Source organism: Sparus aurata, chromosome 8 (genome assembly GCF_900880675.1).
Source record: "Sparus aurata chromosome 8, fSpaAur1.1, whole genome shotgun sequence".
In the NCBI taxonomy this organism is placed as follows: domain Eukaryota; kingdom Metazoa; phylum Chordata; class Actinopteri; order Spariformes; family Sparidae; genus Sparus; species Sparus aurata.
Genome location: NC_044194.1, coordinates 18723732 through 18867910, shown reverse-complemented (window position 1 = coordinate 18867910; position 144179 = coordinate 18723732). Strand labels below are relative to the sequence as shown.

At 40.1% G+C, this 144179-nt stretch overlaps 7 protein-coding genes across 9 annotated transcripts in view; all 7 read left to right on the top strand.

Moving 5' to 3' along the window:
* The window catches only part of peak1 (pseudopodium-enriched atypical kinase 1), a 61817-nt gene extending 9096 nt beyond the window's left edge, over nt 1–52721 (top strand). Inside the window, 5 exon segments of the mRNA XM_030424990.1 lie at nt 21507–23149; nt 23151–25030; nt 33677–33924; nt 39958–40772; nt 48383–52721. Coding sequence (XP_030280850.1) covers nt 21641–23149; nt 23151–25030; nt 33677–33924; nt 39958–40772; nt 48383–49762 — 5832 coding nt within the window. The 5' untranslated portion in view covers nt 21507–21640 and the 3' untranslated portion in view covers nt 49763–52721.
* A 7151-nt stretch (nt 52722–59872) lies between these two features.
* syt12 (synaptotagmin XII) lies at nt 59873–85052 on the top strand. Its single transcript, XM_030426121.1, has 8 exons — nt 59873–60011; nt 71396–71456; nt 72838–73031; nt 73413–73817; nt 78507–78722; nt 80223–80343; nt 80817–80950; nt 81921–85052. Exons 2-8 carry the CDS (start codon nt 71411–71413, stop codon nt 82092–82094), a joined length of 1290 nt encoding a protein of 429 aa, XP_030281981.1. The 5' UTR covers nt 59873–60011; nt 71396–71410; the 3' UTR covers nt 82095–85052.
* A 753-nt stretch (nt 85053–85805) lies between these two features.
* On the top strand, nt 85806–98742 carry cat (catalase). 2 transcript variants are annotated; one of them, XM_030425175.1, is made up of 13 exons: nt 85806–86003; nt 87334–87505; nt 88104–88214; nt 89260–89390; nt 89687–89791; nt 90003–90128; nt 90215–90406; nt 90748–90900; nt 91239–91377; nt 92524–92654; nt 93976–94083; nt 96660–96743; nt 97271–98742. In XM_030425175.1, the coding sequence occupies exons 1-13, from the start codon at nt 85938–85940 to the stop codon at nt 97334–97336; spliced, it is 1584 nt and encodes a 527-aa protein (XP_030281035.1). In that variant the 5' UTR covers nt 85806–85937; the 3' UTR covers nt 97337–98742. The 2 variants fall into 2 exon arrangements, with proteins under 2 accessions (XP_030281035.1, XP_030281034.1); XM_030425174.1 differs by having other exon boundaries at nt 96660–96749.
* Nucleotides 98743–99608: 866 nt separating this feature from the next.
* Nucleotides 99609–102925, top strand: LOC115586280 (interferon-induced transmembrane protein 3-like). The gene is given in 2 exon segments (XM_030425177.1): nt 99609–100904; nt 102512–102925. Coding segments are annotated over 2 exon segments (330 nt in total). The 5' UTR covers nt 99609–100688; the 3' UTR covers nt 102626–102925.
* Nucleotides 102926–115068: 12143 nt separating this feature from the next.
* LOC115586279 (dispanin subfamily A member 2b-like) lies at nt 115069–117121 on the top strand. The gene is made up of 2 exons (XM_030425176.1): nt 115069–115429; nt 116713–117121. The coding sequence occupies exons 1-2, from the start codon at nt 115214–115216 to the stop codon at nt 116860–116862; spliced, it is 366 nt and encodes a 121-aa protein (XP_030281036.1). The 5' UTR covers nt 115069–115213; the 3' UTR covers nt 116863–117121.
* A 2150-nt stretch (nt 117122–119271) lies between these two features.
* On the top strand, nt 119272–123356 carry LOC115587002 (dispanin subfamily A member 2b-like). The gene is made up of 3 exons (XM_030426538.1): nt 119272–119290; nt 122349–122591; nt 123013–123356. Exons 2-3 carry the CDS (start codon nt 122379–122381, stop codon nt 123175–123177), a joined length of 378 nt encoding a protein of 125 aa, XP_030282398.1. The 5' UTR covers nt 119272–119290; nt 122349–122378; the 3' UTR covers nt 123178–123356.
* Nucleotides 123357–130937: 7581 nt separating this feature from the next.
* Nucleotides 130938–139139, top strand: LOC115586218 (dispanin subfamily A member 2b-like). Of its 2 annotated transcripts, none has more exons than XM_030425054.1 (3): nt 130938–130981; nt 138017–138259; nt 138692–139139. In XM_030425054.1, the coding sequence occupies exons 2-3, from the start codon at nt 138047–138049 to the stop codon at nt 138839–138841; spliced, it is 363 nt and encodes a 120-aa protein (XP_030280914.1). In that variant the 5' UTR covers nt 130938–130981; nt 138017–138046; the 3' UTR covers nt 138842–139139. The 2 variants fall into 2 exon arrangements, with proteins under 2 accessions (XP_030280914.1, XP_030280915.1); XM_030425055.1 differs by lacking the exon at nt 130938–130981 and adding an exon at nt 131564–131584.
* The last annotated feature ends 5040 nt before the right edge of the window (nt 139140–144179 follow it).

Below are 144179 nucleotides of genomic sequence, written 5' to 3'. Positions count from 1 at the left end.
TACTAGGAAGTGTGTGAAATCTTATTTTTGATTTTTTTCGTTCTTAATGAGACCCGTCAGGCTTGATTTCACACACATGCACAGAGTCAAATGGTTCGGGGCTGGTTGGAGGAAGCGAGGAAGATGAAATGCTCGTTCAGGCAAAGGCATAGTTACTGTACCTTGTGTGAGCTGCTGTACAAAGCAAACATCGGGTCTTTCTTTCAAAGCTTTCAAACCCACAGGCAGCTGCTCGCCTTCATCCCTTGTGCATTTCACCTGGAAGTGTCAGTGGCGTAGGATGGCATTAGTGTTCTCCTGCTGCCTATGCCCTCTCCAATATCCTTTAGTTTCTGCTGCCGTTGGTTTGTTTTGCACTTGGCAGTGAGGAGCAGGGAGGTGTTGTGTTCAATGTAATTGGATGATGTGGTATTGCTTTGCAAGCTTTTGAATGCCAGCGGTTGTTTCTTGGCCGACAACTCTCATCACCTTCTTCAAAGCCACACAAAAAATGATTGCTCACATTGCATAAATTAAAGTTAGGTCTTTTTCCAAAAGTAGTTGCTTATAAAATACTGTAAACAACAGTGGACTGGTCAGGGATTTGTTGTTGTTTTTGCTTTGATTACTATCATAACAATTTTTGCCAGCTACCAGCAAACTACCTTAATTAGGGTCACATCTTTTCTAAAAAACTTTATTAAATGTTTTGCAGGAATAAAGAGCCTGCTTCTCATTTGTCATGATGCAGTTCAAGCCCACTCAGTTGTAAGGGTTTATTCCAACACAACTGTTGTATATAATGTCTTGCTGGAGTTGATCATTTCTAAACTTGGACGAAGCCTACTTGGCATCACTTGAATAACTTTACTTGCAAAATACATTTTTGATATCAAGCTGAAACTCATTAATGAGAACAATGATTTTATTATCTCTTTTAGCTCGCCTATTGAGATTTTCTTTTTCATCAAAGTCTGTCACATTTTTGAAAAAACACAAAAAGACAGCTGTGAATGTTTTCCAAACTGGAGCCAGATTTCTGGATTTGCATAGCCATTCCCCAGAGAGCACTGTTAGCGGGCAGAGAAACAGACAAAGCCATGGTTAAATCATTAGTAAAATAAGCCTGTCCCCCATTACCATCAGCCTGACTCAGTCCAACACCACCACAAGAGAAGGGAGAGAATTTCTACACTTACAAAAACACAGTTTTTCTCTATTGGTGGTAATTGGGAACTGTTATCAAATCTGTCCCCCTTCTCATTTCTCCCCGAGTTGAGCACTGCAGCAGAAACGGGCAATTGTTCCACGAAGAAAGTAGGACGGGTTTGTCCAGCAGCTTTGTTTATATCTTGAGGCTGTGTGTAGCTTCTTATTCTGCCTATATATCCAGTTTCCCATGCGAGTCTTGTATTCCAGAAAGTCTAATCAAGGCCTGGGTAGGCAAGTGTTGAATGTAAAAGAATGAAGAGTGTCGAGTGTTGTTGTTTTTTTCTGAGTGCTTTCATCTTCTTTCGATTTGTATCAGTATTGTAAAATACTGTTAATTTTTATGACATGTCTGTGCCATTGTTACAGCAACTGTTATTTGTATTATTGTTGTTGGTTTTTAACAAGGACAGATAGGTAGAAGCAGTGCAAGAAATCAGATAATTAGGATGTCTAGCCAAAGCTAATTTGCTTCCTGTTCCTCATTAAGCTTTAAAAATCAGGATAAACAAGCCAAATAAACAGACAAGACAGAGTCAGAATAAGAAACAACAAACTCAAAAGTAGTTATTGGACTGGTTTTCCAACAAGCGTCTATTTCATAGGGTTTTGGTAATGAAAGCAGGGAGGATGTTGGGAGAAAGCCTTTGTGAGCTCCACAGTCATCACCAACCTGCCCCTGGCTAATCACTGCATCAGTTTTACACCAGAGCGTGGAGAGTGTTTGTGACTGAAACAGAGAGAGTGAGAGTGAATGAGCGTACAGTATGTATCATAGAGGGAGTGTGGCAGTGTGGGTGAGAGACAGAGAAAAGATAAAACTGTAAGCGGGAGAAGAAAATCTCATGATGACATGCTTGTTATTTATAGCCCTACAGCCGGATTGGGCATTAATATAGACCTGCTACAGTGCTGCAGTTGTGCATTAAGCAAGTTCAGTTCAGTTTGTATGCATTTCTTCCAGGTGAAATATGTGCACTTTCCCCATTTCCCATGACCAGCACATTAACAGCGTGACTGAACATGTTTCACATGTCTTTTTAGGGCCTCATGTTCTTTTTCATGCAAGTTATTAAACATGCCCAAGAAAATCGGCTCATGTTGGACCAGGGCAAGCAGAAACGCCTGTGGGTTTCACACTAAGCAGACTCCAGATATGTTTTATCACCCTCCCACTGACTGTTTTCTTTGTGGTTTATGTTAAAAGATTCTTTTTTTGTGCTCTCAATACTTTTGCTACCACTAGGGATTTATAGAGTCGTGTTACTAAGGGAATAAAATCTACCATAACATGGAATTTGCACATGACTTTAAACAGCTGAGATGTTTTGCTCTACAGAAATGGCTTTCCGAAAGCTAAAAAGCACACAGCCAAGTGTCTAATGTGTGATGGTATCATGTTGCACATTTTTTACCTGCTCCTGTGACAAGGACTTTGTGAACGCTGAGGCAGCACACACTGGGATTTTTCCCGGAATACAAGGAACACTTTGTTCCTGTTCTGAATTTATGTGATCAGGTAGAAGCTTTGCACATATAAATTTGTGTGAGCAGTCAAGTAGCTCTACAAAAGCTGCCTTGTAGTTATTTTCAATGGAATGTGTTTAATGATGTCAGGTATTGCTTTAAGTTTATATAGATATCCAAGAATTTTATATTAAATGGAGGATCTTTGGATGTGGTCAATCAGACAGATCGGAATATAGCATAGAAAAAGTAATATTGATTTTTAAGTGATTACTAACACTAGTTCAACAATCAGTTGTGGAATACAGTTACAGTACAGTACATCTTCAGGCTGAGCACTATCTAGTATACATTTGTACATAACCAGTCCCTGCAACTCAAGCTTCCCTCAGACGTCCTATTTCTTCTGTTCACTTTTAAACTTTTATCTAAAAAAGTGCTACATTTAGCACTTTTGAAAAGCTGTTACATGTGATGTGTATTCTTGAGGTGTTATGATGCCAAACAACTTTACTGATAATTACAAAACAAATTTTACTGAATAGTTACTTATAGCTTACTTTTTTTGGAATGAAACTATGTACCTCTCTTCAGTCTTTTGTGTGTGTGTGTGTGTGTGTGTGTGTGTGTGTGTGGGTGTGTGCGCGCACGCGCATAAATCTGTGTGTTATTTTGTGTGTATGATGAACTCCCACACATCTGGCTGTGTCTGCTCTGCCTACTTTGCTGGTGTTTGTCTGGAGGCCAGCGGGTTGGTCTCCCCAGAGACCTGTACTGGCTCTTTCCCAGGCCAGACTGCAACTCTCCCAGAGCTTGCACAATACTAAACACTGCGCTGGAATGTTGTTGCTTTCATTTTTTTCTCTTTCCTTCTTTTTAGTTTTGCTCTCCCTCACTGTCTTTGTCATTGAGTTTTTGCAACTTACACTCCCTTTCTCTCTACCTTTTCTATCAACCTGAATACCTGAATAAGCCCCTTCTCACCCCAATCAACCGAGTTGTTGCTTTGAGCCATACCTCCTTATCGAGAGTATTTGCAAATTGGTCAAATAAGGTTGCAATTATAATGCATTGATTTAATGCAGTTAACAGTTTCACATCTTCTTGGCATGAAATATGTTCTGAAACTGCATATTGAGCCCTCAGGCTGCAATGAGGTAAATAACCTCAAAAGATTTACCACAGTGGGTCTTACTGAAAGCATTCATCCTGTTCAATATTTTTTTTTCTACTCGCATAACTTAAAGGTAAAAGTATATGAGGTGGATGTTACTACTCCTTGAGGCACATTTTGATCACAAATAACTTTTGGGCTCCAAATCAAAACTTGACATTTACAACTAAATCAAAAACAAAATTTGGTCATTTACAGCAGTTTCCATTCAACAGTATCAAGAGCTTGTAGTTGAGGTCCCCTCTGGCTATATTGGAACGACACTGCATCCTACCATCTTATGGTATTGTTGAACCAACAGCTTACTGCTGCAGTCAGGTCATTGTTTTGACATTATCATGTGGTTTTTATTGGCTGTTCATAGTCAGATCTGTCAGTGAATCAGCTTCGTGAGGTGAGCTTATAATGAGGTTGTTTGGTTGTCAATTTACTCATCACTGTCTGTCAACACTACTACTGGAAGGGCTTTTACAGTCCATGTTTTCAGATTGCTTACTCTGGGAAGATTCAATACTTGAAGGAACTAAAAAGGGGGCAGTGAAATGTTTTGGCTAAAATGTGTGCTTAAATTGCAAGTAGCTCAGTTCTCTTGCTCTGCATTCTTGCTTTTCATTTTACAGTGAAAATACTAGTAATGAAACAAATGATTTAGATTTCACTCTGCAAATATTCTTTTTGCAATAAATATGATAGATAGTACAAGGAATATAGCCCCAAAACAGTCTCTACACCCACATCATTTATTTAAAGCTCAAATTTAGCTCTTACAAACTAAAGGTCAGACGAGTGAAAGTTTTTGCTTCAAACATAAAAGAAACAATAGTGTTTCCTTGGCAGGAAAGAAACTAAAACGGAGGTGTTCCCTTTTGATATTTACCTACTGAAGGATTACAAGCATTTATATGAATGTCAATGATCTACAATCTCTCTCTAATCCCAAATACAGGAATGCTTGGAATACATTTTATGACTTCATAGTTCATATTGATCATGTATTCCATGCTTTTCACTGTCTGTGGTTATTTACTTGTTTAAAGGCTTTGTGACTGTCCAAAGAACTAAAATTACTTGCAGCAAAAGTCCCATAAATCTCTGTATGCACACACATAAAACAGCAACACACATAGACAATCATTCATATACACTAACACGCACACGCACACACACACACACACACACACACACACAGACACACGCACACAGAGCCTGCCTTCTAACCACTTAGTACATCACAGTGGATACAGTCCATTACACTCAGTCCATCTTGTGTTTCATAAATATGGATGAGCCCTTAATGCAGTGTGAACACTGTAAAGGCCAATTCACAAAGAAAACCATTCCTTTGGCTTTTTTAAGTCCATCTTTTGTATGATTCTGTTGTGTCATTTTTTTCATATCATCAGTAGTTCCCTAGTATTTTGATGTGCCATGTAATAATGTGAGTTCTGAGGAAACTGTTTCGCTGCACTAAAATCTAATTTTATAAACAAGGCACGACTGTCGCTTGTTGATGGATGTTTTTTCATTCCATGTTAAATTAGTTATTCCATAATGTATGCCAAGGTTAGTTTTTTTTTTTTTTTAGGTAATTACTTTAAAAGTGGGTCCTCCTATATTTGACGACACATAAATGTGATTACACCTGGAACTGTCTATTAGTTTGTCTCTCTTTCGGTCACATTCTTGGTTTGGATGGAAGTCTTATGCACAACATGGATGTGTTGTTTTCAGTGTGGATTTGACGTTGTTGTTTAAGCAAGAATGTGCTCTTGCTTATTGTGGTAAGCAAGAGCCCATTCATACCACTTTTACTCCAAAAAGTAGGCAATTTGCGTATCCCATTGCCAGTTTATGATCTTTTAGTTCAGTCTCTCATTCGAACTGGAGGCTGACTGACAGTTGTTCGAGTGCTGCTTAAAATAACATTATCTACTTTAATGCTCATCATAGCACCGTGCCGGAAGAGGGGCAAAAATTAATGTGAACCCCCGATATGTGGATATGTGGAGTGCTTTGTGGCCTCCTTGGTGGTCCTTGTGTTGTCAGCTCACTTAATTGTTTGGTTTGTGAAAGTAACTCTCAGGGGAAATTCTGTAGATTACATACCATGTCACTCACTAAGACTCATTTGTCTGTACATAACTGTGATGGAGAAGTCTGAGAAGTCTAGCTTTGTTTTACTTGGCTGTTTCTGAGTTTTACATGCTTTCCTACAGACTATTGCATTTTTCCTTTCTGTATCATATTTTGCAGATCACGTAAACTTAAATGATTTGATTTACACGTCCGTATGTATCCAAATTAATGAATTTGGGACACGTGAATCTTCATTGGAAAATGGCTGATAGAAATGGCTGGCCAATTATCTATTCTATGAAACTTCTATCTTATTAATGGGATTCACCTATTACTGTGAGGATCCATCTTTTATTTTACTGGCGTTGGGTCAGTCAATATTTCTGAACAAGTATCTCTGTCATAAAGATCGAGAACGACCCCCAGTGACACCAATTAGAATCCCACCACGGAGCTCCTCCGTTTACTATGAGCAAGAGGCTGATGAGTGAGTGTTTATTTCAGCTATTAAGCTAATAGGCGTTCACCTTATACGGGACTTCATAGCTGACTTTGAGCACTTAGTGAAACAGTAGTTATGTTAGCACAGTTAATTGGTTAGTAAATTTAAAAAAATGTGATTAGTGACTATTATGATAATTTATTAACAATTTTTGAAGCAAAGCATTTTAAATGATAATAATAATGGTTGTAGCATCTTAAAGGTATGCCATTTCTGGTTAATATCGTCATCTATGATATTAAAGGAAGAGTCTTTGGATTTGGGACTGTTAGTTGGACAAAAGGATTTTATCTGGGAAATTGTAATCTGCATTTTTTTTTACATTGTATAGTTAAACAGATTAATCGATTACTTTTTTGGGGGCCTATGTCGATACCAATGTTAGGGAGTAAAATTCTGATTTCAATACAGTTTCAGGGATCACATTCATTTCTATGTCCCTCTCAGGTCCTATTCTGTCTGTCTCAATAAGGAAAGAATGTGACTAAGCAGAGTTGACTTTTCACATTCATTTTAAATAGATTTTTTTTCAGTCCATTGAATCTGCTCTTTACCCCTCAATGGGAGAACAAATTTTTTATGCCAGCTGAATAGTTGACTTTGCTAAAAACAGGAGTTAAATTGTGCATCTAATGATATTCATACATGCGGAAAAGCTCCTTGAAGCTGGAGTGACATACAGTCACATTGGCAGAATCTCTCTGTGGACAGAAGCTGAAATTTGGTAGAAATTGGAAATTATGTGGAACAAGTCAGCTGTGACTCGGCATGGCTTTGCTCCTGAAATTGAAAGCTGGTTGGCATGTGCCAACACTCATGTACATACACAGTTAAACACACGCGGCTCAGGAAGAATGTGCTGAACCATTGTCACATAAGTAATTTTATTTCACATCACTTTTCTGGTGCTGCAGTCTGATTTTTTTTTTTTCCCCCAACCAAAGACCATTTCCTGAAAGAGACCTGTTAAGCACCATCAGCACCCATGACTAAATGAAGAGATTAGTCAGTGGCACCAGTAACAGTACTTTGAGGTGGCATTGCTTGAGTAGCTGGGGGAGATGTTTGAAGGTCATCACTTTAAATCCCTGGATGAGCTGAGGAAATCTTGAGGAAAGGAGGCAATAAGTGCAGCCTGCACTTCATTTTCTGCTGTCAGGGTGTCCTTCACCAAAGTGCTGAACTGCTTCTAAGAGGCTATGGTTGTACTCGATGTTCTTCCAACTGTGGTTGTTTGTGATATTGCCTGCAATGACCAGGTGAAATTAATTATAGATAGAAAGAACAGGTAAATTGATATGTGATTTTGCAGAGATCTTTAAAGAGGCAATACAGATATGGCAGCTGATGTTACTTTATTGCAGAAATATAAATATATTTCAATCAAAAGATTCAAGAGATCCTTATCAAAAATGTTTTTGTTTAACAAAGAAAAAGATCATGAGCTGTGTCCAAAATCACTCACCACCCACTATTTAGTGGACTATATAGCGAGTTTGCCATTTTTTTAGTGCCATCCGAATGTGTAGTGGAAATTATTACACCCCACAGATGACTCAAAGATATCTCAAATTATCCCACATTGCATTGTAAACAGTAGTGGACAACCTGGGCACTAACCAAGCCAATACCATAATGTACCATCATGCATTGAAAAAGGTGTTGTTTTTTCTTTTTTTTATTTACTGATGAGCTCACTATATAGACCTCTATGTAGGACTCCCTAGGCAGTGAGTCAGTGCGTTTACATGCACATCTTAGTCAGATTACAGCCATAGTTTGACTATGCTGCTCAATCGGACAACTGCTGTACTTGCAGCAATTATCCGAGTATACATGCCGGTGAGAAAATCGAATTACTGCCGAAAGCATGTCATACCCCGGTACGCTAGGTGGCGCTGTGCCCATTTCAACTAGTGTTAACGGGGTCACCTCTGGCTGACCTCTTTACGTCACCAGCTGCATTCAAGAAAGATGGCGTACGAAGAGCGAGACGAAGCTACATCTTTGTACACTTCGTATATGGTGTACATGATAATTACACAAACTAGATGCACATCCGATCCGATCCGATCCGATCCGCTGGAAACGTATACATGCAGGAGTTAATGCGACTTTCAATCGAATAATCTACGTGGTGTAATTGAGAAATGAGAAATCCGATCCGGTCCGATTTTAGTCAGACTAAGGTGTATACATGCATCTTAAAAATCCGATCATAGTCAGACTAACGCAGTAATTCGGGTTTTCTTGAGTGTCATGTAAACGCACTGAGTGAGTGGGTGATTTTTGACAGGCCATCAGCAGATGTTTTAAAGATTTCTTAACAGTATCAGCATCAACACTGTGTGTGTGCAACACATACCACAGGCTGAGTTCATAACACATGCAGCCCTTTGCTGCATGTGCCTAAGTAAGACGAAAAAAAGGTGGGAGAGAAAAAAAGAAAAACTCAGGTTTGACCAGACATATACAGATTGAGATTTTTCATTATTGCTGGTGGCACCAGGACCATAAAACCATAGATATCATTCATACAGTATATATGATTAAGCGCAGTATTAGAAATAGAAATAAAAAAGTGATAGCCACATCCCTAACAGCAGTGCAGTTTGCGGTTCTTGGCCCCTTTTTCTTGGATCTCCCCAAAAATGTTGAAATCATTTAATATGACACCATAAGAATAAGTGATGGTTTATTCTTTTTTGAAGAACTTGTGGTGGCACACACAGGCTCACTGTTGCCTTAATAAACAATGCACGGCTTTTGCCCACTGCCCGTCTTCTCTCTTTGCAGTTTCATTCCTATTTTATATCTCCTCAGCTCTTGTCTATCCCACTGCCACGGCTGTCTTATCATTCAAGCCCTCTGCCATAAAGCAGCAGAAAATCCCATATCCCATCTCCTCATGGCTTCAGCTTTCAGCCTCAGTTATTCCCCTATTATGTACCAGGCTCAGTGAGCTCAACTCCCTCTCTGTGAACGTGCTCTGGGTGGGTAATGAGCTCTTGTCCTCAGCATACTGACTTCTCTCAGGGGAAAAACATTGCCTCTCTGTGGAGAAGGTGAGTGTGGTTGAACCTGAGTCAGAAAATCTCAACGTGAGCTTTCTGTCCGGTTTTGATGCTTCACTTCTTTACATTTCAGTTCCTCTGTATCTTATTCTTCACTGGTCACTGTCTTATTTTTTGTTGTCACTCAATGAATAGCTTGCCCTCTGTGAATGTTTTTAATTGTCGACAGACATTTACATGCTTACAGATGACTAGGGGTGTCACGATACCAAAAATTCAGTAGTTGGTGCCAATACCAGTAAAATTACACGATTTCCGATGCCAATTTCGATACCACGGTAAAAAAAAGGATTTTCTAAGATACCATGTACTCGAACTTGGAACATGAATTTTTTTGATTGAAATATTTAAAAAATATCAAAGAAAGAGCACAGGTATAAAGCACAAGCACCTGCATGCCCTGCACATCAGCTCCAGCCCGCACGTGCACACACCTAATAGTAGATGCAGTCATTTGAAGTCACAGACAGGTGGTTGCAGGCAGTTTATTTTAAAACATTAACATAAAAATCAGGTTTGTTTAAGGACTTCAAAAAAAGACAGGAATGGGACAGCAGCGCAGCACCTGTTTTCAATTGCAAATTTAACTCTAAATGTACTATCCAATTATCAGTTAGGAAGCAACGTTCTCTCCTAACTGAGGCTGCATTACTACGAGGTGGCTAGTGCTATAACGTTAGTGCTAGGCTAGGCTAATGTTAAAACTACAGCATAAGCTACGTAAGTAAAATAAGCCACAACAAATGTGCCCACCATCCCAAATATCATGTAACGTGTATTTCAGTATGACAGATTCAAAAAAAAAACAAAACAGAAAACGTTCATTATTTGGATGTTGTTAATATGAATCAGGACTCACCATGAATTCTTTAAACAAAGCCGGATGACGGTCTTTCAGGTGCTTTGCTAAATTGGAAGTATTACTTCCCTTGTTCTGAAGACCACGGTAGCATCGTTTGCAAAATGGCTTCTGCGGCTTAATGCCTCATACGTAAAGTACTTCCATACATGACTCTTTGTGCCTTTTTTATCAACAAGTCAAGGTGGGGCTCTTGCTGCAGCCGCAGTTGCTATCTTCCACAGGTGATTTTTGTTATGCCTGCCATGTGTAGTTCCACTTGTTCGTGACCTACTACTTCTGAATGTAAGTATCGACTGGAACACTCTGAGGCGTATACTGGCCCAATCAGTTCCGGAGGAGGAGCGGCACGATTCTAACACTGGTATCGGTGCTAGCGGTACTTCAAAAATATGGGCATCGTCGGCGTTTTGACATTTTAGAATTGAAAGGTATCGCAAGTATCGGTTCTCGTGACATCCCTACAGATGACACAATAGTGTGCATTTCAATTTGTGAAGGTAACAACCTTTTATCTTTTTTTGTCAGCCAATTTGTGTTTTGCCTTTAAAAAAACAAGCTTCCTGTTACGTTGGCTTTAAAAATAAATCAATGGTTGAAAATCTGATGAGGTTAAAAATGTATTTCTGTGAAACTTTCAGAAAGTTGATAAAAGATGCAGTGTTTGGTTCCTCTGGATTAATGTTTTAATTAATTTGAGAGAACCAACTTTTGAATAATTTATTTTGTTGGTCCTGTAATCACTTTTGAACACTGCTGTTTCATTGATTAGACTTTTTTATGACTCTTCTTTTAGGCATAGTTGCACAGCTATGCAGCAAGGTAGACACACTAGGAATAATGTTTTAAGACAGGAGTTGGCCATGGAAACCAAACTGTAACTTAGTAGTGTTTGATAAAACACAATGCCAAAGTTATTGGAAAAATGACTTCCTTCTACATTGTCCCTCATACAGTTACAGAACAAAACTATTAACAGTGAAAGAACACCATTAAATCCTAACAGGAAGACAACACAGTAATAACCTCATTAATGTAAACACAGGAGCAAGAATAATGGAAAGTAAACTAATTCAACATCAACAATTAGCCTACCAGTGAATTAAAACGTTCTGTTTGTGCCAAATTACCCTCAGAGAGCTTCTGTGAAGGCTAGCTTACTGATCACCACTACAGTGATCACATAAAAACTCTAACTCTAAACTCTAACATTTCAAAATACAAAACGCAGTTACAACTACAAATGTTCAGGTCAAAAAAAAGTAGACAACATATGCCTGTGTCAGTATATGTTGGTTATAGATCTGACAAAACATTGGATGGAACAGTGTTGTGAGTATTTGTTTGGCATATCAGTTCACTGAGCTATAACTGATGGGGGAAGTGATGAGAGAGGCCTCGGTGGATAGGATGAATGAAAAAGATGAAAGGAGGGTTTTGGAGGGAAAAAAAATAGGCATTTGATATTCAAGAAACTTTCCTTGGTGTAACAGTAGTGATGTGTAACACTGGCAATTAAAGTAAATACATGTTGTTATTTCTTTGTTTAAGTGTGCTAACTATTGTGAAAACAGTACCTGAACTCCTACTAAGCACATCTATTTGACTTCAATTAAATTGGGTTGGGATTCATTTCAATTAAATTCAAATTTGAAAATTAAAAAAGAAATCCTGAAAATGTGCCCTCTTATTTATCTTTGCTGTGTGATTGTTTAGGGGGTTGAATGGAGAAGAAGTAGTCACACTGTTCTCCTCTTGCACAGTGATTGCATTCACTTTATTGCAAAGACCAGGCCGGTTCACTGAATACTAAACTGATTTCTTGAATCATTTCTTCATTTTTAAAAAGTCGCACACAGTGGGACATGTTTTATGCATAACTCTCAGTAGGGTAGCTTTTAGTAATACATTTCTACTCTACCACTTGCTCATCAGAAGTTATTCTTATCTCAGCACAAGTCTGGGTCTCACTTGGCAGTCCCTTGGGGCTTGTGTCTTGGTGGTAGTGGCACCAAGCAGCAGGTGTTGTGTGATATCTCGCCTGGCACTAAACCAGACAGTGTTTGCTGCTATCAGATCAGGAGCAGATGGTTGCAGATTGAGGGCTAACGCTGCATCTCATATGAACAGCTAACTCTGCTCCAGCAAGTTCAGTCACAGAAAAACTGAAACCAGCTCTGGAACCTCCCATCATATTTGACTTTGTTTTGAATGAGCAAGAGCTTTGTTGGTTTGTGTGGTGTTTGTCTTCTGTGGGACTTCTTGTTGTTTTCAGATTTCTGGTCTTTAAGAGAGAGCCACCAAATTGGCACCACTGGATTTTTAGCCTTTTATATCAAATACGGGATGTATTCTTGCATCTAAGGGTGAATCCCTGTGTGTGCATGTTTTTTGTGTTGTATGTGCAGCAAGCCAGCAGCCTCTGTTGTCCTCATACAGCTGTGAGATTTCTTTTTTTTTTTTTTACATATTCCCGTGGCTCACCCACAAATCAGAATATCTGACAGCACAGATGGGAATACTCATGACAACTGAATACAACTGAATACACAGATAAACACAGGGTTCGTACGGGTGCTTGAAATCCTTGAAAGTGCTTGAATTTCAATGTTGTGTTTTCAAGGTCTGAAAAGTGCTTGGATTTTTGTTTAAGTGCTTGAAAGTGCTTGACATTATAACTCTGTGTCTTTCACAAAATTGGGATCAAGTTTTTGCTATTATGAAACATAATTTTAGATGTTTAGGGCATAATATAATGTACATGATTGTGATAAAAAGTGAAGAATAAAATCATGAGTATATATATTCCTGTAGTACTTTACCCCAGCAATAAGGTGCTGGAAAATCTTGAAAATTACCCTTAAAAGTGCTTGAAAAGTGCTTGAATTTGACCTTGAAAAATGTGTACGAACCCTGTAAACAAAACCTCCTTAGCTTGGAAAGGATTGGACACATTTTTACATTTTTAAGCAAATTTGCTATAAGGCTTGATACTGGACAGGACGGGTCATACTGAATTTCATCATTAGCTTGTGGACTCAGCTGCTCTCAGGAGGAACATAATGAGCCCATTAATTGCAGCAGCACAACAGTACACCATGTCAACTATGACGCTTTTTGTTTTTATTTTTCACAACAACAATTCAACGTAATTTACTTATTCTTGGGTTGACGTCAAAATGAGATTAGAGAATTAGATAGGACTGAGAGAAACTTGAGAAAAGATCACAGAAGCGAAGGTTCATCTAGCCCACGTATGTGAGTCTTGCTGGTCAATGAGTTTCAACAGCACATTCCTGCAAATATTTTACTATGAAGGCCTTGTTAAGAAATCAAGGGTTTCTGTCCACTGGAATGCTAGAGGGATTTTAATTTGAAAATAATACAGGAAGTGCTGGGTACAGTGTAATGCAGTGACTTTAACTGGGCAAACAGAAGGAGCAGATCAAAATAATGAAATAACCAGGTGAGACGTAATAAATTATGGAGGTTCAAGGATTATTCAATTGATCTAAAATGAATCCACAACTATTATGATAACTGAATGAGACCATTTTCAAGTACACTTTAAACTTTTTTTTTTTTTTTTTTCATCAATGACACGTAAATCCAATGTTTTGTGGTTATAAACATATAGCAATCTGAATATGTCACCTTTGGGTCTATTTATTTAGTTTTAATCTGACCTTTTCTCTAAAAAACAATCAGTTGATTTATTAAGAGAGTAATTGGCAAAGTAATTGATTAAGAAAATAGTCATTAGTTGATGCCCTAATTAAATCACAAGTATAAATTCATAAGTATAGGCCAATCTCAATGGAGAGAAGTTTGCTAATTACCACATTAACATGTGTGTGCATGGAGTACCGGTGCATCACACATACAAGTTAGAGCTGAAGTGGCGGCGGGAATGGCTCCAAAAATCATTACAATTTATGGATGGACTGAACTGCATTCATATTGCGCCTTTAGCCAAAGCACTTAACACTTTGCACACACATACTCACACACCAATGGCAGCAAGCTGTGTAAGGTGAGGACCTAACTATCAGGAGTAATGTAGGGGTTTGTTGGCTTGCTCAAGGGCAATATGATATGTGGACCAGAGAAGCCAAGGATCAAACCATGTTACGTAGCCAAGGGCAAACAACAACACAGCTTATGGAGTGAAAAAAGGACAAAATAAATGATTTACAGTATTCATGTATTTATGTTTTTTTTGTTTTCAGTCAGAAAAGCCAAATGATGCCCTCTGCTCCTCTGTATGTCTCCAATGTCCTATATGGTAAACAGGTGGCTATTCCAAATTCAAGGCTTGATATTGCAGTTATTTACTGTATTAACTTTCTTTTGCAAGTGTCAATACAAGGTGAAATTGCATGCAAATGTTAGACATAAGGAAGTGGATTAGTGTTCCATAGTCAAGGCTTGTTCTTGCCATTAACAATATTTAAGTTTGGTGTTGTATGCTTTTATTATCAGGGCTTGGTAATAGAGATTTATAATTCATTTTTTGTGTGGTCAGCTTCTAGTTTGGATTTTAGTTGGGGTTGTTTGCAAAATATAAGTCTGATAGTCATTTTTCGAAAGCACCGTTTGGAGCATAGATGGGCAGAGGGAAGGCAGATTTACATATCGCAAAGGAGAGCGCAAAAGTGAGAAAAAGCCTGAAGAAAAAACAGCCTGAAAAAAGAAAAACTGAGTGGGAAGGAACAAGGAGATGGAGAGAGAAAAGAGTGGGAAATTTTGAGCCAGAGGGGAAAAGACCAACAACAAAGAACATTTTTGAAAGAGAGAGAGAATAGAGTAGGACAAAACAAAGATGAGAGGGAAGAGTCTTTGTAAACAGAGAGAAATATTTAAGCATTAGAGAAGAGGAGAACAGACTTTTGGGCGGCTGAGGTTAACGACAGGGATATTGCGTGCAGCCTCTTCAGTGAGGCATTTGTGACCTCTCCTTTCACCTCTTACAGCTACTTGTTCCAGAAAGAAGCATTTGTGTGCATGTCAGTGTGTACTTTCTGTCAGCAGTAACATATAAACGGCCTGTCTAAATATTGCTTAATGCTACTTTGATCAAATTCACTCAGGCACATGTTATTTTCTAAATGTATCATAGTTCACTGAAACACTTCTTAAGGGAACAGGCTTTTTCATGCATTTGGAGAGTCCATTCGCATACACACCCAAAAGCACTCAATTCTGTGTGTAGTCCTTGTATTTTGAGCCACACTATGTATGTGTGCTGAATGGTAAAACATAATTATCGTTCCTCTCAGTCATGCTGTAGATGACCTTTTGACCAACTAGAAGGAATGACAATTATCTCAAAGCAAAGACATGGCACATGACTGCAACACAGGCTCACTGCGCACTAAAACTGGCATAAAATAACTGATATCTATTTAATCATTTCAGTGTCTTTTTATTTTCTATTCTCCATTGCCATTACCAGAGCCTGTCTGCATTATACTGCTATGCGAAAGGATTTAGATTTGTAACATATATTGAGTCATTTAGCAGGCCTTTCATGTGTTTTTTTTTTTTTTTTAATCAAATTAAATAACTGGAATAAACCAGTCTTCCAGGTGATCACTTGTATAATTCCTCCACTTTAATTTGAGGGTAGCTTGAAGTAATTGCCGCTCAATTATGTTTTCCTCATCTATTCATTGAAGAAAGATTCTTAAGATTCAGCTTCCATAACATTTTCAATAGGGAGGAAAACACACTTCACTCTCTAACAGTATGCAGCACATACCCACATTGAGTACAGTAGGATGTAAGAGAGAGGCATTTGACATCAATCGTCATTTTAAAGTGATTCAAAAGCTTTTCAGTCACTTTTAGTGTGTTAATCATCCACAAGTTCTGTTTGTTTTGAGACAAATCTGTTGGAAAGTACTACATTTTGGTCATCCAACCTTCATCAGGTAGGTTAATGTTCCAATGTTGGATGACCAAATCATGATTTGCGATTCAGCTGATAAATAGTTCACATGGTAAAGCATGTGCCTAATGCAGCCTACTGACTTTTTTTTCCTTTTTTTATGACTTACTTATACTTAGGCAACAGAACTGCCTGTCCTTTTCTTCCGGTACATTCAGGACAAATATTGGTAGATATGAGCTCAGTCTTTGCACATGAAGGAACCATTTAGATTATCGACACTAATGCAGTGGCCTTATTAAATATGCATAACAAGCAAGTCAGTGGTAAACAAAAACAAGTCTGAGGAGAATATCTAAGCAGACAGCGATGAGAATGTTTCATCAATGTAGACAAATTACAGCCTGCATGTTTTTTATGCATTTCACATTCTGGAGAAATTAAATGGAATGTAAAATCTGGTTTGTGTCCAGCTATTACTATTCATTTAATGCTGTACGTTTCAATTAATATTTGACAGTCAAGTCAGAGAAAGCTGGTGGCAAAGGATTAAGCAGAAATCTAAAGGTAGAGAAAAAATATGTATGACTGCACCTTGTTTTCCAGTAAGCCCCTGTGGCTTGCATCTTAGTGCTGCTTCATATCTCTGTAATCAAAGATGCTGTAGAGTTGCACTGTGGACAATCGCACTGGATCCATAAGATACTGGCAGTATCATGGGAAAAAACCCAAACAAAAAAATTCATCCATATTGTGTTTTCTGACTGTGCTTTTTGTGGCACATGTTTTATGTTTATCCACCACATCCCTCTTCTAGTGGTGAAAATATTTTGTGTTTTATTGAGTGATTTGCTGTGTTGTAATTCATCATATTTCAGTTGTGTAATATTTGTTACATAATGAAAGCAACACAAAAATAGCAGTCCATTATTTGGCTGATGGCCATGAGTAGGAACACTTATATTGGAGTGAGTATAACCATAGATAGAATCATTTTCATGTTCAAACTAAAATGACAAAGGCGATTACATAAGAGGGAGGGATTGCTTTTTTCAGAGAACCCCCCACCCGTGGTGTCTGGAGCTATCATATTTTAATGATGTGCCTCGTACAGTGAGCTGTGTGAATAAAAAAGCATCGGACTCCATGGTATGGGAGGATTTGTTTGGCAGATTCGATTGCTGGTGTCCTTTAGGCATAACTGTCATCCTAGATTAAATGTTGTGGGGTCTTGTCAATAACAGCATGCTGCTTCTTTTGCCCTTGGCTTAATGAGAAACTAAAATATAAATAAATATTGCTGACTAGCGTAGGCAGTGTCATTTCAGCGACCACTTTGGAGGGAAGGAGAAATTGAATCAAAACAACAATGGAATTGTAATAGTGGCTGAGAAAAAGTCAACTATGCTGTCACATCTACCACTGGGGGCTTCTGCTGGTGGAAGAGTGTATGTGAAATATATATATATATATATATATATATATCTATATATATATATAATATAGATATTATATATAATATAATATATATATCGATATATCTAATATATTATATAATATATATATATATAATATATTATATATATATATATATATATTATATATATATATATCATATATAAGATATATATATATATTAAATTCATAATATCTATATAAATATAATATATATATATATATCATCTATCTATCTATATCTATATATATATCTATCGATAGATCGATATATTATCTATCTATCTATCTATCTATCTATATCTATATATATATAGATATATATATAATATATATATATATATATATATATATATATATATATATATATATATATATTATATATTATATATATATATAGATGATAGATAGATAGATAGATAGATAGATAGATAGATAGATAGATAGATAGATAGAATATATATATATATAATAATATATATAATATAAATATATAAATATATATAATATAAATATATATATATATATATATATATATATATATATATATATATATATATATATATATATCAGATTTCTTGACTCTCAGACGCGTGATCAGAAACACAAAAGAATGAAAAACGGAATTATCTTATTACAATTCAGCCTGGAAGCTGCTTTTCATAATTCCATCTATCTGCTTTGAAGAAAGTAAACACAAAGGGAGGCTTTATCTTGATTTCAAAGGAAATGCCATCCTTTCCTCTGTCTGTCAGGAAAGAAATAATGAAAATACAATGGAAGTCTGTCTGCAGTAGATCTCAATGTGCAAAAAATTATTAAAATATCATTTTTTAAACCACTTCTTTATGCCTTTCTTTGCTGTCCTATTTTTCCACGTATGAAACCTCCTTTTGTGAACAGCTGCATTACAGCTTTCCAAAACAAAGTCTTAAATCGTGCTCTTGTGTTTTGAGGAGGACGGGGCCTGGAGTTGAGAAAGTGATTCTGAGTGCTGTTGTTGTAAATAAGCAAAATACTGCTTTGCTACCATCTAGGGCGACAGGCATGTTGGACTCTGTAATAAATTTTTTCTTGGTCTGTTCTATTGGTTTTCCATTATGTTTGGAAAGTCTGCCACAGAAATGTACAGTGCTTCTTAGGTGCGTCACATTACTGACAATAATGATAATATTGTATGAATTACAGCCTTTGTTTCCTGTGAGGATGCAGCCTGTGCAGCGTGACAGGATAAATCTTCCCCCGCCAAACACGGCTAGATCAGCAAAGTTTGATTCAAGAGTTCCTGCTTCATTGTGTCTGGCCCTGGGCAGGTACTGGGCGTTGTCATGGTAACATCCTTCCCTACAGGATCTGACACCCATGACCTTGTTAGATGGATGAAAAGACAGATTCACCCGTCCCTGTCGATATCAGCCCGGTAATGAGTCATAGCTCTAGATTTATTTGATGAAATGTGTGGGCCACCCATAAAAGGACAGAATGATCACACATACTGTTGAAGTAATATTCATTTTGTTAATAAATTATAACTGAGGTGAAGGGATGGAGAGCTAGTGTCTATAATAGTGTTCAATTAAGCTCCATACTTTGCTGTGGCCTCATTACTGGACACTGGACAGTCAACACTACTCTGGATTTTCGTGTTTTCCAGACACTGAATAATAATATCAATGTCACATCCTGTGATTAGCATCAAGATCTTAAGATTTCTCTGGATTGATGAACCACTTAATAAATATGGGCATGCAGATGCCTTTAGGCAGTCTTCACAATAAAGCATCATTGAGGTCCAGTCTGTGCTCTAATTATTGTGTGTTGATGTCTTCGGGAAGTCATTGTGCGATGATTTTGTGGCTATTATTTGTTTTGACTTATCATCTGATGTCAAAAAATATATAAGAACTAACTTCCTCACTCCGAGATATATCAGACATGTGTATAGGTTATCTCCTCAGATAACACTGGAGGTTCTCAATGTTGTATGTTTACCCCTATAATTGTGTCTTTTGTCTAATCATAATACTGTTCTTAAAGGATTTGCCTGGAGCAGGCTTCAGCTGTAGATAATAATTGAAAACTATATCAGGTTATGTAACACACTGATTGCTGTGTGATATTAAACAGGTGTTCGTGTAACGCTTGATTTTAATTGGTTTTTTGAGCACACACCACTTATTGTCCATGGATTTGATGTTAATGTGGTATTCAAGAGTTTGTTGTAATTGGTTGAGAGACAGTGGAGTGGTCAATCGGGATAAAGCAAATGGTTTTTCCTTTGTCTGCCCGCTCCATTAGATTCATGATTTGCATTGGAGTGGGGCTTAAACACAAACAAGTGTGCTAACAAGTGCTCTACAAAAAGTCTTAATCCCATCTCTCCCTTTGAATATCTTCATATTAGAGAGCTACTACTGTATTTGCACATATATAAAAGAACAGATCAAACTGTTGCACACCACTCATTTTTTCCAACGGCTTCGGGTATGTTTTAAAATAGGGTACTTTCACACTGCATGATTTTGAAAATGTAAAAGGATGTGGTTTCCTACCTAATGCCACAAAGTGTGACCTGGCAGTCCCAGAAAACAGGATGTGTCTGATATGTATGTGGTGGTGATAACCTGAGGAAGGGCTTATGCCTGAGTTTTAAAATGTCAGCCTTTGTTTTCTTACAAAGACTGAATAGCGGTCATTTTTAAACCTATTGCTTTTGTAACTTACTCAAAACATAAATTATTTAGTTGCCATCTGAAACAATTTATAATGATTGCTGACAGCTTATTGCCTATATGTAGTGCAGAAGAAGGACTTGTTTGTTGTTTGGCAATGTACTCATACAATTTTGATTTGTTAAAGAGGGACTTTGTGCCACCTTCCAGATTCAAGGATGTGTACATTCATATCCAATATGTAGAATATAGTTCCGTATGTAAAACTACAAATTTTGCCTGTATGGTTATGGTCATTGCTGAGTTGTCCTGAAGTTGCATATAGGAACAGTAATTTGTTCTGGACTGTTCTGTATTGATGCAGGCAGGCACCCACAAACAACCAGTTTTTAAATTTCAAGTCTACTTTGCTGGAATATAAAGCCAAAGCTACAAAAAAAAAAAAATGTTTTACTGTAGCCCTTCTTTCAAACTTGCTATTTGTTCATTTGGACGTAAGTTCATGTGAACTCAGCTGAAGCACTTTGGATTTCTATTTCCCATGTAAGTGATCCAGTTCATAGGATTTAGGACATTGAGGTTTTGATTCAATGTCAATATCAGTTTATTTATCTCACCTAAGCCTGGCTGAAATGGCCAACAACAACACAGAACAGCAATTCAGAAATAAGCTCTATTAATCCTCTTCACTTCTGCCCCTCTGCTTTTCCAGTCTTACATGACCAGTTGAGGTTAAGGGGGAGACCCAAGACTGTCCTATAGGATAGATGGCTGCTTGGTAGAGAAAGTTTGCCACCTAATGGAGACAGTGTAGCACTGCCTTCCTAATTTATACTGTCTCACACAATTTATACTGTCTCGCACATCTTATTTTTCAGTTTCACTTTTTTTGCCACACTAAATCCTCTTTACTTCTGTGCAGCTCTGTGTCTGATAAAATGCGTAATTGGAACTTTTTTCTCTTGCTTGATTCAGTATGTTTTCCTCCATGGACATGAACTTTGCAATATGCTTAGTTTCTAACCACTCCCTGCATTTTGTTTGGGTGAGGTATTTATCACAATTACATTAATTGAATGTTTAAAATTAAATTCACAAATTAAAAAGAAGACTTTAATTTATGCCTTTCTCTCCTGTTCTCTTTCTTAGGTCCAGTAAACCCCAGATCTGAGGCTTGAACAGTGCTCATCATTTTGTACTACTCTTAGCACCTGTGACCTGTAGCTTCATGGAGAGGTTTCCTGTCCACTGACCCAGCAGGCTGCCTTACTGGACCAGCAGCCATGTCCGCCTGCAGCACCTTCACAGAGCACGTGTGGAAACCAGGCGAGTGCAAGAACTGCTTCAAACCTAAGAGTCTGCACTGTCTGGCACAAAGCAGTGTAAAGAAGCCTCCTGAGCAGAGGCCTCCGACCACTCAGCAACTGAATCCACCCCCTGCTGGGGCCAGAGCCAACCCTGACCTTACCAACTCCCAGAGGGCTGGCAGTGTGTCTGCCCGTTCAGGACACTTCCGTCCACCGGTGGCTAAAAAGCCAACCATTGCTGTTAAGCCGACTATGATGCTGCCCTGCTCCTCTGCAGCTCTAGATTTAGACGGCAACCTTCAGCGACCACCAAATGTGATAGAGCAGGGCAAAACATCAGCCTTCACAGTCTGGAATCGCAATGGACTGAACCGTAAGAGGCCCGGTGGGCCCAGCAACAACAACAACGAGGGAGAGGATGGTAGTGAGGAAATTGAGGGCTATGGGCAACTAAGCCCAAGAACCCCAAGTGGAAATAACAACAATAGTGGACTGACAGACGTCCTAAAGGAGATTGCTGGGTTGGGCCCTGGTCTTAACCCTTTGCCCCTCTCTGGTTCCAAAGACTTGTTTTGGGGACGAATCAGTAGTTCATATAGACGGTCTTTGGAGAGAGGCCTTCCGGCCTCAAGTTGTCTAGCCATGGGAAGCAGCAGTAGTGGTGGTGGTTGCAGCACCGCTCAAAAACGGGTATCCCTTAGCAATAGCAATGAAATCATCAGCACAGAGGGTGGTCGCTTTTGCTACCCAGAGTTTTCCAGTGAAGGAGAAGATGATGATGAGGATGAAGATGAGGAGGAAGAGACTGAAAGGGATGAGGATGATGAACATGAAAGCTGGGATGAAAGTGATGAAGAGTTATTAGCCATGGAGATACGTATGCGAGGCCAACCAAGATTTGCAAATTTCCGCGCTGCTACATTGTCTCCGGTACCCTTTGCTGCTGGGAAAAAGTGGAATACTGTACCACTTCGTAACCGCTCACTACAGCGGATCTGTGCAGTGGATTATGATGATAGCTATGATGAGATCTTAAATGGATACCCCTCCATGGACTCCAATGGGGCTCTGCTTCCCTATGGGTCCCATGACATGCAAGGCAGCGGTTTCCTATCAAATACAGAGTCTACCACTTCTCCAGAATCATCGTCTTCTTTGCCAGAGGATTCTCGAACAACTTCCAGCAGTGGGAGCAGTGCTCCCTGTGCTCTGCGAAATGGCTTGCAGTCTCCCACATCTTCTAAGGCACCTGTTTCCTGCACATCTCCTGAAAAGGAGCCTGTTCACAGAGCACTGAGTCCTCTCAAGATGACTGAAACACACAAGGCTGTCCTTGCCATTAGATTAGAAGATCAGGATGGCAGAGAAGGCATGCCAATGCCCCAGGCCCTTCCAGGTCAACCAGTCACTATCAGTTTTAGTCCCACAGAAGAGCAAGCAAAACCATACCGTGTAGTGAATTTGGAGAAATCCCTGATCTGTAAGGCCTTATACTGTAGTGGATGTGTCAGCATCCATGGCCAACAAAGAGGAACAGATTCCAGACCCTACTCCAAAACCCAAAAACCTGTCAATGCCTTCCAGCCCTACATCGTTTTGTAGCACTCCTTTAGGTCAGCCCCTCTCTCCAGCCTCCCCTGTTTCTCCAATGTCTCCTGTAATGCCAATATCACCAACATCTGTAGCGCAGCCAGGTACATCCCGAAAGAAATCAGGAAACATACGCTATCAGGAAGTATGGACATCTAGCACAAGTCCTCGCCAAAAGATACCTAAAGTGGATCTAGGGGTTGGGACTAATCATGGCCCCTCCATCCCTACTCCGCACTGCAGTCACAAGTCAGCTCCCACTTCTCCCATTGCTGGGCTGTCTTCATCCCGAACTGTACCTGTGAAGTCTCCCAATTTATCAGAGATCAAATTTAATAGTTTCAATAATGCAGGCATGCCTCCTTTTCCTATTATTATTCGAGATGAGCCAGCTTATGCCCGCAGCTCTAAGAATGCTGTTAAGGTACCTATTGTTATCAATCCAAGTGCATATGACAACCTAGCTGTGTACAAAAGCTTCTTGGGACTTAGTGGGGAACTGCAGCAGCCAAAAGGAGTAAGTAGTAGGGTAACCAGCCATACTTATGAAGAGATTGGTTCCTCTGAGAGTGTCCAATCTTCCTCAACAGAGAAAACTATATCTGGTAGAGGCACATCAGAGAGAACCTCCTTTGAAGAGACTAAAGCTCCACATGAAGCAGCGTCAAAATCACCAAATTTACAACCTAAAACCACTACAGACTCAAGCACTGTGACAAGCACTGTGATGAGCCCGACAGTTGGGGCCCTCTCTCCCAGTACATCATCAATTTCCCCTGCCATTCTTGCCATTACTGCAAACCTACCTAAAACCAGCCCCTCTGTCAGCACTGTTACACGCACTTGCAAGACAAGTGGAGATGCTTCTTGCAGTAAAGTTGATAATACAGACTTAGCTTTAGCTTCTGGGGCAGCATTAAGCCATAAGGAGGAGGCCAGTGCTGTGCTTTTACAAATTGTGGCCTCCATCCACCCTCCCCAGTCTCCTCCAGAGTCCCCTTCAGCACAAGCCAAAACCCCCAATTCTGAGGAGCTTTATGCCCTCCCCCCTGACGCCATGAAAGAGACTCTCACCAGACCCAAGTCTCTCTTCTCCACGACTGATGGCTGTCTTTCCAAGCCCAAGAAGGACACACCGTCAAAAGTTTTGTCTAAATCTCAGAGTGCCTCTGCTGCTGTCCCACTCTCCAGCCCCCGTTCAGAGCCCAATGCTCCCTTCCCCCCTCCAAGATCTACATCTTCCCCTTATCACGCTTCCAACATCCTGCAGAGACATTTTGGCAACTGGACAAAGAGTTCAGCCTCCAGTTCCCCTGTACGACCCAGTGAAGGTGAATCAAGTCCAGGTGGAGAGGGGAGACGCATTTCAACAGATAGCGCCAAACCCAAACGCTGGATCTCCTTTAAGAGCTTCTTTCGTCGGCGGAAAGATGAGGATGAGCAGAGAGAGAAAGTGGAGAGAGAGAAGGAAAAAGGCAAGTTGGTTGGGCTTGATGGAACAGTCATTCACATGCTTCCACCGCCACCAATCCAACAGCATCACTGGTTCACCGAGGCAAAACCAGAGGATCCAACCCAGAAGCCAACAATCATCTTCACCTACAAACCAGAAAGTGGCAGCACTCCTGGTGATGGAGAAGGAGAACTACAAGTAGAGGAGTGCAAAGAAAATGCGTTACTGACACCGGATGAGAGTAAGGAACCCAGACCTTTGAGTCCAGGACAAACACCACCCCTACACACCACTGGATGTGATCTCATCAGCAAGGACTTCAGGTATTTGTCCAAGATTCTGACGCCATTACATAATCAGAGTAACCAGAGTAAAGCCTGTAACAGTCGCACATAGTAGTAAAGGTTCTGTTTAAAACTAAAAACATGAATGTGGTTTCAGATGAGTACAGAGATTACAAAATCAAACAAAAATAAACATGAGATGCTAAGGTAAACCCTTTTCTCAGATAATCTCAAAGCAGGAATTGACATTGTTATAGTCAATGTGTCTCTGGGGATTTGGTAGGGATCACAAATGTCATCTAATCATTATGTATGTATGCACATGTTGAGTAGGATTTTGGCCCAGCTTTGCTGTTTTTAATTTCCTATAGAAAGATTAACCTAAAATGAGAGGTTGTTCCCCCAAAACAATTTTACATGGATTTTAATGAGGTGAATGATACATTTAGCTGCTGTAAAAATGCTTTGTAAAAATGGTTTCTCATATGCCTTTGTCTTTAAGACCCATAGTGAAATTCTTAGGACTCTCTTAAAGGTCCTACATGTTCCTTGTATGTCACCCTTCACTAGTCTAATGAATGATTTTGCACGCAATGCCAGTATTACCCTTACCCACATGCATTCCCTTCAGAGCATTCATTGACCAAACTCAAAATAAAGGTCCTCAACCTTTGCCAGCTGCTCCTCCAGAGTGGCAGGGGTGCTTCTCTAACAGATCTCTCATCACAGTTTCTAGTGGTGTTTGATCCTAATTTGGCATCTCTGGTCATCCCACTCATCCAGCCGACTTCATGGACTGTACAGACCTATGTGGTCTTTTCCTTAATGTCATCCATTACTTGAACAGCAGGCTCCGTGTTCAGCAGTTCTCTCTTCAGGACGAGAAGTCAGGAGTAACTGGTCATTGAACAGCTGTCAATTCAACATTTACTCTATAAATCAACGCTTTAGTTGGCATATTCCCTTTAGCATCTCAAATTGTATTAAATGCTCATTTTCAAACACATACACACACACTCACAGTAATCAGTCTTATTGACAGTGTAGTCCCTGTATTCTTGCATTATAAGTTCATTATTTGTCTTTGCCTTTCTGTTTCATTTCTTGGGGTAAGTTTCCAACAGTGTTAGTAATGGTGCCAGATAAAAATAACCCAGATGTGTCAGATACACTGTATTTTATGCTCTAAATTATAAACTTGTTTGTGCGCCCTGAGATGCTGTAAGATGGTAATCAGGCAAGTGGATGCTGCAGTGGCCAAACAAAGACTCATTCATCAGGGGAGCTGTATACGCAAAGCATTGCTAATAATGTGAAGTACTAATCACTAACCATTTTCATGATGGATAATACACTCTGAGAACATTCCCAATCCATTTGTGTTAATGACTGTTCTAGCCCAATATTTAAAAGTGTGTTCAAAACAGGAAATTACATTTGACAGGGTTTCCGCGGGGTCTTAAAAAGTCTAAGATTTGACAATCTCAATTTTAGGCCTTAAAAAGTCTTAAGGCTAGGTCAGCGCCACTATACTCAACAATGTTAGCTGCTTTATAGCGGGTGTTTGTGGGCTGCCGCGGTTGACGGTGACGAGCGTCCGTCCGTCCGTCCCCCGGTTGACGGCGACGAGCCCCCGGCTGACGGCGATGATCGATCGAGCATTTCTTCCCCCCCCCCGGACTGACAGTGACGAGTGTCCGTGCATCTTTTCTTTTTTTGCTTTGGGGAAATGTGTTGGTGAGATTCACAGTTAGCTCTGTGTGTTGTACTTCTTTCTGACGCATCCAGGAACGTAAGTGGCATTTTGCCAACAGCCCAGTAGGAATATATCGTCATACACTTTGCCAGTTCCAGAAAGAAAGAAAGAACAACTATGGGAAAGTGTAACTTTAACAAGCGTTGGCTTGAACAACCAGAATTTAGTTGATTAAAAGCTGCATCTGTTATTATTTGAAGCGCAGTGTATGCTTTTGCAAGAGGACCCTCAAATTTGGCACACTTGGTATGAAAATGCTGGTGTCACACACAAAATTAGAAAAATACCAGTTAGCTTCTAAAACTCTCCAGTGAAGACATGCTATCACACACTTTTGTACGCCTTTGTCACCATTTCCATCCAGTTCTGCTTGACCCAAACTCTACGCTGTCTCGCAGTCAAGCAACATTCAAACCTTCGACGTTGAAAGCGGAAGTGCATTGGATTTTGAACACCTTTGCTAAACATCAGTCGCACACACAGGAACACACACAAACACACCACACACTATTATAGTTAACTAAATTAAATTAAATTCCTAGATAAAAACTAAACTAAAACTACTTAATCGTTTGTTAGATTAATTAAAACTAAACTGAAATAAAAACAAACAAACTGAAAAAGTTACTTAAAATGATAACTAATGAAAATGTAAAAACGAGAATAACCCTGACACACACTCACTCACTCCATTCTTCATTGTTTGAGTTGGTCTGTGAATGGCAATATATTTTGTTACTTGTTAAATAATTTTTGGACTGCATTTTTCCTTCCTTTTTAGTACTTAGTGGAGGTCTTACATTGAGTACAAAATGGTCTTAAAAAGTCTTACGTTTGACTGCGGAAACCCTGATTTGAACTGCAGATCCATCAAGTACATAATTTGACCTAGAAAAAAACATCTCTCCCCCCCCCAAAAAAAAAAATAAAAAATCTACAGTAAATGATTAAATAATGAATCATGATTCATGACTCATCCTGATGCACCTGGCACAATCACTTGGTTAGAAATAGTAATTTCCTAATATCCTAAGCTGCGTCAAGATGTGGTATATTTTCAGTCTGTGTGAAATGACTAATTGGTCATGTTACGTAAAAGTCGTGACTTGGCAGCAAGCATAAGAAAAAGTTTCCAGAGTTAGAAGGTACTGCTTTAGCGAAGTACTCCCTACAGTATATCATTACTACCTCTTCCTGGGGTTTCATGTCATTTTCTGAGCAAATTCCAATTTATTTTGTGTAGGTGTATGCATAATTAAGCACAGAAAACTAAATGAAACCAGAGACTGTGCAGCATCTGGACTTTGATGTATATTCAGTAGGGAATTTGTTGTTGAGCATCCTAATCTGTTTTACAAAATCATCCCAGAGAACCCACTTGATTAGTAGGAGAATCACTATGAAACTGTTACCTTGCGGATGCCACACCCATATACATTTTGGCACGGGAGCAACTTTTTTAGATGTTCTTGTTGGTCCTCTTACTTGATCTGTTACACTTTGACCTACATTGATCATATCCATTTCTTCGTATCCCAACGTCCCCCATATTATCCATTTATTCTGGGTTGTTTCTAGGTACTTGGCTTTCCACTTTCATTTTCTCTGTTCGATGCAGTTTTTTGCTCCTCTTCCATGCCTTTCTTCCACATTTTTCCCTTTGAGCCTGAAGCACTGCAGATTCTTGAATATATCTCTCCTCCATCCTGTCATTAGCTTGGCCCCATTCTGTCTCTTTTCTAGCTTCCCTGCTTTTTCTTTCCTCCTCAAGCTTCAGCTCTCGCCATCTCTTCTTTCTACCAGAAGTTCCTATCTCTTCTCACACTTTATAACAAGGGGTACAAGAGTTAAGTATGTGCAAGGCTTGCTATTAATATGGGTTATTTCGGTGACGCTGTACTGAAATTGGACATGTGAAGGTGTACCGAATGTATTGGAAAGTACCCAGTACGTTTCCCAAAAGTTTGATGCCAAAATCTTGAAGTCATTAGTCAGGACAAATGTTGGATGTTTTCACTCACTTCATACAGAGGATGATGGATTACTCAAATGAAGATAAATTAAGTTTGTTCTTTCTAAATGTCAATGTTGAGTACAATATCTTACTCGGTAATATAAAGTTTAGTCTCTGGAACAGATATCAGCATGAAGATGAATTGTTGCAGCATTCCTCTGCTAAATGTTTCCCATTCATATTGACCAACAACATCATAGAACAGCTTTCTCAACATTAAAATGCGGAACAGCATTCATTTACTTACATTTAGCACCAGAAATGGTTTATTCTATTCATTTATGCTGTCACACTTAAATGCTTTCACGCACCTCACCTTTGGTACGGTTTTCTTTGCACCTGTCTTTAGAAACCACTTACGTGACCCAGCCATTTACAGCTTTCACTGTGAACTTGTCAATTAGTAACCATTTTTATTCACTTTGTGTGTTGCTCAATAAGTTACTATGTCACTACCCTGTCTGTTTTGTCTATGTTTATCTCAGGCATTGGCACATGGTTTTACTTGACCCAAAAACAGAGAAATAGCTTAAACTCTTACTTGGTGCCTTATCTTCCTGTGGTGATGTGAAAAAGATGTGACAAAGATTAGAGAAACAATTTGTGGAATGTAAACGAATTCCTCACATTGCTTCTGAAACTCATGTTGAGGGGAAAGGAAGTGTTAAATAACTAGTCTGTTATTAATTGAAAGGTACTTCAAGTTTTGTAGTTGTTTTGTTATCTTTTTTTGTCCAAGTCTGTACTTCTGCAAAATACTAGCCCTTAAAAAGTATTTCTGAAAAAATAGGATTTGTTGCAACATAAGCTGTTTCTCAAATGTGTTATTTATTATTCAACAAAGCCTTGTTGTTTAAGTCATGATCCCATAAATCATTGTTATTCCACCTTTCTTGCACGATTATTGCTGGCAAATGGTAATATTGTCTGTCTCTATGTGAAATGACATACCTTTGATGCAAATGTATTTTGCTATAAGTAAAAAGACTTTCATGTTTAAAACGTCAACTTTCCCTGGACTTTCCAAGACAAATAGACATGTTATGAAGTGGTCATACAGGTCATTTTTAAGACCTGTTATTTGATTGGCAGATAAGGGGTTAACTCTGCAGGTTCTTTTGACTGTAAGCAGTTTTATTGGCTAACGTGGGCGTGCTCTTCAGCTCTGGTGAACACACATTACCTGAGACAGGTAGGAACATTCAAAGAGAGAGAAAGAGAAGAAGAAGAGGAAATAACATAAGCAGGAAAAGACTTTGATCCCTCAGGACTGGCCAGTCTGCATTTACTGCTCTACCTAAAATGTGAATTCAGCTTTGCTTTATATTCAAGGTTTCCAGATGGGAAACTGTGTAAGCCAGTACAGTGGGTAAGAACTGAAACCCTTTTCTTTCCTTCACTTCTGTAAATATCTGTGACCATCCAGCCGTGTAAGTCATATTGACTTAATAGGGAGGAGAGGTTCTTAAGATAATATGATTTGTGTTGTGGACCAGAGATTGTTAATTTCTTGCGACAAATATCCAAGAAACTGTGAAATGCACTGAGGCAGCTTTGTCCTGTCTGAACAAGTCAGGTCCTGACATTGAATTGTGTAGCAGCCTTAAAGGTATTTATTGTGTTATGGGCCGCTCAAAGTGTATATCCATTTTGGATGTTTTGTTTTCAGGATTACAGTGTGTGCTAGAGATCGTCTTCTTTTTGATTCAGTGCCACTTTGTGATAGTTTTGCAGCTGACTGTAATCCATTATTACTTTAAGGTTGAGTAGGATTAATGTATAAGATACAGTACATAATCCATGTTTAGTCAAAACCAGAACTATGTAATGACATCTCTTCATGTAGACAGAATAAGGAAGAAAAAAGAGGAAACTGAGATAACATGAACAAGTCAGGCCAACAGACTGTTCATTTTTATGCCTTCGATTGTAACACATTGTTCTTTATGCTGTTTAGTTTGTAATTATACTCTATGTTTATGCCTCCATCCACTCACTGTTTACTTCCTCTTTATTTTCTAGTAGTCTCACAGCACTGGGCCTTTTATATCAACTGTCTACTGCTGGCAAGCCGGCAAGTGCTAAAGTAATGCACTGTGCGACTCAGAGGCTATTGATCAACTCTCTTTATAAGAGACACAGAGGGCTTATGCTCTACAAAGACCGATCATAAACATGTCAGATCGGATGCTCTCTTCAGACACAGAGCCCCAGGGTGGAGAGAGACACTTGAGCAGCTGGGTGTTTTCTTCAAGTGCTAATTTTTCTATCTCTGTAAAATGATGGCAAAAATACTTGTGTTCCTTATAAAAAATTAAAAAAAAACACTCAATGCTTTCATATGAGAACTTTCCCTAAAATGTGACTTTGATAGAGACCGTGCTCAATGACTACAGGTAAGCATTTGTTGTATTTGGATCCATATTCCAAGACTGTCCGCACCAGTTTCTTTTTGCGTTTCTGGAATGTTTTTTGAGAAAATTATAGTCACCCTTCAATTGAAACTTTACCGAGCCAAAACATGTCTTTGTCGTGATTTAATTATTTTGTTCTGATGATTCATACATGTTCTCATAACAAAGGATAGGATTTAAAAACATTTTTCTGTTCTAGCATTTTTTCAGATACAAATCTGTACACTTTTAAACTTGATTCGATGTTTCTTCTTCCCGATGTCCCAAACATTCAATTGTTCAAAACCCTCTTTGAGTTTTGTTGTCTGCCTAGATCTTACTTTTTCTTGACAGGGACTTTTCCAAGGATCACCTAAATCATTAATCATTTTGACAACATGTGTAATCACAGGAAATGACCCCTGATTCAGCATAATACAAACATTACTGCCAAGCTGCCCCTCCTATGACAATGAAACCAGCTCTGTGAACTCTTTGTGACTATTTTTTGTTTCACTTTGACCTCATTTTAAATTTCATTATTCAGCAGAAGGACAGGACAGGTAAATGATAAGGGGATTCAACCCAAAATAGGCAGTGCTAGAATGGTAAAACAAAACGCCACCACAACATCTAAAATTGGCAGGGCCAGCCTCATGCGTAAGAGCTATGCAGCTAAATATTTTCTGTAGTACAATAGGGGCTAAATCCACAGTAGTTTAGAATGGGTGGCCCAAGGCTGTAATGTCTCACACAGGTCACATTGAAAGATCACAGCTAACCTGTTATCAGATCAGAGAGCAGCAGCCAGTATTGCATTGAGTATATTATTTACCATGATCAGAGGGGCAGACTGATCCCAGATGGCTGTCGATGAAATCCCATCTGTTTAATGTCTTTTCAGTGGAGCTGGAAGACACAGTTACCCAGGTGACTGTGGAAAAACATTAGGTTGTGACTTGTAGTCAACTTAAATTAAAAGGAAAGGCTCCTTGTCAGCTATTTGTTTTTGTACAGTTTCTCTTTAGTGTGTTTGTGTTTTTACAGTCATATTAGGAAACTTTCTTGTACCCCAGTAGGGTAGAAAACCAAACCCACTTGCACATAGCGCTATTCGTGGTCAAAAACTTTAAATGATAACTTTCTGACCATGTCAGCCATGTCAGAAAATACCTTTTTAAAGTACAATAATAAGGCAATGCTCTCAGGCCCCATGGGTAATTGTGAACTTGTCACTTCCTTCAGAAGCTCCACATGTGGCAGATTGCCTGTACACCTCGCATCTCTGGCAGCAAGAGCTACAGTATATGACAGGTCTCTTCATAACAACCCCAGGGCTTTCACACTGTGATTGGAGTCACTGTGCAATCTCCAGTCTTAAGTAGTAACACACCCTGAGTAACTGTAAGATGTGACCCAGATTTCTTCTGTCAGTACATTATGAAGTATAAGGCATGCTGTTGCAGTAGGGAACATTATGCATTCATCTGCTATAAGTCATTCTGAACAGCCACATTACAACAGACACATAAAACGCAACAAATCATAAAGGTGAGAGGCATCGTGGTTTATTATGCCACGCTCTATAATGCTCACATACATTTCTTCGTGACAGTTTGCATCAGTGTCGCCACACCTTAAACATATCTGTCAGGAGGCGAGATTATAATTCTGTTTTGTTTTTGTTTTTTTCCATTCTTGTTAAGATTCATTGTTCATTATTTTTCACTATGACCAGAATGCCTAAGTACATCCCTACAGCTTTGTTAAGTATCTGATGAAAAATTAATTTGGAAAAACTGGCAGCTAATAATCACATTAAAGTCTCTCATGTTATCATCACACCTTTTGATCAAGCGGCTGTAGCAGATTTAGATGAAATTCATCTCACCTCCCATCACACCTCACATTAAAGCAACTTACTATCACGGAAGGATCTTCAGAGCAAATTATCACACACTGTTTGGACCTGGTCTGCCTTTTTCTTCTACCTTCCTTCTGGCGTAATTTTAGTTGCATGAAACAAATCAGCCTTCAAAAGCCCTACTCTTAAAGCTGTGCTGCGTCTAATTCCTCACTTGCTAAGGAGAAAGAGGGAAGCTGATGGGGCGGCGCAGACAGTGATTCGAGAGACTGAAAAAACTGACCAAATCAAAACATTGTTGTGTGTGTTTCGTTCATATCCTGTGATGTTAGATGCAGTTATCCGTCATAGACAAAATGAACCATGACAGATTGAAGTCTAATCAGTAGGAGCTCGTTTATCATCTACCGACACTGCTCCCTTCCACAATAGAGCCCATTATTATCATCCTTTTCAGTTCTGACTTGTTTTGAAGATTTCTTCACACAGAAGTACACCTTATCATTGACAGAATACAGAACAATCTCAAAGCAGTGGGGAAAATATTATGATAGATTACAAACAAAGGAAAGAAAACTAATTTAATTAGATGGTTAATGAAGCAAGTTTTCCACATTTTCATAAGTAAACAAGGCATGTCTCTCTCTGTGATCTGCAGCCAGGTACCAGTCAGAGCCAGTGGTACTAGGGATCGGGAGCTGCCCGGTGCCACCTCCCTGCCTGCCAAAGTGAATCTGGGGCTTTTGCTTGGGGAGGGCGAAGATGGCCATGCCAAACAGGTTACCACACCAGCCTCGGCCAGCGAGGGCAACACCAGCCTTGGAGAGCCAGACGAGGACGGGAATCACTCCCATCACTCCCACTCTACCGCCTCCAGCCAATGCAGTGCCACTTACAGCAACTTGGGTAAGCTGGGTACCACACGTGTTGGTGTCTTGTGTATTTGTGCTGTAAATATCTTGCATAAAGCTCTAAACATTTACTTAAAAACAGTAATTTACTGTGCTGTACAGGTAAGTGGGTGCACCACAAAGTCTGTGAGCTTATATTGTCCAAATCGGTATGATCCTTCTGCATAGGACTGATTTCTTGCTAATCTCTAACCACTCGCTCCACAAATGCCAAACCTTTGGGCATTAATTGATTTTATGTCGTAAAGACTCTGCATTACTTTCCTCCACCAAAAAGATGCTGTTTGCTGTAATTTACCTTGTGCAGCTCAGAATATGCCTTTCATAGAAGATAAGTAGTAAGACACATGGGGAGAGCTGCTGATAAGCTGCTGACTGTGCACCACAATCCCTAAGAGCAATTTTAAGAAAGCTAAACATGGTTAAACTGTTATTCTTTATTGTTTTTTATTAAACAGAACATAGATGTTTTTGTAAGAGAACAAAAAAGGAAGAATCATACTATCTCTCTGTATGAAGGTTATGTTCATTGTAACTGGAATCAGTGGATGAATGTTGCTGTAATCTGTCAGTCAGTCCTCAGTGTCTGCACTTGACTCCTAAATAGCTGATTTCACTTTTCTTCAGCATCAGCACAGCTTCACACGTGACACATCATAATTTATTCCGTGCTGCAACAGCTTGAGCTCAAAATCTCAACACATCTTGTCACCCACGGGCTGCATCTTGGAACTATTTTGAAATATGTTATTTCAGCTTGAGGTGGAAATCTTTGCCCTGACATTACTTGTTCTATTCAGTTCTCATCAGGCCCACTTACTTTAGCACATTTGTTGGACATGCAGAAATGTACACAGAGGGGACCACTCACTCAGATTGATCAACATATTACTTCTCTGTTTTCATCTGAATCACAATCTTTATATTCCTCTCTATCTCACTACCTTCATTGCCTGCTCTTGTGGTATTTCTGAAAATCATACTTGGTATGATTGATGAGTTTGGAGCAGGGTTACCTAAATAACTACATTCACAGATGCCAGCACTGCTATTAATTTCATAACTGCTTTTATCCTCATATCTGGCACTAATTGTTATGCTGTCTTAAATCTCAAAACTCATAATTGTCTAATCTGGCTATGCTAAACTGAATTACGGCCTAGCTTGAATGAGTTGATTCCTTCGCTTGTCCTTTTCACACAATAAAAGACATTTTCAGGAGGCATATAAAGACAAGTTGTGTAACCTGAGATCAACAGTTTAAATGGAAATATTGAGTATATTCAGAATAGCAGACACAAACACACATAAATCTATGTTGTATGGTAATTGTGCAATTCTGTATTTGTTATCTTGTGTTTTGATATCCTATTATACTTCAGTATAATCAGTGAAAATGTGTAAACAAAACTAGGAAAAATAATCTTATCTTTAAGTTTGCTAGCTCACTGCTGTTTTTTAAAATCAATATGGCAATAGAGACCAGTTGAAGGAATTAACTCCTGAAGATCTTTGTCTCAGCAGAGAAAACAAAAAGTCCCAATTACTTCCTGTCTGGTTTATAACACTGCTGCAGACTGCATCATTACTTTCCTCAAACATGACAATTATGAAGCTCCTCTATCACAGTCCCCACTTTGACACTAGTTGACACGAGACATTTCATCTTTAGACAGTAGTCAGTCTGGTGGTCGAATGACAAGCAAGTCAAGGGCAGACTTTTGCAGCAATGAGATGAGGAAGAGAGAGGGAAGCACTCTTTTAAAACATAGCTGGACACTTAAAACACAAAGCTCTCTGTGGGTGGGAAAGGATCTCGCCGTGATCAAGTGGTGTGTGTGTGTGTGTGTGTGTGTGAGTGTGAGTGTGTGAAACAAAAAGAAATTGAAACACAAAGTGGTAGGCTGGAGAGTGTGGGTTTGTGGAGCAGATGCACTGCTGAGATTTCTTACTGTGTCTTTACACATTTGCTTGAACAGTTATTTAAGTATCATCAATTATAATATTTTATCAACCAGTGGCGTGCAGACTTTTTGAAGGGCAGGGGCGAAAAGAAGGGCACTTTAGCGTGCGTTTTGGCTCCCAAGAGGGCACTGTAGCGCGTGTTTTGGCCCCCAAGAGGGCAGTTTATCATGTTTTAACCAGCCAAGGGGGCAGTTTAGTGTGTTTTGCCAACCAAGAGGGCACTTTGGCACGCTTTTTTGGCTCCCAAGAGGGCACTTTAGCGCGCGTTTTGGCTCCCAGGAGGGCACTTTAGCGCACGTTTGTCAACAATTGGGCCACGAGGAGAGGCGGCCCTGCGCCCTGGTTTGCGATCCACCAATAAACAAAGAGAGAAGTAAGCCCTAACCCTGAAAGGTTAAGAGCTAATTTTAGCAAATCAAAAATGTAAAGTCATCCATTATCGGTATTGAACAGGAGAAGCAGATAATTATTGGTTGTTGGTATTGGATTGAAAAACTTCATACCATGCACTCTTTAAGGATCTTAAAGGAAGTGTTTGTGTGTTTTTGCTTTCATTGTTGCACTAATTAGATTTCTTTTTTGCAAAGTTATGTAAGGGTATGTAAAGTGTGTGTGTGTGTGTGTGTGCGTGTGCGTGCGTGCGTGTGTGTGTATGTGTGCACACTCTGGATTGATATATTGTAAGCATGTTACTGTAAAAGCTCTCTGGATAACACATGAAGAGCTCCCTGCTGCCTAATTTTACTCTCCTGCCTGCTGCTAATGAGGAACAAGGCAGGAGTGTGTTTTTGTTTGTGTTCATCTGCCTTCAAACATTGTGCAGTACAACACTTAATTTTAGTTTGGGAGGGCGTGTGTGTGTGGCCTTCAAGATCAATACCATGGCTGCTGAATGTGACATTTCTATTTTACTTGTCAGAGTGACAGAAATAGAACTGGTTTGCCCCCGCTCCCTCTGCTGTCCACTTTCGGCTTCTGTAATGCTCTCCGTTCACACATTTTAGTGGAGATTCACATTCACTTTGAGGAGCATAAGTGTCTCTCTCTCTCACTGGTGCTACAGTATACACACACTTGTGTTTTAATCAGAGCATCAGGCAGTAGGAGGCAGAGTGCTCGCAGCCTCTCTCAGTGAGAAAGCTCTAGTAGTGGTGGGAGCATTGAGCTTGCCTGTTGGCACAGCGGCTCCGCAAAGACTCTCAGGGATGGAAACAGAGAAAAGCGTTTCACCGCTGCTGCACCACGTTTACCTAAATACTTTGAGATATTAGTGGAATTGAGGTAGGCTTGTTTTTCTTGTTATTTCTCTTCATCTCTCTGTTTGTTTTCATCATTTCTTTGTCTCTCTGTTATCAGGTGTCCCCCATTCACTTCTTCACCTCTCGGTCGTTTCCCCTCATTTTAACCACCTCTGTAGCCACCCACTCCAGTGCTTTTACTTCCTTCCCCCTCTCTGTTCCTCTTTAATCTACCCCACCTCCTCCATCGCCTGCTGTTGTTACAGTGTTGGATTTAGTTTTATTTTAGCACAATGGCTGAACAGTTATCGCTCTGCTATGGCAACAAGTTCCTTCATATCCTTACAAACAAATATTGGAGGATACTGGTCTTTAAACTGTAAGTGGAATACCTTTTTATATGGTATTTTAGAAAATGATTTCCTTTTTTTTCAAGGTATACTTGAAGAGAAAGGAATACATTAATCCAACCCTGCTAGAGGATGTTTATTACAAGCTATTTTTACTGCAACTGCCTATGTGAGAGGTCACAGATGTGCATGTGTGTTTGATTGTGATGATGATATGACAGATTGCATGTAATGCTACCTAGAGTTGGATTAAGGAAATCGAAAGCATTAGCAAAATAGCTCTTTCAGACACATTAGGTTCTGTGTTCGAGACGGGAAGAACAAGCGGTCAGGTTTTTTGATCCTGAACAGATTTTGCTGGGATTGGGATTCTCAACTGTTTTCTTTTCTGAGCACACAGGTCAAAAGACATTTACTTTAACAGCAGTTTATTTTGAATTAAAAGAAAATAACTATATATTTATTGTTATCACTATTCTGAAACACTTTTTGGTGACTTAAATAGGAATATTGTCACAATGTGAACTTGTTCTGTTTAGGTTTGCAGACCTTATTTGAAACAGTTTGGAGGAATTGGACAAAAGAAAAATTTATTTGAAAGCCATTAGTTGGCTCCGAGCTGGAACCAAAAATACAGTACCAGGTTTTCCAAAACCAGAAGTGAGAACTGAAGGGGGCTTGTCATAGTCTATAGGTTATTGTGCAGTTTGCAGTGCCTTCTGCTGACAATGCATCCTTGATTGCATTGGTTCTACTTAAAGCTGGTGGAAACACAGGTCGGTGTGCTAGATAGGATCAGGTTCCAATAATTTTGAATGAAAACAGTCAAGAACCAGAGCTAATTTGGTAGAAAGGGGTTAGGGTGTTATATTGTAAAGTAATCTTCAACTATTTTTATCAAACAAAAAAAAACATTTGAAGGAATCATCTAAGCTGTCATGTCACAGACTAATAGATTAATAGATCAATCATATAAATTTTTGGCACATTTAAAAGTAGAGTAAATTCTAATTCGCTGCAACCCTGATTTCATGTTGTTTGAGTTGTAAGGCCATATGTTCATATAAGATATACAAGGTTTAATAAATCCTTCCATGCAGGGTTGTTTTATCGAGTCAGTTTTATGTAATTTAGTTACGTCTCGGCCACATTGCTGAAATAGAAGATGAGGGAGACGGTTGTTTTCTTTGGTTGGATTACTGCAGATTGGTGGAGGAACACATTAAATACACCCGTTCCAGAGAGGATTACCAAGACTCATTTACTTTGTCCCGACTGCTCTTTCTTAAGGCTTCTGCTTTCCTCAGCTGATGGCAGAGTGACACACACGTGACGAGTTACTCATACCGTCTAACACAAATCAGCTAGCAGTAGTAACATTTGTACTGTGCAAAGAGAAATGGTTTGTTCAAGTAGATTACTGCGTGGACATTCATAAGTCATTTGGCAAAGATGTGACTTTGAAAGAGATCATCTTAACACTCGGCCTCTCAGCCTTTCATCTTGATCATCTAAGAAATTGGGGTATTCCCTGATGAGTCGTCTGTGACCTTGCACATCCACTCATTTAAAACTACGAGGTTCTTTTATTCCCATCATGCAAGCGGCACGACTCCTTTGTCCCTTTCATCTTACCAGACACGTGTCTGACCCGTCTGCCTCCGTGGTCCTCAACTCCAGAGAACATCGAGGGAGTCCAATCAACCCCTCAACCCTCCAATTCCCTCCCACCACCATCCCAGAAAATAAGGTCACATTGTGCCGCTGATGACTCCATGCTGCCTCTTTAAGCCTCACTGCAGCACAGAACTGCAGATTGAGCCGGGCAGCTGGATAGTTGGAGGGACGACTTGTGCCCAGCTGTCCTGCTCTCTGGCTTGAATTTACCTCAGGGGCACCAGTTTCCTCACGTGCTGCAGCACACAACCTCGTGTCAGCCTCTGATCTTAATGAGAGGCAGCATGCCAGTGGGCAACTGGAAACGCCATGTTGATGATACAAGGAGCTCTGGGGATGATGGTGATGAAAGAGGAAGAATAATAATATTGAGAAAAGTCAAATCTGAATTCCAAACAGCTGATAAACTAATATCTGCTCTTTTATGTCGTTTTACAGGTCTCTTTTATCAGTCCATTTGAATCAGGCTGGGCAGCTATAACCACAACAAGGACCTTTCAAGTCCTGAATCGTAGCAGAAGCCCAGAGGAAAATTGATAAAATAATATAGGAACCTGAATTGTCTTGCAAATAGAAAGCAATAATCCTTAGAGAGATTCATGTTTTGCAATTTTCATTTTTCTTGGTATATACTGAGGTGTGAGACATAATTATATGCTCTGTTTAAGTATAACCTGCAATAAAACAAGCTTGTTGTTTGAAACTCTATCACTTACACTCTCCACCCAGTTGGATATTGTTCAGTGGTGTTAACACGTTTATTGATTCATGCAATATGTTATCTTTCATTTCCTCAAGGTCAATCCAGAGCCAACATGATCCCACTGAAACAGCCTAGGAACATCAAAGCATCTAACGATACCTTGGCCTCCATCGACCTGGACAGCCTTGCTGACCGGCCAGCTTCTAAAGCCACACCACCACCACTACCAAAGAAGTCCGTGCCTCGCTCCAGCACTGAACCCAGCCTTGTAGGCAAGGAGTTAGCCCAGGGAGCCATGAGACCTCGAGCTGAGGCTAAACCAGGGGGGACCAACCTGAGTGTGGCCAACCCTCTCTACGACTTGGATTCCACCTGGGAGACAGCTAGTCAGAGCTCCTCTCTCAGTTCAGAGCCTCATCGAGCCCACGACCATGAGAGCGGTGACTCCCTGGAGAGGCCATCAGCTGCCACAGCCACCAACAAGGGCCGACCAACAAACAGCATGTCCTCCCTCATTGCTTCACCTGCTGCAGCCGGTGCCACCACAGGCAGAGAGAGGAGGGTCTACCCGAGTACAGAGTCTTTGGCTGGAAGGGGTCGTGCAACAGGTAGAGGTGCTGCTGGTGGAGGAGGAGCCTCCAAATCCCACAGACCTGCTCTGTACAGAGGCTTGGACAGCTGGGATGAGGTGGTGGGAAGGATCCGGGGGCTCCACACGGACACACTGCGAAAGTTGGCAACAAAGTGCGAGGACCGTTTCATGGCTGGTCAAAAGGATCACTTAAGATTTGGCACAGACAGCTGGTCCCACTTCAGACTGACCACTGGGAAGCCCTGCTGTGAGGCTGGGGATGCTGTATATTACACTGCCTCCTACGCAAAGGACCCACTGGTTAACTATGCCATCAAGGTGAGATATCTGGCTCAGCTTCCTTTAAAGTTTACTGAAAAATGTACCACTCTGTTTACTTCACCTACCAAGTTTAATTTATTTAACAAAACATGATGTGAAATGGTAGTACAAACATTTTAACACCTAAATTTGCCAGTTTTAATGTGGCTGTCTGATTAATGTTAATGGTAAGTGTAGTTAATTGAAGCAATAAAATCCTCACTGTGTGCTAAATGGACCTAGAAAGCAGCATTCTCCTGCTGAAAAATCTGATGTGGTGTTAAGGAAGAACTACAAGCTATTTCAGCTTGGATCTAGCCTCTGGATAGCTAGGGGGCATGCTGCTGCTCATAAAGATAAACTTGTTTTCTTGCTTGTAAACTAGCTAAATTTCTCAAAGTGACATTGGTATTCCAACATATAAGTGCAGAGGATGTCTTGAAGGAGGATACATTCTATGATAAATACATCCCTGTACATGTAGGTAGCGTTGCTGGCGTTTCTCGTTCTATGTCAAAGTTAGCTAGCACTGAGGAATTTATTGCTTCAATTGACTATTGACTTAACTTGACAAAGCGCTTGAGAGCCAGCATTCAGCCATACACTGAAGGCAGAGGCCTTCATGCAAGGCACCACCTGATCTTAAGGAGCAATAACCACTCATATGAACTCACACACCGGTTGAAGGGCCACTGGCAGCAAATTTGGGTTCAGTATCGAAGGACAATTGGACATGTAGAGTGCAGGGACTGGGTATCAAGCATAGGCCCTTCAACTGATGGATGACCGATCTACCAGTTGAGCCAGAGCCACTCCAATCAATAATCAAAATAGTTTCATCTGTTTATGACATCTGTCTATTGTATGGTTACATTCCTTGAATTGGTTGAATCTAAAAATCTAGAATGTAATTTGTCTCTGAATATGTTTAGTAATACATTGCATTGAATTGCAAGTATTTTTTAAAATACTCATATTGTGTTTGGTCCCGAAATACTAACTGGGCTAGTTTGTCCCTCTTTCCAAACAAGCTATTGAAAGTTTTCAGTTCATACTGAGGATTCATACAGTCCCCTTTTCGCAACTCATTTTCAGCATCTTGTTAGTTTGAGTTCATTAGTGTGAGTATGTTTTTTTCATGATTTGCATTACCCCTGCATCGTGATGTGTTTTTAGACTAATCTGGTGGGGTGATTTCTGTCCTTGCTGTAGATTTATGAAACCTTATACTTTGTTTTTATGTTGAGGAATCTCCTCCCACCCCTTCAGCCATGGCGGAGGACAGTGTTTGTGCTGAAATTTTGGCACTTAAACTTTGAGCCTTCAGGGCACGACCTTGTGCAAAGAAACCTGTGTGTGCATGCATTAGGTTTTGTTATTTATATATATATATATATATATATATATATATATATATATATATATATATATATATATATATATATATATATATATATATATATTATATAAAATTTCTGTATATATATATATATATATATATATATATGTAAAATTTCTGTATATATATATATATATATATATATATATATATATATATATATATATATATATATAAAATTTCTGTATATATAGAAACATTGGTATAAGTTGGTAGGGGTTGCAGTCCTGCGTTCAGAGCTTTCCGGAAGACTTCTGGATCTTAAACACAAAGCAGATATGGATGAAGGTCGCATTATTCACAGAATATGAAACTCTCTGCTCTCCACGGCACTTCAAAGCTTTGCCTTCATATGAGCAGCAGGCTCATGATAAAGTCTCGTGTTTTTTAAGATGCTCGTCCATAAATAAGGCAACCGGGAGCAGAAGAAGAGAACAGGCCCAATTAAACTTCCCCCAACTCTGTATTTTAATGTGGCCCAGTTGAGCTCCTGCCTTCCTTAACCCCCATAAGTGTAGTTGGTCCTCCTGCAAATTAGATTTTACATGCTGTGATATTTTTAATGCAGTAATAATTACTCATACTCCACCTTGAGCATGTCTGTGTGGATTCTTGACTGTCAGAGGAATTCACGGAGCGAGTCTGTGTGTTTTTAAAGCCTTAAAGTATCTCTGAAATGTGAGCTTTTACGAAAGAAGAGGGAACAATAAAGAAAATTAACTTCCTGTATTTGCGTTGCAACCAGCAAGTATGTCAAGTACAAGTATGTCCTTTAAGAACGATCAGTAGGCAGTTGTAGTGTCAGAGCACACATGTCTAAACCAGTGAACATGCACATTCCTAAAGAGTTACACAGTGGGTCTGGAATGGAATACACTGCTGCAGTGCTTCATCACAACCCAATAAATGGTGCATAAATTATGCTAAGCACCACCAAGGATAAAGTCTGCCTTAATAGAAGTAATAAAGTGAATTGATGGAGGTAGTAGTAGTAATAAACATGTGCGCGCGTACACACACACACACACACACACACACACACACACACACACACACACACACACACAGTCTTAATGAAGACATGTTCATGCTGCTCAAACAATGAGTTCAAAAAGAGCAGGGCGATAAATCAGTGTTGTTATTGTCTTTTACTTGACTGTTATTGGGATGATATCATGACGATAGTATTCGTATTCATTATTTTAACATTAGCCTTTCTGAGTTGCTACAGTAGCTCAGCTACAATACAGTAGTTTCTTCTTTCCCCCAGCATCACATTGGGATGAGGGAGCTAGCAGAATCTGGGTGTGTAGTTACTCTGTAAAAATTAACAAAACATCTTTTGTTTTACACATACTAATAGTTTTTTTTCTGAAATAATACAGTGGAATGCAGTTCATCACATTTACTTATTTAATACATTTCAGTTTTATATAATCTTTCATACGTATGCCATGGCAGGATTTATATCAAGAGTTGCTCACTTGAAAGAGCAGTGTTTCCCCTATATGCACCTAGCAGCAGCAGACCGCCACTGCTGAAATATGACCACCGCTGCTGAATTATTTCATTTATTAATTTTTTTAACGAGGAGAGAGGAGAGGTGGAGAGTGGGCTCAGTCTTGCCTCTTTAGAAACTAACCTTATGTCATCTTGCGCTATGGACGCTTCATATCCAGGTCAATCACACACCTGTTTGAAACAACGCTAAACTCTGCTATTCCGTGCCGTGCCGTGCCGTGCCGTCTCTCAGCATACACCACAATGAAGGTAACGTTAGTGCCAGGTTTGGAGAAGTTGCAACAAGTAATCATTATCAAGTTTACTTGATAATGTCAGCACAACGATTTTAACAAGCACCGAGTAGATGTCAACCATGAAGCCAGCAACACTGATCACGGATTCAGGATTATCATTCGGGGTAGATGGTTTTGTGCCAAGTTCACAAGTAAGGACTCCGACTTTGAGAGGCGTTCCAGTGTACTTTTTCTAATAGGGGGTCGGAAAATTCCTACAGTCTCGAACGCAGCATTACTATGCGCGAGGGCCACTGTAACATGAGAAAGCTGTCATTCTCAAGTTACTGACAGATTACTTCACAGAGGCACAGACATTTTGGATTGTTCTAGTATTTGTGTTATGTGATTTTACTGTATATGGTTGGTTGTTCATATATTTTTTGTTAAATTATTGTCAATAATTGTTCTAAAGATTCTACTTTTATTGTGTTCAATAAAAGTGTATTTTCCTAAAGCTTGAGACACCTTATATGTAAGCTAGATAGACATTTCCCCTGCTCATTACTGTGCACAAATGTACTGTTATGTACTTAAGCCGAAAGAGCCCCTCTGGTGCCGGCAGACACATAGAAACGTCCCGGCAGGGTGCGCTTTGCTTTTGCACGCGGGCGAACAGTCACCTCCACTGCTACAACCCCATCCTAGGGGAAACACTGAAGAGACAGTCAGCCAGTAATCATTTGTAGATGATGATGATTTTATGCTGTTCAGAGTGGGTTTATGTAGTGGAGCTGTACAGCCCAACTCTAGACGTATAGAATAAAAACTTTAATCCAAGATTTTTAAGAAATAAGAAATTGCATTTACGTGCAACACGTAAGAGTCAGCATGTCCACATTTGTTTTAACAAATTGTATTTTTTTTTATAAATAGCTGCCACCGTGTGCATTAATTCATCACCTTCTTTTGCACAATAACATTTTTATATAGAAGCAAAAAAAAATGCAGTGCACCTCAAAAGAATACTGATGAAATCACAGACAAGTGATGCCAGCATTTTATATAATACATACTGTGACAAGAATGTATTTTTGTTTTTATTTATTGTATTTTATTTGTTATGCCTCGACTTCTCTCCCGTTGTTGGTACTTTACTGAATGTTGTGACGTGTGCAGAGACCAATCATATCCTTGATTCTACTTCTCTTGTCTGTGCGATGATCAAAGTGTGGAAAGACAGAGCTACAGAGGCTGCTACTGTGGTTTAACAGTCAGGGAAGCGCTATCACTGCTATCTGTGACAGCCTGCAGTCTTTCTCTCTTCTTCTCACTGCTCGCTATATCATTTACACCTTGAGCTGCAATGTTTGAGAGAGGACAGGGAGTTTTGACACAGAAAACACATTTGATGTTTGAGTCCTCCTGCGCATACTCTGCTAAAATGGTTTAGTTTGTGCCAATGTTACTGAAGGTTGTTGTTTGACTAAAATATGTGAGCAACTTAGTCTTACACTTTGAGGCTCTCCGCCTAGCCTTCATATGTGACTGTTCAGAGCAAAACATAAACTTTTGATTAAAAAAGTGGCGAGAGACAACACACTGAACGACCTAGTATCTAAAAAGCAAACTGCCCCTCAGTGCTCTGAGACTTCCCTCCCATGTCAGTGGCTCATCCCCAATGCCATTTATCTTCACTGGAAAGTAAATATTTAACACAAAACTCAAATACACTACTCACAATAAGTTAGGGATATTGTGAGAGACTCAGTGGATTTCATACATACAGTGTTTGTTTCACTTCAGAGAGTTTTGGGATAGGGAGGAAATTGTATTGGGGTGATAGACACACCTCATTTTGTGCTTTCCACGTAATGGTCTCACTGTGTACAGTGTGCCTTACATATTGGGGCCAATACCAAAAAACTAAAAGACAACCCTTTTCAATGTGGTACCTAAGGACCTATGCACTCAGACATCGTTATGCAACTGCCACACAGCTGCAGGCCCAGTTACGAGATGTGAGGGGTACTAGGGTTTCCAGACAAACCATTCAAAACTGACTCCACCGCTTTGGCTTGAATGCCAGACGACCGTTGCAGGTGACTCCACTGACACCAAGACACCGCCGTGAACGTTTGCAGTGGGCACAAGACCATATGACCTGGACAATGCAGCAGTGGTCTACCGTCCTGTTCACTGATGAGTGTCGGGTCACCTTGCACAGAAATGATGGTCATCAGCGTTGCTGGAGAAGCGAGGTGAGCGATACGCTGAGGTCAACATGGTCCCCAGGGTTCCCTTTGGTGGAGGAGGTGCAACAGTCTGGGCAGGCATCACCAGTCAGCGCAAAACAGATTTGGTTATTGTAGATGGCTCAGTCACTGCACATTCTTACCTCAGAGACATCATAGAACCCATCATCATCCCCCAATTCCACCAGCACACCCACAACTTTCTGTTCATGGATGATAATGCTCCACCACATCGTGCCAGAATTGTCACAGCTCGACTTCAGGAAGTCGGAGTGCCTCATATGGTATGGCCAGCAATGTCCCCTAACCTGAACCCCATAGAGCACATCTGGGACCAGCTGAAGCAGAGACTGGATGATCGTACCCCACCCCCACGTGACCTGGCAGAACTGCGTGTAGCACTTGTGGAGGAGTGGAACGCATTGCCTCAGAACAACATCATGAGGCTAGTGAGGAGCATGAGACGTCGCTGTCAAGCTGTCATTGTGGCAAATGGTGGAAACACCCGCTACTGACATTGTCAATTTTTGTTATTTGGGGCTATCCTTGTTATTGTCAAAATTTTGGAGGTAATATTAAACTAATGAAAATGGTGTGTCTTCTCATTCATTATTAGTAATATCAAAGGGAACTTTTACTTATTTCATTAAAATTCAGACCAAATAGGAAAAGCACTCATGTAAATAACAATATCCCTAACTTATTGGGAGTAGTGTATATGGCTTGTTTTTAAAAAGGATGAATATTTCCTAATGCATATGGGCACTTTGATCTTTAGCAAACGCTATTCGGACAGGACTTGATGGGGAAAATGTGGTAGTAACAAAAACATTAACAAACATTTGTTTGGTAAAAGTGTACACTGGACTGAATCAAAATAAAATATGGTTTCTGTCTTGAAAGTAATGGGAATAGTAAAAATGTACACAGAACAACAATGAGCACTATGGCACATAGTAATAAAACACGTCAGTCTTTAAATATACAGCCATTACTTATCAGCAGTGTTGGGCACGTTACTTTTAAAAAGTAATTAGTTACAGTTACTAGTTCTTCTCCCAAAAAGTAACTGAGTTAGTAATGGAATTACTCCACTATAAAAGTTATTAGTTACCAGGAAAAGTAACTATTGCGTTACTTTTATTTCTTCCCCCTTTTGAGCTTGGCAGTCATTTTAGCGTACTCAGCATCTACATATTTAGAAAATGTATTCCTGCATGGCGGACCGGCTCCTGCTCTCCCCGATATTTTGCCAGTGAGTGCTCTGAAGGAGTCTGAGTAACTGTTGATGACGGGAGCAAGTTCTCAACAACATACCTGTCTATCACTGCATTTAGTTCAGTCTGTGTCACAAGTTTTTGTGAAGCTGTTCGCGGAGCTCACGTTAGCCACACCTGGCCTGCTGTCAAATCAAATCAAATCAAATCAGTTTTATTTATATAGCCCAAAATCACAATCACATTGCCTCGATGGGCTTTACAATCTGTACAGTGAACAACATCCTCTGTCCTTAGACCTTTGTTTCGAGTGAGGAAAAACTTCACATGTTGATGGAAAAAAAAATAGCGTCAGCAACGGAGTTTTTTGCCAATGTTAGTTTTGTAGAAGCGTGTGCCACTGAGAGATGCTTCATTAGATTAGAGTTGCTTACAATGGACGTGGACAAAGGAGATTAAAGTAGTGTCTGTACTTCCACTTTGAAAACGTTAACTTTCCCTCCGGACTCGCCATTGCTGTAGTTCACCTCTGCTAGTTTGTGTGTGAGGCTGCTGTGTGTGTGTGTGGCGAACATTGCCTCTGATTGGCTTAAGAACTCTCACTCAATGTTAGAGAGCCAATGATCATCACTTATGCGGCTGTCTCGCCCCTCCCTCCTCCCTCGCTGGAGGAAAAAAAAACAGCTCTGCAGCTCCGGTGGCTGAGAGCCGAGTCGAATGACAACAGCTTCAATGAGCAGGTTTGGTTTGTAACCCGCCACATTTAATAGTCGGTAACGGTAATGGCGTTGTAACGATGGAAATAGTAATTATATAGATTACCCGTTACTGAAAAAAAGTAACGCTGTTTATTCTAACGCCATTATTCCCAACACTGCTTATCAGTAGGATCTTTTGAAAATAAAAACGTACCCTTTGTAGCAATAAAGGTAACATGGCATACAAATAAAAGTTGCACATTACTTCATAGTATGAGGTTTCTTATATGGATGTTAACATTGTCTTTCTCATCTTTCTCCAGATCTGTCGGAGCAAAGTGAAGGAGACCCAGCAGCAGTTTTTCCACAGCCTTGCAGTGAGACAGAGCCTGGCTGTCAACTTCAACATCCAGCAAGACTGTGGACACTTCCTGGCCGATGTCCCTACTCGCCTGCTGCCCTGGGAAGAGGAAGAAGATGAGGAGGAGGAAGAAGAGGATGAGGAGGAAGATGTAAATGGGCTAAAGGAGAAAGAGAAAGAGATTAAGGCTGACACCAAGACAACAGACTCCAAAGCTTCAAATGGTAAATTAGATGAAACCCCAACAGCAGGTCACATGAACACTGCAGGCCACTTGAAGAGCCGAGTGGTGGTCATCACACGTGAGGTGCCCTTCCAGACGGTAGCGGACTTTGTCCGAGAGGGCGTGGCACGACACACTCATAACCCGGAGCTGTACGAGCGTCAGGTGTGTCTCCTGCTGCTGCAGCTGTGCTCCGGCCTGGAACACATGAAACCTTACCATGTGACCCACTGTGACCTGCGGCTGGAAAACCTGCTGCTTGTCCACTGCCATCCTGGCAACCCCTGGAATCTGGACATTCTTGAGCCCAACAACAACAGCAATAGCAGCAGTTCTGGTGCAACCTCCGCCAGTGCTGCTGCTGCTGCCGCCAACGCCACCTGCCCCGCCCGCCTCATCATCAGTAACTTCTCTCAAGCCAAACAGAAGAGCACTCTCATGGCCGCTGACCCTGGTACGCTCCGCGACCAGTCACGCCTGGCACCCGAAATTGTTACAGCGACTCAGTACCGCAAGTGTGATGAGTTCCAGACTGGGATTCTCATCTATGAGATGCTTCACCGACCAAACCCATTCGAGGAGACACCGGAGCTGAAGGAGCGGGAGTACACCTGGGCAGACCTGCCGCCGCTGCCTGTCAGATCGCTCTATTCACAGGGTCTGCAGCAGCTGGCCAGGTTACTGCTCACAGTCAACCCCTCTGAAAGGATCCGCATGTCTGAGGCCCGGGCCTGCCTGCAGTGTCTGCTCTGGGGCCCTCGTGAGGACTTGTTCCAGGCGCTGGGCTGCAGCAGCACAGGCCCCATGTCCGGGGCCACAGTCAGCCAGCGCGAGGCCACCCTCCAGAACTGGCTGGACCTGAAGCGGACTCTGATGATGATCAAGTTTGCCGAGCGTTCGCTGGACACGGCTTGTGGCGTGAGCCTAGAGGACTGGCTGTGCTGCCAATACCTGGCGTTTGCCACCACGGACACCCTGAGCCGGGTGGTGCACATCCTGCAACAGCCGCAGCCACAGCCACATCCACATCCTCAGAACCAGAGTCAGCCAGCGCACACAGCACAGAACCAAACTCATCAAGCACACACTCTCCACCTGACTCAGTCACAACCGCTTTGAGTTCCTCTGCCCAGCTGTTACTATAGCAACAGATCCAACGTCCCTGGTGTGGTCCGTCTGCCGACACTAATGTGTGATGTGAGCTAATAGTCAGCTTTGTTGTTACAGCAGCCACAGTGCTCACCTAAAACTAAACAGCTGGTTGTGCAATGTCTGTGTTTCGTTCATGGGCAAATCAATCCACAGAGCGAGAGGCTGTGTTCCCATCTAACAGGCCAGGCTTCATGATCAGGGTTATTCTTAGCACTCATTAACAACAGCGGGATGGTTAAGAGTCCGGCTGATGAAGCGACTGTCAAATCCAGTCCAAGACAAACTGAAACATTGGAAGTTGGCAGTGACTTTTCAGACTTCTCTTTTCGGTCCAGTTCATCTTCAGTTTCTTTAGTTGCTCACATCTCATGTGTGTTATGACATGTGTGAGGAAATTTCATATTTTTATGGGTTTCAGCCAGTTTCTGTAAGACTACAGAATTATGATAGCTTTGTATCCAATGTGATTTGCGAGACGGATGTCTGAGGGATTCATTTGAGGCGTTGTCAAATGGAATGCATTTGAGAAAGTGTTGCGCATTAATATTCTATAAAAACATTTTCATCTAAAGACTCCCCTTAATGTCCTTACTTTCTGGGGAGAGAACTTCAGAAAGTATCAGATATGTGGATCCAACTCACACTACAGCATAGTGTTGTATTTTAAGCAACAGTTCATTCTTCAGAAGACTAAAAGGAGAAATTTAGGGAATGAAGAAAGAAGGAACAGTCAGAACAGACTTTCTAGCCGCTGATGGATTTGTCTTTCAAAATCAAATCTAATCACGGTGAAATGTTTTTTTTTTAAAACTAGACTGATGCAAAAGTGAAGTATGTTTTACCACTGAAGCCAAAGATCTGCCACAAGGAGTCAGTTTAGAGAGTTCAGATATCTTTACAAGTTTACTACAAACTGCAGTCAGACATGATTACAGTAACTAGATTTATTTTTGTTTTTTACAGCTGAGACTTGGTTTAAATCACTAAAATGTCAAAGCCAGTCTGGAGTTCAGTTTAACAAAAGTTACACCGTTATATTTTGTTGTATTATTTAAGACTAGACTTTTGCACAGGGCTTTGAGCACAGTTACAATAACAGGTTAGAACCGTTAAAATGGGACACAACTGCCCTGGCTGTCTGTTGGGCTTCCTGTCGGAGTATGTGCAATTAGTATCTTTGTTGTTTCCTTTGGAGGTAATGGCTTATGAACATTTTTATGACATTATGCAGTCTTTTACTAATCCTCTTTTCCATTAGTTTTGTGGCACATAAACTGATTCGTTTCAGTTAAATCCTACAATTTTAGAAACAAAGTCACGTTTGATGTAAAGAACTGGGAGACGGGGATGTTTCAGGGACTGCAAAAAAGTTCTTCTTTGTCTATTGTGTTGTTTTTGTCAAGTTGTTTTCAAGCGGTTCTGCGTTACGGATGACATTTGCACATTCAGTCTGAACATCGGCGCTCCTCGATGGAGGCCAAGGACGCGATGATGCAAAGTTCCTTTGACTTTAAGGAACTGGATTTGAATAGTTTTGCAGCGTGTGGAATGTAAAGGGTTTGCCTGGACTGAAACGGACATTTGGACCTGGTCTCTGATCTGACGGCTTCAGAAACACACTCATCTTCCAACTGAAACACTTTGTTTCACTCTTTTGTATAATAATCAACCACAGCCTTGAGGACAAACTCAACCACTGAGACTTGCTTTCATTCATCTGCCTTGTTTCCCCGTCCTCTTTATTGTTATCCTGCCAATAGGATGACAGACCCTGCATTGATGCTCTGCTTGACACTCTATGGGTTTATTCTGCTTTATTGATCAGTATCAACCAGCTAGTGTACGTAATATATGAACACAAGCCTCAACTTCCTATAAAAACAATAAGAAACTGTAAACATTTAGATGTGGGCTTATTTGTGTCTATGATGTTCCAACACATCTTTTAACTCAGAACCAAACACGACTCTGTGTACTTCTGTCTTCTGCAGTTTGTTACCTTGATACAGAATCCGGGCAGATGATGTTTCCAAACTGACACTGCAAGAAGGCTTTCAAAAGTTTACTCTGATTTGCTCTGGTTCAGTTTGTCTTTTCATATCTGTAAACTACAGCAGTTCAGCTTGTCACTGGGGTATAAATGTACTTTTGTGATCAGGATCCTGTGATCATTTTGCTACAGATGTACAATATAAGATTTAATGGTCCACAGAGTGAAAATGAGACAAAGCAGGTGTGAGTTTGTTGCTGCGTTTTAAAGGGTTTGTGTACTAAAGGAATGTGTGTGGACAGCACTGGTGGCTGTCCTTGTGTCTAGAGATTTAAGCCTTTATATAGTATATATAGTATAAATATATATAACCTTTATCTATTTTAATCCACACACTATTTTGTCGAGTATGGAGCACCTCTATTTCTGTCTTTAAAGAGTCTAAATATCATTTATTCATGTTTTAAAGCTTTACTTGACTTTCTTCAACCTCGCTTGTTTTGGGGGAAGAAAACGGTGAGTAGTTATCACTGTCCTAAAAGAAAAAAAAAAGGATAAATGTAAAAAGATCTTTTAATCTTCAAGCCACATGATAAGGAGCGTTAATATACAGAACAATGTACAGTATTTTTACCCCTCTCGTAAAGTTATCTGCTTAGGAGATGAACCACTTTGAACAGAGGCTGAAGGATGACCTTTGAACACAGCATTAATACATCCATCAACTGTGCGGCCTGCAGCAAATATTGTTTATTTTTCTTCTCTTTGCTCTGTTCTTTTTCTTTGCATTGTTCTTTGCCACTGAACTGAAAAACAGAAGCTCTTTTAGGCTTTCTAGTAATTTGTGTACAGTATGTCTCCTGGCCTGCCGCCATTTATTGTTGATCAAGTTAACCAACAGTAACAGAACAATAAATATATGTTTTTATATATACACACTCTGTGCCATTGTGTTATTGATGCTGTGGAGTTATTGATTTTACCCTCCAAGGGAGAAAAACTACAAATTACTGTGACTGGACAGTAGCGCTTTAACCAACAAATTGTATTATTGATTAATCTGCCAAATATTATCAGGAGTAGCCTAATCGTTAAGTTTATAACGTGTCCAAAAAAAGTGGGAAAAAATGTCCAACTATCCAAAAGCCAAAGAATCTTAAATTTGCTGTCATAAATGACAAAGAAAAACAGCAAATCCTGAAGTTCATTTCAATCAGCTAATTGATTAAGGCCTGCTTACAACATCCATGCACACAAATTCATGATACAGGCTTGGTTGTGAAGATAAGTGTATTGCTAACTGTGTAAAGCAACGGTACATGTAATGAGCCTGAGCACTGAACACTGTAACAGTGATTACTTTTGGAATATAGCATGAATGTTTAATTACGGATATCTACAGATATTAAAACAACAAAATTACCTTAAACTGTTATCATACTGATGTCATACAATTTTGTGCTTCTGCTTAGTCAAGTTATATTACGTCAGTTGCTAGAGAACACTCAATACTTGCAATACCCACTTCATTAATGGTAACAACTACAAGCCAGCATAAAAAAATAATGCAAATATTTTCAGTACGAACTTGAGTTGGATTGTAGGATTAAGAGTTGCTTGTGCTGTGAAACTTTTTTTCCCCAACAAAATAAGAACTGTCCACAGACTTTAGGCTGCTAATGAGCCATTCAATTATTTAAAGTGACCAAACTGGGAACATATTAATCTTCTCCGGGGTTTGGAACATGAACCAAATCTTGTAAACTCAAGAGAAACCTGCGATCTGAGTGTTTGAATTAGTTTTTTTTTTGACTTGATCTCAGAGGAGCTCATGTTTCTTAAAGATAGAGACAGGGCGTTCTGAAGTGCATAATTAAATCCCTCATGATAAAGTCTGATGTTTCTGTCGGCATGGATCGATGTTTCTCACAATATTAGATTTAAAGATATAAGATTTAAAGACACACTCTGATTTAGTCATAGAGCCAAACAGAAGCCCCAAAACACATTTCCTCACAGTTAGTTAATCATACTTTAATTGATAGTTATCTAACAGTTTGTTAAGCAATTGTAAATGATTATTAACTTTGTAAAGGCCATCCAAATAATGTTTACAGATGAACCTCACAGTATTTATTAACATTTACAAAGTATCAAAAACACCAGATGCCCATCAGAATAAATAACTGCGAAATAAATGTTTTATAAAGCCTTTCATTGTTGCTGACAGTGAATTTACCTTCAACTGAAGTTGAATTTACAATATATTTTCCTTTAATTATATGTTGTTTCAATATGTTACCTACATTATAATGCCATCAGACCTAGTTACTTATACTTGGAACAGCTGGGCACATTTGAACAAAATATTTCAACCGTTCCCTTTATTATAAATTCAAATAGACTTTGTTGCAGAGATACACTAATTAATTATCGAACTGAGACACAAAATAGCGACTGGCTCTTAACAGGTAAATAAAATAATGGGTAGTCATCACCATTCTTTAGAGCCTCAGGTGACTTTCTTAATGTCTTGCTTTGAAACTCGAAGATATTCAGTTTACAATACTGTAAAACAGTGAAAAGCATTAAATCCTTACACTGAAGAAGCCGGAATGTGGTCAATTAAGTAAGGTGACAGGACTGTATGAGGTTACTAGCAACTGTATTATACTATAACACAATAATGGGGACTTGCGAGCAGTATTTACTGGGTGCGAGTAAAGTGTAGGATCAAAAATAGCCACAATAATAATCTTATCCAACTTCTAACTAATGCACACTGGCATTTGTTTTGTCTTGTTCGTCCTTAATAATAGATTGTCAAGTGGCTAAAAATGAGTGTTTGGGCCCACTGAAACACTGTGAGCTTGGAAAACATAGTTCTGAGTCATGCACAGACTCGGTAAAGTAGGCGTCATGTACTTCTTTTATTGGAACATGAAGTACCTCTGTGTCGTTGCAGCAACTCCACCACCAGATGGAGACATTCAAAAGGCAAAGACACGCAGGAGTTCAGCCGTGTCCTGCTGTGAAACCTCCAATAATCCGACTATCATGATGTTTGTATGACTTTTATGCATGCCGTGCTCAGTCTGGTGTGTCTGTGAAGACATGCTGTATGAACAGGAACAAGAAAAAGCCTCAGAAGGATTTTTTTGCTGATGAAACAGCGATTTCAGATGGGATGATCCCGTCCACACTGAGATTATACTCTTATCTCATGATGTGTCTTGCTCAGCTCTCACATCGTCTTGTCTCTTATCTTTGTGACTGAAAACGAGGAAAGGAAATCCTTTCATCCATCCATTCACTCTCCTCCGTTATTCTGCTAACTGCATTTGGTGTATTAGGATGCTCTATTACTTTACTCTGTACAGATTTAGTGTCATTCATGTGCTGCAGTTTGTAAACAAAATTGACTCTTGATCTTTTTATGTTCTGATTGTTTTTTCTTCCTCATCCACCGTTCAACATCACGACCGAGAACAGAAATCAGGATCCTCCACGGGCACCGTTTAAGAAGGAAAAAAGTCAAGAATACATTTTTCCAGAGTGCATTACGTGCTGTAACTGCATTTGCACTGCTTAGAGACCACGTACTCATCAGTGTTTAGTACGTCTACCTGACCCTCTTTTAGATGAGTTGGGGGAAAAAAACATAGATTTACTTTATTAAAGTGCATTGACGGTATCCGTGTTGTCGTCTCTTCTGGGAGGAGTATTTCCTGTTGGCAGTAATCCTCATGTCCATCAGTATGGATCCAGAGTGACGCTCCAGTAGGTTTATTACCTGTATCATGATTCATTGCTTGACCGATAATCAAGTTGAAAGAGTTCGAGGCAGGTCAAACCAGGGGTCAGGGGGCACATCCAGGGGTCCCTGCAGGGGCCAGCAGGGGACCATGACGCATGTTGGAGAAGAGTCTCAATCATTTAGGTCACGCTACATCTAAGCAAAGATTAAAGAAGCTGTTTCTGTCAACATGATGGCGAAGATGCATTAAGAAGGACATGCTCCTCGTTGTGTCGGAGACAAAAGTTTAATATCAAAGTGGCTCCGTGACTGTGAGGTTGTCGAGGTCGGCAAAAAAAAAGATTGGGAATTATGAACTATGATGAACTGCTGGCTAGATTTAATTTACATTTCTGTCCGCAGCGTGTCCCACAGCTGATCGATGACTGCAGAAAGGTGTGTTGAAGATGCAGGCAGAGATAGAGTTGGTGTCATAGAAGACTGACACAATGAAAACAGCAGTACACTCACTTATTCAGCCGGGTGCTTCATCATCATCATCAGCCGACCAGACGCTTAACATGGAAAACTGTATTCAGCCAAGCAGTGTCATGGTTCAGTTTGTGTTTCTGTGATTTCCTGTTTTATTTTGAAGTTTTCCCCCATGTGTTGTGTTTTGCTTTTCATTTCCTCCCTTTGTGTGATTTCTGTGTTCACCTGTGTCTTAATATGGGTTGCTTTTGTATTTTTGGTGTTCTGCACGCCTTTGTATTATATGATTTTGGGATTTTTAGCTTGTTATTAAAAGCTTGTTCCTTCTGTGCGTTTCTGCATTCGGGCCCTCACAATGTTTGCATTAACGTGACGAGAAAAAACAAAACACTTGGTTGGGGTTTACTGCAGTCACAGGTCACATCAATATATTACAACTGAACCTGATGCCTCTAATGTATAAATAAAAATAATCTCCCACAATAATATGTGGTCTAAGCAATAATGATGAACTTACTGTTTCGTAAAAGACTGTTATACTGTAGATCCTTATGTGGAGGATTTAAACAAAAGTCATCTTTATGTGCACAGTTACGTTCGGGAACATTACCATCACCCTCGGAGACCGGCAGGTTTAGTGCCACTACAGAGGACAGACTTTGTTTGTTGTGTGAGCTGAGACTGTCACCGTCTGTGACAATGTAAGACACTTACTTTTTACTCAAATGTCCTCCATTTCTGACGATTTCTTCGGTTGGTTTTCTTTGTCAAGCTCAGGGGAGAAGGCCGAGCCCACAGAATGATTTGTGATTCTGGAATCAAATAAAATGTAATGAACTGTTTGACTACTGCATCTGTATTTTCTGGGTCTTGTAAGCCCATGAGGGTTGGGCACACTACCCTGTGTGCATGACACGATGTGCATCATATGACACGTACAGATGTAGACGGATCAGTGGTTGGCAGGAATGTTAACTGCCAACATTTTATCCTGGAATTTGAACCATCGGCTTTATTGATAGCTAATAAATAATTAATCAGCGCTTCAAACAGCAGGAGTAATTAAAGGGGAACTACGTAGTTTTGGAGAAGAAATTCACACTCATCCATCCATCCAGTCACCAGTTCAACATTCACTCTCAAACTTTTAATATTCCCAATATCACTGAGTCAACAATACAAACTGGGAGATTTCCATTACTGAATAAACAAGCTGTTCATCAGAGGAAACTGTTTGAAGCTAGAAAGGTGGCAGGGTCCGCCACATATAAACCTGTAAGTCCTTTGGAGAGAAGACAGTTTGTTCATTTTGTTTGTTTAGACATACAAAAAAAATTGCACTTTTAATAGCTTTGGGGTTGCCAACAAAAGAAACACAATCTGGCAACCCAAAGTGACTTATTAACATGAGGTGTGTTTTATTAGAAATGGCAGCTTCAGTTCTTATTTACAATTTGTGTCTGGCAGGTTGATGAGATGTTCCGTGCCTCTTTGATTTGATTAGAATTTATATATATATATATATACTACTACTCACTACTCACAATAACTTAGGGATATTGTGAGAGACTCAGTGGATTTCATACATACAGTGTTTGTTTCACTTCAGAGAGTTTTGGGATAGGGAGGCAGTTGTATTGGGGTGATAGACTCACCTCATTTTGTGTTTTCCACGTAATGGTCTCACTGTGTACAATGTGCCTTACATATTGGGGCCAATACCAAAAAACTAAAAGACAACCCTTTTCAATGTGGCATCAATTTCAACAATCTGTGGGTATAAAAAGCTGGTATTGTCAGTAAGTCATTCCAAGTTCATCATTCAAACAGCCATGAACACACAACGTCACTTAACAGACGAGCAGCGCCACCTGGCCATAGCGCGCCTTCGGGTCGGTGGCAGGTAGTCAGATGTTGCTCGTGAACTTGGTGTGTCTCAAAGTGTCATCAGCAGACTTGCATCAAGACACAGAACTACTGGCAAAGTTTGTGACAGACCCAGGAGTGGAGCCCCACGAGTGACAGACCGCAACGATGACCAGTACCTAAGGACCTATGCACTCAGACATCGTTATGCAACTGCCACACAGCTGCAGGCCCAGTTACGAGATGTGAGGGGTACTAGGGTTTCCAGACAAACCATTTGAAACCGACTCCACTGCTTTGACTTGAATGCCAGACGACCGTTGCAGGTGACTCCACTGACACCAAGACACCGCCGTGAACGTTTGCAGTGGGCACAAGACCATGTGACCTGGACAATGCAGCAGTGGTCTACCGTCCTGTTCAATGATGAGTGTCGGGTCACCTTGCACAGAAATGATGGTCGTCAGCGTTGCTGGAGAAGGCGAGGTGAGCGATACGCCAAGGTCAACATGGTCCCCAGGGTTCCCTTTGGTGGAGGAGGTGCAACAGTCTGGGCAGGCATCACCAGTCAGCGCAAAACAGATTTGGTTATTGTAGATGGCTCAGTCACTGCACGTTCTTACCTCAGAGACATCATAGAACCCATCACCATCCCCCAATTCCACCAGCACACCCCAAACTTTCTGTTCATGGATGATAATGCTCCACCACATCGTGCCAGAATTGTCACAGCTCGACTTCAGGAAGTCGGAGTGCCTCATATGGTATGGCCAGCAATGTCCCCTGACCTGAACAACATAGAGCACGTCTGGGACCAGCTGAAGCAGAGACTGGATGATCGTACCCCACCCCCACGTGACCTGGCAGAACTGTGTGTAGCACTTGTGGAGGAGTGGAACGCATTGCCTCAGAACAACATCATGAGGCTAGTGAGGAGCATGAGACGTCGCTGTCAAGCTGTCATTGCGGCAAATGGTGGAAACACCCGCTACTGACATTGTCAATTTTTGTTATTTGGGGCTATCCTTGTTATTGTCAAAATTTTTGGGGTAATAAATATTAAACTAATGAAAATGGTGTTTCTTCTCATTCATTATTAGTAATATCAAAGGGAACTTTTACTTATTTCATTAAAATTCAGACCAAATAGGAAAAGCACTCATGTAAATAACAATATCCCTAACTTCTTGTGAGTAGTGTATATATATAAATATGAAAAGCGAGAGTTTGGCCATCAGAGGTGTCATCGCTGCACTCTGCCCACCGCCTGTAAACACAGTTATGTAATTTCACACTGAATCATCCCTAACAGATAAAATGATGATGAAGAGGGAGGGAGGGGGGACAGGAGGAGGAGGAGGTTTTGCTCTTGGGACAGAAAGAATTGGGGGGTTCAGGAGAGTTGTTTTTTTTTTTTTTTTTCTGTGGGTGTCAGTTTCCCTTGAAAAGTTTGGGTGTCCCTGAGGTGTGCTCGCTCGGTTGCATAACACCAAGATGTGTGTGTGTGTGTGTGTGTGTGTGTGTGGCTGCAGGTCCTCCTTAGTGCTGCTGTTGTTGCTGCCTCTGCTGCTGCTGTGGAGCCCTGGAGGAGGAGGCGGTGGTCGTGTTATCGAGCGGCCCGGCGGTGGAAGTTTCGCTGCAGGGGTGGGACTCTCTGTCTGCAGTCGGTCAGTCGGAGCTGAGCTGAGCTGAGCTGTGCTGCGGCGCACACCAGAATGCCTCTGACAGCAGCTTTCAAGACTCCAACGAGCAGCAGCAGCACCAACAACAAACGGACACCTCCGAGTGGAAGATAAACCCTCCTCCTCCTCCTCTTCCTCCTCCTCCTCCTCTTCCTCGTCCCTCTGCTCCTCTCCCCTCCATCCAGCTGGGCTGAAAGCGTTCAGATGCGCTGAGAGAGACGGGAGGAGTGTGAACGCCGTTTCCCTCCCCTCCTCCTCCTCCTCCTCCTGCTCCTCCAGCACCAGCACCACCCCGGGATACACAGACCGGACCGGCACCGGTGTCATTGGATGGAGAGAGGCGCCTGAAGAAGGGAGAGCGGTGGAGTTGGTGTGCCATCCTCCTCCTCCTCCTTCTCCTCCTCTTCCTCCTCCTCCTTCTTCCCTACTGCACCAAAAAGAAAACTCCGGGTAAGAAATGCGTGCTCACTCAGGCCGTTTGGCCACAAGGCGCTGCGCTCCCGTGCACAGAACGCAACATGCATCATGGCGAGACTTGGGACTTGCATGCGTCTTTTCTCCTCCTCCTCCTCCTCCTCCTCTCTGCTTCTTTGTTGACAGTAAGGGGATTAATATAAAGCGTGTGAGGCTTTTGGCTGCGCTTGTGAACGCACCATCATCATCCCCATCATCATCCTCATCATCCTCAGCAGCAGCAGACGGGATGGCTCCTCTGGCGCGGCATCCTCTCAGTCGACCCAGATATTGATGTGAATTGATGCTCGGCGGCTCCGGGGGGTTACAGGAGGGGGAGAAAAAAAAAACAAAAAAAACACAAAACAAATGGCAGCCCCGAGCAGCTGGAGCTGTCCGCTCAGCACCACTCTGCTCAACTCCAGCTGCAAACTGTGGCCTTGAAAAAAAACTTAGTGCGGGGTTTTGACGAGCAGCTGAGGGGATGTGGTGCAAAGTGAGGCCAGGTAAAAGTCAGGAGAAGGGAGTCAACGCTGCCTCTTTACAGCCGATCTTGAGCTTTGTGCCTTGGATACTGAGGAGAACCATGTCAGACTGGGTTCCCTTTGCTTTGAGAGTTAATGTTCTGCAAAGTGTGAACGGGTCGAATTTGTGATCTGTGGGGGCTAAACAGAGCAAATTGGCTTCACTGTGTACTTCAGTTTCAACTCCTCAGTTCAGGAGTACAAATAACAAAATAACAGTTTTTTCCCCCTCAGATATCTAATTGTGTTGAACATCATTGAGCATGTGGTCAGAGATCAATGCAAATCCAACAGTCCAAGGATTCAGCAGCGCGCTTGGTTACTTTCGACAAAGTTTGATCAGTGGTGGTCCTGATTGCGTGTGCTGTCGAATCAAACACTCTGCACAGGGCGATGCAGGAGAGGCGATGATGAATGACACGACACTCAGATCCCCGCCCTCATCCAACTGGTGGTGGTTGCAGCTCACTGAGGGTGCTTTAACCCTCCGGCCCACCGGGGTGCCCCTCATTAATTTTGCTGTAAATTATGAAATATTGCATAGTGTGACCACTTCAGGCCTTTAAAACGCTGTTACTAATAAGGGGTGTCACGATATCACGATATTCATGATAACCGTGAAATTAAAAAACTGTGTTAATAACACACACGATAATATCGTCTGAGGCATCCAGCGAAGGTGTTCAGCCCCGAACATCAGATCTTAAGAGTTCATCTGGTTGCCTTTTTGTTAGTAATCGAGTATTTGATAGTAATTGTCCTTTTAGTGCACTTTTTTTTCCTTTTTATCTACAGTTATAAACTCTGAAGACTATTATTTTGAGGGTAATTTCTTAAAGATTGATTTGAGTGCTTGCATTTTGTTTCGGTTAAAGTATCGTTATCGTGAACTTGCTAGGCTGCGATAACCGTGGCGTAAAAATCTGGTAACGCGACCGCCCTGATTCAAACGGAACGATCTGAAAAGGGTGGCACACCTGTAAAGATGCAGCATGTTGCTTTACACTCATGTTCGTACGAGGAAGTGTTGCAGAGAATGTTCAGCGGTCAGTGTGTTTGGTTGGCGAAATGCTCCTTCCACTTTCATTAGAGTTAGCTGTTTCCCTGTTGTGCTGTCACTAAAGTTGGCCGACTGTCCTTCGATCTTCTTTACTGTTTCGCCCTGAAGGCTCTCATCCCATTCTGATTAATTATCTCCCTCTTGGCTTCCTCTCTCTGTTCCATCTTAAGAATAAAAAAAAAAAGCTGTGATTAGCCGGAAAGCTTTCGGCATCAATTAACAGTTAAGAGACGTGTGGGAGGAGATTTTTAAAACGATGAAACACACTCAGGATCCAAAAGATGAACGTTCACTCCAAAAATGAAAATAAAAATACACCCAGCTTTGCTTTAAATATTTCAAACTTGTTCATATTCAGTCTTGTTAACAAGATCTCACACTCAAAGTATTTGAGTTGGTTGCCCGAGGCTTTCTAATGATGCTGGAGGTCTGTGTGAAGTTGCTTGTGTGTGTGTGTGTGTGTGTGTGTGTGTGTGTGTGTGTGTGTGTCACTGGGACACCTCCTCCTCGCCGGGCTGAAATACGACCTGCTCAGAATTCAATTCCTCCACCAGCACTCGCAATCATCTCAGCCATTCGTTTAACAGCAGCTCTCTCTCTCGCTTTCTGTCATGGGCTTCCCCCAGCCTCCACACACACACACACACACACACACACACACACACACACACACACACACACACACACACACACACACACTCCTTGTGTCCCTGTTGAACTCCTGGGAGGAAAAGTGTTATTACATTAAGAAAACTGAGAGCACTTAACACTGAAGACATGTGTGAGTCTACTGTAACGCCTGCAGGCCCTCTCCCATAATCAGAATGGTCTTTCCTAAGCCTAGAATGCCGGCTTGCACCTTAATGTATCACAGCGTATATCTCCAGAACAGATCACGTAATGGATTGCCTCAGTTTTTACTGAGAAAACGCCTGTGGTCAGAGCGGTTTGCTGCCAAATACAGCTCACTTCTCCCGGAGATGCCGCGAAACGCAGCTTGAGGCTGGAGAGAGAATCTTAAAATGGAGCGTTGCAAAATGAATCATATTTATGAGATTGAGACTCCCAGAAGTTGAACAGTGTCTGCAACATATAAAACCGTCTGCTTTATCGAGCGTTCCATTAAAGCAACAGTTCCACATTGTGTGAAACGCTTTGTTGATGAGATGATTGACGCTGCTGTCGCACCTGAAGTGTTTAAAAACTTTCGAGCTGGTTAGGTTAGCTTAGCATGAAGACTGGAAACTAGCGGAAAATAGTTCGCCCGGCACCAAATGCAAAGAAGAATCTCTCTGATTTCAACACAGCAAGACTTCATTTCATTCTCACTAAATGAAAATGACAGCACTCCCTCTAAGGTAGCTGGCTGCCGGGCCCACCTACGTATTTACCATGCAGACATGAGATCGTTATCAATCTCCTCATCTAACTCTTGGCAAGAAAGCATATAAGCATATTTCTCCACATGTTTTTTCCAAAACACGTTGCAGGATTGTAGCTGATGGAATGCTACATGCACTGTAAGAACAACATGTCAAACAGAAATGTAAATATATATATAGTAGTTTCTATAAAAAATTCTGAATTTAAATGTCTAAAAACAACTAGACCTTTGTTGATATTTTGTTGAGTTGTGCACGTACATTATCCCAAATGTTTCCATCCATGTTCAAACCAGAGAAATCCACGCGTTTGCTCAAGGGAACAGCTCGTTCCATTTCGTCTAATGAATCGTCTGGACTGAGGAACTTAATGAAGAAGACAAAACTTAATGTGAATAAAACTTTCTTATCATGAACTCCACTTCACTGAACAATGGTACACAAAGGTGCCCTTATTAAGTATCGAGTTTTGTACATACGTTCAAGTTTTTGGCAACTCGTAATGACTATAAATCAGATAAGACACGGTCGGGCAGCTGGCACTGCGGTTAGCAAGCTAGAATAACTAGCGTCCACTTTGAGAAGAATGCAAACTCAGCAGCACGAAGGGGCCTCACACAAAATGTGAAGGGAATTCACCTCTAAATTTGACTTAATAGTCTGCTTTGACTGTTTGATGGAAGAGCCCTGTAGAAAAAAATGTGTAACTGTCCAAACACCTTTGGACGTGACTGCAGTTACTCAATCGTAAATCAATAACGCAGTACCTTGGCTTCAAATCACCGCTCTTCCCCCCCCCCCCCACATTACTGAAAGCGAATGAACCTCTTTCCAAAACATTAAGTCGGGCCTGACAGACGTTTTCTGCGATGCTAAGTGCTTTCCTTGTCCTGTATCAGCCTAATTGTGAGGCTGTTAATCTGATAAGTAGTAGATATAAAGAGTTAGCTTGGTGGCGGTGCGGGTCAACGATCACACATGATTTAGCTTTTCAGCTTCAATATCAGGGCAGGAGGCTGAGACTCCGAGATTAGGAAAAGTGATGAAAAATCGCCGGCATGAAAAAGGTCCATCCAGGTGTGGAAATGAATGGGACCACACTCAGCAACTTCTTTAATTACCCTGCAGACTGTGGCTGTAATGTGACGCATCCACGTGCGTGAAACCTTGATCGGGCTGATTCTGGAAAATAACACCGGCTCCGTCATCATTTATCAGGATAAAAGAAGGCAAAAGAACTTTATTCTGTGTTATTATTCTGTCGTTAATTCAACCAAAGACACCTCCGGTCTCTATTTGTCTGGTTGTTTTTGTGCAGTTTTATCCTCTCTGTGGATTATCGGCAGACTTTTCCTTGTAAGCTCTACACAAACTGCACAGAGAGCTTTTCTCTCGCTGGCAAAGACGGAGAGAAAATATTTAACCGCCACATATTCTGAGGCAAATCAAACTGGTTCTGAGCGTTGTGTGAGTAGCACTGGACTGGATAATCACATCAGACGGAGCACAAGCAATCCGAGACACCTTTTCCATTAAGTCCATTTTGGGTTGTATTGACTTGCAAGCGCTATAATTTACAAAGTAGAATCAAATCCTTATAACTGTTGGTTTGATAGGTACGACGAAAAAATATGTATCGAAACTGATCTGAAAGCAGCAAATTGAAGTCAAGTCATTGACGGAGTCTGAAGAAACAGGGTTGAAGGGAGCATGCTAACCAGCTAGCCACGGCTTGTCCTGTCTCGTAATACAGCTTTGTCCTGCAAGAGGTGAAAGTCCGATTACTCCGTAGTTTCAGCTGGGAGATGTGTGCAAGTGGCAAGTTTGCTTATCTTGTAATCTAATAAGTAAACAAAACGGAAAAAGAAAGGAAAATTATGTATTTATTGCGGTGCAAGCTCTTCATCAGACTCGCTTGGTTCAAACTCATCATAAAAGTATGTACGGACTATGACTAGTCTTGCAATGCAATAAACCATCTTTGAAGAGACTTCAGAGTACATTTCTGTTGTTTCCCTACATTAACTACACTTACGGCAGGTTTTAAAAGTGAAGTAGCCGTGCCAAAGAAAATCTGAGTTCAAGGTTTGTTGTTCTAACCCTGAGTGATTGAGCTGATTGGCTGCAGCGTGCAGGTCCTTCCCGTCTCAGCTGGCGCCGCCGCTGACATTTCAAAGCCGGCGCCAGCCTGTGTGATGCTACTTTTCCTGAGCCATACACCAAAATGAGCCGTCTGAACCGGAGAGTCGAAGTGTAGCTGGCGTGGAAAAGCCAGATATCTGAGGAGGTAAGACAGACAGAGAGGGAGGGGTAGAGAGACAAATTGCCTTGCTGCCCAGCCTCTACAGACTGCTGTGCAGTGTTATATCTGCCCGTTTCACTCAGCGCAGCAGCGAGGCAGTTAATTTGATTATGAGTCATTGGGCGAGATTAAAAGCAAAGTTGATTGATCAGTTGTTGGGAGAGCGAGCGAGCAAGAGTCAGAGAAAGAGAGCAGCTGACAGGCCTGTGATCCCCTCAGCCATCTTCTTTTTTTTCTTTTTCTTCTTTTTTTCTCTTTTCCTTTTTCTTCTTCTTCCCAGCGGCTGCTTCTTATTTTCAACACAGGGACTCATATCTTTGTTTTCCTTCTTTCTATTATCTCATCTATGTCTCACTTCTATCTTTATCTAACCTCTCCTCTCTTATTTCTGTTTCTCTCTCTCTCTCTCTCTCTCTCTCTCTCTCTCTCTGTGTGTGTGTGTGTGTGTGTGTGTGTGTGTGTGTGTGTGTGTGGACATAAATCAGTGTGTCTGTTCTTATTGATCAGACCTGTTTTAACATGCAGCTCCAATAGAGTGTATTTCTTGTTGTCTTTCTTCCAGACTGTTCACTGCAAACAGCAGCAGCAGCTGTGGTATATTTACTGTACGTCCAGTGTGCAGATCCTGCTGCTCCCTGAACGGGTTCTGTTGGGTTTGTCGTTGCGTCTCAGCTGCTCCAGCGGGAGGCAGACACGAGGCTGCCTCCTAGTGTTTGTTCCCTCCCTCGTCACGTCGGCTTTTATCGGCGACCCTGCAGCAGAAATCAAAGAAGCAAAGAAGCTTGAAAGGCAACATAGAGCATCAAAACCTTAATCTTAGATAGAGGGAAAATGACCGTATAGTACCAATGTTTCTTTCCATTTGTGCTTCTGGAGGTAAAAGAACCACTAGAAAATCACTTGATCCAATACTCCAGCACTGGTAGGGCTTTAAAAGAGATGGACCTCATAGAGTTATACCAGTTGAAAGAGATTGGGTGGTGTTTCTCGTCTGTAAGGAGGGGATCTCTCGCTGAGCTGTGGAGCTCATGAGGTATAGCCAAAAATAGAAAGTGAGTATGAGAAGGGATTTATATCTGTGTGTCTAAGAACATAATGAAACTTCTGATAAATTATCAAAACTGCAAAAACCGAGCATTACCCTTTTAATGAATCTCAGCTATCAGCAAGGTCTTTGCGCAAGCAGATTTTTTTGATGAAGCAAAATGTGCAGCTGGGGCCACCCGGTAACGATTTTACCTGGTTCAGTAAAACTGCTCCTTCAAATGAAAACGTAGCCTGTTTCTGAATGAAAACCCCATCGCCTGAAACTGGTAGAGGCCATTTTATGACCTGAGAGATGTAGCGGTCTAAACTAACTCCCAGCTAATGTTGCAGTGAATTTCCTTACTATGCCAGCGCGCACACACCTCAAATCATGATGCCATTAAAGAAAGGATAAAGAAAAAGCAGAGATCTGGCAAAGGGCTTGAGACCCAAATAATAATGTAATGACTATCCCCTCCATCTCCTGATGGCTAAAAAATCTTATAACGTGAACGTGATGCCGCGTTTGGTACGGATGCTCGCTATGTCTGCATGTCTCTCACTTGCAATAAACTCCCACGTGTACAAGAACCCTCACTATACATACCAGACAGATTTGTCTTTTAGATCGATCATGGAAAATGAGAACCTTGTGAGTTTTCCTTTTATATCTGCGTGTGTAAATGTAGGAGAGAGAGACGTGTCGGTATGAATGAAGCAGATTCGGGAAGAGCCCACTGGGGCGCAGACGTTGCTGTGGGTGGGCACGAGTACAGAACGGTGGGAATATTTCAACATCCTGTAAGCTTATAGGATTATTGGCTAACAAGGTTGAAAGCACACGGTAAAGAAAACTGTTCCAAAGAAAAGCCCCCATCTGCCAACTCAATGCATGAGTTGTTTTATCTGATTTCTCCGCCGCCTGAACCAATTATACAGCCTCCCCCTACAGAGATCAGTGAGACAACACTGTATTCTGCTCTGTTTAAATGGATGTGATGCTGTAGCCTTGAAAGGCCAATATTGATGGACTAGATTTGATATATCCAGATGGATTTCATCACGGCCGAGCTGGAGGTATCCAGTGCACTACCTCACACAGTCACAACTGAATCCTGAGGAAAGTTTTCAAAGTCTTCCCGGAAACTTTAGTCTGCTTGTCTGAGATATTCACCTGACTTTGCAGCCCATAATGCAGAAGAAAGAAAAAAAATGCTTTAGTTTTGGCATTGTTTGTCAACTCTTACTTTCCCCTTTGTGTTGATTTCTCCATTGGCAGCCTCATTACTGCTCCGGAAAATTGTATTTCACCAATTTCACAAGCTGTTCTCTGTCGCATTATTCATATGCCACTTAACGCTCATCACATCCTGTTCCGCAAGCACACATTGTGACAAGATATTCATTTCATGCATATCTCGGTAATTAAAAACGTCCCTCCACGCAACTGCTCTCAGTGTGCACTGGAGGAAGACCGTCTTTTTTAGGCGCCGTGAGGAATGTTATCAGACAAAATCCCTGCAGCACCGGCGAGATAAATCTAGAGAAGTTCAGCTTGTGTGGGCATGAAGATGACACATCGGTGGAAAAGCTTTTATGTAAATGTTCACCTTTTGTTTCCCAGCCATGTGTTAATGAACTGTCAGCAGCAGGAATGCCTCCAATCTGAGGGAGAAAATAGAAGTGATAGTCAGTGTATCACTGACACGTGATGACTGTCGATATCATGAAACGGAGACATCGTGGTCTAAATGTGACTCACACGTATTGATCTCCTCCCCGTCATGTTGGAATCCAATTTCTTGTTTCACTTTTTCCTCCTGCCTCAGTTAAAAAAAAAAAAAAAAAACTGTTTGTACTGTCTTTCTTTTCACAGGAGTCTGAGAGACTTCTGCTTAGATTTTATGTGGCAGCCGGTGACGGGGGAAATGGGAATGAGATGGGATAACAAGCAGCAAAGGTCACAGGCTTTATTATATTCCTCTCCGTGGAAGGCGGGCTGGGGAATGCTCCTCTGGTCTGACCAGGTGTCATTTGCACAGATGTTTACTTTCATACCAGTCTGATCGTGAACATATTTTTTATTTTTCCATTTCAAGCCCATCTCCTGACAGTAAGTTTGGTCATATTTAGGATTTGTTCAAATTCGGGCGTTGCTTTCTCTCCAATTTAAGGTTTACCTTAACTCTCTTACCTTCTCTGCTGGCAGTCAGCAGCCGTGGTCCTTCGGTGATCATGTGCGGCCCTGGTGGTTGGGCTGTATCCAACACTGTTGGTGCTAGCAGTCGTCCCCAGTAGTCAATTTTTCGCCTCAGAGAGTGTCATCAAAAAATGCTGATTTAGCATGATGGTTTCAAAATCCACTGGGACGATTCGTCCGGTCTCCCTTTTTGAATGACAAACATAGACTATCACTACCTCGTGGTTTGGAGACCTTTTTCCTCTCACAGAGATGGCCGTCGGCTCTGGTGCTTGCGGTGTGTGCAAGTGCAGCTTTTTGGCCGAGACACAGGTGATGCAAGGTGACTGATGTGATCTGGGTCATGACTCGCAGTAGAAACACTTTTTTGTACACAGAAAAAGGCTTTGTGGAGTTTTTGACCAAGACTTGTTCAACTCATTTATAAAAACACTTGAAATTGTGGGTCAGTTTTGCAGAAAGCGCCTCCATTTCATTTTCAAATTCTTTCCTTCAGATTCTGCCTTGACTCGTGTTCGTGTTTGACCTTGTGGTCGAAATTTGAAGCCTATTAAGATTTGCTTTGCTCAGTTTGTTGGAGCTGCGATCCCCTTGTTTGCCAGAGGATATTTCTGTAGTTGCCAGGGGCACAAGGAAAGATTGTTGAGGTTTTGAATAACTAGAAATTGTGATTCACTAAAACAATTGGTCTCCACAGACACTTTAGATAAATGTTGGCAATGTGCGTTTTAAATAATGTTTATGCTATGCTAAACACTTGGTTAGGGTCAGGAAAAGTCATCTTTTGAGTGACCGGCTTCTGTCAGTGCAAACGCCGCTAAGAGCTAATTCTCCCGTCTGTTCCTAGAAATCCTTATTTTGATGCCGCAAACACAGTTGGAAAGTGTCCCAATGTCTAATTAAAAGCATAAAGTGGTTTCACGCTTACAAATGTTGAACCGTGCACTGAACACTGGTCTCTCGCCTGGCAGCCATCTTGCCCAGCTAAACAGCCCATGCTTTGGCTGGGAGTGCATCGAGGTTGGATCAAAAGTGAGCAGATAAAGAAAAATTAGTGACCATACCCCAAAATACATTTGTATAATCGATCATATTAAATAACCTGTTTCAATGAATATATTTGATTTGAAGATATTGGCTCGTGTCAAAGATGATGAAGTGGGAAAAAGAAGATTTTTGCCTTTTTAAATCATCAAATGACGTCATTTCCTCAAATGCACTGGCCCTGAACTCAGATTAACAGTCTTTAGAAAGCTGCAGTCAATGTGTTTCTCTTTGTTTTCACATATTTTTCTATTTCAGGCGATACGGACCTCATTGTTAGTATCCTGCCTCCTTAAGCCCACTGAGGCACCAGAGCGCCCACGCTGCCTCATTATTATTTACTAAATCTGTCTGAAGCATTGTCTCTCTCTCCCCCCCCGCTATTGCTCTCTCCCTTCCCATCCTTGATCACCCTTCCTCTTCCTCCTCTTCGTCTTCTGTGAGGCTTCCTCCAGACCTCCTCTACACTCATGGGTTAGGATAAGCCAAGCCTGAGCGACAGTGGGCCAAGCTTGGGGGGGGGGCAGTGCTTCCCTCCCTGCCAGAGATTCCCCATGATTTGCTAATGGCATATCAGCAGCTGTCAGTGGGCCCTGCACTGCGTCAGCCACTTTAATTGGCCTGCATGGCTGTGGTCTGCAAAGCGCTCAGCAGAATTGAGTCAACGCACACCCCCAGCCCTCCTCCAGCCCTTTTTCTATATCATTAGTGTAATGCTCCCGTTTCCCCCGAGCCACTGAGATATGGGGAGATTCCAACATGAGGGGGAGGAGGGAGGGGGGGAGGAGGGGAGGTCTGGGGCGGTGGGGGGGATGAGTCACACACCAGCGCCCACCTTTTTTTTTTTTTTCACTTTGCAGCGGAAGAGAGGTTCACAGGAAAATATTGTTTTCTTTTGTCTCTTAAAAAAAGGATCTGTGATTTGTGGTGTGACTTTACACAGACGTCTAATGCTTAAACTGGTTCGGGGAATGATGATATGTCGTTCACATGTACAATACATTTAATCTGTGCTCTGTTACTATAAACAGGACAGGGACCCAATATCTACTGTTTCATCTCTTAAAAATGACAGCAGTGCTCATTTGTTCAAACACTTAAAGGTGCAATGTGTAAAATAGTTGATTGTTCACATTCCCAGGTCATCAATACCGACCCATGCACCCAAAGCATTCCAAGGTTGTCGAAGTGCATTTGACAGTCTAGGAATGAGACTCAACTATCAGCTGTCTTTCTCCGGAATTACCTTAATTGCATCTCTAAAACAGCCTTTTTACGTTTTCCTGACGAGCAGCCTCTTCTTGTCTTACGAATAGTGATTGTTATCTCTAAAGAAAGAAGTAGCGTAGTGTTGGGAGTAGTGTGATGTCAACATGCAACCACAAAAACTGTGAGGCTATATTCTCAGTTTTTTTATCAGACCGAAAAGACGGACTGTACGTGCTAATATTTACAAGTGATCAGATCAGAGTCCAGACATCACTAACATATCTGCATGGGCTGCTGGACAGTTTATTTCAGCGTGACTGTCTGCTGATTGTGTTCTCTGTGTTGTCTTCCACAAGGCTCTGCTAGATAACGGCCTGGCTAATGCCAGCTAAAGTTTTTATAGAGTACTTCCACTGTTTTTAGTCTGAAAGTACTACTGCATATGTGTACTGTATATATTTTTTTTTTAATCTCGCTACTGGAACTAAGCTTAAAAAGGTTATTTAAGCTGAATATTTGATATTATTTTGATGAATAATAACTGCGGTGTGTCTGACTTTATTCTGTTTGGACTCCGACATAAAAAGCCACTTGAACAGATTGTTATTTTAATGTTTGGTTGTTTTTTTTCCAGGCTGGCTGCAGCACCATGTCCTCGCCTCAAAGTGGGGATATATCAGGCTACCATCTGAGTGGTGAGTCGACAACACTGGTCACAAACTGTCCTCGCATTTCCCTTGACAAATCCCCTCTGCATGGGTAACCTTGTGTGGCAATTGAGCTGTGATTTTATCCACCATTGTGAATATATAAGCATCAGTCTATGAGGTGCTTTGTAGAGTTTTACTCAGGGTTGTGCCTCGTCACCTCTCAGGTCTATCTGACAGCTTTTGACACCTTTATTCACAAGCTTAACATCACCTCCGGCCTCGTCTCCTGCTGAAGGCAGTCAATGTTACAAAACTTTTTTACTTACCCTATAATTGGCTTATCTCTTGTGTTAAAAAGTGGAGATAAAGCTGTCAAAGTCCTCCCACGGAAGCAATTCATCTTGAGAAAGCCAGCTCGGCACAGGCTCATAATCCCTTTCTCAGATGAAACATGAGACGCTCTGACGTTTAATTCAGAGTGACATTTCAATTTGTTTGTCACTTTTTGCCACATTCTGTCTCTAAAGTGTTATCTGATTTACATAAAACGTTATGCGTCCCGAAAGTCCAACAAAGCCATGTCAGCGCTCAGTGCTGAATGACAAGGCCTGAAACAGTGGCTGACTGAGCTCAGTGATTGTGAGCTTGTTAAGACTCTTGCTGGTCTTGAAATAAAAAATATTCTCTAAACTTTCTGTCCTGGGTTTATCCCAAACTCTGCACTCAAACTTCATCAAATATAAAATACAGTTATGAGTGCAAACCTTAGGCAAATCCATATATTTTCCCTATTACCTGTAGTGCTGTTCACCCATCTCTGCTTTGGTGAGAGTTGACAAGTTTTTGAGATATCAGCCTTCATCTGGGTTTTAAAAACTCAACAGTAACGTGTGCATCTACTCCAGTTAACTGATGTTACAGCTCAGCCAAGGAGGACAACATTAATGTCCCAGGCCTATACTACACGGTGTCATGACCACAAGTCTCCTGTCTGTGATTTCTGGACAGAGGCATTGCTGTTCATTTTTCAAACGCTTTGTTTTTCTTCGGTAGCACACATACCATATGTTTCACAGACATGCATGAGTTACGTTAGAAAGACGTAGCATGGGGGGCGTTGGCCAATCTGGAAGACGTCAGCATTTCAACCTCTTGCCAACATCTTCCCAATTAGAGAACGCTAATACTATGGTTTCCCAATTATCTTATAACTTCTATCTGGGTTGAGCGCCACAAGCAGAGTGCCATCTAGTGCGATTACATTCAAGAGAAGGCAGACATCTCTATGGACAATATTTCCAAAAACTTAGCAACTCACATGAAAGCAATCTAGATGTTTAGATAGCACAACAGGTATAAGGAAAAATAAGTCTGATATGGGGGTAAATTGTCCCTTTTAAGCACTTGTCTTGTGTGTCTGTTTCAGTGGTGCGTAACCCACCCGGGTGGGAGGTGGGGATCTACCTTGTGGGCTTCTTCGTGCTGCTGGGAGTGGCAGGGCTCAACATCTGGAAGTTGTGGAAATCTGGAACCTTTCCTGCGCCATCGCCGTTCCCCAACTTTGACTATCGATACCTACAAGAAAAATATGGAACTTCCTTCTCAGAAGTCAGACAGAAGGTGCATCTACATTCATGCTTCTCGGAAAAAGAACAATGTCAGTGTAAAATGTCTGTAAAACTTTCCCATCAGCGAGGGAGGTGAGAGGTATTTTTCAAGTTCATGATCCACAATCAAGCTTCAGTTGGAGTAAGTGATGAGCAATCATGTGGCTGAGGGTGGAGGGGTTTTCATTCATCCTGATGGCTGCAGATTTCAAAGAAAAGTTTCCTGTGGCTGAAGGTTTTTGGTGAATTTTTTTTGTATGCTTTCAGTTCGTTCTTGGGTCTTGGTCCTCAATGGCAAATTATAATATGTCAACCGAGTTCTTCTCATGTTTGAAAACAGTTCACTTTGAATCAAATTTCTAAAATGTTCTTGATCCTTTGCTCCTCTCTGAAGCGCGTGGCTGCCAACAACCACCGACGGACTTCCACCGCCTCCAGCCGCAAACCCAGCCTGGCCCTGGGCGACACCCCGGAAGGTTTCAGGGAGCTGGGCCACCTGGAGCTGATGAGCAGGGAGCTGGACCCGACTGGCATGGCCCAGCTTAACCGATCAATCTCCACTGACTCGCTCAGCTCCATCTCTTCCATCGCAAACAACTTCGGCCACGACTTCACGGTCGGCCAGCTGGAGGTGACGCTCGACTTTGAGCCGTCCAGGCACTTAGGCCAGGGGACGGGAATGCTCCACATCACTCTGCACCAGGGCAAAGATCTGCTGGAGAGGGAGGAGGGAGACTTCCCCGGCTGTTTCATCAGAGTCTCACTGGGGCCAGAGGAGCTCAATGTGGGAATCACAAGGGTAAGGAAGCTAGAGTTTTCTTGTCTTTTTGGGGTTATTTGAGCACGTTTAGCTTTCAGAATGATCGAAAGAAAAAAACACTGAAGTGATAAGATGTGGGTGAGCTACTTGGACTTGAGCTCGGAAATACTAAAATTGTAACTTGATAGCTTTTTCTGGACCTCAGTAATAAGTTTACTATTGAGTGTATGGCTCATTTCCTAGTTTTAAGTCCTCTTCAAAACAGCACGATGTTCATTTTAGCAGTCAAATATAAAAGATACGCTTTAGGACATGGCTACATTGTGATTGACAAGGCACTTCCACAATGTGTCCTCCAGTTCTCAGTCAGATCCAGTCATGATCGAGGCGTAACATATGCGTATCATGCAGCTCCACCCTTTCGTCCAAATAGGTCATTTCTGGCTCCATAACACAAAGAGACGACAGCCAAAATGCCAAACTTGAGGCTTCAAAACAATAGTCCACAACTGAATAAGTTACATCATAGCGGGTTAATACTTGGCTGCACTGGTTGGACAGAGATGTGCCCGTCTGAGTTAAAGGTTAGTTATGTAGTGTTTAGGGCACTGATTCCCAAACTGTGGGCCGTGGCACCCTGGAGGGTTGTGAAGGTGCCACAGGTGGGTGAGAGTTTGTTCACAAAAAAAGGGAGTTAAATGACCTGTTATTCTTTATTTATCTAACTTATTTTTGTCCTGTGCTGTGTTGAAGTCAGTTTCCCATTGATATGTGCGCCATACCAACCACTACCAACCAAGCACCGATGGGTGGCAGACCAGGAATCATAATTCTTAGGGGGGCAACATTAATTGACTGTGGAACAGACTTCAACACACCATCAGAATGTATCTTAGATCTTGTCAGTGACAAGGAATTGTAACTGCATGTGTAGCACTTTTGAACTGGTTCCCAATTGTCTTCTCTCAAGCATGCGCACAAGTCTACAGGTGGTGGTGACAGAATGTGCCAGGCAAACAACAGTGGGGAAGAAAGTTGTTCAAATCATCAGCTTTGCAAATGTTTTATAAGGACTTCTGTTATACCTCAAGGATACAAACATTGTATTCTGACAGACTGACACTGCTGTCTACAACAGCCGTTTCAAGGCCAAATGTTACGCCAACAGTCCAAAAGGTTTGTGATGGATCATCAGCAGATCCTCACCTCAGCACTATAGTGTGTAGATACATGGCTATTCTTATGTAAAGTTAATGCAAACTTTTCACTGTTTCAAACATGATCATTAAAGATGAACCAGTTCCTCGTTAGCTTCCATTATTGTACAAAAAGCAGACAGCAGACGTTCAGCATAATTGCCACTAGGCTGCTAATAGAGCAGAGAATCTGGACTGAGGGAAAATAAATGAAAGGAGGTTTCTCAGATGGTTAATTAGCAGTTAAGACGTGACGACTGAACCCGGGCAGAGGATTGAAGATAAAAGTCGCTCCTGACGGAGCGGGAGAGCAGCAAGGCTGTAGCGTGTGAAGCCTTTTCGCTCTGGGGTGGCTTTGGCTCACTTGAACTGTGAAGATTTCAGCCCTGGCTGAATTTTAGACAGACAGTGATTCGTCCCACGGGATGAGAGGCTTGATCCTGGAGCCCGACAAGCCAATCCTTTCCTGTCTGTCGGAAGAGCCCATTTCATTTGCTTGAGTGGCGATCCCCCTGGGAGCTGGATGTAGTCTGGAGGGGTGATTTCACATCCTTACGCTTCATCAGGAGTAGATGTGACTGACTTTTACATCACTCAGGTTGAAATATAGCCTGTTTTCTGCAATATAGGTTATAATGATGATGACATGTGCCATCAGGTTTTTTTTTTATCATATACTGTGAGGTGTGCACACTTTTAGCTTAACAGCTCCAGTGAAGAAAAGGGGGTGTAATTAACATCTCTACAAATCAATGTGGGATCTCTGGGCCTTCCAGGGACTTGGATTATTGTTTTCACTTGTTTTCCCTTGAGTGCCCATCTACTTCAGGTGTTTAGGACGATGCTGCAACACTGTTACTGTGAGGCACCAGAAATGTTTTTTGGACTACGAAACTTCTCTTGACTTTACGTCAGCAGTGGGTTGAATTTTCATTATTGGGTGAATTTTCCTTTAAATTGGTCTCTTTGAAAATCTTGATTATTTCATTCTCACTATAAATATGTCTCTTCTGAAGCATAATGCATTTTATTATGAATTGAAAAACTGAGATAGTAAGTCTAAATGTTCTCTTATTGTCTCATGGGTATTTTATTTTCATTATTAATGTCTTTATTTTCCTGGCAGACACATGTCTTGATTGTTACCTTCTCCCAGCATTCTCCCCTTAAACAATTTCATAAAAGCTTAAATCTAATGTGGACTGACCGCTTTGTCAGGAAAGGAACAGGACTCACATTCCTCCATCTGCTCCACCTGCCACTCGCCTTCTGCTCTTAGCGAGACGTTGCCAGAAAAAAAAATTGACTAATCCCTGCCTGGCCGTGAGTCACCAGCATTGCGCCTCATGTGACCGTGGTTCTGTACAGTTTGTGCTGGCTGACGGGCAACGGCGAGCGGAACCACAGGGACTCCCCTCACTTGAGCACGTTGTCATTCAGTGTATTAATGTGCTCAGGCTGGGTGCGATAATAATGTGAGCAGCCACTGATGCGGCGGCTTTATTGGCTCCCTCTCTTTAATGTCGAGGAGCAGTGAGGAGTAAAGGAAATGCTGACATCAGCTCCACTCGCTCTCATGTTCAAGACAGCCTCTCTCTCCCTCTCTCTTTTTCTTCTGTTGGTTTCCCTCGCTCAGTTTCATCTCCTGCACTTCTGTTGTTGTTTCACCTGTCCATCACTCCCTGTGTGATCTATTTTCCCCCTCATCTTCCCATTTTTTGTTGTCACTGGTTATTGCTCCTGTTTGGACCGTAATAATGCTTGTGCCTCTCTCTTTCTGTAGCTCTCGAACACACACACACACACTCACACACACAGACACACACACACGCCACCCTCTGAGCTTTTATTGCCTCATTTCAACCACACACAAGTCTACTGTTGCCCCTGAAGCGATAAGCTGAACAGTGCAGACAGGCGGCCTCATGTTGTGGATGGAGTGCAGGCCTGTGTTGGGGTGGCAGAGAGATACTGTCTGCTTTGGAGGCTTTATGTCTGTACGTAGATGTTTACATGGCAGCAGCAGCTGGGCCTTTTCCAGATTCTGTAGGTGTTGGATGTATGGCCGTGATGCTATTCACCTGCTTGACATAACACACAATCCAAGGTCGGGCTCGCAAGCTGATTTGCAGACCCCGTGCTCCGAATTCACAATTTTTTTTATTGTGAATTCAACGTACGGTGAGTTATTGATTCATCAAAAAAAAACCTCCTCGCACAACAGACGCTTTTGTTTTATTCAGCTTGACTGTGCACGTATGAAAGCCATGCTGTAATTCCAGAGATATTGAGCAGGAATCCTCCTCATTGCATTTCACACCTCAAGATCAAACAGTGGTGTGAAGACCAGGGCTATTATTAAATCTACTCTCCCCTCCACGTTTAGTAGTTGCCTGGTAACTTCTGCCCGCCTTGCACTACGTCATTTCAGCACATGCTTTAGCATCGGATCTCCTGAAATCAGCTCTAGCTGCACAAGAAATGCTGGGAACTCTGGTTGTGGCAGCTGAGTATCTCACTAGGATCAGGAGTAGACGTGGTGTGCTCTGGTAGCCAGGCCATAAATGTTGGAATTGTACCTTTCTGCAAACCTAACATTTCTTTATGTTTCCACTTGACATGTCTTCGCATTTTAATTTTACGTTGTTATGGTCTTGTTAGCTTTAAGCACATAAATCAGTTGTTGAGGGTTAGAAAAAGATCTTTAGAATTATAGCAGCTCTTCTGCATTTTAAAACGTTTTTTACTGTAAACACTTCTTCAACATATTTCTGAAATTGCATCACCATAATTAGATTTCACTTTTTTCCTGCCAATACATTTTCAAGTAGATAGTAAATTGTTTATTGTTTTTTTTAAACCTGCGTTGCTGCTTTGTCTGAGGTCTTTATGTGACATTTTGGGCTTCTGGAAAAATAAGACAGACAGAGAAAAAACTGTGATCCATTAAGTCTGTGGAACTTTCAGTTCAGTTAGTAATCATCTAATGTAAAGAAAGCGTTAAGTCATTTTGTACGTGACAGCCTGAGTCCTAAAGTCGAGTGAGTCAGGACAAACAGATGTTACATTCCACACTTCAACTTTCCTTGTACGGTCAGATTCTTGTCTTTGATTATCGCAAGAACAATGTTTTTATTGTCAATATCTTTGTACACATCAAAAGCAATCGACATACTTAAAGGCATAATCTGTAACATTTCCGCATTAGATTGTCTAAAAGCAACTAGACCTAGTTGACGAACAAAACTAAAAGTTACATGGATAAAACTCGAATATGTGACCTCGTCCGTCAACATTTCTGAGTTGTGTCGGATGGTGGTTGTTTAAGAATGAAGACAACAACTCCCACGATCCCACACTACTTCATGGTTTCAACTCTGTCTCTTGTTATAGCTTTGACTAAGAGACAAAGGCCAAAATGACATACTGTGCATTCAAACTGAAGTGATCATCCTGTGTGTTGAATTTCCATTCCTTTCCTTTCCTGTCCTTTCATTTCCTTTCCTTTTCAACTACTTCCTACCCCTCACAGGTCCAGACAAATGCATTCACCGTGATTTTTGATGAACGCTACTCCATCCCTGCGGACTTGTCCACGCTGGAGGAGTACAGCCTGCGTTTCGCTGCTTTTGGTATCGATGCTGATGAGAGAAACATCAGCGCCGGGGTAGCAGACCTCAAGCTGTCAGATCTGGACCTGACCATCAGGCCATTCAATGCCTGGCTCTACCTACAAGATGTTAATAAGGTGGGTTACAATACATGTGATGTGTCATAGGCTGTTGTTTAATATGATAGGATGAAATACAGGATTTTAGGCACATTTCCAGTGTGACATGCACAACCTCCCACAGTGAACTAAAGTATCTTAATACTGTATAACATGTAAGAAAGCATTGTGGTGTTTGAGAACCTCTGCTGGACATTCAGCAGAACTACATGTCATGTTCTATCATTATGAATCAAAGTGGATTACTTATAGATTTACAGATTATCTGATGTGATATATCATTACTAATGCAATCAGATGAAAAATTACTTAATGACATGCTTTTATGCTTCATTAAATCTCCAGAAAATATGTTTATGACTCACTGAATCAGTCACTGCACGTACATGTGTGGTATTTCAGGAGTCTAAGGTTGGTGGATTCTGAAAGGCCTTCAAAAATCATTAGCAAAATATACTGCGAGTTGCAAAAGTGCCACTACTGGATACCAGCCACCTAAATATGCCTATTTTTTTCATCAAGATCCATGCATTATTCCCTGACAAATTGACAAAAACTGAAAAAATAAATGTCTCACAATGTTTATTAAAGTGAGCAAAATCCAGACCTCCCTTAATCCAGATCGGGACCAAAGATTAACGAGATCTATTCCTGGCTGTGACCCATCCTATATCAAAGTTTTGTTGAAATCTGTTTAGTAGTTTTTGTGTAATCCTGTTGACAAACCGACCAACTACCAAACTACAACACCGATTACTAAAACAGGACAACAAAAAGACTCTTGTAGTCTGTTTCACATCATCTGTGTCAGGAACAGCATGCGTGGGTGTGGAGCCGGGACTGTGCCTCTGGAATAATTACAGGCTGGTGCGATGCTTGATCATGATCAATTGATACATTTAGCAATTTTGAAAAGCCATTATATGTAACTAATTACATTTGCATTTAAATGATGCACAATAAAACTCAAAAGTAATGAAAAGATGATTTGATTAGTCTAATCCTTTTTTCCTTATTCGGTCTTTGAATGATGAACTAACAATTTATTCTTAGATTTAAATTAAATTTACAAATAGGCCTGCCTAATATCTTCTGTCTCACAATCCATCTGTTTCCTGCTTTTAAGGTGAATTTTTGCTTTAAAACTTTAACAAATTTACTTAAATTATCAACATAATGTGAGGAAATAAGGGGGGATAGTCTGATTTAAAACAACATCAACACTCTTCGAGTGCTCTGAGTCAGTTAATATGAATGCTAGCTGCATGGCTAAGTAAGCTTATTAGCTAATGGCTGCTACAGTTGGCAGCATTTAGCAGTTATTCTGGTGATACGGTATGTTACCCCAATTTTGTTTGGCAATTCTTAAATTTCGCACCTTTAACATTCTGTGATTGCTTTATACAGCTCAATTTGGACAGTTGCTTTAATATATATTAAATATCTTGATAGTGCTTCCTTTCAAAGCATCGCCCTGTAACATATTTACGCCTGTCCTGCTCTGGTGTGACTCTGCAGGCTGTGGATGCCGTTGGGGAGATTCTGTTGTCTCTCAGCTATTTGCCGACAGCAGAGCGCCTCACAGTGGTCGTGGCCAAGTGCAAGAACCTGGTGTGGACCAACAGCAAGACCACTGCGGGTCAGAGATGTTTTTGTTGCTTTGCTGTTTATATTTTATTCCTGTGTGTGAGCGGGTGCTGCATGAGTGTGTCTGTTTTTCTAATGGCCATTATGTGCACAAATTTTAATATTGATCATATCCCATGATAGTACACGATACCAACTGACTCAGTAATAACAGACTCTTAATGTAAACTCCCAGCAGACACATTTACTGTCATCCAGAGAGGCAGATGGAGCTTAAATGTCTTGTTCATCGCAGATATGTAACATTGGAGTAATTAAGGTCCCCTGCTGAAACATCATCATTTTCATCCACAGAGCTAATTGTGTGTACAGGACTGAGCTTCTAAGTAATTGTTCTTTAATGACGTAATTAGTGTATGCCCCTTCTAATGTGTGTTGGGGTGTCTGTGTTTTTCTACATGTGTGGTTTGGCTTTTAGAAGCCCAAAACGCGGTCATAGTCATATCAATTCCTTATCGTTATCAGATCCGTTTGTCAAAGTCTATCTCCTGCAAGACGGCAGGAAGATCAGCAAGAAGAAGACTTCCACCAAAAGGGACGACACGAACCCCATCTTCAATGAAGCCATGATCTTCTCTGTGCCGTCCCTCGTCCTGCAGGTGAGACGGCGTGTTTGGGGACTGGGACCCAAACACGCCTCGAATGAGGAATCGGAATTTAGGTCAAGGGAAAAGATAAGAAAGATAAAATTAGATAACTAATAAAGAATAATAAACCAGCATTACGTGTGGTAACAACAGTACACATATTATTAAAAGCAACAAACAGAACATGAGTTGTGTTCATGCAGCTGATGATTATAACATTTTAAAAAGACTTTATGGAATTAACAGCAAGTTTTATGATAATTAGGATACTTCCAACGTGTTTACCACGAATGCAGGTTAGAATACAATAAAGCGCAAGATTTGCATGGACACAGAAAAGTCTACATCCACATCAGTGGCCCTCTAAGGCTGTTGCTACATCATGCAGGGATTTGAGCTAAATGTTAATGTCAGCATGCAAACATACTCGCAATGATGATGCTGATGATGTACTGATTTGTGAACCGAAGTCCTGGAAAAGGTCACATTTTGACCTGATGATGGTGCTTGAGAAAAAGTCACATGGGATATAAATGTCTGTATCAAATGTCACAGCAATCAATCTTAAATTTGCCAAGACATTTCCCTGAAAAACCACAAATGTAGACCCCATAGTGACTCCACAAAGTCAGCTTACCAGCCGACACTTTTATCCCTAGAGTCACATACAGTACAAACATAACTATGACAACATCATTAAAATCTGCCTGTGGTATCAACTGGACCTTTTAAATTCATGGATCAGTCCAAAAAATGTTTTAAAACCACAAACAAATTATTTCTCTACACCATTTACAAAATGAGCCAAACAGTGATAAAATGAAATGTAAGTGACGAGGTTCAAATGCCAAAAACAATAAAACATAGAACATGCTGTTGTAACAAATATTGATTGAACTGATTTGGAGGACCCGTGCTGTAAAAGAAGATGCTGAGTCATGCTCACACAGCAGCTTATGTAACCACATTACGCTGTTTGCAGGAACTGTCCCTGAGGGTGACGGTGGCAGAGACCACGGACGACGGCAGGGGGGAGAACCTGGGTCATGTGATCATCGGCCCAGAAGCCAGCGGGATGGGGATCACCCACTGGAACCAGATGTTGGCCACTCTGAGGAAGCCTGTGTCCATGTGGCACCCACTGCGCAGGATCTAGCCCTCTTTGCTCTCGTACATACCCGACCTGTTTTAAGTAAAACACTTGCTTCTTCACGTTCCTTTCACCTCTCCCCTTATTTGGTGCCAATATGTTACGCTGTTTCAGCAAGATAAGAGTTTTTAACCCACAGGAGGATACTCTGTGTGTGTGTGTGTGTGTGTGTGTGTGTGTGTGTGTGTGTGTCGCTCTGCTGGCGAGTAACAAATTGGAGTAAACACCTTATCTTCATGTAAGGGGGATTGAACCTGAAAGCCAGTGTTTGACCATGAACAGGGTGTATCATTGATCCATGGATCAGTTATGTCTTTAGTGTTCAGCTTCATTCTGGCTCGGTTGCATTATGGAGGAGGGTGGCATTTAGGAGGAAGCAATGCATATTATGGTGGCCCTGGGAGCTCAGCGGTGTAAATTAACCTGGAAACAGACAACCCATAACATTTGAAGGCACAGCTGTTGCAAACACAACTGGAATGTCCTTTTTTGTAAGAGTAGCTACTTGAACAACTACCATCAACAGAGAGGAGAACATGAGTTTAATTATTCATTTAGTCTGTAATGAAGCCATGAAAGACTGCCAGCCTGAACCAGTCTTAACACCAATGGTGTCATTATTCTATAGCCATCACATTGTGCAGTTAACATTTACTTCAGAATGAGGAGTTTAAGTAAAAAAACTTGTCTTTTGTCACTTCAGGAAAAGGCCTGCAAATAGACAAAATACAAGCAAGTTAACACTTTAAGACCTAGACAGCCGATGGAGGCCAAAATATTTATTGTTCTAAATTGTTTAATAACTTTAATAACAGCTAATCCTATCCATATGCTTTAACAACACAGTAAAGCCGTCAGTTCAGTGGTATCACATACGTCCAAGGGGGTTACAGCTAAGCCAGTTTTGTTGATAATGTATTTCTCTGAAAAAAAGCAACCTTTGCTTCAATGTCCTCTGTTATGATTTCACAACCCTTTTGTCTACCCTCTGAACTCCTTTGAACACACCTACATCACATTAAATTGAATAGATTCATCCATTCTCAGTTTAATTGTAAAATTAAGACTTTTAATGAAAAAAATAATGTATGGCACTTGATGCTGAATGCTAGAATAGAGTAGGAGAAACAAACTAAATTCAGGAGAGCCAGGTGACCCGAAAATAGCTCTCCCTCACTTTAAAGGTTAAGAAATCGGATTAATTTAACTACACAAAGTGATAATGAAAACACGACAAATGCTTAAATGTGCAGGAAATACACAAAACTATCCAAATGTGTTAACAAGCTAAGTTGAATCTTTTCCTTTATGTAGGACCTTTTAATTGTTAGATCTATGTGCAGGACAAAAGTGTGTCTCAGCCGTGTGCATTACTTTTTACCTTCCCCCAGAAACTGATTCTTGTTGTTGTCTTTGTATTTGGTTGCGTTTTCCTCACTTTGCAGCTTTTTGTCTGAATGCTGCGCATGTTTTTTCGTAGCATATCTCATATTACCCAAGTTAATATTAGTATTAGTATCTGATGAGCTTTTTTGAAAAGGTGTGCGTCCCCACCATGTCCCCTTGACTAGAGATTCAGGCTAAGGCTATGAATATGTAGACACCTTTTCCCTCCTTGGAAAGTCTTGATCAGAAATGTATGTTTTGGACTTTGAAGTGAGTTTTGATTAACAAAACGAACCCGGCCTTGTCAGGCGTGGCTCTCTCTCTGCATGGTGCCTACTCTGGTTGTAGCCCGTTCTAGCTGTCTAGAGAATAACTGACTGGATGGAGGGGTGAAATCACTTCTCTTTCAGGAAAACGATCATTCGTCCTTTCAAACCAGTCATCTATTCCACCTACTTGATTGATTTCGTAATGGTTTTAGAGCCGAGTTGAGCTAACTCTATTGGATTTGCTTGTGTAATCTGTTAACATTAAGGTTGATGAATAATAGAGGTTTTGGTATGTTCTGTATTTATTGTGCTTTTGAAAAAAAATCCAGGTACTCTTATCCAGGTGAAATAATTGTAATTTGTAGCAGTTGTTACAGGGTGGCCAAATCAGATGTAATTAGCATATAAATGTCATATTACATTGTTCTATTTTTACCATAATTGATGCAATACAAGTTGCAAACACATATTTAACAGTGTAAATAGTGTACTTCAACATTCATTACCACTCCCCCCCCCCCTGATTTCTGGGTACAAATCATGTTTTTCATGGTATCACACTTCAGTAAACATCAAACTTCATTTATAGAACACTATATTCAATACCAATATCATTGCTTATCAAAGAATTATTATCAAAATACCTCTGGGAATTTAACTTGTGATGTGATGTATACTAACCCCTTTAAATGGGTTTACATTTCCTTTCATGTAAACATGGGATACCTGCAAACGATCTCATTAGCGCTGGAGATGTTCCTGGTTTAAACAAGAGCAGCCACATCGCAGTTTGAAGACTGAATGGTGTTGCTGCAGAAAAGATTTTTGAATAAAAGATAGATAATGTGACAAGGGTCTTGTAAAAAGCCCAAATGTCAAAGTGGCTTTTTATCTGCCTGAGATATTCTCTACAACATTGTGCAAATGTGCTGTTTTGTTGTAACTTTTGAATGTGAATTATCATGTGAAATACCTGCTAAAAGCATCTTCAGCCTTATGCATTGTGATTTTTGTTTCTTTTTCAAGCAGAACAAACTCATTGTTTCCTCAAGGTCTACCCGCATTCCTCACCTCACTCAGAAAATCAATCCAAAAATAACACACCTGTGGTCATGTAACACACAATATTTCCTACTGTGCCAAATAACAAAGCAATAGTTTCATTTACAATCAACATTTGCATTTGATTCAACAAAGGTGTAGCCTACATTGACCATGCATGAAGTTATTTAGCACTTGATGTGGATGTGCCTCAAGAATACAGTGTATTGTGTGAATGCTGTTTGAAATAAAAGCAATTCAACAGTAACTGTCCGACCACCTGTTTGTCTTGTTGGAGAGACATGGACTTGCTGAAATCTGAGAGGGGGGGAGAAAGATGTCTCACATGGCTCTGTTTTTGGATAATCAAAAGTCATCTTGGAGAACTGCAGGTGGAAAGTGTAGGTCACGATCATGTGCAAAGGGGATCCATGACACTGAGATATGGTTCTTCTGTGAAAACACTGTGAGAATTTAGCATGTCAGACTTTTTCAAATTGAAACTGTGCTGTGAAAATTATCAAAAGTGCTTTTCGGGATATAAATTAGTAGAGTAGAGGTAAAAGTAGATTATGTAATGTATTTATATAATGTATACTAATTATATCCAGTTTTTTGCAGATTATTGCAGTGTTTTCTGCCAAATTAAATACATTTAAAACAATGCACTACTCTGGCACTGATGCAGCATGTATTCTGCAAAGTCACTAGACACAAAGGTTATCAAATTAGTGGTGTGAAAGTACAATATTTGCATCTAAAATGTGGTGGAGTGGAAATACCCAAGTACAATACAAATACCTCAAAATTGTACTAAAGTACAGCACTTGAGTAGATGTACTTAGTTGTATTCCATCACTATGAACATACACAAATTGTTATAAAAATGGCATAAGATAAAGTAGAAAAATGTAGGGACTATATTATTAAAGTACAATAGAGGATCTGGTCTAGTGCTTCCTCCTCTTCTATCAAAAGTAGGTCAGTTTCGCCTCTCAGCCAATCAGAAGAGAGGGGCGCCGGAGGGGGCGGAGTCACATTGAGCAAAGTCCAGGAAGAATTTCAGGCATTGGAATCAGAAGATAACGCTTTTGTCCGTAGCATCTACTGAGCTGTGTGCGGTCTGAACGTCCAGCAGCGCTGACCTGTCGAGATGGCTGACAACAGAGATAAAACCACCGATCAAATGAAGATATGGAAGGAGAGCAGAGGCGTGCAGGTCTGTAGATGCTCGGAATCTGAAGCAGTGTTTTTGGTGCGCAACACAGCCTGAGACTTGGGGGTGGGGGGAAATGGGTGAGAGGTCGATTAAGGTAACGAGACAACGTCAACGGCAAAACATTAAAAGCTAAAGGCTAGCTTGTCGGACGAGCTAGTTAGCGTTCAACATTTAAACCAGACTTTGAAGACGTGCTGATAAAACATTTCAAATTCGTGAAGTACTGTTAAATGCGTGTTATTAGACCGTATGTAGTTGTTATTATAGCAAAGGGCTCACTAGCAAACATGCAAACAGTTGATAACTAGCTAGCGTTACATGCTAAAGACATAAGATATAGCTAGCAACGACCATGTCCAGACATTTTTAGTCACAGAATAAACACGCAAGCAGCGTTAATGGGAGAGTAGAACTAATGTAATATGAGGATATGGAGTAGGTCATTGACCAGAGGCTGGTTTGTAGCTGAACTTCACCCTTGTGGGTTATATAACCACGGCATATCAGAGAAAATAGCTGCCATGACATAAAGTAACCCTTATTGAAGTCTAAGTCTCTCCAACTCCAACCACATCATGGTTATTACGATTTTGTAACATTACTTGTCTCATTCTGTTTTATTTATGCTGTCTGAACACCAGTTCAGGTTTCCAGGGTGATTTCTGTGATAATACAGTAGAGCTCGATGATGATATTGACCTCTAACAGCTATATCAGTATCGGTGGATCCGATATGCACAAATATGACATTTTCTTTCAGAAATAATAAGGCAGAAACAGATTCCTGCTTTGTTTACTGTTTCAGAGCAGTGCAGTCATTTTAGACCACATAGTTTATTGCTGATCTGTAAATATCCTGCCTCCCAGTACATATCTCTGTCACATTGTCCGATAACCTTATTGGAGGGAATCACTGCAAAAAATTGTGCATATTGGCTAATATACCTGTATCAGATTTTTTTACTTCCTGATATTGATATCTGCATCAGCTGATATCGGTTGGGCCCCGTTAAGAAAATATTTTACAGCTGTGAAAACGATGAAGGGGGGACAGTTTAATTTTGATAGCTTGTGTCATCTTGTCCAGTTTTATAGACTTTACCTTCTAACAGCCATTTATCCATAAATTATTCATCAATCATTTGAGAAAAATCAACAAATGTATCAAAAATAAAATCATTATAAGTAGTCATTATAGTAAACCTTTAATATGCTCTGTTTGCAACATCATTTGAAATTTAGATTGTGTTACATAAGATTAGATTAGCACTTGGCTTAACATGGAGATCTTGTGTAACTGAACGTGGTTTCATGGATTCTGTCTACACAGAGGCCAGACACACTGACCACAGGGGCTGGCCATCCCGTTGGGGACAAGCTAAACCTGCAGACTGCAGGGCCGAGAGGTCCTCTGCTGGTTCAGGATGTGGTCTTCACAGATGAGATGGCCCATTTTGACCGTGAACGAATCCCAGAGAGAGTGGTGCATGCCAAAGGGGGAGGTGAGGGTTGCGGAGGAATCTGTCTCTTCTTTGTAGCTGATTCTGTGTCACCTCTGTGCTGTCTGTATCATGTTGACATTACGCATTGAAGGGTTTAACTGTTTCATTTATATTGATCAAACAAAAAATATGTCAATTAAAAAAACCCTAAATTAAGATAAAATGACTCTCAGGCAAGGTCAAGGTCAAGTTTGCAGGCAACACTCCCCAAACTTTTTATAAAGTTTGGGGAGTGTTGGGGTTGGGGTTTTTTATGACCAATAAATCAATATCAATGATTTTCTTTTGTTTTTTGATTATTTGCCTACCAGTTGCCTACGATACAGCACCTAGATTTAACATGACCTGGATGACTGAGAACCTTAATCAACATAATCTTTGCAAGCTACTGGGATCAGGGTCAGAGACTTGTTGCCTGATATTGAGCAAACTATGTTTGTTGGCCTTCTCCGGGGGGAGCCGCATTCTTTCCAGTGCATGGTGAAATAACACTAGTCTGAGCAGGCAACTACAAATGTTTTAACCAGACATGACTAAGCAGATATAAATATGTGAACAAAACAAAGACCCATTTTAACACCGTTCCTTCATGATGCAGGGGCGTTTGGTTACTTTGAGGTGACTCATGACATCACTCGCTACTGCAAGGCCAAGTTGTTTGAGCATGTCGGCAAGACAACACCTATCGCTGTCCGCTTCTCCACTGTGGGTAAGAAAAACCTTGTCATGTGTTAAGTTTTGTTTCTAACCTTTTTGTTTCAGAATATCCTTTTAATATACCAAAAATGTATAGGATTGTTTTGAGCAGAGGATCAATTTAAAATATTTTTTCCTCCCCTGGATTTGTGTCCTCACACATTGTTGAATCATGCATTACACAGGAAATTGTGTGGTGTGACAGAAGTTTCAGAGCCTTTCACAAAATAATCTAGAAATATTATATTTAGATAAAAGTTTATTTTTTAGGAGTACTTCCCAAAGATCTTAAAATAATGACTTCTAGCATTTTGATTAATATTTTGGGCAGAAATATATTTTTTTTTTGAAAGAAAGCAGGAAACTTGCAGTTTCAGTATACGCTGCCTTTATGATTGTTTGTAGTTGGTATGAGGCTGGATATCTCTCTTCAGCAGATGGGTTGTGACTCCAGAATTTTAGTTTGACACAGTCATTGGCTTGAATGTTTCATAAGATTAACTTTAGTGGCACTAGAAGTTGCACGGTCCCATTCACACTTACAGCACACTCACAAGTGTGTTTTAGAATTGCACTTATTTTCTCAACTGAGATTGCTAATACAAAGACAGATCCACTCTCCTCAAACTCAGTTGGAGCTCTGATGTTGAATTTTAAGCCTTATTGATCAGAATAGCTTGAACAATACTCTAACAATTATTTTCAGCATCTATTTATCTACTGATTACTGATACTCTTAATGTATTATCTGATCTTTAAAAGATGTCTAGCTTTATCTGAACAGTAATCTTCAACTGAAAGATATTCAAATTATTTCAGTGTAGGACAAACAAAAGCATCAGTCTCATATTTAAGCAGCTGGTTATCAAATTTAAAATGTTGGCTTAAATAATTAAGTGGCTTAAATAATGATCAAAATAGTCAGCAGTTATTTTCCTGTGGATCGGCGTATGGATTAATCGACTAATCAATGAAGCCTTAATTTAATTTAAATTATGCATTCTGACCTGTTACCTTACTAATTTACGAGTGAAATGTTATCTCCTGTTGTAATTCAGCTGGGGAATCAGGCTCAGCAGACACTGTGCGAGACCCGAGAGGCTTTGCAGTCAAGTTTTACACTGAGGAGGGCAACTGGGACCTGACGGGCAACAACACCCCCATTTTCTTCATCAGGGATGCCCTGCTGGTGAGTGGGTGTACTGCAGGTGATGTATGAGCACAAAGTGCCGTTGCAATAATTAATTCATGAAGGGCCACAAATTGAGCAACAGTCTGATATTTTATTTTCTCAAACATGTAAATAAATATAGAAACACATTGTAGTTCCATCATTAATAAGCCATTAATTAGTTCACTACATTATCGAACATGGAAACTTGGAAACATGGAAACCAAACCTTAACACATTTGATAACCACCTATTTGATTAACACAAATCAAATGCAAAACATCACACTGACCTCCCTCCTTTGCACTGTGCAGTTCCCGTCCTTCATTCACTCCCAGAAGCGCAATCCCCAAACCCACATGAAAGACCCCGACATGGTGTGGGACTTCTGGAGCCTGAGGCCTGAGAGTCTGCATCAGGTAGCTGATGGCATTTAACGTGACACTTTCTGATTACAATTGTCAAAATATTCTCAATTAGTGTTGCATTGTACTGTTGCTCTTGCAATGATTTACCTCGTTGTGTTTATACTTGCTGTTTACGTTTGGTGGTTTACATGAATACTAGTTGGTACAGAAAAATTTGCAGGACTATTAATCTTGTGTATTTTGTCCTTTATCCTCTGTGCAGGTGTCTTTCTTGTTCAGTGATCGAGGTTTGCCTGATGGCTTTCGTCACATGAATGGCTACGGCTCCCACACCTTCAAACTGGTCAATGCCAATGGTGAGCGTTTCTACTGCAAGTTCCACTACAAGGTCTGTTTGAACCCTTAATCCACTTATAGATCCACCTTCTGGGTTTTTGCCATTGCTTGATTATGTCTTTTTTACATGTCTTTTAGACTGATCAAGGAATAAAGAATCTGACAGTGGAGGAAGCAGACCGGCTGGCCTCCACCAACCCAGATTATGCCATCGGAGACTTGTTCAACGCCATTGCCAATGGCAACTTCCCATCCTGGACCTTCTACATCCAGGTCATGACCTTTGAGCAGGCTGAGAAATTCCAGTTCAACCCCTTTGATCTTACCAAGGTACCACATCCCTACACTGTTTTATTATCCATCACTGAATAGGAAAATAACTAATCTAAAAGTTTATTTTTTCTTTTAACAAACCTTGGCGACTAATAAGTGGATTTAGTCGAAGGAGCTGTACATTTATCCAACCTGGAAAAAATATTGTTAGAACTCAATTGCAGTGGCCTGGTGACGATAAGAATAACAATGTTCAAGCCATTATAACAAAATGGCATTTATCTTAGCATAGTTTATAGAGTGTTTAGCTTTACATAGATGACAAATGTTGGTGTGTTGTTGGATCTGCCTCGCAGTTGAGTGAATTATTTTTCAGCTAAAGGTGTTTTCCGATTTAGGTTTGGTCACATAAAGAATACCCACTGATCCCTGTGGGCAAAATGGTGCTGAACAGGAACCCAGTCAACTACTTTGCAGAGGTGGAGCAGCTGGCCTTTGACCCTAGCAACATGCCACCGGGCGTTGAGCCAAGCCCCGACAAGATGCTGCAGGTAACACCACAACTGACTTTCTCTCAGGTTTTTTTTCCAGTCAGATTAAATTGGAAAAGGTTAATAGCTTGAAAATATGCATGCATACTATAAATTACAAAAAAAAAAACTTTGTTTCATATATTCAGTCGGTATCTGGGACCCTGTCCTGTTAAAGCATGTTTAGGCATCTCGGTTTGGTTATATGGTGAGGTTTAAATGTTTTAATTCTGTTCCAGCACAGCATTAGATGGACTAAATGCTTGGAATAAGTGGCTGAAAACATGCGTTGTGTGTTTTATCTCTCTGACTGTACAGAGACCTACTTTGTAACAATGCTCTGTCTTGTTTTTTTCTAGGGTCGTCTATTCTCCTACCCAGACACACATCGTCACCGTCTGGGAGCCAACTACCTGCAGCTCCCTGTCAACTGCCCCTTCAGGGCCCGTGTGAGCAACTACCAGCGTGATGGTCCAATGTGCATGTTTGACAACCAAGGTAGGTCACAGTACAGCCTGTGTTTCTTTGTGCTTATGATAACAAGAATGGACCCAAATGCTTAACTGTTAAAGCAGGACACATGGCTCAGCAATTTATTTTGTATAATCTGTAGAATAACATGCAGGGTTCTCCCCAGAAATTTTTAGTGTTGTGGCGCGAACGCTCGTCAACGTCAGTCCGGGGGGGGGGAGAGACACGGACGGACGGAGAGACGCGCATCTCCGTCAGCCGGGAGCTCCTAGCTGTCAACCGGGGGACGGACGCTCGTCACCGTCACGCGCGGAGTATAGCGCCGCTGACCTAGCGGTATAGCCGCTGTTCCATCGTCTGGGGAGAACCCTGCTTAGGCGGGAGGCAAAAACGCTTGGGCGCCGCGCCTAAGCCGTATAATGGCTGGGAAAAACATGACATGATTTTAGTTCAAATAAATCTATATCCACAGCTTTGTCGTTTTGGCAGTACTGGTATTTCCCACAATGTTCTTCAGTAGGGCAAGGGCAAACCTGTCTAAAGTTTAAATTGTTGAGGTGATGATGGAACATGCATGATTACATGAAAGTCATTTTATCAGAGAAAATCAAGACTAGTCATTATAATCATGAAATACTCCACACAGTATCGACCTGTTCAAGTAAGTATCATCTCAATAAGAAAGGCAGAATGGTTGTTTTTTTTAAAAAAAACAAGCTTTACTGAACAAAAAATGTAAATGACTGCAGCAGTACCAATCATATTCTACTAACTATCATGGTCTTGGATTTTTTGGAACTATCCTTCTTTCTCCATAAGTGCAATAGCAAGGGTTGGCCAAGAGATGTCACCATTTGGACTGTATCAAATGCTTGGACAAAATGAGCCATTTTCAGCATATTTGTTTATAGTGGTTCGGTGCTTCAGAAATGTTATATTATTACAAAAAAGTAAAAAGAACAGGTATATGAGAATGTTTTTAAATGTTTCAAGTTCATCCAAAATGTAATAAATTCAACTAACAAAAGCAGACTATACAGCATTTACAGCATGCTGTATTTAAAACCGTAGTGATCAGTTTGACCGGCATCATGTTTTCATTGTATTTACAGATCAGATTTACTCACTGTAAGTAAAGCCAACTCACCAGGGTTTGGTTTGTCCGACCTCTAGGTGGAGCTCCAAACTACTATCCCAACAGCTTCAGTGCTCCAGAGACCCAGCCTCAGTTTGTCGAGTCCAAGTTCAAGGTGTCTGCAGATGTGGCACGTTACAACAGCGAAGATGAAGATAATGTCACACAGGTAAAGATAACAGCCAAGCCTTTTGTGCCCACAAGAGCTAAATAGGTGTGTTTTTGATTTGAGTATTCACATACAGTAGTGTGGACAGAATATTAAATTAACCAGGACAGAACAACACTGTTGAGCATACAACATTATTTTCAAATCATATACAGTGATAAGCTAATTACTTTATTAAGGACACAGAGAAAGATCCATAGCACAACCTCTGAATGAGTTTAAATGTGGGGACAGTTCTCCTTACTTAAGATATTATGTCATCAAAACTTTTAATTCTTCTTTAGCGAAGAGTTAATGGGGAGATTATAATAAAGTAATTAGTTAGCAAAATATATTTTTAACTGAACAGATTTTTTTAAAAGATTTGTTTCCTTGATCCTGTAATGGTCATAATAATTTGGTTCCTTTTTAAATGTGATTACAAGTTCTTCAAAGCCAGCATTATGATCCAGTCTAATCTCAAAATGATGATGTAATCTTATTATTTGTATCATGGATTCATTTTTCTGAAAGCATTTATGTACCATTCTATTTTCAATTTAAAGGTGCACTATGCACGTTTTTTCAGGCCTATTCACAGAGACAGAGGTCTTGATACAAGGAATATCAGACCTAACATGACTTTTAAATAATTTTAAATTTGAGTTTGTCAACAATCGAGCAAAACAGACTTGTATTTTCATTTAGGGTGAGAACAAAAAGACAATATCGTCTATCAGGAAGTTACATGAACTGTTACTAAAAAAGCTACATAGTGCACCTTTAATATTATTCTAAAGCTGCACTAATTAATATGTTTATGTCTATACTGGATCAAATGTTTACTGGTATGTGAAATGTGTTGTTCGTAGTCCCAAACTGACAGAATTGTTGTTTGGCTCTCCAGCTCCCTACAGCAGAGTCTCAGCCTCTTTGATTTGGTTTTCTGGCCCTGTACTGTTGGTTCTCATACCGCTCTTCAACTTGCTGTTTTCACTGTACATTTCCTGCCCAGCACCAGACAGATAAAGCAAAGTCAGTTACTTCAAGTTGAGTCAGTCAACATTGCTTTAGCATACAGACTGACCTGATAATCAGTAGTCAATTACCTTATTGAATTTAGAAATTCAGTAATGCAAAGAGGAATTTATCGTTCACATGTCTGGGAAAATAGGGGTAGTAGGTCATATTTTTACTGCCATTACAGAATGCCAGCAGGGCACTGATTGGTCTGTCGATATAGGATAACCGATTGCATAATGTTCTTTTTTTAAACTCCAGTTTCTGTATAAAATGGAGTTAAACATGTAATTTTGATTATTTGTTTGTTGATTTCTTGCAGGTCCGTGCCTTCTACACCCAGGTGCTGAACGAACAGGAGCGCCAGAGACTTTGCCAGAACATGGCAGGTGCCCTGAAGGGAGCCCAGCTCTTCATCCAAAAACGCATGGTCAGTCCACATCACCTTATACACTGTGTGCACAATTATTAGGCAAGTCTTATTTTTAAAGGATTGTTTTTATTAATGAACAACTACAGTGCTCTCTGTTAATCCAAAATGTTAATAAACCTCAAACATGAATATTTAAGAAAGTAAAAGTGAGGTTTTGGTTTTCTTAGCTGAAAATCTATATTAATGGCTATACTATTAGTGTGCAGAATTATTACGCCACTAAATAAAAAAAAACACATTTTCCCATCTCACTTCTTTATTTTCATCTGTTTAAGTTAGAGTTATAAACAAACAACTCAAAACTTTCAAATAAACATTTCTGACTTTTAAAAAATCAGTGACCAATATAGCCACCCTTCTTTTCAATAACAGTGATAAGCCTTCCATTCATTGAGTTTGTCAGTTTCTTGATCTGTCGATGATCAACTTTTGGGGGAGCAGCAACCACAGCCTCCCAGACATGTTCAGAGAGGTGAACTGTTTTCCTTTACTGTAAAAAAAATTTCCCGTTTAAGAAGGGTCCACAAATTGTCAATTGGGTTCAGGTCAGGTGAGGAAGGGACCATGTCATAATTTTTTCATCTTTAAGGCCTTTCCTGGCTAGCCACGCAGAGGAGTACTTGGATGCATGTGGTGGAGCATTGTCCTGCATAAAAATCATTGTCTTTTTGAAAGATGCTGACTTCTTCCTGTACCACTGCTTGAAGAAATTGTCTTCTAAAAACTAGCAGTAGGATTGGGAGTTGATTTTGAGTCCATCTTCAACCTGAAAAAGGTCCTACCAGCTCATCTTTAAAAACACCAGCCCTTACCAGTACCCCACCTCCACCTTGTTGGCGTCTGACTCGAAGTGGAGCTCTGTGCCCGTTACTGATCTAGCCACGGGCCCATCCATCTGGTCCATCAAGAGTCACTCTCATTTCATCAGTTCATAAAACCTTTGAAAAATCTGTCTTCAGATATTTCTTGGCCCAGTCTAGACGCTTCAGCTTATGTGTCTTGTTCAGTGGTGGTCGGGTTTCAGCCTTCCTTACCAGGGCCATGTCTCTGAGCACTGAACATCTTGTACTTCTGGGTACTCCAGATAGGTTGCAGTTATGGAATATGACAGAACTGGAAGATGATGGGTTCCTAGTTTGCAACAAAACGTTTTGATGGTTCTGTAATCACACCCCAATATCTTAGCAATTTCAAGAGTGCTGCATCCCTCTGAGAGACTTTTTGGAATTTTTGACTATTGAGAGTCAGTTAAATCTCTTTTTTAGCCCATTTTGCCCAAGGAAAAGAAGCTCCCTAATAATTATGCACACTTTGCTTATAGGGTGATGACATCTTTAGGCCACACTCTCCCTCATTACACAGATACACATCACCTGCTATGCTTAAATCCAGTAAAGTGAAACTCTAATGGATTTGAGCATAGAAAAGCATAGGCTTTATTTGCGATTGAATATGAGTCAAACCTTTGTGTAAAAGCATTATTACGACCAAAGAGGCACTTTTAAGATTTACTGTAGTTTCGTTTTTGGGCAAGCTAATTTTCAATGGGGTGCAGGGGCACTTTTATGCTAGCATCAAAATTGCTATTTTTAAAACACTAAAAAAAGTGGAATTTTTAAGTGAAATAAGCAGTGTCAAGAGTTATCTTAAATTGGGATCTACTTTAGTAATACCAAATGTGCCAATGGGCCAGTAATCAGGAAACATGGTTATGTGGGTGTACAGCAAGGCAAGTCTTTTTATATTCAAAGGCATGATCAGAGTGCACTACAGACAATGAAACTTTTAAAGGGATTTAAAAATGATTTTTAGAGGTGGAATATGCTAAAAGTTTTAAACATTTAAAAATCAACTAAGCTTTAGTAGGATGTTAAAAAATGACAGTTTTGACATCTTGTCAAAGACGTCTATGTATCCTGTTACAGACATATCGATGGGGGTTAATATGCTAACTAGCTAGCCCCAGGATGTCTTTACCTTAACGCCTCTCTTTCCCCCGCCTGAGCCCCTCTTTCAGCCATAAATGTTTTTATTGGTTTCATGTTTTTCACAGCCCCAAAAACTGTCCAAAACCGACCATAACACAAACCCCTGTGCCTTTTTGTTAGAAGGGAAAGTTTCACTGCACACTGTTTGCACATCACTTTGGAAAAGAGTGATGTGCAACCTGACCACACTTTGCACTGTGGTCAGGTAGGGGTTTCACTTTCCACAGAACTATCGAGCTAATGTTAGCAACTAGGTCAACCTGAGGAAACTCTGAAATTCGATGGTGAGAAACATTTAAAGCCCGTGAAAACTGGCTTCAATTCTAAACTGTTTTCCTTTAACAACACATAACTAAAACAGACATTAGTTGATAAATAATGCAAACGATATGGATCTTTTAACAGTTTAACACTGAAAGTCAGCTAATGCGTTTTTTACTGGACTTGTTGTTTGATCAGATTTTATGGACAGGGCCAAAACAATCCACCAACTGTCATTAGATTCTAATTGAAAATTTGCATAAAAAAACAAAACAATTTCTACATAATGTTGCTTTTGTTTGATTGTCTGGCTTCTTCATGCAGGTCGAGAACTTGAAGGCTGTCCATCCCGATTATGGAAACAGGGTCCAGGCCCTTCTCAACAAGTACAATGCAGAGGCCAAAAAGGTGAAGGTAAGATTGCCATTGTGGTCAGTCCATCCATCCATTCATCCATCCATCCATCCATTTGTTCACAGAAAACAAATATTAATTGCTCTTGTGATTCTGTGATAATTTTTCCCCCACACCATTATGACTTTGACATTTCTCAATTTTGATTGATTATTAAATATCCAACTATTGGATGGATTGCCACAAAATTTGCCACAGACAGACATGTTTCCCAGAGGAATGTTTGAGTTAGTAAACATGTTTTCCCGACTTTTCATCATCATCAGTTACTTTAAATGTCTTTAAATTTCCAAATATTTGGACAGTGTTCAGTTGCTTCATTTGAAAATTCAACATTTTCTCAAATAATACCAGTGCCGAACATGTGGGATGAAATTCTGAAATGTTAGAAATTGCTCATAGGACCAGTGTTGAAATCGGGGTGTCTTCTTTTTCACCATGATGGGCATATACTGTACATTATGAAAACTAATACAATCTCTCTCGCTCTCTCTGTGTCCCTTCCACTTTGTTATTTTCAGAGCACAAATGTCCACGTTTACAGCCGTCCAGGAGCCTCTGCCATTTCTGCGTCCTCCAAGATGTGATGCCTTTAATGTCCACTGGGGGCAGCCCCCTGATTTGTGTAAGAGCAAACGCACTAATTGATTATCAACGTCTACTATAAGTAACAAGAATGGACTTATATTGCCAATTACAGACCGTGATGAGACTGAAATACTAACCATGTAGTGTTTGGGTTGGGTTAGGTCATTTTTAATTAGGGCAAACCAGTAAACAAACAGACAGTTTATTTTCTTTAGTATCCTCAAAGCTAGCAATGTTCAGCAGGCTACTAATGTCTGATGAAACTCAACAATGCAATTTTTTCTTGACTGAACAGCCATTTTGAAAAAATCTGAATGCATAGACCTCTGTGGCATGTAAGGACGATCGATGACTGATTGGTTACAACAGAATCATGCCAAATTTGAGTGCTTCACCACTTAAAGCCTTCGAAGTTATTTAAAAGTATTTTGTCCTATTTTCATGTGATTGCAATCAATCAGTTATCCCGAACTGTTGTTAAGTGCTGTGATGGGTGATGGTTGTGTCCAATAATTCCTCAGGTTGTGTGTGTGCACTACTGTGTTGTGATGATCCAACAATTCTCTTGAGCTTAAGTTTTAAGAAAACAAATCCAGCTGTTTAAAAAAGTCCTATGTCAGCATTCAAATAACATACGGCATGAGTCTTAAATTTGGGTTCAAGCTGGTAAAATACTTTGATTTCTTTTGAAGAATTGGCTTGTCACTATGCCAATACCCGTGTTTTTGTTTTCACTTTGGGAAATGATCAGCTTTGGCTAGTGCTCCTCATGTTTGACTGAACCGTCGAAAAATTTAAATGAACATGAGAAACACTTTGTTAGACTCACTATTGCTTGTTTCCCTGTGGGGGTCAAGTTTCAAGTTTTTTTGCTTTTTTTCACCACAATTAAAACTCCATAGTGCCTTTTCACATCCTCAAACTTCCAAATACACATTACTTAAACTGAAAGACTCTCTTATGAATTGCTCCATTTGGTATTTGAGGTAATTTCTATTATTTATTTATCTGTAGAGGATTATTTCACGGTCATAATTAACTAACTAGCTGATGATGTTAACTGGCATTAAATCTATATTGACTAATAAGTTCTGGCTTGGCGTTGTGGTGAGAAGTAAGATTCAAGTCAATGTTGAAATATATCACGTTGGTCACTTTAAGTCTGGAAGAAATCCCAAAGATCCTCAACAGGATGCACCAATCACATTTATCACTATCCACCATGAACTGTCCATGTAACCTGCTTTGTTACTTTGTAACTTCTTAAAAAAGTTCTTGATCTGAATGTAACTGATTTTTTTTTATTTTTTATTAATGTTCCAGTTGTAAACATCTTATACATGAGTTGTGTATTTAGTGCCTTTATTAATTAAAATGTAATCACCGCTTAAGAGCAGCAGCTTTAGTTTGTCTCCATTTCTTTTTTTCTTTTCTAGCGTGTTTCCATCTTCATGGATCTTTTAACAGTTTGTGAAGTGAAATCAAAATGTGACTGAGCTGACTGCACACTCCATTAAAATGTCTCATCTTGAGGAAATGGCAGTAAAACAGATGTAATTTGACATTAGGGGGTTTCCTGCGAAGATATGGAGCTTTATCTGTCCCCCCCAGCAATTACTTGACAGAAAAACAAGACTATGATGTGTCTCACATCCATACTACATACTATAGTGTGTGCTATATTCTATACTTAAGCTGCAAAATGAAAGTGTGCTGGTTTAAACAGTTAAAACACAAAAATAAGAATCTTTACCATTTACAGGAAGTGGTAGAATGTGTGTGAGGAGAGGTGTCAATCAAACATGCAGCTACAGCCAGTTAAACTTTAGAGACATCAAAACAGTTTTCCTGAGATTTAATACTTTTTAGTTTTGCACCATGCAAGAAAAGTGTGGATGAAAAGTACACTCAAAAATTTGCAGAATTTAGTTGCAGTTGCTGTCTGTTATTGTTCCACTGTGAAGACACCAGATAAACAAAACCTGCCTGAGTCAAAGGGTAGTATGGAATAGGGACACAACACAGCAGTATACAGTCATGTGAACAAGCCCTTATTGACAGTGTTACATTCTAAATACACAGTATACAGCTGAGGCCAATAGGAATGTTGTCATTTTTGCACATATTTGGTCATAAATATTAAATTACTCAAGTACTGGACTAATTAAACTGACATTAGATGAAACATCTTAAAAATAATTTGATTAATTTATATTACGAAAGATGCCAAATCCTTTGCCAAACCATCTAGTAGATGTTGAGATATTTTACAGGTTTAGTGAAAACTATGACCAGCTAGTGGTTCAACAGGAAGAGTCAGAGTGTCATGTTTTTGGGCTACATAAGAAGAATTGATTTTATGTCAACAAAGACATTTGGCTTCATCTTCTGGGGACCATGAATGTCTGAACTAAAAAATAGGTCAGAAGTGGCTTCCTAGCTGCAATTTATTGTTGTTACTTACAGAAATTTGGCAAAAAAAATAAATGTAAAGGCTGTTTTCATGCGAGTCAAGCAGCGTTCTAATTTCAAAGTATTGCTGCAAACTATTTATGATAAGTTTTCCAAATAGACAAGAACTCATGCACTATTCATGTTTGTGTTGTAAGCTTGGTTATGCTGCACTGGCTTTCAGTAGAATAATCAGGTCTGTGCCAACCCCCAGAAACTTCAAATGTGGTTCGACGGTTAAAGTGACATTTACCGGAAATTCTTGCACACCAGCCTGCTCTCCAAACAACAGTTGAGCTGACATAGATGAATACTTGAGGTCACCGTACTGAGCCTGTTCCATTGCAGTGTGATCTGCTTCCTGCTTCCTGCTTTTTTGTTTCTTTTTCTACAAATGTGTCAATTTCCCTAAGTTTCATTTCACTTGCAACTTAGAAAACAGCAGCATAACAATCCCTGCATTCAATGCATCCCTTAGCGTGATGTCAAGGGAAAATGGCCACAGTGTGAATAATTATGCCATGTTGAGTTCTTGAAACGAGGAGAATTGGGCTTAGAAAGTCCTTGAAAAGTCCTCATTGATCAAGATGCATCTCACTCTATACCATCACCCATAAAAAACAAGTAAACCTGAATTCTAGAAGGCCGTTTAAAAATCATCTGAAGTGACTCCCAATATTTTCGGTTGACTTGAAATATGTCAGATGAGGAAAATTTTAAATACAGATTGTACAAACTTTTCAGGACATTTTCTTAAGAAAGCAGAAGTCACGTACCCCTCCACCCCTCAAAAAAACCAAGAAACCTCAAAAGGGAAATCAACACACACCACTCGCAGAGACATTTGAGTTCTTGAACGCCTTCCTGCAGCATGCACTCCAAATTACAGTTAAGATAACAATGATGAATTCTGCAGGTTACCCGCGTGAGGCTGTTCCCTTGCAGGGGAGGTATGATGGGTTCCCTGGACAGCCTGGAGGACCCGCAGTGGTTTAGTACACCACTGTGAACATCAGCTCTGAGCCCCCCAAGGACCACATCATCTGGTCCCTCTGCTGCTTTGTCTACTCAAACCCCCTCTGCCTCGGACTGGCGGCTCTCATCTTCTCAATCAAGGTGAGTTTGTGGGCTAATCTGTCACATCAAGAAAAGCAATAAAACAGTTTTTGAAAAGTCCAAATGGTTTGTGGAAATGTAATTGAATTCATCTTTAATTGTAGAGGGCCCACGTACATTATTAAACATAAATGTTGCCATTGGATGCATTGTACCAGAGTTAGCTCAGAGCCTATTTATCTGCAGTCCCATGGCAGGTTATAATGAAAACTTAGTTATAGAAAATCACTAGAAAAAATTTACTATAACAAACACAGCACAAAATACAAAATACACACACAAACAAAATATGTTATTCAATTTAAATGCAGTGATATAAGAATGTTTCAGTTTGTTTTTGAAGCTGCTGACAGAATTGCACGTCTTCATGTCATCTGGCAGAGTGTGACACCGAGTCGTGGCTTTCACAGAGAAAGCGGACTGCCCAGAGGCAAAGTTCCATATGGGTACAGAACAATCTGTGGAAGATGTTCTTGTGGATTTTGTGGAGCAAAGGCTAAGAAATAACGTCATGGAGGTGGTGCCGAACCATTTACGATTCTATGCAGAAGACACGCATTTGAAAATAGTTTTAAGTTCTCAAAGCTCAGAAGATGATGCTTCTCTAAAATCCTACAGTGGCGATAATTCATTTTTCTTTGGTCCAAAACCTTCAAGGTTTGTTTATACAGAGATTCCAGTGGTTAAAGCGAAACTCTCGCCAAAAAGCAACCGAGGCTTTATTTGGGATTGAATATGAGTCAAACAGGCACGCTTGAGGAGCGGTTCACCATTATTCTCCTGCCTGTCAGGTCGCACTCGGGGATCAACACTTTTTGTCTGGCATGAAGGCGACGCGCAGGAGCGCAGCAGCAAACGTGTAGTTCAACAACCTTCTTTTTCATAAACTCTGCGGACACGAACAATGTTCTCAATGCTCTTGTTCATGAGTAGAGACCCTAGTGATGCTACGAGCAAAGTTTCATGTTGTGTCGAGCCTTCTTAGTGTTCTAAAAATAGCGATTTTGATGCTAGCATGTCTTGCCCCGTGCACTCCCGTTCAAAATTAACGTGCCCAAAACCGAAACTACGGTAAATCTTAAAAGTGCCTCTTTCGTCGTAATGCTTTCACACGAAGGTTTGACTCATATTCAATCCCAAATAAAGCCTTGGTTGCTTTTTGGCGAGAGTTTCGCTTTAAGTACATTTTCCCAGCTTGTACCCAACCTGTCATGCAATAGGACATATGGGAGAGAATCATAGTGTGTATAAATGTCTTGGCAGCATCCTTCGAAAAGACAGTCTCTGAAAATTTGTTTTGGGTATGTTAAGGCTAAGACTTGACTAAAACGTGAATAATGATGAAGGCACAGCCCTCAACAAGACCATGATAGGAGTTTTGAGAGGACAGTGAGAGGGATTATGAATATTGTTATCTATGATTTTAGATGTTTTCAATGCTTAAAAAAATACAAAAGATGTGAAAAAGGACAAGCACATTTTTGAAGATGAAGAATTAGGTAGAACATTCAAAAACTATATCTGTGGAAAGAGAGAATGGATGGAAATTATTCCCCTGATGTTGTGCATTAATCTCTTTTAAAATTGTTGTGATTTGGTCCTCCCAGGCTAGAGACCGGAAGGTGGCTGGAGATCTGGAGGGTGCCAGACTCTATGCCTCCACTGCCCACTGCCTCAACATCTGGGCAACTGTCCTGGTTTCCATCGGAGTCCTCATGTAATCATTGTTGTAGTCGTAGGGATTCAGCTTATGAACGGATACAGATACAACTCCTACAACCCCTATTATAGGGGGTGACTGGAAGTTGTCTCCTGGCTTGTTTCTCTGCTTTATGCTCATGGCGGAATTCATAACTTTGTATACATTCTTACTTAAATCCTTGAGCAGACAATAATTTGATTTCCATTTGTGCTACAAAAGTCTGAAATGGAAATAATGGAGTCATTAATGTTTCCTCAAATTCTCTCTGCAGTAACGCTTGAATGTCAGACGTTCTTATTAAATTGAAATATACTATCTACAAAGCCTGTGTCTCAATTATTTTAGAACAGTTTCATACTTCAACACATAAAATAAATACATAAATAATTTGTCTATTCAATAACTCTTTGAGATGTACATTGTAGTATCATTGTCCACAGCTACCTTTTCACAGTGTTACCACGTAAGGGCGGATATTTAATTTCACTGGGGCTTAATAAACCTAGAATATTAATCAAGATCAATTTCTAAAGGTTACACCGAAGGTAGGCTGATTAATAAGTGCGAGCATATTTCATTGGCTTGAATTTAATCAACTACACGATAATATTACGGTTGACACAGCTTGTTTTACAACAGTAAAGCTGTGTGGAGCCAGTTTATGTTTTATTTCAGCTCTTTTGATTTCTAAAACAAGCGTATGTGCCCCAGTAATGTTTTGTTACAAAATGACAATCTTTACCATTTACAGGAAGTGGTAGAATGTGTGTGGGGAGAGGTGTCAAACATGCAGCTACAGCCAGTTAAACTTAAGAGCCATCGAAACAGTTTTCCTGAGATTAAATACCTTTTATTTTTGCGCCATGCAAGAAAAGTGTGGATGAACAGTACACTCAAAAATTTGCAGAATTTAGTTGCTGTTCACTTGCTGTTTGTTTAATTTTTGTTATCGTTCCACTGAAACTAGATTAAAAAAACTTGCTTAGTGTCAAAACAGCAGTATACAGTCATGTGAACAAGCCCTTATTGACAGTGTCAAATTTTGGGCTACATAAGAAGAATTGATATTATGTCAACAAAGACATTTAGCTTCATCTTCTGGGGACCATGAATGTCTGAACTAAAAAATAGGCCAGAAGTGGCTCTCTATCTGCAATTTGTTTTTTTCTTTTAATTAATTTGTGTTACTTTCGGAGCCCTGGAAGTGACATGGATGTTTTTTTTAATTAATTTTTTTTTTTTTATCTCGCACTCGTAATTCATGCGCCTTTTGATGCAATTAAACAGTGCAGTCGGTTAAATGCAGGCTTATCATCGTGTATCGGGACCATCTCATAATTTGAATTGATTAATTAATTAATAATAATAATGTCTTATTGTTGTTATTGTGTAACAGGTATTTTGATGATCCACGATGAGTGTCCAGGTGTAGGTTTTATCATCTATTATGCTAGCCATGATGATGGAGGAGTTGTGGTGTTCTAATATTCGAGATCGGTCTTTTTGAGGTTTTTGGTCTTGTCTCGTCGGTGTCGTTGTTAGAGTGACACGCCATCCTGCACACAGTATGGAGACGACATACTCTGTGCAGGGTGGCGTGGCGTCACGACAGGAGGAAAGCGGCTATGCCAACTCGTAGTAGACGATTTGAGGGGGGATGCGACACCGTCCCCTTAGATAGCAAAATGACCAAAATGCACCCCCCCCCCCTTGTTATCCTGACATCAGTCTCCATCCGCTAGCAGAAGATAGTGTGTTACACATTACAAGTGGCCGCGATCAGCTCCGGAGCACAGTGGAGTCAAGCCGGGCACGGCTGCTTTGCGATTCGGCTGCCTGGTTTATTTTTCACGAAAGCCGCAGCAAGCTGCACAGAGCAGATCGCGCCAACAGGAAGTCAGAGACACAGGAACGGATTAGAGCATCCGGTCAATTTTTACAATAAAACACCCTGTGCAGAAGCGAAGAATTACCAGATCAACAAAGTCTGGCAGGCGATAGGCTCCGCTTCTGAAACGTGCCCGCTATGAATCTTGTTCTCTTCATACATTCATGGTATGATGCCGTGCGGAGGGCGGAATAAAACAGCAGACGCACATGTTTTTTTTCAGTAATTTTCAAGTTTTTTCAGAGATTAGTTTTTTCTGAAAGTTAAGATTAGTAAATTTGCTATTTATGTTCTAAAACTAAATGTTACCAAGTATTTTTAGTGTGTCTGTTCAGAACATGGTGGCTTATTTTTTTATGCTGGTTTATGGTTTAACCATTAGTGAGGTAGCTGTTACAAGTCCTGACACCAGCTGTTTTATCCCCCATTGAAACGCACTCTGCTGGGGTGACTTTCTCCATTCTGTATTTGTAGTTTTTGAATATGAGGTATTCAGACAATATATACGCTGATATTGATCTGTGATAGGTTAATATTGGCTGATAAAATAATGTATGGGTAAAATATAAAACACAATATTTCAAAAGAAAGCTCTTGGTCTTGTCTCGGTCTTGACCTGCAAATGTCTTGGCCTAGTCTCGGTCTCCTATTCTCTGGTCTCAGTAATGTCTTGGTCTGGGGGGCGCTGTGGAGCAATGAGGAGACAGGACGCGTCTCGCTGTAGCTCCTACAGATTTCACGTTAAAATTACATTTAAAACAAAACCTGTGTGACATCCGACCTACCGGTTACCGAATTTTTCATCATAAACTCTCCAAGTGCCCATTGCACAGCGGAAAATGCCGACGCGAGCGGGGAAGTCCTGGGATACGCCGAACGAAGATGAAGGCCCGACTGAAGCACCGGTCCAGAGTGAGGGAGAGGACGCGGCTCTGAGTACGCCGAGCTCGGACATTCAAGCTGTGTTGGCCGCCATAGCATCACTGCAAGCGGAGCTGTCCCAAGCTAAGTCTGACATTTGCGACAAAATTGACGAGAAGATTGCTGTTGTGAGTACGGCTTTGAGATCTGAAATTGCCGCTCTGAAAGCAGAAAGTGACGCCGCATTTGTTGTGGTAAATAGCCGACTAGACTCCCAAAGTGATGCACTGGGAAGTTTAGAAGCTCATGCTAATGCTACTTCTGATACTGTTATGGACCTCGAAGCTACGGTAAAACAGCTACACGGCCAAGTTGAACAGTTGTCAGAGAAATGTTTGGACCTGGAGGGACGATCCAAGCGTCAGAATTTGAGAATCGCAGGAGTCAAGGAAGGGGAAGAAAATGGCCAGAAAGTCAGGGATTTCGTGGCCCAGTTGCTTATGGAGGTTTTACAGTTGGATGAAAAACCAGTGATCGACCGAGCCCACAGAGCCCTGAGGCAGCGTCCCGGAGACAACGAGCCACCTCGGCACCTGATTCTCAGGGTGCACTACTGTCACGCGCTGGAGAGCATCCTGCAAAAGGTCATGGAATCCAAAAGTCTAACATATCGAGGGCAGCGAATCCAAGTCTTCAGAGACTTTCCACCAACTGTAGTTAAACGCAGAGCCGCCTTCACTCCGGCCAGGAAGTTGCTGCGCGACCAGCCTGGAGTCAAATTTGGTCTCCTATACCCAGCCAAACTGAGAGTGACACATAATGGTAAAGAGACCACATTTACAGACCCTGAGGAGGCCCGTCTGTATGCTGAGCGCCACTTCGGTCAGGGTGATACCTGAGGTGCACATCTAAGGGCATGGCCCATTCACTTCTGATAAAGACTGGAGGTAAATGACAACTAGACCAGAAGTATTGTTAAAAACCACCTATGGACAATTACATAATAACAACATAGCCACAACCATGGTAACAATATTACTTTGACAGAATGGTCACTGAATTTAGGAACTCAATGAGGCCTTGATATTATAATCAGTATTATTATTTCTGACTGCTATAGGCCTGGATTTCAGTCCCCCCCCCTTCCTATTACAATGTGAAATATTTTTATTTATAAAAAAATTTATTTAGTCTACTTATGTATTTATTTGTTTTCTGCCTGCATATCTGCTATTTCATTTGGTAGTTTGAACAATTTAAATGACGAACAATTACATTATTTCTTTGGATGTTATTGCGCAGCAGGGACAGCATGGCTTTAAGTCACTCAGAGGAGGGGACACCTTGTTAATCCTAGGGGTTTATGAATGAGTGTAAGCCCCGGAGTTTTGTGTTTATTTCAATAAGGTCTGCTATGACATGGAAGTTTACATATCTTTTCAATGCTGTTAATGGGGGATATTTAATCCCTTTTGTAACTGAATAGGTTTTGTTGGAATTTCAACGACTGTAGGGCTACTAGCCAGTGTAAGATTAAGAGTTCAACCACAGTTGGTTGTTAGAGTTTCTTCTCTGTTAGAGAGGTTAAACCACGCTTTTCTGATGTTTTTGTTTTTCTGTTTATCTGTGTCTTGGGTGGGAGGGGGAAGGGAATGGGTGGGAGGGCCGATGGAGTGTCATTTAACTCATAGCTATACATATCCAGCAGAGAGGGGAGAGAGTCTAGGGATGGATGCCTGCAACCACCCTACGTAATGCATAATAATAACAACAGGAGGGATGATATAACATTCTGCTCATGGAATGTTAATGGCGTTAACGAGTCAGTTAAAAGAGGCAAAGTGCTCGCCCACCTAAAATCCTTGCAGGCTGATGTCATTTTTTTGCAAGAAACCCACCTGAAGAACGACTTGCATGCTAGGCTCAGGTGTAGGTGGATACAACATATCTATCACTCCAACTTTTCATTTAAAACTCGTGGCACAGCCATCTTAATCCGTAGGGGGGTCCCCTTTAAACATCTGTCTACAATAGCAGATAAAGATGGGAGATATGTCATGGTTGTGGGGGAATTTCACTCTACACCTGTAACATTACTGAATATATACGGACCAAATAATGACGATCCAGAATTTTTCAAAAAGGTTTTAAATCTGATTCCAGATGTTTCCAGCACTAATCTAATAATTGGTGGGGATTTTAATCTAGTTTTGGACACTTATTTGGATAGGTCTTCTTCACAGAGGGTGGAATTTACCAAGGCCTCTAATCTTCTGAGATCTTATATTGAAAATATGAATGTCTTTGATGTGTGGCGGATTTCTAATGCTACTGGAAAAGAATATTCCTTTCACTCTAAAGTACATAATAGTTATACCAGGATAGACTTTTTCTTGGTGGATGGTAAACTAATGCCATTTTCCTACAATGCAAAATACCACAATATTATTATTTCCGATCACAGCCCGACATCGTTTTCATTACAGCTTGGCGAGAATGCACCTGCCCAGAGGAATTGGAGATTCAACCCTCAACTCATCACAGATAAAAAGTTCTGTGAATATCTGGATTCAAACATTAAGTTATTTTTTTAAACTAACGACAATGAAAACACATCCCCTACACTGTTATGGGAAGCCTTCAAGGCTTACTTGAGAGGGCACATTATTTCTTTTCAATCCTCTCTCAAGAAGCGTAACAAGGCAAAACAACTAGAAGAAATCCGCCAACTCGATATAGAGAACGCCCTGCGCCCCTCACTAGAAAAACATACAAAAATATCGACTCTTAAATTTAAACTTAACAAGATATTATCGGATAGGATTTGTAGAGCCTTTATTTTTACAAAACAGCGATATTTTGAATTCGGTGATAAACCACACAAATTACTGGCGAGACAATTACGAAAATTTGAGAATGACAGGACTATCCACAAAATTAAGTCTGGTTCAAGTGTCCTTACATCTCCCAAGGATATTAATGATAGATTTAGACAGTTTTATGAAACACTATACGCGTCTGAGGTTAACTCTGTAGGAGAAACAATGCAGACATTTTTAGATAAATGTGATCTCCCGTCACTGAGTCAAGCAGACCGCGATACCTTAGGAGCAGACATCACATGTAAAGAGCTGTTGGCAACCATTGGTTCAATGAAAAACGGTAAAAGCCCCGGCCCTGATGGACTCAGCAATGAGATTTATAAGAGGTTTGGGGGATTGCTGGTTCCTTACTTGCGTAAAATGTACATCCAGTCATATGAGGATGGAATACTGCCCCAGACGCTGACCGAAGCCACTATCACCCTCCTTCCCAAAAAAGGGAAAGATTTGGAAGAAGTGGGTTCTTACAGGCCAATTTCGTTATTAAATTCGGATCAAAAAATTCTAGCCAAGACATTGGCCAGAAGACTTAATGCATTTATGTGCAAGATGATTCACCCGGACCAAACTGGGTTTATCCCACAAAGAAATTCCTTCCACAACTTTAGACGTCTTTTAAATATCATGCACTCTCCCAGACTTCCCCAAAAGGACCTTATTATCCTCAGTTTGGATGCTGAAAAAGCTTTCGACCGGGTCGAATGGGCATACTTATTTTCGGTCTTGCAGAAATTCGACTGTGGTGATAAATTTGTGTCCTGGACTAAGCTCTTATACAACAGCCCCCGGGCCAGAATACTTACTAATAAAACTCTTTCTGATCCTTTCCGGCTGGGTAGGGGCACGAGGCAGGGCTGCCCACTTAGCCCTCTACTGTTCGCGTTAGCCATAGAGCCGCTGGCCGAGACTATTCGTTTGCATTCAGATATACATGGTTACAATACAGAATACACCAAGAATAAAATCTCATTGTACGCGGACGACATTTTGTTGTTTGTCATGCAGCCCAGGATAACAATTCCTTCAATTTTGGAAACATTTCAACTGTTTGGTAGTTTTTCCGGGTACAAGATTAACTGGGGCAAAAGCGAACTACTACCAGTACAAGTTGCAGATCAAGATTGGCTCAAACAGTTTCCTCTCAGAATAGCATCAGACAGTTTAACTTATTTGGGAATAGTAATTACCAAGAAGTTTAATGATCTCTACAAGGCCAATTTCCCCGTCCTGTTAAATAAGTTAGCAAATAATATACAATTTTGGAAAACACTCCCCATTTCTTTGCTGGGCAGAGTGAATGCTATTAAGATGATTTTTCTCCCTCAGCTACTTTATCTTTTTCAGAACCTACCTATTTACCTCGCCAAATCTTTTTTCATTAAATTGGACTCAATCATTCTCCCCTTTGTATGGAATTACAAGTCTCATAGAATAAAGAAGGACCATCTTTGTAAACACAAAACTAATGGGGGGCTGGCGCTGCCTAATTTTATTTTATATTACTGGGCCACTGGGATACGCTCTATGGCACATTGGTTAGATGACAACCCAATACCCTATGATGGGCTAGAGATGGAACGGGAAGACTGTCTACCCTATTCTATTAGAGCTGTTGTACTATCTCCCGTCCCAGTTAATAGATCTTGTTTTAAACATAACCCTGTAATTTATGCTTTAATTAGGATTTGGAGACAACTAAGGAATCATTTCAAACTTAAGGCAGTTTCATTTCTGCTACCTATAACTGCAAATCCCTCTTTCACTCCCTCAGTTCTGGATGAGGCCTTTTCCACTTGGAAACGATTGGGGATTTGTGTTGTTGGTAACCTATACATAGAGGGGACTTTTGCCTCTTTCCAGCAACTCCAAGAAAGGTTTAATTTACCGAGGAATCAGTTTTTCAGATATCTTCAGATTAGGAATTATGTCAGAACACACCTCCCTAATTTCGAGAAGGCAAGCCCAGACAAGATAGAGAGTTTATTTAATCTGTTCCCTAATCCACGCTACATAATCTCGCAACTATATGAGATACTACAAAACATGTGCCCTCCCAAGATGGACAGGATAAAAGAGGAGTGGGAAAGAGAGTTCGGAGCCCTGATACCTCCTAGTGTGTGGGAGGAGAGTCTGGAGCACATTCATGAATGTTCCATAAACGCCCGACACTGTTTGATTCAATTTAAAATATTGCACAGACTACATTACTCCAAAGCGAAGCTTCATAAAATATTTCCTGAAGTCTCTCCTTTGTGTGAGAAATGTGAGTCCATGGAGGCTACCCTATCTCATAGTTTCGCGCTCTGCCCCAAACTTCAAATCTACTGGCATGAAATATTTGATTTCTTTTCGTTGATTTTGGGGATTCGACTGGACCCAGATCTTAGTTTAATAATTCTGGGAACATCTGTGGGGCTAAGGAAGCTAAACAATGCACAACAACACCTTTTGGCGTATGGTCTTATAACAGCAAAAAAACTGATCCTACTTAACTGGAGGAAGAAAGAAGTCCCCTCATTTAAGCACTGGCTGACTGATTTGATAGAAACTTTACATTTGGAGAGAATCCGATTTATTCTGAAGGACAAGTTGAGGGATTTTGATAAAATCTGGCAACCTTTGATCTCTCATCTCGAAAGAGAATCCGATTGAGTCCCTAGTTGGATGCACTCCTAAGGGGGGTTGGGGGATGGGGAGGTTGTGGGGAGGGTATGCACTGTCGTTTTTTTTTTTTTTTTTTTTTGTGTGTCCTGTCCTTTTTGTTTTACCTGCTTTGTCGATGCAGGTCTCTGCTTGTTTACTTGTTATTCACTTTTGTCATTAGTCGTTTCTTTTTGTCAGGGATTACTTTTTCTTGCCTTTGGTAAAAAACAAGGAAACATAATTGTCAACTGTCAATTTCTCTATTAAGTGACTGGTTTCCAAATAAACATATTTGAAAGAGTAATGTCTTGGTCTTGTTTGGTGTGGTCTTGACTACAACACTAAGGAGTTGTCAAGGTAATAGTAGTTTGGTTATAATTGATTTATGAAATAACGTTGCAGCAGTGACTACTGGCAATCAGGACAAACGATTAACGATGAATGCAGGTGCATAGTATCATATTCATGTGAAAGTTATGACAGAAAACCTGAATTTACTAAAATACCTTCAGTTTTCCACGACATTCTCACACAGACCACATTCTCTCAGCTTTCACAGTAACACTTCACACGTTTGTTATACAACAGATATACTACTGCTCTTTATGCCACAAGGGGGCGCTGTTGTATAAGGCAGGTCATAGTCAACACGCGGCACGACAGAGGTCAGAGTCAGAGGTGGATTTCATCGTTTGATGTTGAGATTCAGTTCCCATCGGTCAGTTCGGCGGGAAGAATCGTTCATATGGTTCGTCCCCTCGTTCGTTCGGTTCATTTCCGGTACAACGCCGTTTAGCGGTGAAACATGTAATGCACAGTTACGAACGAAATCCTGTGTGCAACTGACGTCAGCAGAACCTCAGCATGGCCTCAGGCCTTACAACTTCCTTTCTGCTGATGAGCGCCTGATGTTCGGATGTTGCCCGCTCGTCAGCTGACTTTATCCTGAAAGGTGAGTCAATATCTGTAAGTTTGTAAGTTAAAAATACCTGAGATAAAGGAACAATGTGTCAAGTAATAGTATTAAAAACCAGGCTACTCAACAAGAAAAAGCCCAGCTGTGCCTATTGCAAAAATTCAGCTATTGGTCGAAACGATGTCACAAACAACCTGAGGCTTTTCTTTAGCTCAGAGATTAGATAGCCTACCATATGTGCAGTTAACCTCTTTCTGAAGGCACACGTTGGCTAGGATGGACTAGCTGCCACATTGGACTGTTAGCTACTTTAAGTAATAAGATTAAAGAAATAAACTGGCGTAACGCTTGTGTTCTGAGTGACAGCGAGATCGAAAAGTGGCTAAAGGTATGTCGATTGCTGCTAAACGGCATATACCGATCCCTAGAATGGCATACCGATCCCCAGACTGACATACAGATTCTCTGAGTGGTATATACCGATCCCCAGACTGACATACAGATTCTCGGAGTGGTATGCTGCTATTATGCCGCTGTTATTCCACCGATACATGACGGTATGTGCCGCTTGAGATTGTTACGGCACAGAGACTGTTGGAGGGGTACCGCTCCCTGATGAATATGCAAATGTAATGCCACTGGGCTGGTTTGACGACAAGTACAGCCGTAAACGTATACTTTTTTTTTGTCTTTATTGACAATGCTTACTTAACACTTTACCGCAAGTAATGTTATGTTGTTGGGATTGTACGCATATAGATAGTAATTATAGACAGTAATGGCTAATATTAGCCCAGCCACCGTAATAATGAAAACCCGTCACTAAGTATTGTTTTGTTGGCAGGCTCAAAAGTTCTGCTATCGATTAGTCAGACTGGCTAAGGTGGCTGGGCTAATATTAGCCATGTTAGCGAAGGTTAGCGCTTTCATTAGCTTTAAGTAGTTTATAGGCGGACATTTAGACATATTACTTTACTATCATATCGTAAGAGTCCCACGTGTAATTACTGTCTATACGCGTAAAATCCCAACAACATAACATTACTTGCAGTAAAATGTTAAGTTAGCATTGTCAATAAAGACAAAAAAAAGTATACGTTTACGGCTGTACTTGTCGTCAAACCAGCCCAGTGGCATTACATTTGCATATTCATCAGGGAGCGGTACCCATCCAACAGTCTCTCAGTGCCGTAACAATCTCAAGCGGCACATACCGTCATGTGTCGGTGGAATAACAGCGGCATAATAGCAGCATACCACTCCGAGAATCTGTATGTCAGTCTGGGGATCGGTATGCCGTTGAGCAGCAATCAACATACCTTTAGCCACTTTTCGATCTCGGCGCTACTGGGTGTTCTGCCTCACGCTTAGCGTGGCAGTGGCATATGCTTCGGCAGTCGTAGGCAATACATGGGCTACGTCCAGCCTATTATTTCCAACATGCCTGTAATGATTGGCTGGGTGGGATCATGACAACCAATTTATTTAATGTATTGTGGAAAATGTGTTAAGAGGAGCAAAAGACACTTTCTCTAGTTGACCACGCAACAGTGTGTGCCATTTATTCAGCACTCAGCTCCAGTATGGAAAGATTACTTTGGAAATGTAATTCGATACTGTTACAAGTTACCCTATTAAGAACGCAAGAGTAGCATAACCTTTGATTACTTAATCAAAGCCAATATAACAAATTTGAGTTTTCCTTTAACTTTAGGCTAGAATAGGCCATCCCTGGCCAATCCCTCAACACTGAATGAGCTACTGTCAACTATGGAACACACAGACTTCAACATCTCTTTTTTGACTATGATATAATTCTGAGATCAAATAGATTTAAATTGAAAAAAGTTTTAATGATCATTAAAACAAAAAAAAAAAACATTAGCACTTAAAATTTGCGTTCTTTGACCCCAACAGTGATGGTTAAGGTGAAGAAAACCCAGGAACCTCTGGAAAACTGGAGAAGCCTGACTGCTCACTCAAGGTTTGCATTCAGGAACATCAGATTTTGCACCTTGGAGGCAGACAGACGGCTTCGCTTCGCAGAGATGAGCTGCCCCATTTTACTGAAAACGTGTTCAGATGGTACAGATGTTGCGACAACACAGAATCCGTCCATCATCAGACGAGTCAGCCTTGCATAGATGTTGTACTTTTCCACCAGGTCAGCCGATTGTAGTATCACCAGGGTCTCTACACATGAACACGAGCATTGAGAACATTGTTTGTACACAAAGAGTTTACTAAAAAGAAAGTTTTTGAACAACTCACGTTAGCAGTAGCTTCTTCCTCTAGCCGTCGTCATGGCAGCCCAGACGTACTCGGGGATCGACACGTCTGGGTAGAGTGTATGTGGTTCAGTTGAGCTATGCGAAGAGACCCTGGTGATACTACGAGCAGTTTCATGCAGTGTCGAGCCTTCTCAGTGTTTTAAGAATAGCGATTTTGATGCTAGCGTAAAAGTGCCACATGCACTCCCACTGAAAATGAGTTTGAGCCGAAAACGGAACGGTCAATCTTAAAAGTGCCTCTTTTATCGTAATTATGCTTTTACACAAAGGTTTGACTCATATACATTAACATAATAAGCCCAGGTTGCATTTTGGAGAGAGTTTCACTTTAACACTCTCATGGCATCTTTAATATAATTGAGGATTGACATTGGAGAGGGTCTTCCTTCCTGGTAGGGTGTAGGAAGGATTCAGGGTCTTTGTAAAAAAATTTGAACTCAATGTGTTGAATGAATAAAAATTTGAGTTTTAAAATTCAACACAGCTGAAATGGCATGAACATAAAAAACTGAGTGGACAAAATGTCCCTAGGAACTCTTAAGGGTTAAGAAGGTGTAGGAACTAAAGGAAAATGTTTTCCACTAGTATGGTGTTACTATTTACTTAATATAAACGTAGCTTAATGTTAAGTCTGATCAATACAACAGTGTGACAAAGATTATTATAGAGTCTTGCAGTCTTGTACCCAACCTGTCAAAAAGTGATGTAATAACGTATGCAACTGTCTGTTAGATTTTCTTCACTCACCAGCCCCCAAAAACAATCATCTAATGAGTGGCTAGTAAAATTTAAAGATTCACTGACCATTAGGCTGGTGGACAGTTTTGCACCCTGCATACAGGCATCAGTTTCTTGTCTAGTTTCCACACTGATTTTAATGTGGACTCTTATCTATATTTCAAGCTTATTGATCAAGATGCATCTCACTCTATACCATAGAGGAATATTTTAAATACAGATCGTACAAACTTTTCAGGACATTTTCTTAAGGATGTAGACGTCACTTACCCCTCCACCACCCAAAAATAACAAACAAACCTCAAAAGGAAATCAGCACACACCATTCCACACACACCACTGAACGCCTTCCTGTAGGTGCACACTCTAGACTACAATTAAGATAACAATGATGAATTCTGCAGGTTACCCGCGTGAGGCTGTTCCCTTGCAGGGGAGGTATGATGGGTTCCCTGGACAGCCTGGAGGACCCGCAGTGGTTCAGTGCACCACTGTGAACATCAGCTCTGAACCCCCCAAGGACCACATCATCTGGTCCCTCTGCTGCTTTGTCTACTCAAACCCCCTCTGCCTCGGACTGGCGGCTCTCATCTTCTCGATCAAGGTGAGTTTGTGGGCTAATCTCTCACATCAAGAAAATTAAAAAAAAAACAACAGTTATTGAAAAGGCCAAATGGTTTGTGGAAATGTAATTGAATTCATCTTTAATTGTAGAGGGCCCACGTACATTATTAAACATAAATGTTGCCATTGGATGCATTGTACCAGAGTTAGCTCAGAGCCTATTTATCTGCAGTCCCATGGCAGGTTATAATGAAAACTTCACGTATGTTATTCAATTTAAATGCAGTGATATAAGAATGTTTTAGTTTGTTTTTGAAGCTGTGGACAGAATTACACATCTTCATGTGTAATTCTGAGTGGTGGCTTTCACAGAGAAAGCTGACTGCCCAGAGGCAAAGTGACAGATGGGTACAGAACAATCTGTGGAAGATGTTCTTGTGGATTTTGTGGAGCAAAGGCTAAGAAATAACGTAATGGAGGTGGTGCCGAACCATTTACAATTCTATGCAGAAGACACGCATTTGAAAATAGTTTAAAGTTCTCAAAGCTCAGAAGATGATGTTTCTCTAAAATCCTACAGTGGCGATATTGCATTTGTTTTTGGTCCAAAAATGTTTATACAGAGATTCCAGTGGTTAAATACAGTTTCCCAGCCTATCATGTCATGCAATAGGACATATGGGAGAGAATCATGGTGTGTATAAATGTCTTGGCAGCATCCTTTGAAAAGACAGTCTCTGAAAATTTGCCAAGTTCTACTCCCTTTTGACATGTGACTGAAACTTGAGATTTGAGTCGAGCATTACGCCAGCATTACTTAGACCTACTGACTATTTCAACCTTCTCAGTCTTAATGAAAACGTCAGCGTTGATGTGCTGTTTGGTTTTGGAGAAGAACATCCTCTTTGTTTTGGGTACGTTTAGGCGTAAACTTGACTAAAACGTGAATAATGACGAAAGCACAGCCCTCAACAAGACCATGATAGGAATTTTCAGAGGACAGTTAGAGGCATGATGAATATTGTTATATCTATGATTTTAGATGTTTTTAATGCTTAAAAAAATATTCCAAAACTCCAAAAGATAAGAAAAAATACATTAATAGATGAGAATAAGAACATTCTTGAAGGGGAAGATAGAACATACAAAAACTTGGAAAAAAGAGAGAATGGATGGAAAAAGGAGACAAGCTATGACATTTGAGAATCTGAAGGATTAGCAGAAAATTATGAGATTGGGCCTATGATCAGTGATCAATTCATAATTCCCCTGATGTTGTGCATTAATTTCTTTTAAAAAATTGTTGTGATTTGGTCCTCCCAGGCTAGAGACCGGAAGGTGGCTGGAGATCTGGAGGGTGCCAGACACTACGCCTCCACTGCCCGCTGCCTCAACATCGTGGCCACTGTCCTGGCTTCCATTGGAGTCCTCGGTGGAATCATTGTTGTAGCCGTACAGGTGGGGGGCGAGTGACAGATACAGCTCCTACAACTCCTATCACAGGGGGTGACTGGAAGTTGTCTCCTGGCTTGTTTCTCTGCTTTATGCTCATGGCAGAACTCATAACTTTGTATACCTTCTTACTTAAATCCTTGAGCAGAAAATAAATAAATTTTCATTTATGCTACAAAAGTCTGAAATGGAAATAATGGAGTCATTAATGTTTCCTTAACTTTTCTCTGCAGTAACGCTTGAATGTCAGAACGTTCTTATTAAATTGAAATATACTTTCTACAAAGCCTGTGTCTCAATTATTGTCGAACAGTTTCATACTTCGACAAATAAAATAAATACATGGATAATTTGTCTATTCAATAACTCTTTGATGTGTACATTGTAGTATGATTGTCCACAGCTACCTTTTCACAGTGTTACCATGTAAGGGCGGATATTTAATTTCACTGGGGCTTAATAAACTTAGAAAATTAATCAAGATCAATGCCTAAAGGTTACACCGAAGGTAGGCTGATTAATAAGTGCGAGCATATTTCATTGGCATGAATTTAATCAACTGCACGATAATATTACAATTGACACGACTTGGTTTACACTAGAGAAGTTGTGTGGAGCCAGTTTATGTTTTATTTCAGCTCTTTTGAGTTCTAAAACAAGCGTATGAATCCCAGTAATGTGACTCAATGACTCAATTCTTTCTGAACTTTAAGTCAACGTTTCCAAAGTAGTTTCTTACTCGGGAGCGGCCACCCCCGGGCACACTTTCGGAGCTGCTTCTCTCTGACACGTTAGTACCGAGGGGCTTATGTGAGTTGGGTGTGCACAGACATTTGAATCATTTTATGTGATCAAATTAATTGATTAGCCAATGCTATCATGAAGTCTTTCACCCAAAAATAAAACCAAGAGGATAAGGCTAAAATAATAATATGAAAGTGACAGATGCATAACATATATTTAATGTTGGATACAGTACTACATATTGATATTGCTTAATTAACCTGGGTATGAAAACACAGTAATAATAATAGTTAAGTGCTTTTTTGAAGTATTTATAGTTTTCTTTCCAAAGACATGGGGTTTGCATTGGGGCTTGCGAGATGAATCTTTGCCACAGCTGGGTTCTGACCTATTTACATATTAGATGAATGCCAGACTCTTGTGCTGTTTCTGTACGTTCTGAAATAAGGTGAGAAGTTGTTTTAAAATACTTTGCTGTTACGAATGTGCTAAATGTGATTAACAGGATAAGTTATCCTTATCTTAAACATAAAGTTAAGTGACTGTCGTGATACTAAGTTAAGCTAGCTAATGAGGGATACAGAACACGACTCTTGATGAAAGAAAAGTGGCTGTAGTCAAAGAGCCAGACCTGCCAACCTTGAGACCTTAAGAATAGGGAGGATTTCAAAACCAAAGCGAGGTTCCAGGTATCCTGTCCTTGAAAAAATTGAGATTCAAGGACTGCAGTCCCTGCATTCTGGTGACATCTACATTGTCACATTTATGATTTATGATGATACATTTATTCTACCTTGAATTCTTCAAACAGCGCAAAACATTTTATCCTTTGGCATAAACTTGTGTTAATCTGTGGCATAAAGTCATACCTATCACTTTCATAAATTTATATGTATATAAGCCTTCTGTTAATTTGATTTTTAAGTCTAATTGCTAGATTTCGTGTACTTCACTTTCACTTCACTAGCACCTTCACTTCAAGTTTGGATCCAATACAATATGGAGATAACGCAAGTTTCAATATCACATTTTCTTAATAATATTCCATCAACCATAACCATTGAAACATTATTATAACCCAATATCAAACTTCAACCAACAAAACACGAGTGTAAAGGACCCATTTAACACCTGACACAGTGTGACAAAGTTCTTCCATTAGTTCACCAGCAGGAGGAATCATTTCATTTAAATGTCCATGTTGTCTCAGTGCTCAGTGACAAATGTTTTTTGTTTTTTTTTTTTCATTTTTTTGCTCGTGAAACATTTTCTGAGTCTGACATAGTGTTGTAGTTGACCATTTTTGGCTTACTCGATCTCGTCTCGGTCTCGAAAGCAAAAATACTCGGTCTCGACTCAGTCTCGTCCTTCATTGGAAGGAGGGGGACTCGTAATTTTAGACCGAGACCAAAATCTGAAGGACACACTAAACTCACTATCCATGCGTCCCAGGGACGCACCTCATTTTTCCCATGAAAAACGATACGTTGTGAACATTAAACAACTCGTGTTCAATCACAGTAACTGGCAAAAAAAAAAACCTTGTTGTTAGCAGACCGGACAAGCGCTGTTGCAGCCCTCTGCGCATCTACTCGGCGCAAACGTGATCCCCTGTACAAAGTATCGCGTCACCGCTGATTTCATTTCAACCAGGGACGTCGCACCCGTGGAGGATGTGTGTGTTTTAACACCAACACTTTTCCCGGTGAGAGATTTCAACATCCACACTTTTTCCTGCAGTTTTGCACAAACGCCTCACTGCGGCCGGAGTCACTTTCTCCGGTCGCTCTGTGTCTGCTCTCACTGCAGCTGCCTCCTCTCCTCTCCCTCTCCTGTTGCTGCTTCAAACATGACACCGGCTTTGGGACTGACCGGCTGATGATTGGCTGTTCTGCCTTAAGTCCCGCCTCTCTTGTTGTGTTAGATTTATTGTTCAGCTCGTGCTGATGAGGCGGGATCTACCGTAAAATACCAAATAATATCCGGGCGTGAATTTGTCTCAACCACTTAACAGACCAGGCGTTTATTTTGGACAGGCGTTTAATTCCCTCCTCACAAAAATCCGGGATGAAAATGTCACAGACTTCTCGAGCTTCTCTGTGAATTCTCTGGAAACGGAGAGCAACCAAAAACAATGCCTGTAACGTTCTCTGATGATTATAAACGTTGATTACGTTCAGTAAACAGGTCGACACCAAACCACATGATGTGTTTTATAATGTTTTTATGTGTTTACAGCTGCTAATGTATGTAACGCTGTTACTGTGATGACACATGACAATTAAATATTTAATCTGTCTATAATAATCACATCCTGACATGTAACTGAGATTTTTGATAATCTAAGTACTAATAATAACAATCATGACAAAAAATTAACAAAGACTGCAGATCAAGATAAGAAGCTGCAACTGGCAGTGAGCAGCTCTCTTTTCTGTTAGCAGTGAAGTGACATAGTCCATGACAGAACATTATACAATATTATAATGTATAAAATAACATTTAATGGTAAAAAAAAAAAAGTACAGTTGCAGTAGACTTCTATTATAAATATTATATTATATTATATTATAATTAAACGAATCAAGACAGATGTCACATCTACATGTTAGGGTGTGGTTATTATAGACACAGATTTAATATTTAAGTGTCATTTATCATCCCCCCCCCCGACCCAAAATTGTTTTAAAAAAACACCACCACCACATCCATCCCCCGCACTTTTGAAAACACCTCTGATTTCAACAATTAAAAATGCGAACTTCATAGTAAATAAACCCACATTTCCACTTGTCGATGCTGTGCTCATTCGTGTCGATTATGTTTTAACATTTAGGGGACGTGCTGTAATGAAATAAATAAAACATAATCCTGTGGTGGTGATGAAAACTACATTGAATGGCAGCCGCAATTTTGCCCAAATGGCGTCTGCGCATACATCGCGCTTCCAATGAGATCCAGTTTTTTCTCGAGTAAGCAGGAAAAGAAGAACGCAAACATGATAAAACCTATTGCAGGTCAGCAGACTATTTGAATTTTAGGAATTTATTTTGGTGCTATTTATGTTGCTAAAAAAATGCTGTTTGATTTGAATGTCATGTGTCATGCCACTGTGACAGTTGTTTTGCAATAAACTTTTCAGATTTGGAATTTTATTTGTTTAATTTCAGATACATTTTGAACATACATGAATATATCCGTTTGTTATAACCATATCATACCACCATCAAAGGAGTTTAACACTCAATACAATTTAAGAAATAGAATAATATAAGAAAGAAATACATTTTCTTAACTGGGGAGTTGGGACCCATTGAATTTCCCAGGGACCCAGTCAACTCACCACCTGTGGTTCCCGGGGACTCACTACATTGAAAACCTATCAACATCACTGCAAATATTCGTATTTTAATATTATTTTTTTTAAAAATCATAACATTGGCTGGTGTGAAAATATATTCCATGGTGCTACGCTGCGCAGCAACGATTTTGAAAGATATTGATACAATGTTTGCCCAAACGTCACACAGCAGTTAACGTTAAGCTTCTGGAGTGGGTTGAACAGTGAACTAGCAAAGAAAAAAAATCTGCTCTTTTTGATCGGTCTCGATGCGGTCTTGCCACCTCAAAGACTCGGTCTTGACTCGGTCTCGGCTGCATTTAAAAACCTATGGTCTCGGTCTCGACTCGGTCTCGACCCTTTAACATATGCAGTCTCGTTCCCATCACTAGTCTGACATGTCTGAGTGTTTTCTCTCCTGTGTTTATGAAAACTATTGAAAAAGAAGTGTTTAGTCAGGATGTTCTGCTACATTCCTCAATTTATTTATTTTTTATTGTGAGAAAACATGGAAAGAAGAGTGTTTGAATGAAAAATGCAGGGACAAACTTTCCTCAGGTCAACATTTCCTCAGTGTATAACGACTGAATTGATACAGCCGACATCAGCACCGCAGCTCAACAGTTGTAGGCTCCCCCTGCTGGAGCCTCCTGGTAACTACTACTGTTGGTGTTATAATGGCATTTTTAACATAAAACATAAGAAACCCCCAAAGAACTGTATTCTAACAGCTGCACCTGTCAGTAACCATTTATCCATAAGGTGTGCAAGTCAATTTTAAAAGTGATTATGGTCAACTCCAAGGGAACTTAACTGTGACACTGACAGCAGATTGGTGCCAATACTAACACATTCCACACCAAAAGAAAGCCACGGCAGTGTTATGTAATCTGCGAACACACAACAGATGCATCTTGTGTTTTGTTTGTGTACACAGAGAAATTAAAACTCATTAGGGAGAACACATGAATGCTTTTAGTCCTATTTAATATATCTGGTATTAGCTTAAGTACTATTCATATGTGTGACTTTTATTCTTACCAGAGTACTATTTTAACAGAATATCTTTACTTTTGCTCAACTATGACTTTGAGTTTTCCACCCATGCTTCCATGCCCTATATATATAGAAAGTTTTGATTGGGTAAAAATGTTTTATTTCAATGTGAAATTTGATCAAATGTCAGAACAACCGATGTAGTCATACATGAGTGGCCTTCTTGCAAGGCTTTGGTCAGTGCTTCAATTAGCCTTGAAGGGGCATGGCAATATCACCTTACTAGCTTCTGTTTTGTAAACCATTGGGAAACTGTGGAGTCAAACCAATAGCCAACACCCATGCGGTCATTTCAGTTTGCGACATTGGCTTCCTGTTGAAATCACCACTTACAGTTACATTTGAGTTCTTTTACACCTTCCTGCAGCCTGCACTCCATACCACAGTTAAGCTGAGGATGAATCCTGCAGGTCAACCGGGTGAGCCTGTTCCCTTGCAGGAGAGGTGTGATGGGTTCCCTGGACAGCCTAGAGGACCTGCAGTGGGTCAGTACACCACTCTGAACATCAGCTCTGAGCCCCCCAAGGACCACATCATCTGGTCCCTCTACTGCTTTGTCTACTCAAACCCCTTCTGCCTCGGACTGGCGGCTCTCATCTTCTCGATCAAGGTGAGTTCCATCAATCATGTGCAAATATTTTGTTGTGATCTACTATAAAGTATATCTCTGACACTATGCCAACTTTTTTATGCATACAAGTGAGACACAGCCTTACCAAGCCCAGGATAACAATAATTTGGAGAACAATTATAGATGATGATAGATTGATATTATAAAACATGAGAAAGGAAAAAACTAATAAATCAGATACAAGTTTGAGATAAATAAAGATTAAAAAAAAGAAAATTCTGAAGATGAAGAATCGAACAGTGCGGTATTCGAATAGGGAGAACTGATGGAAGAAGGAGAAAAGAATCGAATAAAAACACAGCAAACAAGAATGAAAAGCATTTGCAGGAGATTATGAGTTTAAGTTCCCTTGGAGTAGACTATAATCACTTTTAAAATCAATATGCTTTGGTCCTTATAGGCAAGAGACCGAAGAATGGCTGGAGATCTGGATGGTGCCCGACACTACGCCTCCAAAGCCCGCTGTCTTAACATTTCGGCCACAGTCATTGGTCCCATCATCATTTCTTTAATTTGTATAGCCATGTACATTTTCTTTGCAACCCGTATGACATTTAGCAGATGAAGCAACTGAAATTGTGTTGGAGTTGTCTGCTGCTGCGGCCTTGGTGATACTTGTGATTCTCTGCTTTATGCTCCTGGAACAGTTTGTAACTTGTTATGCCTGTTTGCATTCTCAAGCAAAATATTGTAGACAATTTGTATTCAGACTTCATCATTAAAATCACTTTTCCTGTCAGCAAAGCCTGTGTCTTTTCAATTGTTTTAAAAAGAGGTGCGTGATAAAGGTGTCTTGTTCATTACTCTCAAAATCTAACAAACGTGATCCAGATGTGAGGTTGAATAAACACTGGCATGATTTTACACATTTTGACTCTATTGATCTGTTACTGATATTAATTTTAGAATGAAGAACTTCTCCACCCAAAGTGGAAACAGGGGCATGGAGCACCATCTCCTTACTCCAATTTATAACAAAGGTCACAACACAAGGACAAAATGGTGACAATAATCTGTCAGAGAAAATGTGGGTGAGAGAATGATGTGTCATGGTTTTCCTGTTTTCTTTCTGCTCCCTGTTCCTCCTTCCTCTCGTATTCCATGTGCTCTGGATATTTTCCCAGTGGCTTTATTGTTTGTTATCCATTTTTTTGTAGAACTGTTTATTTTCCTGGATTCTACTTACTTTTCTTTTTTGTTGCCTGTCATTTTGTTTCTCACACTTTGGATTACTTTGATTTTCAGTATATTCCTTAAAGGTGCAATTTGTAAGAAAAAAAGATTTTTGAGTCTCACTCCCAACTCGTCAAAAAACTGACAGTTGTTATTTGACAAGTGGGGCTTGCTCTTTACCTTCCTCCGTCTGTGTCTTGCATTTGGTTCCCTTTTTGTTAACCTTTGTCAGATGTGGTAATCTACGGAAGCCGAGAATGGCCATGGATTTTCCTTTTTTTTTTTATGCACTGTTATCTCGTAATAACGACTTATTATCTCGTTATCTCGATATAACAAAGGTTGTTTTCTCGTGATAACGAATTAAGTATTTCGTTAACTCGATATAACAAAGATTGTTTTCTCGTGATAAAGATATAATTCTGTGTGTGTGTGTGTGTGTGAATGAGTCGGTCTGTTAGTGTAACGACTGTAAATGATCTTTAATGTGATAATTTTTTATAAGAACATCTTGTTTTCATTTAATTTACTGATATTCTTTGAAGCCAGGTTATTATTTCACTGATTATATTAGACGCTAATTGCGGGACTTTTATTTTGAAAGTGTCTCGCTGTGAACCGAGAACACCCGTGTTCTTGTGAATCGTGTGTGTCTGCGTGTTGGAATTGTGCAAGGTTCCTGTAATAAACACTTTGGACCAGTGGCGTAAGTATCGGCGGTGCAACCGGTGCAGCTGCACCGGGGCCCAGAGGCCGTCAGGGGCCCATGAAGGAATAAAAAAAAAAAAAAAAAACAGCTAGCCAGAATTGCCACAGGCCCCTGTTTTTGTGAATGAAATATCTGGGGGCGGGTCGGCAATGTAATGCCGAGTGGCCCTAATGCCTGTCAGTCATGATGAGTCGCGTCTCGTCACCTCTCCGCTGTGTCTGCGGCTGAGCACTGTGGGCTGAGCCGATGCGTGTCTCTCTCTCCCCGGCCGGAGAGCTATCATACCATAAATTACCAAATAATAGCCGGGGTGTTTATTTGTTTCAATCACTTAACAGACCAGGTGTTATTTGTGACCAGGCGGCAGCTTCTCTTCTCTATATAGGCGGCGTACATTTGTTTCGCCATCGCCGTGATCATTTTGCAGGACACTCTCTCATGGCGTACCCGTTTGCTGATAACCCATCCCTTCTATGGAGGACTAAACTTAAGTATAAATAAATAAATAAATAAATGCATAAATAAATGTATAAATAAATGCTGAAATAAATAAATGAATAAATAAATAAATAAATGCATGACTAAATATATAAATAAATACAGGAATAAATAAATAAATAAATGTATAAATAAATACAGGAATAAATAAATAAATGCATAAACGTGTGTGTGTGTGTGTGTGTGTGTTTCTTTTCTGCTACTGTGTTGAACAGTTTGTGAAGCATCCACGTTTTAGAATTGTGGCTGTGTTCCCTATTTGTCATCATTTACAACCACCAAATCAACCCATGGGCAACACACTAGCCCTGTGCTGCAGCAGAAAACAAATCCAACATATGTCAACGTGGTGGACAATATTACATTCAAGATGCAATGCAAGCCCTATGTGCGCTCTCACACAGTACCAAGAGTGAGCCACAGTTGTTACAAAAGGAAAGAAAACAGTAAGGTCAGTAATGCAGGACTTTATTTTAGCTGTCACAGCCTTCACAAAAGTAGTCCCGCACAGTAGACCAACACATGTGGTGTAATACCACTTGCAGCATGTCAGATTTTGGCAAACAGGTAAGCTATTTTACACCTCTTCAGCGGCTCCCTGCGCGCCTCTTTACATAAAAATTCATCCTTTTTTTTAATCATCATCACTGTTTTAGGCCTACAGGGATTCTGATATTCTCCCACGTAAAATGTTTAGCCTACACACAGAATTGTATCTATTTTTATCAAGTTGTGATTAATTGAATGATCCTGAGTTAACAGCATTGTATTTTATGCTTAAGCCCGGGTGTTGATCGCTGTATGTGGTTGAGGATAAAAACAAAAGGATTAACTCACTGGCGTGGACTAAAATAAATTGTAACCTGTCCTGTGGTTTTTTTTAAATGTATTTATATACTTATACTGTTTTTAAATCCAGCCTGCCGCTATATGTTTTATTTATCATCAAATGAGGCTACTTTTTATTTGGTACATTTTCACATTTTTATTGTAGGCTACTTATTTTATTTCATAAATGCACCAAAACATGGCATCATTGAAATTGAAATGCAAAGTTCAAGTATATCTCACTGTAATCATAAGTAGCCCACTGCAGAGTTGCCAAATCATGTAAAAATATACATTAATGTTCATTTTGGCTTATTAAGAAACTTGATAGGCTAAGTTAGACTTTCTAGACTGCGTTTATTAAACTGAGACCTTTATTATAATTCTCAAATATGTTTTGTAGCTCCAGACAGATTTTTGTGGTGAGGGACTTGGGGGGGCAAAAATGGCTCTTTTGATAGTAACGTTTGCTGACACCTGCCCTAACTTCTGGTGAGGAGTCAGCCTCACCCTTCTGATATTCGTCGTTATACCTTGATAAGAGTGAGATACATGTCTGGGCTTTCCTATGAACCATGGTCGACGGTCGATACGGGTGTCTATATCACAGGTTGATCTTGACGTCTCACACTTTGTTTCAGCTGACTGACCTCACACTGAGTTCAGGCTGGAAGTCAACGTACTCTGCAAACTGTTTGACGAGCAGGCTGTATGACGGTATAGTTTTCACATGGACTTGGCTTCAGCTTAATAACGATGTATGCGGCTCGGAGGGATGGCTTAAAGTAACCATTTGAACACAGTGTGGAATGAAAGAAATACTCGTTGTGTCACAAGTTAACCTGGAGGCTGCGCTCTCAGCGCTACAGCTAACAGCGGTCTCCACGCTGCTCTCGAGCCGCTTGGTGTGAACAAATGTCTCAGACTGTTCCACCCATGAGTTGTTCGAGAGTACAGACATTCACGACAAAGATATGAGACCGACAACATGCACTTTGGGAAGATTTGTGCTCTGTAGTGCTTGTGGTTTGCAGGTCGCAGCCCCGGCATCTCCGTGTGGATAGAAGTGTTCAAGCTACGTTAAAACGAATACACATATACAAGACTTTAATGGATGAGCAGAATGTTTTTCCTGGTTAGCGGACATGGCCGAGGACCCCTCTCCAGACGGGATTCTCAAACAACACCACCAGCACACCTGGGACCCTCTCCAGTTAAAATGAACGCCAGTCAATTTCATCACTAAACCAGAGCTACATGAATAACAAATGTCAACAACTGCAGCTAACAGTTAGCTCAGCTGGCTTGCTGGTAGCCAGCAACATTCCTGTACAGGAATCAGCCCACCTAGTAAGGGAGAAGTAGTAGACCCGAATTGAGCACAGTCCTGTAACCAATCATGCTCTTGACTGAGGTTAGGACCTCCTACCTCATTAACATATGGACACAGAAATACAGAAATAAATAAATGTAGGTGAACAGAAATGTAGAAATAAATATAAAGCATTTATTTATTTATTATTTTATTTATTTATGCATTTATTTATTTATTATTTTATTTATACTTTTTATTTATACATTTATGTATTTATTCATTTATTTATACATTTATTTATTTATTTCACTTTTATTCATTTATTTCAGCATTTATTTATACATTTATTTATGCATTTATTTATTTATACTTAAATCAGATTTAGTCCTCCATACCCCTGCATGTTTATCTCAAGCTCCTAGCTAGCCTTCTTCTTTCCTCCACCAGGCAGCCTGGCCCTGTTGCTGTCCTCCTGGGACAGACGCTGAAGCTCAGTTTGATTTTTTCGTCAACCTCTTACTCTCTTGGAGTTGAGAAACGTCTAGCAGCTGCTTCTCCAGTGTTTTCCTCTGCGTATTTTACGACAGAAAGTTTGAATTTCAAGTCGTACTTTTTATTTTTTTGCTGCACCAGAGCCATGACGATCATCAATGTGATATTAACTGACAGAAAGCAAGCACAATACGTGAAAAAGGCGAAGAACAAAAACGTGCATTGTCAGTGGTCACGTCTTCTTTCTTGATTAAAAAATGAATAAAAAAATTAGACTCTGCATCTATTTGGAACCAGCGGTTATTTACCAAAATATACACCTGCACGCCGGGCGCTTGTGTTTAGGGGCACAAAAACATTTGAAAAAATTGAGATTCAAAGACTACATTCCCTGCATTCTGGTGACATCTTAATAAATGAAAATGACAAAATAAGTCAAATGAAACAGCATTTTTACGTCAAATAACTGTATTCTACCTTGAATTCTTCAATCAGTGCAAAATATTATACCCTTTGGCATAAACTTCTGTAAATATTTGGCATAAAGTCATATCCATCACTTTCATACATTTGTGCCTTTTTGTAGCAGTAGATAGAGATGGCAGTAAACATTATCTTGGCTAATCAGAAGACATGTGATTCGATGGGAGGAGTAACTGATGAAAACACTTAATGTGGCTGAAAATGGTACCTTGTATTTAGAAAGAAAATAAATATAAACCCCTCTTAAAATTTATGTCCATACAAAAAAGATAAACTCCGCCTTCTTTTAACCAACCAGGTGAACTGTCTTAGGAATTCTTGATTTTTATTTATATAAGCCTTCTGTTAATTTTATTTTTAAGTCTATTTGCTAGATTTAGTATGGCACACCTTCACTTCTTAAGTGCAAGTTTGGATCCAATATGATATGGAAATAATGCAAGTTTCAATATCAAATTTTATTGAGAAACTTCTCATCAACTATAACCATCGAAAAATATATATAACCTAAAATCAATCTTCAGCCAACAAAACACGTGAGTGTAAAGGACCCACTAAAACACCCGACACAGTGTGTTCTTCCATCAGTTCCATTATGTATCTTGTGTTTTGTTTGTGTCCGTTGGAAGAAAACATGAATGCTTTTAGTCCTATTTAGAACATGCGATTGGGCTTAGGGCTAACCTACGCTGCATTACAACCTGCTCCACTTCATTCTGGAGGAAAATATTTAACCTTTACTCCATTACATTTATTTGGTTACTAGTAACTTTGTAGGTTGCTGGCTGCATCAGAGTATCACGCTTTTAAATGTGGGTATTCCATCAGCATTTGGATGAAAAAAAAAGAAAAAGGACACATGGATTCCAATAATCAGAAAAATGCTGAATATCAGATAGAGTACTTCTCTCTCTTCAGGAAGATGGCGGCCGCTGAGGCAGACGTGCGCGATTAGGCAGCGCCGGATTAGTCTGCCCACTTATAAGTTCTACACAGGGTTGGGAGGGTTACTTTAAAAATGTAGTCCGATACAGTTACTAATTACCTGTTAAAAAATGTAGTCAGTAACGTAATCCAAGTACCACAATATTAAAGTAATGTTACTTGATTACTTTAAGTTACTTTTGGATTACCTCAATGCACATGCAATTAAAGACTTCCTCTAAGGAACACATAAAGCAAATTAAATATTTAATTAATTGTAGGGTATGTTAGATTTATTCAGTTTTATTCATTGACAACTAACTATTCAGCTGTATTCAAGAATTACATGACATATTACAATAATAATAATAATAATAATAATAATAATAATAATAATAATGGTAACAGTTATTATTTGTGTTATTGTAACTACTAGGCCTATTTCTAGTAATAGCAGTAGTAAAACACCCCCACATATAGGATGTGTGTCACTTATTTGTCCCCCAAAATTACCCATACAATTTCCTAATATAATCATGCTATTTTAATACCTTGTTGTGATCTAAAGTGTTAGTGACCCATTTCAGTCACTGCAGGTGTTTCAGGCAAATTTGTAACGTACAAGCCTCACAAGGTGGCAGTAGCTACATTTCAAGTGTCTATGGGGCCCTCGCAAGTCAACAAGATTTCCACGATGAAGTCCGTGCAAGTGTTTCACAATAAAAGCCTACTAAGCTATTTATGCTGGAGGACTTTAAATTTGAGACGGACACAGGAAGTGTTGAGTTTGTATTAACAATGTAATGTCTTAATTTTAACAGGGCAAACGGGAGCGAACCAAAACGAGACTTCAAAACTACCAAAAAACCTAAACACGTACCATCCCGGTCACCAGCAGCACCACCACCCACAGACCCAGTAGCAGCAGCAGCAGCAGTAGTAGTAACAATGACAGCCCGACCCTGGTTAACAGGCTAACTAATGTTAACTTTAGCTAACAGAATTTCTGTGTAGCTAGCTAACGTTCGCAGTTTCGCTTACCATTAAATGTTTCTTTAAATTAGATGTGGAGTCCTTGGACGATGACAGTGTGTGCACAGCTGGGAGGCATAGCTTGCACTGTGCAGTGATGTTGTTCCCTCTTACTTCTTTAGAAACAAAGTAATGGCGAAATTTCCACGCAGTGAAAGCATTTTTTTCTCTAGCGCTCGAGTCCATAATGAGCCGCCTGGCTTCACTTGAGAGCAGAGCGTCGTTGTGACTGACTTGTCTGAAGTGTAGTAATGTGTGCACGCGTGCATACGGCATTGCCGCATTGGCAAGTGTTAGATTCATTCATTCACATTTATTCATAATTTATTATCATATATTTTAATTGTAATCCAACTAATAATCCCAATTTTTTTCCAAATGTATCTGTAATCTGATTACGTCTTTTTTTTCTGTAACTGTAACGGAATACAGTTACTGTTTTTTTTGTATCCTAATTACGTAACGCCGTTACATGTAGTCCGTTACTCCCCAAGCCTGGTTCTACATTAACAATATAAACTTGGGGCGACGTTTAACTCGGTTGGTAGAGCGTGCGCCCCATGTGCCGAGGCTCTCTCTCTCTCTCTCTCTCTCTCTCTCTATATATATATATACATATATATATATATATATATATATATATATATATATATATATATATATATACTTATCATATATATATATATATATATATATATATATATATATATATATATATATATAAATATATATATATATATATATATATGATAAGTATGAAAATGCATGTGATCTAACCTGTGGACTCACTTGTCAATGTCATAACTGGACAAAGAAGACTATTTTCTGAGCCTAATATCACGACCTGGAAACCCCACGCCAATCCCACTGATTGTTTGCACCTGGCTGGACTGCCTCGCACCACAATGGCTGAGGGTAATATCACTTTACAAACTTTATGGGAAGCGGTAAATGGAAGCAAAAAAGAACTCTTGCTCAGTTTGACGAATATTGATAAACAAATGGCTCAAATACATTCCTCAATGCATGCACTAAATGAACAAATTGCCGAAGTTCAAACCAGAGTGAGTGCCACTGAGGATAATGTTGCCGACGCTGATACGAAGATCACCGGGCTGCTCAAAACAGTGGAGGTACTGGAAACTAAGGTGGATTACCTGGAAAATAAAAGCCGGCTGTCCAATCTGCTGATATATGGTGTGATGATGGAGGGTGAAGAGAAGAAGGACACAGTGGCGTTTATACGCCGCTTTCTGGCGATATACAGGCAGATTCTCCGCTGCAAATTGATAGTGCGCCCCGCATTTCTACATCGAACTCATCAAGAATAAGACCTATCATTGTGAAGTTCGGGAGTTATCAACAGAAAATAAAAGTGATGAGCCGCGCCCGGGAGCGAGGAGAACTTTTTTTCAATGGGAGAAGGAGCTCTATTTACCCTGACCTCAGCGCGGCTGTTCAGAAGAAGCGCAAATTGTTCGCTCCAGTGAAAAAGAAATTTCAGGTTGCTGGCATAAGGTATGCAATGCTCTTTCCTGCTACGCTTTCTGTCGAGTTCAGGGGTACGGAAGTACGGAAGCGCATTGCATTCACTGGATAAAAAAAAAATCAGACACCTTATCTCGTAATTATGAGAAAAGATCTCGTAATTACGAGAAAAGATCTCGTAATTATGATATCAGGATCTCGTAATTATGAGAAAAGATCACGTAATTATGAGAAAAGATCTCGTAATTACGAGATCCGAATCTCGTAATTATGAGAAAAGATCTCGTAATTACGAGATCATACTTTTACAGTAAATACTCCCGGTAATAAACTGAAGGTATCACGAAGGTATCCGGATTTCAAAGTAAAGGACGACATGAGAAAAAACAACAACAACAAAACATTGTTTCCATAAGTAGTTGAAGATTTATAAACTGCTGGGTTTAGCACTTCCTAGACTACTTGCATGCATAATATGAAGTACTTTTACTGTGTACTTTTCGAGTAATCCTGTGTCAAAATCCTTAACAGAGAAAAAGAATAAGGACATTTCGCCCAACTTTTATGTTATTAAAAAACATATTTTCTATTAGTAGACCAAGATTCATATACTGCTGAACTAAGTACTCCCTATACTTGTGTAACTATAGTACTTCATATACTTCTACTGTGTACTATTTAAGTAATCCTCTGTCAAAATCCTTATCCTCGTATGTTTCATGGGTCTGGCTGAGACTGCAGTCTGACCCACACAGTCACCACCAGCCACTCATCAGAGCGGCTTCAGTACGATTACCGTAAATGTTATTCACAATCAACGACGCACCTTTCCTTATCTCATAATTACGAGATCTTTTGTCATAATTACGAGATCCTGATCTCGTAATTATGAACTCGTTTTAATTATGTTAATCAAAACGAGCGTCTGGACATTAACTCTGGTCTGTATGATCAGCCAGCTGTGAGACGAGGGCGCAGGTACCGTCTACAAAGTGCAACACCGAAAAGAGATACTACAAAAAGTATTCAGTAACTTCACTATTATTCAGAGTGTAGTGTCACCAAAATCACTCCACACATCAGTGGTCTCCTGCTGGTTATTCTACAGATTTTTTGTTTGGAAAAAATGTGCTTTGCCATAATTTTGGGGAATTTCTATTTGGGAGAAATATTCAATAACACTAATATTCAGTGAGGTGTCACAAAACTCACCTCACCCTAACCCTACTTAAAAAAAACTGTTTTGTAATGTAACATCAACTTGATATTGGTATTTAAAAAATGTTTTAATACATAATCCATGTCTAATTATAAATTAGGATGTTATGGTATCAGTCTGAAAGGTAAATCAACACATTTTACTCAGTGGCCTATGTGCCCTGTCATGTGGTCTTGGTGCCCCTGAAAAGAAAAGTGCAGGCCAAATGGACTTGCCCCTAAAATGACAAAATTCCCACCCTGACTGCATGCATTCCCACTAGTAAGCTACAGTTACTCTATGTAAGCTGAGTCCAAGTTGTCTCTAAGAGAGTCTCTAGAGTGTGAAATATTGCACATTGCCTCAGCCTGCAATAAAACGGTGGTCAATTCATGATACTTTCTCATCTCCTAATTTTTATACTTAATAATACAATGTCAATGTTGTGTAAGAAAAATCATTAATTAAATATATAAAAGTTACACAAGACAACAATATAGAAGAATTTATGGATTTGACACTGTGATCGGCAATATCGGGATCGGCAGATACTGCTTTTGGTGATCGGTGATCGGTGATCGGCCCCAAAAATCCTGATCGGTGCATCTCTAGTATTTGGTCATATTTTGTTTGTCTGTTTGTCTTTTTTTTTTTTTTTTTTTTCTTGTGGGGAGATCCATTTTTGGATCACTGGTACCAGATGGTGTGCAAAAGGCCTGTTGGTCAAATGAATATTTGCCATTCAGTGTGCCATGATAATGTCCCAATCTTCTATTAAAATCTGCTCCCTGAATATTAAGGGCTGTAAAAATCCAGTTAAGCGAAATAGGTTATTATCCTTTTTTAAGAAAGAAAATTCTTCTGTCGCAATGTTACAAGAGAACCACCTAATAGATGAGGAACATAAAAAGCATAAAAAAGATTGGGTAGGAAAAGTGTATTTTTCTTCATTAAATAGTAAAAGTAGAGGAGTGGCAATACTAATACATAAAAAAATACCACTCATCGTTGATCACTTTGAGGCTGATTCAAATGGATGCTATGTGTTGATTCATGGATTTTTATATGGTGAAAAAATTACAATTTTTAATGTATATGCTGCTCCGGATATTCATCCATCCATTTTTACAAACATGACTGATTTATTACTTAAATATAGCTGTTCATTTATGATTTTGGGTGGTGATTGGAACTGTGTATTGGACAACACATTAGATAGAAACCCAGGTCTGAAGATAACTAAGAGGAATCCTAGACAACGAGCCCTGTATCAAATGCTGGATGAGGTTGATGTTGTAGATATATGGAGGATAATGCACCCACATGATGAAGATTACACATTTTTCTCCAATCCATATAAAACCTATTCTAGAATCGATTTCTTCTGGATATCTGAAGTATCTACAGAGCTTGTATCAAGTACCAGTATTGGGAACATTCATATATCGGATCATGCTCCGATTACAATTGAGATTTCTATTACGAAGCTACATAAATATCAACATTCCTGGCAGTGTAATAGGTCAATATTGTCGGACCCGGAATTTTATCGCATGGCAAAAATTCAACTTGTGGAATTCTTAGAAATAAATGATAACGGGGAAACTGATCCATCAAACCTATGGGAAACCACAAGCAGAAGAAAATAATTAAAGAACAGAGAAGACTAGAATTAAAGCTGCAAGGTGCTGAATCAGAGCATAAACTAACTTTGTCTAAGGAAAGCTGGGACAAAGTATTAATCATTCGATCAGCACTTAACACAATGCAATCTCAAAAGTCAGAAAAGGCTCTATTCCTACAGAAACATAGAAGGTATGAATATGGAAATAAATCAGGACATTATTTAGCTAATTTAACCAATAACAAAAAACCTAGCAATGCAATCACAACATTGAAAGATAAAAATGGTAAATAAGTATATACTTCCTCTGAAATTTCAAATGTTTTTAAGGATTTTTTTTGTTCACTATATAAATCAGGAAATTAAGGAAAAGAGAATGGCATGAATACTTTCTTTCAAAAACTTAAGTTACCTAGGATCAATGATGTTGATAGGAATCTTCTCGATGCCGAAATTACATCTGAAGAGGTTGAAATAGCTATCATTAATTTAAAAAATGGTAAGGCATGTGGACCAGATGGCTTTCCATCTGAAATATACAAGACTTTTAAATCAATTTTTGTACCATTATTAACTAATATGTTCCAACACTCTTTACAGGTTGGGCAACTACCTAAAACAATGCAGTTAGCCACTATCAAGGTAATACCAAAAGAACAGAAAGATCCGGAGAGTCCATCCTCATATAGACCTTTATCAATTCAAAATATAGATTCCAAAATACTAGCCAACATTTTGGCGACGCGTGACGTCTAAATTTAGTGTTGCCTAAGTTAGTGACCACAGATCAAACTGGGTTTGTTCGAAATCGCCATTCATACTCAAATATCAGACGACTACGGGGCATTATGCAACATGCATTTAATAAGAATAATGCAGTAATAGTTTCACTCGATGCTGAAAAAGTAGAGTAGAGTAGAATGGAATTATTTATTCAGAACACTTTATGAATTTTCTTTTGGTGATATGTTTATTGATTGGGTTAAATTGCTGTATGCATCTCCAAAAGCGGCTGTATCGGTTAATGGTTTGACTTCACAGATATTTTCCTTAGAGAGGGGCACAAAACAAGGCTGTCCCCTGTCTCCTTTACTTGTTGCTTTGATAATAGAGCCTTTAGCTGAAATTATAAGAGCGAGTGACCAGGTGAAGGGCATTCAAACAAATGTCAGAACACATAAAATGTCATTATACGCAGATGATCTTCTCTTATTTATGAAGGAACCATCTACATCCATTCCAGCTTTGATTAACCTAATTGATGAATTTAGCACTTTTTCTGGATACAAAATCAATTATGATAAGTCCATGGCCTTTCCCCTTGGGAAAATCAGTAGTGAGGATGTTTCAGAATACTTGCCTTTTAAGGTGACTTACAATGGGTTTAAATATCTTGGCATTTTTTCCCCAGCCAAGCTCTCTGATTTAACAAAATGTAATGTTTTACCTACTGTTACTAAAATCAGATTGGATCTTCAAAGATGGATGAATTAACCAGTGTCTTTATTAGGCAGGATTGCAATTATTAAAATGAATGTTTTGCCACGCCTACTGTATCCAATTCAGATGCTACCTACCTATATCCCATTAAAGCTATTTAAATTAATACATAGTGCATTTCGTAGATTTGTCTGCAAAAATAAGCGCCCCAGGATGAAAGAAGCTCCAATCTCCTATAAGAAAGGGTAGGTTAGCCTTACCTAATCTTATTTATTATCACTGGGCCTCACAACTGAGATTTGTCGCAGACTCCGTAAAAGACAGTGAGTTTTCATTTACAGATCTGGAAAGTATAGGTCTAGATAATGTTTCAATGTCAGACCTTCCTTTTGTTCGTTTCAGTAACCTACAAATTAAAATGAAGGATAATTTCATAGCTACAAATATATGCAAGTCTTTGAACAGTATACGTAAACATTTTGGACTTAGTCAATATTAATTTTTAGCACCCGTTGCAAATAACCCCGACTTTGAATATACTTGTGTAGACGGGGGATTTAGAGATTGGAAGGCTGCTGGTATTACAAAAATGGATTATATGTATCTGGGCGATGCACTAAAGTCGTTTCAGCAACTACAGGAAGAGTTCAATCTCTCTCAAATACATTTTTATCGTTACTTACAAATCAGGAGTTATTTAAACTCTATTCCATATTACAAAAGTGGCAGAAAGCTGAATATTCTTGATAGTCTTATCACAAAAGCAGCAACTATTAATAAGAAAGTGATGACCTATATATATGACCAGCTGCTTATGAATGATGAGACTACAATAAATATTAAAAGTAGCTGGGAAAGAGACTTGGGTATTCACCTAGATGACCAGACCTGGCGTAAAGTTGTGTATAATGCCAAAAGAATTACTAGATCAGACAAATCGCATGATACACAATTTAAGATAATTAATAAACTGCATGTGACTCCTGAAATACGTAGTAAATATGACAACTCATGTTCTGCAACATGCAGGAAGTGTCAAAAACAACCAGGCACTTACTTTCATTTAATATGGTCGTGCCCATTGATTAAAATATTCTGGTCTACTGTTCAAACAGAGATAGAGAACCTCCTTGGCATCAGAATAGCAATGGATCCTAAACAGTGTATTTTTGGTATCAGCCCTTTTTCCTTGTCTGGTCAAAATGTAAAATTGTTAAATATTATGTTGTATGCTGCACGTCTTTCGATCCTGCAGGTTTGGCTTGATGTACATCCTCCTACAATATCTATATGGTATGATAAATTACTATCATTTCTTCCATATGAACGGTTATCTCATGTACTTGAAGCAACCCTGTAGGATTTTGTTAAAGAGTGGTCCCCCCTTAGCAGATTCTTTAGCAGTGACTGGCCAGCAATAATAAGTATTGGAGTAAATTAGGAGACTAAGCATAAACAATCACTGATATAGTGAACCCCCCCCCCCCCCCCTTTTTTTTTTCTTTAAGATATTCAGTGTTTTTTGTTTGTCTTCATGCTTAGTGTCTGGTTTGTTTGTTTTGTTCTTTTTATACGATTTTGTTATATATGTTATCACTTTGTTACAGCAGAAAGCTGTGGTCATATTTTGTTTCCTTAATGAATGATGAATGACTTGTTCTGTTGTCACAAATAAAAAAATAAAAAAAGATAGTTAAAAAAAAGAGTACTTTTTCTTGCACATTTGATACTTAAGTACATTTTTTGTCAGAAACTTACTTTATACTTGAGCAAAAGTCCTCAAATAGCTGATATTATCCTAAGTACTATTCATATGGGTGACTTTTATTCTTGCCAGATTAATATTTTAACAGAATACCTTTAATTTTACTCAAGTATGACTTTGAGTTTTCCATCCATGCTCCCGTGCCCTATGATTGGGTAAACATGTTTTATTTTAATGTGAAATTTGATCAAATGGCAGAACAACAGATGCAGTCATACATGAGTGGCCTTCTTGCAAGGCTTTGGTCAGTGCTTCAATTAGCCTTGAAGGGGCATGGCAATATCACCTTACTAGCTTCTGTTTTGTAAACCATTGGGAAACTGTGGAGTTAAAACAATAGCCAACACCCATGCGGTCGTTTCAGTTTGCGACATTGGCTTCCTGTGGAAATCACCACTTACAGTTACATTTGAGTTCTTGTACACCTTCCTGCAGCCTGCACTCCAGACCACAGTTAAGCTGAGGATGAATCCTGCAGGTCAACTGGGTGAGCCTGTTCCCTTGCAGGAGAGGTATGATTGGTCCCCTGGACAGCCTAGAGGACCTGCAGTGGGTCAGTACACCACTCTGAACATCAGCTCTGAGCCCCCCAAGGACCACATCATCTGGTCCCTCTACTGCTTTGTCTACTCAAACCCCTTCTGCCTCGGACTGGCGGCTCTCATCTTCTCGATCAAAGTGAGTTCCATCAATCATGTGCAAATCTTTTGTTATGATCTACTATAAAGTATATCTCTGACACTATGCCAACTTTTTTATGCATACAAGTAAGACACAGCCTTACCAAGCCCAGGATAATAATAATTTGGAGAACAATTATAGGATCACGATGATAGATAGATATTATAAAACATGAAAAAGGAAAAAACTAATAAATCAGATACAAGTTTGAGATAAACAAAGATTTTTAAAAAAGAACATTCTGAAGATGAAGAATCAAAGATAGAACCATGCGGTACTGGAAAAGGAAGAACGGATGGAAGAAGAAGAAAAGAATCGAATAAAAACACAGCAAACAAGAATCAAAGGCACTTGCAGGAGATTATGAGTTAAATTCCCTCGGAGTAGACTATAATCACTTTTAAAATCAATATGCTTTGGTCCTCATAGGCTAGAGACCGGAGAATGGCTGGAGATCTGGATGGTGCCCGACACTACGCCTCCAAAGCCCGCTGTCTTAACATCTGGGCCACAGTCATTGGTTCCATCATTATCATCTCTTCTTTCATTTTTATAGTCATTGCCCTGTTCGCCAGATGAAGCAGCTGAAATAGTGTGGAGTTGTCTGCTGCTGCGACCTTGGTGATACTTGTGATTCTCTGCTTTATGCTCCTGGAACAGTTTGTAACTTGTTATGCCTGTTTTCATTCTCAAGCTAAATATTGTAGACAATTTGTATTCAGACTTCATCATTAAAATTAATTTTCCTGTCAGCAAAGCCTGTGTCTTTACAATTGTTTTAAAGAGAGTTGTGTGATAAAGATGTCTCGTTCATTACTCTCAAAATCTAACAAACGTGATCCAGATGTGAGGTTGAATAAACACTGGCATGATTTTACACATTTTCACTCTATTGATCTGTTACTGATATTAATTTTAGAATGAAGAACTTCTCCACCCAAAGTGGAAACAGGGGCACGGAGCACCAGTTCCTTACTCCAATTTATAACAAAGGTCAAAACACAAGGACAAAATGGTGACAATAATCTGTCAGAGAAAATGTGGGTGAGAATATGATGCATCATGGTTTTCCTGTTTGCTTGTCACTTCCTCACCTTATCCTTTTCCAAACCTTTATTTCAGTTCACCCATGTTTAATTGGTTAATTAGTCCTGTTAGCTTGCGTTTTTCTCTTACACATAGTCTCACAGTCTCAGTTTTCGTCTCACCTCTCCAGTGTTCCTGTTTCTGCTCCCTGCTCCCTGTTCCTCGTTCCTCTCGTCTTCCATGTGTTCTGGACATGTTCCCAATGGCTTTATGGTTTGTCCTCTGTTTTTTTTGTAGAACTGTTGATTCTCCTGGATTCTACATGTTTCTTTTTTTTGTTGCCTATCATTTTGTTACTCACATTTTGGATAACTTTGACTGTCAATGTATTCCTTAAAGGTGGAATTTTTAAGAAACAAAGATTTTTGAGTCTCATTCCCAGCTTGTCAAAAAACTGACTGTCGTTATTTGACGAGTTGGGCTTGCTCTTTACCTTCCTGCTTCTGTGCCTCTTATTTGGTGCCCTTTTTGTTAACCTTTGTCAGATGTGATAATCAACATGGTATGTGTGTAACAAACAGTAGGATATTCCAATTTTACCTCAACATGCTGTAAAAAAGGAGTAGCTCAATGTAGGCAGAGTCAAAATCTCCACAAGGTCTGGTGACTTCTTAATAAATGAAAGTGACAAAATAAGTCAAATGAAACAGCATTTTTAAGTCAAATTTTTTTCTACCTTGAATTCTTCAAACAGCGCAAAAGACAGCCCTTTGGCTTAAACTTGTGTTACCATACCTACCACTTTCATACATTTGTACCTTTTTGTAGCAGTAGATAGAGATGGCAGTAAACATTATCTTGGCTAATCAGAAGACATGTGATTTGATGGGAGGAGTAACTGATGAAAACACTTAATGTGGTTGAAAATGGTACCTTGTATTTAGAAAGAAAATACAAATAAACCCCTCTTAAAGTTTATGTGCATACAAAAAAGATAAACTCAACCTTCTTTTAACCAACCAGGTGAACTGTCTTAGGAATTCTTGATTTTTATTTTTCATATAAGCCTTCTGTTAATTTTATTTTTAAGTCTATTTGCTAGATTTAGCATGGTATACCTTCACTTTTTAAGTGCAAGTTTAGATCCAATATGATATGGAAATAATGCAAGTTTCAATATCAAATTTTATTAATAAACTTCTCATCCAACCATAACCATCGAAAAATTGTTATAACCCAAAATCAACCTTCAGCCAACAAAACACATGAATGTAAAGGACCCATTTAACAGCCGACACAGTGTGACAAAGTTCTTCCATTAGTTCCATTAGATGTATCTTGTGTTTTGTTTGTGTCCGCTGAAAGAAAACATGAATGCTTTTAGTCCAATTCAGAACATGCAGTTGGGCTTAGGGCTAACCTACGCTGCATTACACTTCCGCTCCACTTCACTCTGGAGGAATTTTTTTTACCTTTACTCCATTACATTTATTTAGTTACTAGTAACTTTGTAGGTTGCAGGCTGCATCAGAGTATCACGCTTTTAAATGTATGTATTTCATCAGCATTTGGATGAAAAAAGAAAAAGGACACATGGATTCAAATAATCAGAAAAATGCTGAATATCAGATAGAGTACTTTTTCTTGCACATTTGATAACTAAGTTCATTTTTTGCCAGAAAATTACTTTATACTTGAGCATAAGTCCTCAAATAGCTGATATTATCTTATGTACTATTCATATGGGTGACTTTTATTCTTACCAGAGTAATATTTTAACAGAATATCTTTACTTTTGCTCAAGTATGACTTTGAGTTTTCCACCCATGCTTCCATGCCCTAGATACTTTTTAAAAAATATATATTTTATTTTATTTTACAAAGAAAAGACAGGACAGTGAGGCTTCCACAAACAAACAATTGCCTCATCAAACCCCTCCTATCACCTTAAAGTGGGCAAGAAGAAAATATAAAATAAAAAAATAAAAAAATAGAGAATAAAATGAAATAAACCCCAAGAAGCAAAGCAAACAGACAAAAGGACAAGACAGATAAAGCAGTTGGTGTACTCTTCAATATGGGTTTCTATGGTCATCCATTTGTACAATTACAGAGTTTAATTATGTAATAGCCGAATGTTCAACTAAAATATAAAAGTTTTTAAGGTGTCATGGTGGTCCCCTCTGTATTGAGATGTAGTCAAGGAAGGGCTGCCATATATATTTAAATCTACTTGCTTTCCCTGATAACTTGTACTGGATCTTTTCCATGTGCAGTGTACTGGAGAACTCTGTAAGTCAGGCTTCAAAACATGGGGAGAGCTCTTTGTTCCAAACCTTAAGAATGACTTTGTTTGCAATGACCATTCCATATTGGATTGACAGAGCTCTGGAGTGGCTCAGGGATTGTAGCTGCGATGACCAACCCAAAATGGCCGTTTCTGGGTTCGGAGGAAGACTATGTTGGTATACATCGGAATAGCAATGAAAGATTTCTGACCAAAATGTATGGAGTCTGTTACAGTACCAAAACATATGCCAGTGTTCCATCAGATTGTTTGCACTTAATACAGAGGTAAGATTACCGAGTGCAGTCGAGTTCCGCAGCTCAATGATGATCATTACTGCGGGACTCTACTGCACTCGGTAATCGACTCACAGGGCTTCCCCACAACAAGAAAGGCTTCTCGGGTGGTGAGATTTGTTTATCTTTTCCGACAAATCTGGCAATGATATCAAATGTTTGATGCCTCGAAATATATGCTGGGACTCTATTTCTAATGTTGCTGAAGTTTGGTGCTGTTCTGAGCATTATTTGTGGCTTTTTGATGACGGTTTTATATTTGGACCCATTGACTGCAATGTATTGTTGTTGTGCAGTCGTTTCTGAGGTTGCTAAAACTACACAAGCTAGCGGTCTGCAAACTTGATCTCTCGAGAGGGAGTCTAACACATTTTCATGGTGTGTTAGACCATGGATTAAATTTACACCGGAATATCCCTTTAATTGAACAGGAGGGAATGCTTTGAAGACATTTAGCCCATGTACCTTCCGAAATTTGTATTCCGATCTCACTCCCTCAAGCCGTCCTTAGATGCTCGGTAGATGGAGCAGACCAACCAGCATACACATTTACAAGTTTAGAAACCAACTGTTTAGCCTCAGGTTCAGCCGTCAGCAAGCAGTGAAGTTCATCAGGAGAACTATAAGTTTCAAAATTTGAAATGTTTTCTCTCACAGAGTTCCTGATTTGTAGGTACCTAAACAAATCTGAAGATGGTAGTGCAAATCTACCCCTAAGCTGAGCAAATGAGGAAAATGCATTTTCAAAGTATAGATCCTTGATTGAAACAAGACCTTTTATTCTTCCAGGCCGAAAAAACACTATCAAGCTGTGAAGGGGGAAATGCATGATTGTGATAAATGGGGGTTAAAATGGAAGTGTTTGGTAATTGAAGTGTTTTTTTCATTTGATACCAAACCTTTAACAAGTTTTTGACCAGAAAACCAATCCCTTTAAATGATCCAAGAGGTTTTTTTGCTGCATGGAGAGGCGCTGGAAGAGAAGTGCCATCAACGTCCTGCTCTATAGCTATCCATGCTGGGGTTGTGTCTGTCATCTTGTCAGGGTATGCTTTCTGCCAGTAAGTGAGGGCCTGGGCAATGACCGCCCAGTAATAATGCTGGAACACAGGTAAAGCCAGTCCTCCCACAAATATGTTTTTTGATTTTACAGTGTGATTTGTAGCCTCAGATAAATGGTATAATTATTGAGTCTAGTGTTTTAAAAAAGGCTTTGGGTAAAAAGATTGGCAGGCTCTGAAACAAGTACAGAAACCTAGGCAAGAACACCATTCTTATGGCATTAATTCGGCCAATCATTGACAAGGGGAGTGTTCGCCAGTTGTCGATATCCTTCTTGAGTTTATTAATCATAACTTTATAGTTTAATTTATAAAGCAGGTCTAATTGTTTGGGGACAGTAGTTCCCAAGTATTTGATTTGTTCAGTAACTTTAATTAGGAGACTGCTGAGGAACTTAAGGGGCGTTCAGACCAAACGTGATAGACGCGAATTGAGCGGCAACTCTACATTGAAAATCAATGTAAATGGCGCGATGACACGCAATTAAGGCGACGGCGGCATGAATGGAGCGTCTGAAGTGTCTGGAGCGTCTGGGGCATCGGGAGCTTCTGAAGCGGCGCATCTGAAGTGTCTGAAGCGGCGCATCTGAAGTGTCTGAAGCGACGCAAATAAAGTTGAAAATATCGAACTTTTCAGGCGGCATCGCGCCATGACATCAATCAGCGACGAGTTCAAGCTGACAACGTCACTTCCCTCACGTACGGTTATTTACACTCAGACCAACATGGAGGACAATCTAATTGTAGCTGTGTGTGGGCACCAACCCGAGCTAACAGGTCCTCGAACTGGGCTCCGGTCAGCCTGAGGTACCGCTGGAACCAGTCGTCATCGAGACGGAGCTCCTGGAGGAGACAGTGAAATTCCCCCAGCTCTGTGCGTCTCCAGAGGACTTCATGAACCCAGACACGACGGCAGGTGGTTTTCAGGCATTTCTGGGACTTGTACAGCAGGTACAGTGCAGCAACGGTGGTGATATCAGCCATGATCGACATGGAAAGAGCAGGCAAGCGCGACAAGTGTGAATGACGCAAATAGTCCAAAATGATCAAGCAGCGCGATACAAGCGTCTCAAGCGATTGTATTTGCGTCTGTCGTGTTCGGTCTGAACGCCCCATTAGAGTTAAGACCCTCACCCAGAGGCATAAATTCTAGTTTCTGCCAATTTATGGTATACCCTGATAACCTCCCAAACTTTTCAATAAGGTCCAATAGTGGTGGAACAGAATCATCTGCCTGTGAGAGAAAC

What these genes read in the sequence shown, in the direction of transcription:
- syt12 (XM_030426121.1), top strand. Translation starts at nt 71,411, where the DNA reads ATGTCCTCGCCTCAAAGTGGGGATATATCAGGCTACCATCTGAGTG. An exon ending in ATCAGGCTACCATCTGAGTG is followed by an intron (nt 71,457 to 72,837) that starts GTGAGTCGACAA and finishes TGTCTGTTTCAG; the next exon opens with TGGTGCGTAACCCACCCGGG. An exon ending in TCTCAGAAGTCAGACAGAAG is followed by an intron (nt 73,032 to 73,412) that starts GTGCATCTACAT and finishes TCCTCTCTGAAG; the next exon opens with CGCGTGGCTGCCAACAACCA.
- cat (XM_030425174.1), top strand. Translation starts at nt 85,938, where the DNA reads ATGGCTGACAACAGAGATAAAACCACCGATCAAATGAAGATATGGAAG. An exon ending in TCATCAGGGATGCCCTGCTG is followed by an intron (nt 89,391 to 89,686) that starts GTGAGTGGGTGT and finishes TGCACTGTGCAG; the next exon opens with TTCCCGTCCTTCATTCACTC. An exon ending in GGCCTGAGAGTCTGCATCAG is followed by an intron (nt 89,792 to 90,002) that starts GTAGCTGATGGC and finishes TCCTCTGTGCAG; the next exon opens with GTGTCTTTCTTGTTCAGTGA.
- LOC115586279 (XM_030425176.1), top strand. Translation starts at nt 115,214, where the DNA reads ATGATGAATTCTGCAGGTTACCCGCGTGAGGCTGTTCCCTTGCAGGGG. An exon ending in CTCTCATCTTCTCGATCAAG is followed by an intron (nt 115,430 to 116,712) that starts GTGAGTTTGTGG and finishes TGGTCCTCCCAG; the next exon opens with GCTAGAGACCGGAAGGTGGC.
- LOC115587002 (XM_030426538.1), top strand. Translation starts at nt 122,379, where the DNA reads ATGAATCCTGCAGGTCAACCGGGTGAGCCTGTTCCCTTGCAGGAGAGG. An exon ending in CTCTCATCTTCTCGATCAAG is followed by an intron (nt 122,592 to 123,012) that starts GTGAGTTCCATC and finishes TGGTCCTTATAG; the next exon opens with GCAAGAGACCGAAGAATGGC.
- LOC115586218 (XM_030425054.1), top strand. Translation starts at nt 138,047, where the DNA reads ATGAATCCTGCAGGTCAACTGGGTGAGCCTGTTCCCTTGCAGGAGAGG. An exon ending in CTCTCATCTTCTCGATCAAA is followed by an intron (nt 138,260 to 138,691) that starts GTGAGTTCCATC and finishes TGGTCCTCATAG; the next exon opens with GCTAGAGACCGGAGAATGGC.